The 144,179-nt window shown below is 35.4% G+C and overlaps 1 protein-coding gene across 3 annotated transcripts; it reads left to right on the top strand.

The window, feature by feature from the left end:
* The first annotated feature begins 43,336 nt into the window (after positions 1–43,336).
* Positions 43,337–131,295, top strand: LOC136042059 (uncharacterized). 3 transcript variants are annotated; one of them, XM_065726924.1, is made up of 7 exons: positions 51,303–51,386; positions 61,833–61,970; positions 76,991–77,690; positions 80,120–80,433; positions 98,634–98,845; positions 122,162–122,299; positions 130,467–131,295. In XM_065726924.1, exons 2-7 carry the CDS (start codon positions 61,871–61,873, stop codon positions 131,208–131,210), a joined length of 2,208 nt encoding a protein of 735 aa, XP_065582996.1. In that variant the 5' UTR covers positions 51,303–51,386; positions 61,833–61,870; the 3' UTR covers positions 131,211–131,295. The 3 variants fall into 3 exon arrangements, with proteins under 3 accessions (XP_065582998.1, XP_065582997.1, XP_065582996.1); XM_065726926.1 differs by lacking the exons at positions 51,303–51,386; positions 61,833–61,970 and adding an exon at positions 43,337–43,525; XM_065726925.1 differs by lacking the exon at positions 61,833–61,970 and having other exon boundaries at positions 51,255–51,386.
* Positions 131,296–144,179: the final 12,884 nt, after the last annotated feature.

Below are 144,179 nucleotides of genomic sequence, written 5' to 3'. Positions count from 1 at the left end.
TTTGTTTTGTGTTTCTGGATGTCAGATTGTTCTCATAGTCAGATGACAGAGTTTTCATTGTTTTATTTAGTGCTTTCTATTATCTAGATAGAATGGAAAGCATCTTGTTCTGGTATACATGCAGACAAAAATAAATAATTCCTTTTATGAGAAGGATAGTGTTTCTAATAACAAGTTTACGAAAATACTATTATTAAATAGCTTATTTTCTGTGGAGATTTTCTTGCACTCAGTTAACAATTTTCCTGATTGACACCCCCTAATACTTCTAATTAAAGATTTGACTTATCTCCCCAGGGATGGTTCGAAGGGGGGGCTGGCTCCCCCTGGTTTTGCAAAGTTGTATAAGCCGTTTATTTTGACCTCATTGAGGTCTCGGGTACTCAATTCCGAGACAGCCTAAGTTGGTTTTTCCTTCTCCTGAAAACACTTTTGTATTTCAAACTTTTTGGTAAAGAAATGGCTGATCTTTGACAAAACTCAGCTTCGATTGTAGATATCACATAATGAATTTGCTTGTAAACAGAATAGAGTCGTGTTATTTTACCGCTTATTTTTAATTTTCCAATTTCGTTTTTCGATTGAGTCGTTTGAATCAACCCAGGTTTAAAGGAAATGCCTTAAATACCTTCTTATGCTCGCGTATAATTTTGTTTTATCTGGTTGTTCAGATCTAGCTCCCACTTTCTGTTGAAGTCATTTAAGTCGTCTATTTCAGTCTTATCCATTTCCCAGGTGCTCAATTCTGTCAGAGACAGTTTACGTTGTATTTTCTTTCTCCTGATGAGACTTCGGGATTTTCAGACCTCTCTGTAGAGAAATGGTTGATTTTAGCGCTGCTTAGCTTCAGTCGTAGATACCGAAAAGTGAATTTACACGTAAATAAAACAGAATCGTTTTATTTTATCGTTTAATTCTCCTTTTAAATAATCTCGGGTTTAAACAGAGTCGTTTAAATTAAATCAGGGATAAAGGGATGGGTCTGGTAGCTGAGCAGCTGGTCCTAAAAATCTATTTATGCTTGCATTTGATTCATTTATGTCTAATGGTTCAGTATTTTGGGAAAATTCAACTGAAGCCTGACAAGATAATATGAACAAACCAAAAGCAAGATTCAAGGTTAGGCACATGGACTGTCGGTCAAACTTTGATTATAAGTGGAAAAGAAGCCAAGAAATTCCCAAAACAATTGAAAAGTAATTAGAATTCAAAGAAAAGGAGCCCCACGAGACCCTTTCAAAACTATTGTATTCTGGATAGTGAAAACAGCTTGATTACAATACGACGTTAAAAGGGATACAACGCTTGAGAAGGACAAGCAAGACTTGGTTTTGGACCCAGAATTTTGTTTTTATCCTAGGACAGGAATGATTTTGAGTACTCTGAGATAGCTCATTCAAGTCGGGAGGTAAGTTTTGCTTGGGACGAAAGTAATGAGCAATGTTAAAACTTCTAACGAACAGAAATTAGATAAAAACTATTCCAAATGTGTGCCTCCGGTTTTGATGTCACACCATCGATCAACGCTTGTTATGAGAAGGAGTCAAGTTCAGGACAAGACATTTCCGATCAAAGACCCAACAAGGTTTTTTTTTTTTTTAATGTTTTACCAAGCTCGAATACGTTATATCATTAATTGTCGATTATAATGACATTGTTAAGACTGTTAGGGAAAATTTTACGTTGAATACAATTGAATCTTGGTGGAAATACAAATCTACATCATCTTCTTTGTTTGAGCTATGTAAAGTGTTTACTGTTCACTGAAGAACTTCTCAACAATTATTGGAGTTATTGTCGAAAATTATTGTGACAATTTTGAAAGAATAATTCACAAGTATCCAGGAATAAAGAAGCCAAACTCTGTATAAACAATTATCCTTTTATGATAGTCAATGGTGCCAATTCAACCAATCTAAGTGTTGGGTTGAGGGGACAAATGTTTTAAATCTGGGGACAACTATACTTGTATGAACAACCATCCTTGTATGACAGCCAATGGCGCTAATTAAACTAATTTAAATGTTGCGTTTAGCAACATTAAATCTGGGAGTGGGGGGGGTGTCAATTTGTCAATTTTTCTCTTTTTTCAATGGAATGCCAAAAAGGATGTTTTTTTTTTAATTGGACGGGTGGGAGATGACCTTCACATAGAACAGTGCAGAAAGATCTACCATCCTATGGGAATGTATCTACCATCTTTGCAAATATTCTTTTTTTTGCTACTACAAGCCTTGGAAAGCTCAATACTTTAGTTACATTTCAATTTAGCAAACTTTCGAATAATTTGATCTAAGATACCATGGTATACTGTAACCTATCTTCTAAAGTAATTTCAAATTGAATTCTGAATCGTTTATTTACTACACTTTACTTTTTTCTTCAATGCTGGATTCCTTTTATAAATTTTTTGTGGATTGGCAATTGTTGAAAATGTTGATTTGCTTTATTCAGTTATGTCATCTTTTGCTGTTTATGTCCTATTAGACTACAAGGGCTTCTTTGAAATCACCGCCTTTACACTTACAGATCTATGAATATATGGCAATATCTGCAGAAAATATAATGAAGTTAGAGAAGGATGTGGATAATTTGTAACATATTATTTTCTGTTCATTTTAGCAAATCCGCGGAGTTGCATCAAAACCTTCAGCAACATATTTTGTTTTATATTAAAGGTATATTCTTAATTTAATGCTGCTTAAATCAGTATTTTCTTCCAGTGTTTAAAGAGTATAGAAAATGACAAACTAAATTTTCACAGAAAAAGGCAGTATTTTGTTGGCAAACAAATTTGTTTGCCAATTGTTTGCCAATTAAATTTGTTAAAACAGACGCTTCAAGAAGAAAGATTGCCTTACAGAAGCATCATCAATTAATTAAGGCACCACAAAATCGCATAGTGCAACGTCAAATGAAGCTAATTATTGTTTGTATTTTTTTTTGAAATTATTTGTTTTTTTTAATTATTTAACTTGAACTTTTAGATAAAGCAGCACATGAGCTTTTATACCCCAATGCAGTCTCCAGGGCCTTTGCCACTATCTCCTGCCTCTGTTGCTTTGAGTGTAGGGACTTCACAACAGTGTCCGATGTCACAAATTCATCCATCTCAGACTTAACCCTCCCAGCACAAATACATGACCAGATTTCACACAAATATCCTCCAGTTGTGGTTCCAAGTAGTGTTGGCTCATCAGTGCAGGTTGTACTAAACAATGTGACAATGCAAAATGCCAAATGTCGGAAGGTAAATGTCAATAAAATGGATAGTCATGTACCTCAGTCACAAACTTTGACTTGAGCGAAATAATCTCCTTTTGAGCAGGTCCTCCCTTAGCCTCTTTCAGTTGAATGTAGTTTTAAAATATATGTGAGTGGTGAAGTGAATAAGAAAAACAAAGTTGAAGAAGTTCAAAAACCTGTTGTGTATAGTGCTATTGAGCAAATCAGAATTTTAAATGTCACAAAAATACCTGATAAAGGGCCTCAAGAAAAAGACCAAAAAACAAACTTCAACAGGGCAAAGTATAAACCTCACGATAATAATGTAGATGTTGTTAGTGGTGGTTTTATTTTGGTTGAAGATAATCTGATAGAGAAATTTTGCAAAGTAGTTGTTGATGGTGATAGAGTTGTGGAAATTGTAGAGAATGAAAAATTTTGTGTAAAGAGTTCAAAAAATGATAATTGGATTAAACTGCCAAAAGGCTCTAAGGATATTGGAATGATGAAGCCAACAATCAAGCCCAGCAAACTATCGCCTGAGGTATTTTTTCGGATTTTATGAGTATTTTTTACTTTGTTTGTTTAGCTTTAATTATTTTATCACTTTTATTTAACCTTTTATATTAATTTATTATAACATTGTTTATTTATATATATGTATATATATATATATGTATATATATATATATACTAGCTGTTGGTATATATATATATATATATATATATATATATATATATATATATATATATATATATATATATATATATATATGTATATATATATATATATATTTAACTACGTAAAACTTGAAAGGTTTACCGAGTCTTGAACATGCAACATATAATTGTCCACGGGAAAAACAATCTGTATTCAGATCTATACCTCATTATTCTAATGATTGCCCTTGAGCTTTGTTGATGGTGATTGCTAATCGAACATTCCCTGTGTCCCTGTCGTCATTTATATATTCCCCTGTGCCCCCCGGCGTCCCCGTTGTTGTTGTTTCCCTGTGTCCCGGTCGTCATTTGTGTCCCGGTGTCCCAGTCTATAATTTCTCTTAGAGTATCGCGGTCGTCATTTATATTCCCTGTGTCCCGGTCGTCATTTGTGTTCCGGCGTCCCGATCTGTAATTTCTCTTTGAATGTCCTGGTTGTCATTTATATTCTCTGTGTCCCGGTCGTCATTTGTGTCCCGATGCTTTGTTGATGGTGATTGCTAATCGAACATTCCTTGTGTCCCGGTTGCTTTCTCTTTGAGTGTCCCGGTCGTCAAACATATAATTGTCCATGGAAAAAATAATCTGTATTCAGATCTATACCTCATTATTCTAATGATTGTCCTTTAGCTTTGTTGATGGTGATTGCTAATCGAACATTCCCTGTGTCCCCGTCGTCATTTATATATCCCCCTGTGCCCCCCGGCGTCCCTGTTGTTGTTGTTTCCCTGTTTCCCGGTCGTCATTTGTGTCCCGGTGTCCCAGTCTGTAATTTCTCTTTGAGTGTCACGGTCGTCATTTATATTCCCTTTGTCCCGGTGTCCCGGTAGTCATTTGTGTTCCGGTGTCTCGGTCTGTAATTTATCTTTGGGTGTCTTGGTCGTCATTTATATTCCCTGTGTCCCGGTCGTCATTTGTGTCCCGGTGCTTTGTTGATGGTGATTGCTAATCGAACATTCCTTGTGTCCCGGTCGCTTTTTCTTTGAGTGTCCCGGTTGTCATTTATATTCCCTATGTCCCGGTCTTCATTTGTGTCCCGATGTCCCGGTCTGTAATTTCGTCAGTCAACAACATGACGTCAGTCGACACACAAACATGACGTCACTCGACAGACACACACACAGACAACTTATTTATATATATATAGATATATATATATATATATATATATATATATATCTATATATATAAAAATAAGTTGTCTGTCTGTTACGGCTTGCTTGAACAATCAAATATCTTTGAAAAGACAACAGTATTAAAAGAGATTGAATTTCTTAAAGAGTAAAAAACTGGTAGCTTCAAAAATCTATCTATCTATCTATATAAAAATAAATTGTCTGTCCGTTACGGCTTGCTTGAATATTCAAATATCTTTGAAAAGACAACAGTATTAAAAGAGATTGAATTTCTTAAATAATAAAAAACTGGTAACTTCAAAAATCTATCTATCTATCTATATAAAAATAAGTTGTCTGTCCGTTACGGCTTGCTTGAATAATCAATTATCTTTGAAAAGACAACAGTATTAAAAGATATTGAATTTCTTAAAGAATAAAAAACTGGTAGCTTCAAAAATCTATCTATCTATCTATCTATATATATAAAAATAAGTTGTCTGTCCGTTACGGCTTGCTTGAATAATCAATTATCTTTGAAAAGACAACAGTATTAAAAGATTGAATTTCTTAAAGAATAAAAAACTGGTAGCTTCAAAAATCTATCTATCTATCTATATATATATATATATATATATATATATATATATATATATATATATATATATATATATATATATATATATATATATAGTTGTCTGTGTGTGGATCTGTGGATCAGGTGACGTCATGTTTGTTCGCATATGACGTCTGAATTATTTCACACTAATACAAAAGAAGAAAAAAACTAAAAAAGGTAAAAACTACAAAAAAAACTACAAAGAAAAAAAAACTAAAAAAAACTAAAAAAAGGTAAAAATCTAATAACTAAAAAAAACTGAAAAAAATAAAAAAAAGGCAAAAACTACAAAAAAAATAAAAACTAATAAAAAAGCTAAAAACTAAAAAAACTAAAAAAAAACCAAAAAAAAGGTAAAAAACTAAAAAAAACTAAAACTAAAAAAGAAAAAAACTAAAAAAAAGGAAAAAACTGAAAAATAAAAGAGAAAAAGAAAACTAAAAAAATATGAATAAATATATATAAAAATAAGTTGTTTGTGTGTTATGTCTGTCTGTCTGTCTGTCGAGTGACGTCGTGTTTGTCCGCATATGACGTCTGAATTATTTCACACTAATACAAAAGAAGAAAAAAAACTAAAAAAGGTAAAAGCTACAAAAAAAACTAAAAAGAAAAAAAACTAAAAAAGCTAAAAAACTAAAAAAAACTAAAAAAAGGTAAAAAACTAAAAACTAAAAAAAAACTGAAAAAACTAAAAAAAGGCAAAAACTAAAAAAAAACTAAAAACTAATAAAAAAACTAAAAAAGCTAAAAAACTAAAAAAACTAAAAAAACTAAAAAAAGGTAAAAAACAAAAAAAAACTAAAAACTAAAAAAGAAAAAACTAAAAAAAGGAAAAAACTGAAAAATAAGAGAAAAAGAAAACTAAAAAAATATTAATAAATATAAAAAATATAAATATAATATAAATTAGCAATCAACAAAGCACCGAGACACAAATGACGACCGGGAAACAGGGAGTATAAATGACGACCAGGACATAAGTAAAAAAAAAACTAAAAAAACTAAAAAAAATGGTAAAAACTACAAAAAAACTAAAAACTAATAAAAAAACTAAAAAATCTAAAAATCTAAATAAACTAAAAAAAGAAAAAAAAGGAAAAAAATAAAGGAGAAAAACAAAACTAAAAAACGAATGTATATACAGACCGGGACACCGGGATACAAATGACGACCGGGACACAGGGAATATAAATGACGACCGGGACACAGGGACACAACTACAATGGGGACGCCGGGGGGCACAGGGGGATATAAATGACGACCGGGACACAAGGAATATAAATGACGCCCGGGACACTCAAAGAGAAATCACAGACTGGAACACCGGGACACAAATGACGACCGGGACACAGGGAATATAAATGACGACCGGGACACAGGGACATAACTACAAAGGGGACGCCGGGGTGCACAGGGGGATATATAAATGACGATGGCGACTCAGGGAATGGTCGATTAGCAATCACCATCAACAAAGCTCAAGGGCAATCATTAGAATCATGAGGTATAGATCTGAATACGGATTGTTTTCCCATGGACCATTATATGTTGCATGTTCAAGAGTCGGTAAACCTGACAATCTATTTATATGCACAGACAATGGTACAGCAAAGAATGTTGTATATTCGCAAGTTTTACGTAGTTAAAAACATATATATATATATATATATATATATATATATATATATATATATATATATATATATATATATATATATATATATATATATCACAGGTGGGACATAGGGACACAACTACAATGGCGCGTAACTAATATGGCGCGTAACGACTTACGCGCGCGGGGGGGCTTGGGGGGGCGCGAAGCGCCCCCACCAACTAGGTGTTGGGGTGGCGCGAAGCGCCTCCCCAACAGCTAGTATATATATATATATATATATATATATATATATATATATATATATATATATATATATATATATATATATATATATATACTAGCTGTTGGGGTGGCGCTTCGCGCCACCCCAACACCTAGTTGGTGGGGCGCTTCGCGCGCCCCCAAGCCCCCCGCGCGCGTAAGTCGTTACGCGCCATTGTAGTTGTGTCCCTGTGTCCCACCTGTGAATATAGATAGATTTATATACGTGTTTCAAACTACGTAAAAATTGCGAATATACAACATTCTTGGCTTTCCCATTGTCTGTGCATATACAAAGCCGTATGTACTAATAATGACGTCATATGCAAACGCTCTTTTTACAAACTAACAAACATGCATACACACAACTCGTTTTTATATAGATAGATAGATAGATAGATACAATACAAATTAACTGCGTAAAACTTGCGAATATACAACATTCTTCGCTGTCCAATTGTTGCTGCATATAAATAGATTGTCAGGTTTACCGACCCTCGAACATGCAACGTACAATTGTCCATGGGAAAAACAATCAGTATTAAGATCTATACCACATTTTTCTAATTATTGACCTTGAGCTTTGTTAATGGTGATTGCAAATGCTAATCGAATTGGGAATTGCAATCTTTTAAATTGAAAAGGCAGATCCGTTGGAATCATGGGAATGCGAGGAATAAGAACAGCCTCACCCTCAAAAGGCCCTGTCAAGATTGTGGCCTCTATTAGGTTTTCCATTGTTTTTTTTTTACGGCAAGTCGCGTGCCATTGCAAAGCTTTGGTGGGTTGATATTTCTTAAAAGTATTATTGGTACGCCTATTTTTAGTTGTAGCACGTGTGGTGGAAACCCTGAAAGATCTATGGAATTTAAAAATTCAGATGGATAATTAACCGCTTCATTTGGTTCCAAAACTGAGTCGACTGACTTGTAAAGGACTGCCTGGTCTCGAATCTTGGTCAAAACAATATTGTTGATTTCGTGGACGTCTATATTTTTGGGTGCGAGAATCGCACTTTCACTTAGCCATTTATTATTTTTATAATTTTTTAGAATATTCGGAAATACTTTTTCAATCAATTCATTTTTGGACGTCACTAAATTACAGAAATCAGCAGGTAGTTGTATACGTCCTGAAATTGAGTCTACTGGGAGCTTTCCGTTTCCAATTGCCAGCAATTGTTCTTTTGATTCCTCGGCACGCTTTCTTTTCTGACTTTCTCTATCAGTAGCAAGTTTTTTGGCATAGACTCTGAGCATCTTCATCGGCTTTTGCCATTGTAAGTTCATCAGTCATTTTAAACTTAAACATTGATAGATTTCTACGTGAACATATATGTCTTAAATATCTTTAATGACGCCACCGTCATAGCAAAAATGACGACAACTAACTTCATGACGTCACTCGACACAGAAACATGACGTCACCTGACAGACACACAGACAGACAACTTATTTTTATATATATAGATATATATATATATATATATATATATATATATATATATATATATATATATATATATATATATATATATATATATATATATATATCAACGCAATAACATAACATAACAACGCAATCAAAGCATAATATTATCAATTATTAATCTTGATTTGATTGTTATGATTAAAATTAATTATTAATCTATTAAATAATAGATTTATATATATATATATATATATATATATATATATATATATATATATATATATATACTAGCTGTTGGGGTGGCGCTTCGCGCCACCCCAACACCTAGTTGGTGGGGGCGCTTCGCGCCCCCCCCCAAGCCCCCCCGCGCGCGTAAGTCGTTACGCGCCATAATAGTTACGCGCCATTGTAGTTGTGTCCCTATGTCCCACCTGTGAATATAGATATATATATATATATATATGGTTTTAACTACGTAAAACTTGCGAATATACAACATTCTTTGCTGTCCCATTGTCTTTGCATATAAATAGATTGTCAGGTTATCCCCCTGTTTCCCCCGGTGTCCCCGTTGTAGTTGTGTCCCTGTGTCCCGGTCGTCATTTATATTCCCTGTGTCCCGGGTCCCGGTCATCATTTGTATCCCGGTGTCCCGGTCTGTATATACATTCGTTTTTTAGTTTTGTTTTTCTCCTTTATTTTTTTCCTTTTTTTTTCTTTTTTAGCTTATTTAGATTTTTAGATTTTTTAGTTTTTTTTATTAGTTTTTAGTTTTTATTTCTTTTTAGTTTTTTTGTCCCGGTCGTCATTTATATCCCCCTGTTTCCCCCGGTGTCCCCGTTGTAGTTGTGTCCCTGTGTCCCGGTCGTTATTTATATTCCCTGTGTCCCGGTCGTCATTTGTATCCCGGTGTACCGGTCTGTATATACATTCGTTTTTTAGTTTTGTTTTTCTCCTTTATTTTTTTCCTTTTTTTTTCTTTTTTAGTTTATTTAGATTTTTAGATTTTTTAGTTTTTTTATTAGTTTTTAGTTTTTTTTTCTTTTTAGTTTTTTTGTAGTTTTTACCTTCTTTTTAGTTTTGTTAATTTTTTTTTTTTACTTGTGTCCTGGTCGTCATTTATACTCCCTGTGTCCCGGTGCTTTGTTGATTGCTAATCGAACATTCCTTTTGTCCTGGTCGCTTTCTCTTTGAGTGTCGTCATTTATTTTTTTCTTTTTTAGTTCTTTTAGTTTTTACCTTTTTTAGTTTTTTTTTAGTTTTTAGTTTTTTTAGTTTTTTACCTTTTTTTAGTTTTTTTAGTTTTTTAGCTTTTTTATTTTTTTTATTAGTTTTTAGTTTTTTTGTAGTTTTTGCCTTTTTTTTTAGTTTTTTGTCCTGGTCGCTTTCTCTTTGAGTGTCGTCATTTATTAGTTTTTTCCTTTTTTTTTTAGTTTTTTATTGGTTTTTACCTTTATTTTAGCTTATTTTTCAGTTTTTTCCTTTTTTTTAGTTTTTTTTTATTTTTTTTAGTTTTTTACCTTTTTTTAGTTTTTTTAGTTTTTTTAGTTTTTTAGCTTTTTTACTTTTTTTATTAGTTTTTAGTTTTTTTTTGTAGTTTTTGCCTTTTTTTAGTTTTTTCAGTTTTTTTTTTAGTTTTTTATTGGTTTTTACCTTTATAGTTTTTTTAGTTTTTTAGCTTTTTTATTTTTTTTATTAGTTTTTAGTTTTTTTTGTAGTTTTTGCCTTTTTTTAGTTTTTTCAGTTTTGACGTCACCTAATCCAGTTTTTTCAGGTGACGTCACCTGACACATCCATCCACACATCCATCCACACATCCACAGACAGACAACTTATTTTTATATATATAGATAGATATATATATATATATATATATATATATATATATATATATATATATATATATCTATATATATAAAAATAAGTTGTCTGTCTGTGGATGTGTGGATCAGGTGACGTCACCTGAAAAAACTGGATCAGGTGACGTCAAAACTGAAAAAACTAAAAAAAGGCAAAAACTACAAAAAAAAACTAAAAACTAATAAAAAAAATAAAAAAGCTAAAAAACTAAAAAAAAACTAAAAAAAGGCAAAAACTACAAAAAAAACTAAAAACTAATAAAAAAGCTAAAAAACTAAAAAAACTAAAAAAAAGGCAAAAACTACAAAAAAAACTAAAAACTAATAAAAAAAATAAAAAAGCTAAAAAACTAAAAAAACTAAAAAAAGGTAAAAAACTAAAAAAACTAAAAACTAAAAAAAACTAAAAAAAAGGAAAAAACTGAAAAATAAGCTAAAACAAAGGTAAAAAACAATAAAAAACTAAAAAAAAAACTGAAAAAACTAGAAAAAGGCAAAAACTACAAAAAAAAACTAAAAACTAATAAAAAAAGTAAAAAAGCTAAAAAACTAAAAAAACTAAAAAAACTAAAAAAAGGTAAAAAACTAAAAAAAATAAAAAATAAAAAAAACTAAAAAAAAGGAAAAAACTGAAAAATAAGCTAAAATAAAGGTAAAAACCAATAAAAAACTAAAAAGAAAAAAAGGAAAAAACTAAAAAAAATTTTCATCTAAAAAACTAAAAAAAACTAAAAAAGGTAAAAACTAAAAGAACTAAAAAAGAATAAAATAAATGACGACACTCAAAGAGAAAGCGACCAGGACAAAAGGAATGTTCGATTAGCAATCAACAAAGCACCGGGACACAGGGAGTATAAATGACGACCAGGACATAAGTAAAAAAAAAACTAACAAAACTAAAAAGAAGGTAAAAACTACAAAAAAACTAAAAAGAAAAAAACTAAAAAAAAACTAAAAACTAATAAAAAAGCTAAAAAACTAAAAAAACTAAAAAAAAGGCAAAAACTACAAAAAAAACTAAAAACTAATAAAAAAAATAAAAAAGCTAAAAAACTAAAAAAACTAAAAAAAGGTAAAAAACTAAAAAAACTAAAAACTAAAAAAAAACTAAAAAAAAGGAAAAAACTGAAAAATAAGCTAAAATAAAGGTAAAAACCAATAAAAAACTAATAAAAAACTGAAAAAACTAAAAAAAGGCAAAAACTACAAAAAAAAACTAAAAACTAATAAAAAAGTAAAAAAGCTAAAAAACTAAAAAAACTAAAAAAACTAAAAAAAGGTAAAAAACTAAAAAAATAAAAAATAAAAAATAAACTAAAAATAAGGAAAAAACTGAAAAATAAGCTAAAATAAAGGTAAAAACCAATAAAAAACTAAAAAGAAAAAAAGGAAAAAACTAAAAAAAATTTTCATCTAAAAAACTAAAAAAAACTAAAAAAGGTAAAAACTAAAAGAACTAAAAAAGAAAAAAATAAATGACGACACTCAAAGAGAAAGCGACCAGGACAAAAGGAATGTTCGATTAGCAATCAACAAAGCACCGGGACACAGGGAGTATAAATGACGACCAGGACATAAGTAAAAAAAAAAAACTAACAAAACTAAAAAGAAGGTAAAAACTACAAAAAAACTAAAAAGAAAAAAAAACTAAAAACTAATAAAAAAAACTAAAAAATCTAAAAATCTAAATAAACTAAAAAAGAAAAAAAAAGGAAAAAAATAAAGGAGAAAAACAAAACTAAAAAACGAATGTATATACAGACCGGGACACCGGGATACAAATGACGACCGGGACACAGGGAATATAAATGACGACCGGGACACAGGGACACAACTACAACGGGGACACCGGGGGAAACAGGGGGATATAAATGACGACCGGGACAGGGAATGGTCGATTAGCAATAACCATCAACAAAGCTCAAGGGCAATCATTAGAATCATGAGGTATAGATCTGAATACAGATTGTTTTCCCATGGACCATTATATGTTGCATGTTCAAGAGTCGGTAAACCTGACAATCTATTTATATGCAAAGACAATGGGACAGCAAAGAATGTTGTATATTCGCAAGTTTTACGTAGTTAAAACCATATATATATATATATATATCTATCTATATTCAAAGGTGGGACATAGGGACACAACTACAATGGCGCGTAACTATTATGGCGCGTAACGACTTACGCGCGCGGGGGGGCTTGGGGGGGGGGCGCGAAGCGCCCCCACCAACTAGGTGTTGGGGTGGCGCGAAGCGCCACCCCAACAGCTAATATATATATATAAATAAGTTGTCTGTCTGTGGATCTGTGGATCAGGTGACGTCATGTTTCTGTGTCGGCTGACGTCATGAAATTAGTTGTCGTCATTTTTGCTTTGACGATGCTTAGTATATTGTAATACACATTAATTTGGTTAATAATATACCATTTAAAAAACCAAAATGAACATGCTGGAGTAGTCATTCGGTGAGAGAGGGTGTCAGAACGGAGAATGAAGGTCCCAGGTTCAAATCCTGGTTAGGCTAAAAAAGGTAAAAAACTAAAAATTAAAAAAAAACTGAAAAAACTAAAAAAAGGCAAAAACTACAAAAAAAACTAAAAACTAATAAAAAAATAAAAAAGCTAAAAAACTAAAAAAACTAAAAAACTAAAAAAAAAACTTAAAAAAAAGGAAAAAACTGAAAAATATTAGAGAAAAAGAAAACTAATAAAATTAAGAATAAAAATTAAAAAAAATAAAAAAGATAAAAACTAAAAAAAAAAGTAAGAAGAAAAAACGAAAAAAAAAACGCTAAAAAAAAAAGGTAAAAACCAATAAAAAACTAAAAAGAAAAAAAAGGAAAAACCGCGCAGTTAGATGAAGATCCATATATAAATGTACGGCAACAAAGGAAATGGTCGATTAGCAATCACCATCAACAAAGCTCAAGGGCAATCAATAGAATCATGAGGTATAGATCTGAATACGGATTGTTTTCCCATGGACCATTATGCGTTGCATGTTCAAGAGTCGGTAAACCTGACAATCTATTTATATGCACAGACGATGGGACAGCGAAGAATGTTGTATATTCGCAAGTTTTACGTAGTTAAAAACATATATATATATATATATATATATATATATATATATATATATATATATATATATCTTCTATATATATAAAAATAAGTTGTCTGTCTGTGGATCAGGTGACGTCATGTTTCTGTGTCGACTGACGTCATGAAGTTAGTTGTCGTCATTTTGCTACGACGGTGACGTCATTAAAGATATTTAAGACATATATGTTCACGTAAAAATCTATTAATGTTTAAGTTTAAAATGAATGATGAACTTACAATGGCAAAAGTCGACGAAGATGCTCAAAGAGTCTATGCCAAAAAACTTGCTGCTGATAGAGAAAGTCAGAAAAGAAAGCGTGTCGAGGAATCAAAAGAACAGCAAGGAAACAGGCTTGAGGCTAAAGAACGCAAGACCGCGCAGTTAGATGAAGATCCACCTGGACAGCGAGAGTCAAAACATATCAAAACTGAAAATGATGGCGATGATGATTGGGTTTGGGATTTTGACTTGGATAAGGTCATCAATGCCTACCAGATTTTAGTTGAAAAAAACAAAGGTTCGGCGATATGTATTTCATAGTGAAGCTGAAAAATAAAAAAGAAAAAGAAAACTGAAAAAAGAAAAAATGTAAAAAACATGACGACAGGGACACAGGGAATATAAATGACGACCAGGACACGCTGAAAAATAAAAAAGAAAAAGAAAACTGAAAAAAGAAAAAATGTAAAAAACTAAAAAATACTAAAAAGAAAAAACACTCAAAGAGAAATTACAGACCGGGACACTCAAAGAGAAATTACAGACTGGGATACCGGGACACAAATGACGACCGGGACACAGGGAATATAAATGACGACCAGGACACAGGTATTTAAGAATATCGTTCAAACACAAATTTTTAATTATAAGAAGACCGTTTCAAGAGAAATTTCTAATTGTAAAATGACTGAAAAACCTACAATGGCAACACCTGAGGAAGCTGCTCAAAACGAATGTATTCAAGCCGAAGTAGCTGAGTTGGTAAAGTGTTATGTTTCAGGTTCTAGGTCCGAGAGGCTCCAGGTTTGAACCTTGGCTTTAGCATTAATACAAAAGAAGAAAAAAACTAAAAAGGTAAAAACTACAAAAAAAAATAAAAAGAAAATATACATATATTTATATTTTATATATATATTTTCTATATATTGTCTGTCTGTGTAACGATGACTCTGGTCAAACATTTTCAGATCAATTGCTGGCAATTGGAAACGGAAAGCTCCCAGTAGTGGGAAAGCCAAGAATGTTGTATATTCGCAATTTTTACGTAGTTTGAAACACATATATAAATCTATCTATATTCACAGGTTGGACACAGGGACACAACTACAATGGCGCGTAACTAATATGGCGCGTAACGACTTACGCGCGCGGGGGGGCTTGGGGGGGCATGAAGCGCCCCACCAACTAGGTGTTGGGGTGGCGCGAAGCGCCATCCCAACAGCTAGTATATATATATATCTATATATATAAAAATAAGTTGTCTGTCTGTCTTTGGATCAGGTGACGTCATGTTTATGTGTCGACTGACGTCATGAAATTAGTTGTCGTCATTTTTGCTTTGACGGTGACGTCATTCAAGATATTTAAGACATATGTTCACGTAGAAATCTATTAATGTTTAAGTTTACAATGACTGATGAACTTACCATGGCAAAAGCCGATGAGGATGCTCAAAGAGTCTATGCCAAAAACTTGCTGCTGATAGAGAAAGTCAGAAAAGCAAGCGTAAGACCGACACAGAGGGAATATAAATGACTACCAGGAACCTCAAAGAAAAATTACAGACTGGGACACCCGGACACAAATCACGACCGGGAACATAAATGACGACCGGGACGCAGGGACACAACTACAACGGGGACGCCGGGGGCACAGGCGGGATATATAATTGACGACTGAGACACAGGGATTGTTTGAATAGAAATTACAGACCGGGACACCGGGACACAAATGACGACCGGGACACTGGGACACAGGGAATATAAATGACGACCGGGACACTCAAAGAGAAAATACAAACTGGGACACCAGGACACAAATGACGACCGGGACACAGGGAATATAAATGCTATTTATATGCACAGACAATGGGACAGCGAAGAATGTTGTATATTCGCATGTTTTACGTAGTTAAAAAAATATATTTATATCTATCTCTATTCACAGGTGGGACACAGGGACACAGCTACAATGGCGCGTAACTAATATGGCGCGTAACGACTTACGCGCGCGGGGGGGCTTGGGGGGGGGGGGGCGCGAAGCGCCCCACCAACAGCTTCGCGCCACCCCAACAGCTAGTATATATATATACTAGCAGTTGGGGTGGCGCTTCGCGCCACCCCAACACCTAATTGGTGGGGCGCTTCGTGCCCCCCAAGCCCCCCCGCGCGCGTAAGTCGTTACGCGCAATATTAGTTACGCACCATTGTAGTTGTGTCCCTGTGTCCCACCTGTGAATATAGATAGATTTATATATGTGTTTCAAACTACGTAAAAATTGCGAATATACAACATTCTTGGCTTTCCCATTGTCTGTGCATATACAAAGCCGTATGTACTAATAATGACGTCATATGCAAACGCTCTTTTTACAAACAAACAAACATGCATACACACAACTCGTTTTTATATAGATAGATAGATAGATACAATACAAATTAACTGCGTAAAACTTGCGAATATACAACATTCTTCGCTGTCCAATTGTCGCTGCATATAAATAGATTGTCTGGTTTACCGACCCTCGAACATGCAACGTACAATTGTCCATGGGAAAAACAATCAGTATTAAGATCTATACCACATTTTTCTAATTATTGACCTTGAGCTTTGTTAATGGTGATTGCAAATGCTAATCGAATTGGGAATTGCAATCTTTTAAATTGAAAAGGCAGATCCGTTGGAATCATGGGAATGCGAGGAATAAGAACAGCCTCACCCTCAAAAGGCCCTGTCAAGATTGTGGCCTCTATTAGGTTTTCCATTGTTTTTTTTTTACGGCAAGTCGCGTGCCATTGCAAAGCTTTGGTGGGTTGATATTTCTTAAAAGTATTATTGGTACGCCTATTTTTAGTTGTAGCACGTGTGGTGGAAACCCTGAAGGATCCATGGAATTTAAAAATTCAGATGGATAATTAACCGCTTCATTTGGTTGCCTGGTCTCGAATCTTGGTCAAAACAATATTGTTGATTTCGTGGACGTCTATATTTTTGGGTGCGAGAATCGCTCTTTCACTTAGCCATTTATTATTTTTATAATTTTTTAGAATATTCGGAAATACTTTTTCAATCAATTCATTTTTGGACGTCACTAAATTACAGAAATCAGCAGGTAGTTGTATACGTCCTGAAATTGAGTCTACTGGGAGCTTTCCGTTTCCAATTGCCAGCAATTGATCTGAAAATGTTTGACCAGAGTCATCGTTTTGCAATCGGACACGCATATTTGTAGTTAATTTTAATATTTTTACGTGTGCCCATAAATTAGAATTTTTCAGGCAAGCATTCATTTCGTCTGCAGGAGTCAAACTACGTAAAAATTGCGAATATACAACATTCTTGGCTTTCCCATTGTCTGTGCATATACAAAGCCGTATATACTAATAATGACGTCATATGCAAACGCTCTTTTTACAAACAAACAAACATGCATACACACAACTCGTTTTTATATAGATAGATAGATAGATAGATACAATACAAATTAACTGCGTAAAACTTGCGATTATACAACATTCTTCGCTGTCCAATTGTCGCTTGCTGTTTTACCGCCATCTTCATTAGATCTTCTTCTATATTGTGGGTAACCATCATTGCCAGTAATTGTGTTTGATACTAAAAGTCGAGGATATTGCTTTGTGCACCGACATTTTTATCAGGTATTTCAGCGGAAATCACATCATCAATTTCGTTCGAAGTAATTTTTTTATGTAGCCAGATTAGTATATGTGCGTGTGGCAAACCTCGTTTTTGCCATTCCACTGAGTACATCCAGCATCGCACTGACCCAAACACTTCAAGTTTTACTATGTAGTTTATCAGTGATTTCAACTTTTGCCGGAAGACACGGGCCGTAATGTCATGCCTATGAACCGCCGATTGGCCTTGAAGTAAAAGCTGCAGTATCTCGTCCCAAGATTGATTACATGTAAATGTAATAAATAAATCTGGACGACCATAGAGACGAACATACGCAATAGCATCTTGAGCATATTCATGCATATGACGGGGACTGCCGGTATATGACGAAGGTAAAATTGTTAATCTTCCAACGTTTGTGGTATTACCGTCATTTATAACTGCATCTCGCAAATGAATGTATTGTTCAGAGCAGAGCTTGGTCTGATTCAGGCGGATATATAGCAAACGTTCTGATTCAATTTTAGCAGGCCCTTCTACGTCAATAGCACTTTCTTCAAAATTTTAAGTAGCTTCCTCGTTATCTGCTAAATAAAGTGATATATCATTGAATGAAGAAGCTTTTTTTTTCAAGTCTTCATGTGAAGCTACAGGTTTGTCTCTTTTGATTTTTCAGTTTGAATATATGCAGATTAAATAAGATTTTCAAAACAACGTAACAAAAGAGTATCTAAACGGTAAGTTGATGTGTGCTTGGCCCCCCAGAAAGATATATTGAAAGATATAGGTTTGGCCGAATTTGTGGAATGTGGGGGAGGTAGCTGGGGCTTAGTCTCTTTTGAAACGTGAGGCTACTATAGCTAAGGCCAGAGCATTGCCTCTAGTAGCCTTGCTACTGTTGCAAATACAACAAGCCAAGTGAAAAAAAAGTCTCAAGCGTTGTTCAATAGGGGTGAATAAGGACAAGAAAGGCAGCCAACAATATACAAATTATATCGAAGAAAGATTTAGGAAGGTCATCTGTGAAAAAAAATAAGATCCATGCAAGACAAAGCGTAATTAGGCTCTGTATTGTTACCAGTTGAATAATTTATTAAGCCAACCGACCTGCAACAAAACTACATAAGCAAACAGCAATCATAAGATAATAAGCATAAGCATAAAAGCACTAAACACAACATCTCCCTTCTTTCACAATAATAATTGTGCTATAAAAGCACACACACAAAAAAAGAAACACTACCAATTTAAATGTCCATTATCTTCCTTGGCTTGACCACTCTACCAGTTCTTGTTACATAGGGTCGTGAATAATCCTCTCCGTTTCTGCTTTCACTGTTTGCTGCTGGAAGGGGTGTTGGAGTTCTTGGGGTTCTGTAAGGGCTGTCTTGGAAGATTTCTCCGGTACTACAATTATCTGGAGTGTTTGGAACAGTATTTGGCTCCAGTTGCTTTCGAGTACATGGAAGGATGGATCTTAAACTTCTACTCATAAGAAGCTGGGCAGGTGATGCCTCACCATCTACTGGAGTATTCCGATATTCTAAAAGACCAAGGTAGGGGTCTGTATTGGACTCTATAGCTTTTAGCATGATCCTACTCGCTATATCCACGGCCTTCTCAGCATGGCCATTAGACTGCGGGAAATTCGGACTTGAAGTCAGATGCTGGATGTCCCATTTCTGCAAAAAGGACTGGAATTCATAAGATGTAAACTGTGGTCCATTGTCAGACCGAATTTTTTCAGGAATACCATATCTAGCAAAATGGGCCTTGAGCTTCTTTATTACTTCTGAAGAGGTTGCCGGTTCGACTCGGTCAATCTCTATGAAACGACTATAGTAGTCACTGGTTACTATATAGTCTCTTCCGTAGATCTTGCAAAGGTCAATACCCAGGTATTCCCAAGGATACTGTGAGATTGGTGTCGATATCAGTGGTTCTTTCTGATTATTTCTGGAAAATTTTCCACAAGCTTCACAGTTCCGGATCAGATCTTCTATAGCTGAATTCATATTTGGCCAGTAAACGGAGCTTCTGGCTCTTTGCTTGCTTTTCTCCATCCCTAGGTGTGATACGTGCAATTGCTGCAGAATGTCCCTTCGTAATGCTCTTGGAATGACAACTCTATTTCCTTTTAAAATGATGCCATCAATGCTGGACAACTCGTCCCTAACATTCCAGTAAGGTTGCATGCTAGCAGAACACTGGTGTCGGTGGTTCGGCCATCCTTTTTGTATGACCGAGGTAAGTTCTATCATAATTGGGTCTCTCTTATTTTCTTCTAAGATGATCCCCATCTTCTTATCACTGACTGGGATACTTTTCATAACAGAGTGAACATGGAATTCAATCTCCAGGGAGCATTCTTCATCAAAGTGGGGTGGATGCAGTCTTGACAGTGTGTCTGTAACTGGTAAGTCCTTTCCTCTAACATATTGAACCGTAATATCATATGGCTGTAGCTGAATCATCATTCTTTGGAGCCTGGGAGGGGCTTGGCTTAGTGGTTTTGACAATATAGCCTCTAGTGGCTTATGATCTGTATGTGCAATGATTCTCCTCCCATAGACAAATTGATGAATTTTTTTACAGCCATAGAGGATAGCATATAGCTCTTTTTCAATCTGAGAATAGTTTTGTTCTGTTGATGTGAGAGCCCTTGATCCAAAAGCAACAATTTTTCCACCTACGCTCAACTCTGCCCCAAGACCATGCTTGGAAGCGTCGGTTTTCATCTCAACAGATTTTGCCTTAGTATCAAAGGTTGCAAGGTTATTACAAATCGAAGTTCTGATTCTATTCATTGCTGTTGCATGTTCATTGGTCCACTCAAAGACAGTTTGTTTTCCCAACTCTCTGAGGGGATAGTTTAGAGATGACAAGTTTGGAATGTATTTTGAAAGGAAGTTTGTCATTCCAAGGAATGTGGCCAGTTCGTCTTTGTTTGATGGATGTGGCATCTCAATTATGGCTTGAACTTTTGAAGGATCTGGTTTGATACCATCTGCAGTTATTAGATGTCCAAAATATGGCACGCTTGTTGATCCGAATATGCATTTTTCTGGATTAAACCTTACTCCAACTTCCCTGGCCTTCTCTAGGACTTTCCTTAAATTCTCATCATGTTCTTCATCTTTTCCTGATACAAGGATATCGTCAACAATGACACCAACGCCTTTCAAGTTGCCAAAGGTTTCTTCCATCTTTCGCTGGAATTCGTCTTGTGCACATATTAATCCAAATGGCATTCTTTTGAATTTGTACCTGCCAAATGGGGTGTTGAAAGTTGTGACAAGTGAAGACTTCTCAGTTAATGCCAGCATCAAATACCCAGATGTTGCATCAAGCTTAGAGAACTTATTATGGCCATGAATTTTGGCGGCTATATCTTCAAAAGTTGGCATTGGATAATAGGGCCTTTGTATGGACTTATTAAGCTCTCTTGGATCCAAGCATAAACGTAACGAACCGTCTGACTTTTCCACGGCTACAATTGAATTAACCCACTCGGTTGGAGTCACCACTCTTTCAATGATGTCTACTTTTTCAAGGCGCTCCAGTTCGCTTTTAACCCTCTCATGTAAGGCAAAAGGTATTCTCCTGACAGGATTAACTGATGGGATTGCATTCTTTTTTACATGGATCTCTACTTTACCTGGGAGTTTACCTATCCCAGCAAAGACGTCATCAAACTCTTTGGGAATTGGGTTCTTCTGACCACTCTTCTCTGTAGATAAGGAAGAGATAGATGTAGCTACCTTCACAAACCCCATTTCTACAGATGCTTTGTATCCTAGTATTGGGTTTGACTGTGTATCAACTACAAAGAAACAAAGAAACTACAAAGTAACCACTTTACTTTTGTAATAGTTTTTTCTTTTAGTATCAATAAATTGATTGATTGATTGTTGATAATTCCTTTATGTCTACAATTTAAAGAGCATACTCCCGCAATTGGAATGCGAGTTCCTCCATAAGCTACAAGGATCTGACTTGTCTTGTCTAGTTGTGGTTTGGGTTTAAGTCTGTCAAAGACAGATTTTGGGATAACATTTGCTTCAGCTCCTGTGTCGATTTTGAATAGAGTTTCCCATGCTGAATTATTCAGTTTGATAGCCACAGTCGGTTGGCTTGATTTCTCAGCTATGGCTCCAATAAGTAATGTATCAATATAAATTTCTTGTTCTTGATTTCCATCTGTTCCTTCCATATCAATAGTATCTACTGGTTTGCTACGGCAGACACGAGCAAAATGATTTGTCTTTCCGCACTTGGAGCAAGACTTCCCTTTTGCTGGACATTTGTGATTTGGGTCATATGCCCCACCACAGAAGTAACACTTCTTACTTGTTGTGGGTTGGTCATACTTCTTTTGTCTTTTTACATAGTCTAATTCTTGTTTTACATTTGGCTCCTTTACTGTTGTAGGTGACAAGGACATGGCTGACATGGATATGAGCTGCTCTTGTGTTGCCTCAAAAGCTCTTGCAATTGTCACTGTAGTCTCAAGAGTAAGGGTTCCACCTTGAGATAATAGTTTTTCTCGAATTCTATGTTGTTTCAGTCCACATATTAATCTGTCTCTCACCATCTCCTTCTCAAAATTGTCTGTAAACTCACAGTCTTTGACAAGCACCTTGAGGGCTGTAATGTAATGTTCAATTGATTCATGCTCCAACTGATCCTGCTTATGGAATTTATAGCGAGCAAATATAGGATTGTTCATAGGAGCAATGTACTCTTTAAATTTCTTAAGATAAACATCAAGTTTGTCTTTTTCTCCTGATGTTAATGTCCAGGTACTAAAGACATCTCGTCCTTTTTCTCCTAGCCACAGAAGAAGGTATGAACATTGTTGTTTGGCATTCTTTCCACTCAGCGGCCCGTTGAATATGAGATTTACATGCTGTTCAAATTTTGTCCATGCTTGTAGACTGGCTGATTCCCAGTTGAATGATGGGCATGGAAGAAGATTGTCCATTTCTGACACTTCTGACACCATGTATTGTTACCAGTTGAATAATTTATTAAGCCAACCGACCTGCAACAAAACTACATAAGCAAACAGCAATCATAAGATAATAAGCAGCAAGCATAAGCATAAAAGCACTAAACACAACAGGCTCTGAGACCATGTTAGGTCAATAGCACCCTCGTCAGGAAACCATTGAAACCACCTCGTCAGGAACGGGCAAGGACGGTCTGCCACTAACGGAAGCTGCGTTTTTTCCAAGTCTTGACGTGAAGCTACAAGTTTGTCTCTTTTTGTGTTTCCAGTTTGAGTAATAGCTTTTTCATTATTTGCGTAAGGACGGTCTATCACTAACAGAAGAAGCTTTTTTTCCAAGTTTTCACGTGAAGCTACAAGTTTGTCTCTTTTGTTCTTTTCAGTTTGAGTATATGCAGATTCAATAAGATTTTCAATACAACGTAACAAAAGAGTATCTAAACGGTAGGTTGATTTGTACTTCACCCCACATAGAGGGCAATCCCTTTGGTTTCGTAAATGTTGAAGAATACAAGTTTGGCAGAAAGTGTGTAGACACTGAAGTCTAACCGGTTTAACAAACACCTCAGAGCAGATACTGCAAGAGAGTTCTGAATTCAAAAAAGGAATTGGTTTCTTCCTTAAGATTTTTAATATCTTTTGAATTGTCTCACCATCTTCATCTTTATAACGGGCCATGTTTACTTCAAAACTTGAACTGTTGTTATGATGAGCGCCTCTTTGATTACCATTGGATGTTTGGAAACGAACCCTTTTTGTCTCTTCAGCATAAGCACATCTAATAATATTTTCAATGCAACTTAACAAAAGAGTATCTACATGGCAAGGTAATGTGCACTTTGCCCTGCAGAGGGGGCAAGTCCTTTGGTTTCGTAAATGTTGGACGATGCAAGTTTGACAGAAAACGTGTAGGCACAGTAGCATAACTGGACTAACAAACACCTCATAGCAGATACTGCAAGAAAGTTCTGACTTCAAAAAGTTAATTTCTTTCTTCTTTGAGGTTTTGAATACCTCTTGAGTTGTCTCACTAGCTTTGGCTGTTTGATGAGGCATGTTTAAATCACAACTTGAACTGTCATTATAATCTGCACCTCTTTGATTGTTATTGGATGTTTGGAAATTGATATACATTAAGTGTAACAGATATTTTTGAACTAATAAAATTATCTAAAGAAACTTCTCTATATTTTGAAAATTGCGTCATAATATTTCCACTGCTATGACGTCACGTAATGTTTAATGGTTTCATAAATAGAAATGATGTTCCCTAACGGTACTGCTGTAATGTGTGCAATAGCGGAAAATATATGGATGCTGCCAAAATTTACGTCAGAACTATATCATTGAATTTCTAATTAATCATTCTCTAAGTTCTCTATAAAAAATTATGAATGTCTTGAAAACTTGAAAGGATAATCGAATAAACATACTATTATAATCTATACAAAAGATGTACGGATGATGCCAGGATGTACTTAAGAACCGAGCCATTAGATTTTTAATGAATCTAATTAATCTTTATATTCATTAGAATGAATCAAATATATGTATTAAATATCTAAACAAGTGAGCAATAATTGTGTATGTATTTATGTGTTTATTTTTTCTCAAAAAGGGCTACATGTTTTTCGGGAAAATTGGTATTCTAAAATTTTCTGGTCTAAAAAAAACGATCTTGATAGGTCAGAAGTTTGAGAAAATTTGTTTAGACCCTCAATTTTGGAAAAAAATATTTATTTGAGTGGCGTTATTTCATATACATCAGTACTGCAATGACTTTGTCACACTTATGTGAAAATTCGAAGATTTTTATCCGTGGAAAAGTATATATGAAATTGCCTGAAGAGCAGAAATACTGGTATGGTAGTTGCAAAAACACTTGTAAATATTTTGAGAAGGGATTACAATTCAAAAACTTTAAAGAAGAAAATCAAAAGTTTGATGCTTAGTAGATATCATTGTTAGAAGTCGGACTTGATTCAATAATCAAATATCTTTGAAAATCCTTAATACAAAAAGATATGAAATTGCGTAAAGAGCAAAAAATTGGTAATTGCAAAAATATTTTTTATTATTATTTAAGAATTAACGACGCTTCTTGACTACTAAGGTCCCTGCGTCGGCCCTGCAGTGCATTTCTGCAGCATGATTCGATCTCTGGGTCCCGCATTACCAAGCTAAGGTCAAATCCACTGCACCACCACAGGACGCAAAAATATTTCTTTATATTATTTTATTTATTTAAAAATTACCGACGCTTCTTGACTACTAAGGTCCTTACGTCATATTTCTTTATATTTAACAAGGGATTACAACAATTCAAAAACCTTAAAAAGAAAACCAAAAGACCGAAGCATAGTAAGCAATTGGTGTTAGAACTAGGACTTACTTCAATAACGAAATAGTTATGAAAAGACGTTTTCATTATCAAAAACTTATCTAGAGGCTAACCCAAAAAAGGGTCATCTGGGGTCTTATCTAGAGGCTGACATAAATAATAATTCGGTGGGAGAAAAGAAGTTTTTTTCCCATGACCTGAACCATTAACAAATCTGCAACATAAATCATTATGTAATGCTAGGTCAATAAGTAGACAACTTCGAAGACCACTCTGCCTTTCGATAACGAAAGTAAAACAGTTCAAAATAGAGATGAAAACTTTTAATTGACAGTGAACAGATATAAAAAATTTTAACTGGATATTTCGAACACATATACAGTTAAAAATTTTAAATCTATTCACTGTCAATTAAAATTTTCATTCCTATTTTGAACTGTTTTACTTTCGTTAGGTCAATAACAATAAGGGCAGCTAAGACAAATTAGCTTATATTTTAGCAACCGCTTATATTTAATGTATTGCTTTCATGGTCAGCGGTGACCATATTATGTTTAATGTCTTATACAGTGGAAAAACTGAAAGTCACTTTGCCGGAGTTGCAGCAATATTAGGTCCAGAAGCGACAAAGGCCCTCTGCTCATTGAAACCAGTCAGTGAAAGAATACTGTATACAATATTTGTTTTTAGCGACGCCAAATTATCGTTGATATGCCTGCTATGCACCCATAAATAATGCTGATGACACCCTTAAAGATGAGTTCTGTGACTGCCTCCTTTCTGTGATCGATTCAATCCCACTCCACAACGTCACCTGTATCGCAGGCAACCTCAACACCTACTGCCCTGAAGTGATGGGCCACCACGGACTTGGCGAATCCGTGGTAAATTAATGTCCATTTTCATTCATCTTTACCCCCGAAAGTTTTTTCCATACCTTTTGCTTTACCAGCATAGATCATTCATCATCCCATTCTATCTCTTAAGTTGTCATAGACAACAAATACGTCGTTTCCTGTTTTTCGACACGAATCATAGCTCAAAGTTTAATTTGCAATTCTATGTGATTCTCGCTGTCGTTTGTCCCACGGCTTTTTCTTTAGCTGTTGTGATTCTCACTTTAACTAGTTTTCTTATAACAATTATTTGTGCTTTATTTTCATCAACCAACCCCTCAAACATTTTAAATGACTTTAAGGTAGAATTTGTGAGTTTGTAAAATTACGTGTTTTTTTTCGTTACTCATTTGACCTTTAACGTTTGCCTTGGCTTGTCTTTTGTCACTATGAAAAACGTAACGCTGAACCTTTATTTTCTTAACCGAGGCCAATGTAGTATCAGATTTTTGGCTAATGTCCTTATAAACGCTAATGTCGTTATTTATAGCTATTTCATCGCTTGGAGCTTTTATAAAATGCTGAACACTCATTCCACACCTCAGGTGGTGAGATTAAATCTTCTTTTTTTTTTCAACGAATTATCATTTATAGGGAAAAAAATTGTCTCATTTTATTGTCCAGGTTGTTGATTTTCACCCATTGTGATTTTAATGCCAGTGCTAATTTGTCTTAGCTGCCCTTATTGTTATTGATCTAACAAAAGTAAAACAGTTCAAAACAGGGATGAAACCTTTTGATTGACATTGAACGGATATAAAATTTTTAACTGTATATGTGTTCGAAATATCCAGTTAAAATTTTTTATATCTGTTCACTGTCAATTAAAAGGTTTCATCTCTATTTTGACCTTTTTTACTTTCGTCATCGAAAGGCAGTGTGGTCTTCGAAGTTGTCTACTTATTGACCTAGCGTTACATGGTGGTTTATGTTGCAGATTTGTTAATGGTTCAGATCATGGGACAAAAACTTCTTTTCTCCCAACGAATTATTATTTATGTCAGCCTCTAGATAAGACCCCAGATGACCCTTTTTTGGGTCAGCCTCTAGATAAGTTTTTGATAATGAAAATGTCTTTTTAAAACTATTTCGTTATTGAAGTAAGTCCTAGTTCTAACACCAATTGCCTACTATGCTTCGGTCTTTTGGTTTTCTTTTTAAGGTTTTTGAAATGTTGTAATCCCTTGTTAAATATAAAGAAATACGACGTAAGGACCTTAGTAGTCAAGAAGCGTCGCTAATTTTTAAATAAATAAAATAATATAAAGAAATATTTTTGCATCCTGTGGTGGTGCAGTGGATTTGACCTTAGCTTGGTAATGCGGGCCCAGAGATCGAATCACGCTGCAGAAATGCACTGCAGGGCCGACGCAGGGACCTTAGTAGTCAAGAAGCGTCGTTAAATCTTAAATAATAATAAAAAATATTTTTGCAATTACCAATTTTTTGCTCTACGCAATTTCATATCTTTTTGTATTAAGGATTTTCAAAGATATTTGATTATTGAATCAAGTCCGACTTCTAACAATGATATCTACTAAGAGCGTGTCCGAAATCTCAAGTATGCAGAATTAATTTCGCATCCGTCTGGAATTCTTCGAAGAATTCTCAGTCCGGACTAGAATTTCATCTGTAATTATCGCAGGGTTATGACGTCAAAAACCCCACGAAAAAATTCTACGAAATTGCAGCATTTATCTGAGGTTTTTCAGAAGAAACTAAAGAAAGATAGTGGCGATCCATACCCAAACCATAAGGAAAACCAGAGCATAAGGAAGAAAGATCTGTTTCCAGAGAGATTTCAAATTCCAAAAATGTGTGACAAAAGACTTCCAGTGTAAGTGGCTAAGAATATCTCAGTTAAAAAAAAAAAATTATTTGTGATCAGCAGCTTTTAGATGATTATTATTAAAGATGTAGATCTTCACCTTGCTCAATGATCATAGAGCTTTAATTGTATGATAACTGCTAAATACAATGATCATTGACTTCTTGTTCTGTTATTCTTGAAGCAAAAAAATTAAGCTGTTTCAAACAAAGAGAAAACACAAAATTTCTCATGCCCTGCTAAACGATTATCTCTAAGCAGAGTAATAGCTGATCAGCAGTTTTTTGATAGTTGTTTAATAAAGTGATTGTTAATATTCTAGTTGAGTGACTTCTTGTTATCTCCGAAAGGGGTAAGGTTAGGAAAATGAAACTTTCAGGGGTGGTTCTAAAGGCTAAAGTATATCCTGGGAAGGAATTCTAGAGTACACACCTCCACTCCTTTTCCCTCGACAGAGCCATAAAATTTGCCAATCTGACAGGTTTGACAAGTTTAACAGGTTTGTCAAAATTGAAATTTTGACAAAACAACATTTTATCTTAAGTTTTAGTTACCAGTTGCTTTTTCTCTGCCTTTAGTTCTGAAAATGCAATTCCTGTTATGAGTAGAATTCTGAGCCGTATCACTTTTTTTTCTTCAAAATTAAGGAAATGTATTGGCATATCTTTCAAACCTTATAAATTTGGATTGAGCAAAGTTTTTGACCTAGGGTCATAGTCTCAGAATCTCAATCAAACAGATGGATGGAGAAATAGAAATTGCAATGTCTGTGTTATCTATAGTTAACACGTTTGATCCCAGAAAAGATTTAACAAATTTTATCATTGTCACATCAAATTTGGCATGCTGACGAGCCTGATATTTGCCTTGTAGTGTCCTTTTTCAAATAATATTTATCAAAAATAAAAAAAAAGTCTTTTATTTTTGCTGTTTAAGATATTTATGACTTTACAGAATGTTATATTTGAGTATGGGCTTGCGCTAGGATTAACAATGCTTATGACAGCAAAGGTCTTTCCATTTGTGGCACCACAGAGTGTTGAATCCCTGACCCTAAACTCCTGAGTCAACTGTCATATTTGACATATGTGAAAAAATGTATTTAATTTTTTTTTCACTCCTAAAGGTGTAGTTGAAAGTAGTCAGAGCCTTGGGGTGTGAATCCCCTTATTTGTCCTGTTGGAAGGAGGCTAGTATTGTACTTCAGTTTTCATAGTTTCTTGTTAATCTTATAATCTCAACTTTTGCAATTTTCTTGTTTCTTTACCACTTCAATGGTATTCTATGAACCTGTTCTTGTTCTTTGAAATATGCATTTACTTTATTTGGGATATATGTAGGCTTCTCTTTGATACTCTACAATAGCATCCTTATTTAGATCATGTTGCATGTAGCTTTTTCTAAATGTTGTCAAGTCTCTTAAGTCCCTTTTACCTGATGCTTTCCCTACTGTTTTTAGTTGGTAAAAAAAAAAAAAAAATCCAAAGAAAGTTCCCATTGAAAAGAGCCCAAAAGTGAGATTGAATTTATCAAAGCTTGGAGGTTTGCCCCTTCAGTCTGTTGAAAGAAAACAGATTCATAATTGAAGCTTTGTTCATTTCAATCTTAATAGTGACCTACATTTGTGACAATTCATTAAATGATTGTAAAGGGATACTTCTATTTATTTATTTATCTTGTTTGAATTCCAAATGATTTTTTTTAATTCTTTAAATTGATATACATTCCTTACAAATTAATTAGTTGCACCACAGTTCCATTTGCAAGTTTTGACCTACTTTGTAACCCTTGGTCTCAAAATTGCATATGAATTTATTGAAGCTAGGGAACATAGAACTCCTGTCTGTTTGAAGAAAAGGGATGGATGTAAGTTGGTTTAATTACACTAAAGTCCTAGGGCCATTGCAATTAAAATAAAACAATAAAGATTAACTATAAAATACTTGACATTACATAAGCATAACAGTCACAAAGAAAATCTATTCACAAAATTTTACTTTTGTGCTCAGTTGCCAACCTGAGCAATTGCCTAAATTCTTAAAGCTTGCAAAACCTTCACCAGCCATCTCTCATGACCCACACTCTTGTCTATACATCAACAATTCATTGGAAAGGAACAACTACCCAACTGCCATTTTTTAATTTGTATTTATGTTTAATAAGTTTAAAAGAAAGCTTATATGACTAAGTCAGAAGCCCAGTAAAGGACAAGGTGATCCTTTAGCCAGGAAGTGCAATAGGAAGCTAGGGGCCAGCCATTCTGTTCTTTTACATGCCCTTCCTGCTTACTGTCCCCACATTTCTTTAGGTAACTTTTTAAAGTTGGGCCAATTCTAGCTGAGCTATCAGTCACATCACTGATCCCTGTCCCAAACCAAATAAGCTAGTAATACCAGGAATTAAACCTGTGCCCTTTGGACAAAGGATTCTCAAGCTAGAGAGCCAGCCACTTAGGAAGGAACACAAATGTGACCACAGAACAACAATTGTTTGAAAAAAGAAAATATTTAAAAAAAACTCAAGTCATAGTTGCTGCCCATAAACAATATGCATTTTATTTAGACAAATTAAATTTAAGACAGGTATCAACAAAACTCCATCAGGAATTGTATTTACTTAAGATACAATAAGCAATATGAAAGCTTAGTTTTGTGATATTCTGGTCTTGAAATAATACAAATAAGAAAAATTAGATGTTCTATTTGTTTTCCACAAGCTCATTTGAGACTGCAATGTGCCCATGGTGCATTTTATAATCTCTCTAAAATGCTTTAAACAGAAGGATTTGTAAAGATAATTGTTCTGATCAGCAAGAAAAGTACTAATATAATTCTCTAAACTTGGAACTTTTTAAGACAACTTTTTAGCAAAGCAAATGCAAAACAAAAGAATTCAGCTAAAAGTGGTAAAATATAGGACAAATCTAATTGGTCTAAATAATCAAGGCCTATAAACACAACTGCCTTCTAATCTCAATTCTTTGTGTTTTTGATTCTTAGCAGCAGCTTTGTAATGGAAAATCTCAGTTCTATTAGCCTACTAGATATGGTCTAAATGGTTCTGAAGACATTGACATTTTATTTTCTCTAGAGATATATTTAGTGCAGCAGTGCATATACACAATGTTACAAATCTAATGATCACCCAATTTGCATGACCACTAGATTTCAAAGGCCAGAGAAAATTCGATCCTTGAATCTAGTGATGACCTTTGATCTTGATTGCCATCATAAGAAAGTCATGGGCCTTACTTATTGTTAGACATAGGCCTACCAAAGACTATAGTAAATGCTAGATATACCCAGTGTCTGATTGATTTCTGTTTCTTCCCCTACTACTGAGTTGCTGTTGAGTAGGGATTTGAGCTTCAAAGAACAAATGACGAAAACAGTTTTCGGACTGAGTATTTAGAATTAACCCTGCATCCAGATGCAGCATTCTTTAGGCCTTTTTTCGCGTCAACCAGCTGGTTTAACCAATGACAGCTTAGGTTTAACCAGCTTGAATGTTTAACGCGAAAACGAAAAAAATTACATATGGTTGAGCTCAAACAAAACTGGTTCACGAAAACACATCTTTTTACTTGTCGGTTTGGGCAAAAAATTTCAAACATAAAACATCCGTATAGTGTTAAGAGTGTCATTCTATTATAATTAAATGATTTAGCACTGGCTTAATTTCCTCCGGATTTGACATATTTCACATTAGTTTGAGGTCAGAGAGAATTGAAAAATGATCTAGCATACTCTCTGGTATATTTGAAGAGATAGGAAGGGTCTGAATTAGTGGAATCTTTGGTTAAATTGTTCAGGTAATATATTGGAAAATGTTGTATTCATACTGTAAAAGCAAAATTATCTATAAAAAAGTCCTAAATGATAAGACTTTAGCTTTGTTGAGCTACCCTAAACAGAGGATAAAATTCTAGTTTAACTTCTTTTTGTTTTGATTTGGAATTCTACTAGCCTACCAGGCTATAGATTAAATTTCCACTCAAATTCCAGTTTAGCTACTTTTTGCTATCTTTGATTGGGGTTATGTTAGGTGAATAAAACTTTCAGTGATTAATCCATAGCTAAAAACATACTCTGAGAAGCTATTGCTAAGCTTATGTGATAACCCTCTTCTGTTTTTAAATCTGGGAATTTTGCATACTGGACTGGTCTGTAACTATTAAAATTTTGGTAAAACAACATCTTACCTTAATTTTCAGCAAGCAGTTTCTGTTTCTCTGGTTTTAGCTCTGAAAATGCAATTCTTTTTATTTGAGTAGAATTTTAAGCCATATCAGTGTTTTGTATTTAAATATAGGGAAATGTATATCCTGAAAGTTTCCAAATCTTGGAAACTTCATAAATTGAAATTGAGCAAAGTTATGACACTAAAAACGCTTTTTTCTTGTCATTTAAGTAGAAGATTTATTTTGCAAGGGTTTCACTTTTATAACACAAGCGTTTTTAAGGGTGTGGACCAAATATTGAGATTTCCGACTGTCATCATCACTAACCAGCAATTCTACAGGATTTAATCCTTATTTCATTAGACAATGTGATTTAAGGTAATTTAAGGCAAACATTTTTAAGAGAGAGAAAGAGTAGAGTTGGATGCTCCAAAATACTTTCCCATGATATAGTTTCATCTCTAGACCCATCCCTAAAAGTTTCATTTTCCTAACCTAAACCTTTTTCAAGATAATACAAATTTATCTAAACTAGAATTTTACCAAACAGAAGTTTAACCTAATAATTTGTAATAACATATTGTTCAGGCTAGCCTTTGCAATCCCTACAAATTTTGACTCTTCACAATAAAGCACTATTACAGGCTTAGCCTAACAAAAGAAAATAGCAAACTGCTTAATCTTAATAAAAAAAATCCAAAGGACTTTATATTTCTTCAATACAAAATATATATTAATTTTTGTTTTCAGTAGAATACTAAGAATTTTTTGAGGGGGGACAGCTGCCTAAAACTAACAAAATATTTCTGATAAGCACAAAAATATAACAAATTAAGCTAAACTAGGAAAATAGTTTTTTTCTCACTGACAGTTACCATAACAAATAATGTGTTGTAAGATTTTTGCAGTACTTGTGCATTATAGCCACCACATTCAAGTTCTATTGAGAAGTTTAGTTTGGCTAATGTTAATGACATAAAATAAAAAATGATGAATATATAAAACTTTATCAACAAAATTATGAAAACCACAACAAAGAATCCTGGAATTTGTAAATCAGCATCATATCTAAATATACTGTATCTTACATTGTGATAGATTGTTTTAACGCCCTACTGTACAGGGGTAAATATTTAAATTATGTATCATAGGCAATTATCTGAAGAGTAATCTATTAAAAGTCTCCTGAGCTAACTAGGGAAGTTTTTTCTTTCTTTTTTACTTGCTTTAGCCTGTATCCAGTTCCTGATTGCCATTTAAATTCCATATTCATAGTTAAATAACATAAGCCTTTGTATATAGACTATACCTTGTTGCTAATTTTTCTGGGCATAGAATGTTTGATTTGGTAAAGCCCTAGAGAAGGACCTGAAGAGAAAGAAACATAATAAAAAAAAAATTCATGCTTCATAATTTTTAGAATAATAGCTGGTAACACATTTTATATTCAACTTTGCTCTACTTTACCCCTCAATCCTCCCAATATAAAAATGTATTGCTGAAATTTCCTATTTTCCATTTGTTTTGTCAATCTGTCTCTCTAACTTCATCCCATGTAGCTGTAAATTAAACAAATGTGACAAACAATAACTAGAAAAACAGGTGACAGGAGGTTAAATGCATTGAAAATATGAAATTTGAGCCATATTTCTGCACATTGGGAGGGGGATTGAGATAAAGCATAGCCTAACTTAATGATTTTCTCTTGCTATGTAGGGTAATTGGAAGGTCACTTGTATATCATGCTGTCCTTTTCGGTTTTAGTGGGATAGAAAAAATCCAAAGAAAGTCCCCTTTGAAAAGATAGGAGCCACAAAGTGAGATTGTATTTGTCAAAGCTTGGAGGTTTGTCCCTTCTGTCTGTTTAAACAAAACAGAATCTTAATTGAAGCTTTGTTCATTTCTATCTTAAGGGTGCACAACAATTATGATATAAGGTACTTTTCTTTATTCAATTGTCTTCTTTGTTGTCTAAAAGACTTTTTTTTAATCTAGATGTTTCATAAATTGCTCATTTTTACCACAAGTTCATTTGACCTACTTTGAACTCCCTGGTCTTAAAATTACATTTGACTTTGTTAAAGCTAGGAGACATAGACCTTGTGTTTGTTTAAAGAAAGTGAATAAACATTAGTAATTTGTATTGCACTAAAGCCCTAGGGCCATCACAATTCCAAACAAAAAAGAAACTTCACTTTAGAATATTCAACATTGTCTAACATAACAGAAACAAAGAAGAAAAATTATAAAATTTTACTTCTGTACTCTACTGTCAACATGAGAAATTGTCCAAAATTTTAAAATCTTGCAAAACATTCATCCCTCATCACATTCACCAGCCATCTCTCATCAAACCTACACTTCATTTCTCATCTCACTCAATCCTACAAATGCATCAAATGACCCACTCTCTCATTAGTGCTTCCATAGATATGGTCAAAGTAAGAGCCATCTTGCTTACATTTTATTATATCTAGAAGTTTTCTGTAGCTAAGTCAGTACTTAAATATTTCATACACCTTTGTAAACAACCTTAAGATGGTAAAATAGGTTGGATTATCCAAATTTTTAGTTACCACAATATATTTCAATCATTATTGTAATATAAAGGGCAGCCAATAGTAAAGGACCTGAATAAATATTTTAAGGTAATTAAAAAGGTTTATTACTCAAAAACTTGATAAAACTAAAAGGGACTTCTTAATGATTGATTACTTTAAAATATCTACATTATACACAACAATAAACCTTTGCTATAAAGGAAAAGTCAGTAAGGCCCAAAAACTATTCAATACTAATTGTGGTTTAAGACAGTTTGCTGAATGTCTAAATGATTTTAGATAGTAATGAAGATAAAATGTGGGCAAACTCAACACCAATATGCAAGTAAGTAAATATGGCAGCACTGACACATCAAGGTCTAAACTGGCAGTGCTAATTTCCACTTTGTGACCCTTTGGCCAAGAATTGCAATTAAGGGCTGGGGGCCAGAAATCTTGGGCTTTTGTACACCCTCCCTGCTTACCTTTTGCATATTTCTCCATTTGCCTATTTAGAGCTGGTTTAGATCTGTGTAACATCACTGACCCCCATTTAAATAAAATAAACAGACAATACTCGGAATCAAACCTGTACCCCATGGACAAATGATTTCTTACTAAGAGTGCTTTCCACTTAGCCAAGAACATTATTACGACCAGAGTAGAACAACTATTAAAAAAAAAATATTGAAAAAAAAACAAGATGGATTTGCAGCCATTTTCACTAATCTTCAATACACATTGTATTTTACTTAGACAAGTTATTGTAAGGCAGGTGTCAACAAAGCTGCAGCAGGGATTGCTTTACTTAAGATGCAAACTAGCATGGTGAATACTTAGCTGGTAAAACCAAATAAACTAGCAATGCCAGGAATTAAACCTGTACCCCTTGGACAAAGGATTCCCAAACCAGAGTGCCAACAACTTAGCAAGGAACACAAATGTGACCAGAGAACTATTATTTGAAAAAAGAAATATTGAAAAAAACTCAATTCATGGTTGTTGCCATTTTCTCTACTGTCCCATAAACAATATATTTTATTTAGACAAATTAATTTTAAGACAGGTATCAACAAAACTCCATCAGGGATTGTATTTACTTAAGATACAACAAGCAATGTGATTGCATAGCTTTGTGATATACTAGTCTTAAATAATGATAAAAAAGCAAATTTACATTTGCTATTTGTTTTCCAAACCATTTTAAGCAAAACCATTTGCAACAGCAATACATCCATGGTTAGATTAGTGTCTATCCAAAATGCTTTACAACAGAAGGGACACATTTCTTGCAAAGCAAATACTCAGCTTTAATGCTATTCTGTGTCATCTCTAAAAAATTAAACTGTATCAGGTGTATTTTGATATAAGATACTTCTAAGACTCTTAGCAAGGGGGCAGGCATTTCTTCACAATTTATACAATGTGTAAAAGAGCACCAGGGGGTGAGAATGAAAAAAAAACTTTCAGGGATGGGTCTAAAGGCTAAAGTATGTTCTGGGAAGGTCTGCTTACATGGAGTACAAAGAAACTGTTTCACAGCTTTCCTCAATCCACTTTATAAGGTTTTAAAGATATGCAAAGACATTTCCTAAATTTTGAAAAAAAAATATTGATATGGCTTAAAATGCTACTTAAATAAAAGGAATTGCATTTTAAGAGCTAAAGCCAGAATAAAAGAAACTGATAATTAAAAATTAAGGTAAATCTTGTTTTGTCAAAATTTCAATAGTATAAGTATAGACCTTTTGAGTAAGCAATTATCTAAGACTTAGAAATCAGAAAAGGGTTGACATAGAAGCCTGGCAGCACCTTCCCAGAGTGTTTTTGACCCTGGATTAATTACTGAGTTTCATTCTTGTAACCTATTCCCTTTCCAAGATAATGAAAATTAGCTAAACTAGAATTTTACGTATTTTTTGCTTTGGATTCATTATTGGAAGTTCTATTTTCCTGACTTAACCCATTTCTAAGATAGCAAACAGTAGCCAAACTAGAGTTTGACCTGAAAATTTATCCATGGCCCTATAGGGTAAGGCTGAAATGTAAAAAGTTCTGACAAAGATGCAACACATCTTGAAGCATCTAGTAAGAATAGTAATTGGATTAACAATGCTTTATAACCACTAGGGTCTTGCTTCATCAAGGTTTTATCTCTGAAGCCAAATTACCAAGCTAAGGTCAAGCCTAGGGCATCAAAAGGATGAAACAAAGATTTCCAAGTATCTACATAAGTTTTCAAAAGCATATTCAAACTCTTGACTTCCTGTCTTAAGGCCTATGTTAATCAAATTGCAGGATATAACCCAACATTTATCCAAATAGCCCTAATACGAAAAAAAAACAAAATTAAACCTTACTTTTGCGAGGCTAGAATTCTATTTGTCAGCTTATAATTCTTATTTTATATAGACTTATTTATAGCCTACGAATTCTTCTTTTCGAAATCTACGCCTGAAAAGGTCAACCAACAATTATGAATGGTAGAACCCTACGGTTAAAAACAATGACAGTTCTGGTTAAATTAGAGTTCAACCAGACAATTGTTTCACGCAAAATCACTTTTCATGACAACCTGGTTTGTCACTGTTTCACGCAAAAACAGCGGTTGAGCTCAACCACACCGAGTGGTTGAGCTCAAACAGTCTCTTTGGTTGACGCGAAAAAAGGCCTTTTAGGCCTTTTTTCGCGTCAACCAGCTGGTTTAACCAATGACAGCTTAGGTTTAACCAGCTTGAATGTTTAACGCGAAAACGAAAAAAATTACATATGGTTGAGCTCAAACAAACTGGTTCACGAAAACACATCTTTTTACTTGTCGGTTTGGGCAAAAAATTTCAAACATAAAACATCCGTATAGTGTTAAGAGTGTCATTCTACTATAATTAAATGATTTAGCACTGGCTTAATTTCCTCCGGATTTGACATATTTCACATTAGTTTGAGGTCAGAGAGAATTGAAAAATGATCTAGCATACTCTCTGGTATATTTGAAGAGATAGGAAGGGTCTGAATTAGTGGAATCTTTGGTTAAATTGTTCAGGTAATATATTGGAAAATGTTGTATTCATACTGTAAAAGCAAAATTATCTATAAAAAAGTCCTAAATGATAAGACTTTAGCTTTGTTGAGCTACCCTAAACAGAGGATAAAATTCTAGTTTAACTTCTTTTTGTTTTGATTTGGAATTCTACTAGCCTACCAGGCTATAGATTAAATTTCCACTCAAATTCCAGTTTAGCTACTTTTTGCTATCTTTGATTGGGGTTATGTTAGGTGAATAAAACTTTCAGTGATTAATCCATAGCTAAAAACATACTCTGAGAAGCTATTGCTAAGCTTATGTGATAACCCTCTTCTGTTTTTAAATCTGGGAATTTTGCATACTGGACTGGTCTGTAACTATTAAAATTTTGGTAAAACAACATCTTACCTTAATTTTCAGCAAGCAGTTTCTGTTTCTCTGGTTTTAGCTCTGAAAATGCAATTCTTTTTATTTGAGTAGAATTTTAAGCCATATCAGTGTTTTGTATTTAAATATAGGGAAATGTATATCCTGAAAGTTTCCAAATCTTGGAAACTTCATAAATTGAAATTGAGCAAAGTTATGACACTAAAAACGCTTTTTTCTTGTCATTTAAGTAGAAGATTTATTTTGCAAGGGTTTCACTTTTATAACACAAGCGTTTTTAAGGGTGTGGACCAAATATTGAGATTTCCGACTGTCATCATCACTAACCAGCAATTCTACAGGATTTAATCCTTATTTCATTAGACAATGTGATTTAAGGTAATTTAAGGCAAACATTTTTAAGAGAGAGAAAGAGTAGAGTTGGATGCTCCAAAATACTTTCCCATGATATAGTTTCATCTCTAGACCCATCCCTAAAAGTTTCATTTTCCTAACCTAAACCTTTTTCAAGATAATACAAATTTATCTAAACTAGAATTTTACCAAACAGAAGTTTAACCTAATAATTTGTAATAACATATTGTTCAGGCTAGCCTTTGCAATCCCTACAAATTTTGACTCTTCACAATAAAGCACTATTACAGGCTTAGCCTAACAAAAGAAAATAGCAAACTGCTTAATCTTAATAAAAAAAATCCAAAGGACTTTATATTTCTTCAATACAAAATATATATTAATTTTTGTTTTCAGTAGAATACTAAGAATTTTTTGAGGGGGGACAGCTGCCTAAAACTAACAAAATATTTCTGATAAGCACAAAAATATAACAAATTAAGCTAAACTAGGAAAATAGTTTTTTTCTCACTGACAGTTACCATAACAAATAATGTGTTGTAAGATTTTTGCAGTACTTGTGCATTATAGCCACCACATTCAAGTTCTATTGAGAAGTTTAGTTTGGCTAATGTTAATGACATAAAATAAAAAATGATGAATATATAAAACTTTATCAACAAAATTATGAAAACCACAACAAAGAATCCTGGAATTTGTAAATCAGCATCATATCTAAATATACTGTATCTTACATTGTGATAGATTGTTTTAACGCCCTACTGTACAGGGGTAAATATTTAAATTATGTATCATAGGCAATTATCTGAAGAGTAATCTATTAAAAGTCTCCTGAGCTAACTAGGGAAGTTTTTTCTTTCTTTTTTACTTGCTTTAGCCTGTATCCAGTTCCTGATTGCCATTTAAATTCCATATTCATAGTTAAATAACATAAGCCTTTGTATATAGACTATACCTTGTTGCTAATTTTTCTGGGCATAGAATGTTTGATTTGGTAAAGCCCTAGAGAAGGACCTGAAGAGAAAGAAACATAATAAAAAAAAAATTCATGCTTCATAATTTTTAGAATAATAGCTGGTAACACATTTTATATTCAACTTTGCTCTACTTTACCCCTCAATCCTCCCAATATAAAAATGTATTGCTGAAATTTCCTATTTTCCATTTGTTTTGTCAATCTGTCTCTCTAACTTCATCCCATGTAGCTGTAAATTAAACAAATGTGACAAACAATAACTAGAAAAACAGGTGACAGGAGGTTAAATGCATTGAAAATATGAAATTTGAGCCATATTTCTGCACATTGGGAGGGGGATTGAGATAAAGCATAGCCTAACTTAATGATTTTCTCTTGCTATGTAGGGTAATTGGAAGGTCACTTGTATATCATGCTGTCCTTTTCGGTTTTAGTGGGATAGAAAAAATCCAAAGAAAGTCCCCTTTGAAAAGATAGGAGCCACAAAGTGAGATTGTATTTGTCAAAGCTTGGAGGTTTGTCCCTTCTGTCTGTTTAAACAAAACAGAATCTTAATTGAAGCTTTGTTCATTTCTATCTTAAGGGTGCACAACAATTATGATATAAGGTACTTTTCTTTATTCAATTGTCTTCTTTGTTGTCTAAAAGACTTTTTTTTAATCTAGATGTTTCATAAATTGCTCATTTTTACCACAAGTTCATTTGACCTACTTTGAACTCCCTGGTCTTAAAATTACATTTGACTTTGTTAAAGCTAGGAGACATAGACCTTGTGTTTGTTTAAAGAAAGTGAATAAACATTAGTAATTTGTATTGCACTAAAGCCCTAGGGCCATCACAATTCCAAACAAAAAAGAAACTTCACTTTAGAATATTCAACATTGTCTAACATAACAGAAACAAAGAAGAAAAATTATAAAATTTTACTTCTGTACTCTACTGTCAACATGAGAAATTGTCCAAAATTTTAAAATCTTGCAAAACATTCATCCCTCATCACATTCACCAGCCATCTCTCATCAAACCTACACTTCATTTCTCATCTCACTCAATCCTACAAATGCATCAAATGACCCACTCTCTCATTAGTGCTTCCATAGATATGGTCAAAGTAAGAGCCATCTTGCTTACATTTTATTATATCTAGAAGTTTTCTGTAGCTAAGTCAGTACTTAAATATTTCATACACCTTTGTAAACAACCTTAAGATGGTAAAATAGGTTGGATTATCCAAATTTTTAGTTACCACAATATATTTCAATCATTATTGTAATATAAAGGGCAGCCAATAGTAAAGGACCTGAATAAATATTTTAAGGTAATTAAAAAGGTTTATTACTCAAAAACTTGATAAAACTAAAAGGGACTTCTTAATGATTGATTACTTTAAAATATCTACATTATACACAACAATAAACCTTTGCTATAAAGGAAAAGTCAGTAAGGCCCAAAAACTATTCAATACTAATTGTGGTTTAAGACAGTTTGCTGAATGTCTAAATGATTTTAGATAGTAATGAAGATAAAATGTGGGCAAACTCAACACCAATATGCAAGTAAGTAAATATGGCAGCACTGACACATCAAGGTCTAAACTGGCAGTGCTAATTTCCACTTTGTGACCCTATGGCCAAGAATTGCAATTAAGGGCTGGGGGCCAGAAATCTTGTGCTTTTGTACACCCTCCCTGCTTACCTTTTGCATATTTCTCCATTTGCCTATTTAGAGCTGGTTTAGATCTGTGTAACATCACTGACCCCCATTTAAATAAAATAAACAGACAATACTCGGAATCAAACCTGTACCCCATGGACAAATGATTTCTTACTAAGAGTGCTTTCCACTTAGCCAAGAACATTATTACGACCAGAGTAGAACAACTATTAAAAAAAAAATATTGAAAAAAAAACAAGATGGATTTGCAGCCATTTTCACTAATCTTCAATACACATTGTATTTTACTTAGACAAGTTATTGTAAGGCAGGTGTCAACAAAGCTGCAGCAGGGATTGCTTTACTTAAGATGCAAACTAGCATGGTGAATACTTAGCTGGTAAAACCAAATAAACTAGCAATGCCAGGAATTAAACCTGTACCCCTTGGACAAAGGATTCCCAAACCAGAGTGCCAACAACTTAGCAAGGAACACAAATGTGACCAGAGAACTATTATTTGAAAAAAGAAATATTGAAAAAAACTCAATTCATGGTTGTTGCCATTTTCTCTACTGTCCCATAAACAATATATTTTATTTAGACAAATTAATTTTAAGACAGGTATCAACAAAACTCCATCAGGGATTGTATTTACTTAAGATACAACAAGCAATGTGATTGCATAGCTTTGTGATATACTAGTCTTAAATAATGATAAAAAAGCAAATTTACATTTGCTATTTGTTTTCCAAACCATTTTAAGCAAAACCATTTGCAACAGCAATACATCCATGGTTAGATTAGTGTCTATCCAAAATGCTTTACAACAGAAGGGACACATTTCTTGCAAAGCAAATACTCAGCTTTAATGCTATTCTGTGTCATCTCTAAAAAATTAAACTGTATCAGGTGTATTTTGATATAAGATACTTCTAAGACTCTTAGCAAGGGGGCAGGCATTTCTTCACAATTTATACAATGTGTAAAAGAGCACCAGGGGGTGAGAATGAAAAAAAAACTTTCAGGGATGGGTCTAAAGGCTAAAGTATGTTCTGGGAAGGTCTGCTTACATGGAGTACAAAGAAACTGTTTCACAGCTTTCCTCAATCCACTTTATAAGGTTTTAAAGATATGCAAAGACATTTCCTAAATTTTGAAAAAAAAATATTGATATGGCTTAAAATGCTACTTAAATAAAAGGAATTGCATTTTAAGAGCTAAAGCCAGAATAAAAGAAACTGATAATTAAAAATTAAGGTAAATCTTGTTTTGTCAAAATTTCAATAGTATAAGTATAGACCTTTTGAGTAAGCAATTATCTAAGACTTAGAAATCAGAAAAGGGTTGACATAGAAGCCTGGCAGCACCTTCCCAGAGTGTTTTTGACCCTGGATTAATTACTGAGTTTCATTCTTGTAACCTATTCCCTTTCCAAGATAATGAAAATTAGCTAAACTAGAATTTTACGTATTTTTTGCTTTGGATTCATTATTGGAAGTTCTATTTTCCTGACTTAACCCATTTCTAAGATAGCAAACAGTAGCCAAACTAGAGTTTGACCTGAAAATTTATCCATGGCCCTATAGGGTAAGGCTGAAATGTAAAAAGTTCTGACAAAGATGCAACACATCTTGAAGCATCTAGTAAGAATAGTAATTGGATTAACAATGCTTTATAACCACTAGGGTCTTGCTTCATCAAGGTTTTATCTCTGAAGCCAAATTACCAAGCTAAGGTCAAGCCTAGGGCATCAAAAGGATGAAACAAAGATTTCCAAGTATCTACATAAGTTTTCAAAAGCATATTCAAACTCTTGACTTCCTGTCTTAAGGCCTATGTTAATCAAATTGCAGGATATAACCCAACATTTATCCAAATAGCCCTAATACGAAAAAAAAACAAAATTAAACCTTACTTTTGCGAGGCTAGAATTCTATTTGTCAGCTTATAATTCTTATTTTATATAGACTTATTTATAGCCTACGAATTCTTCTTTTCGAAATCTACGCCTGAAAAGGTCAACCAACAATTATGAATGGTAGAACCCTACGGTTAAAAACAATGACAGTTCTGGTTAAATTAGAGTTCAACCAGACAATTGTTTCACGCAAAATCACTTTTCATGACAACCTGGTTTGTCACTGTTTCACGCAAAAACAGCGGTTGAGCTCAACCACACCGAGTGGTTGAGCTCAAACAGTCTCTTTGGTTGACGCGAAAAAAGGCCTTTTGTGAAATAAGATTTCGGACACGGTCTAAGTTGCGTTCGAATCACATTCCAAGTTGACTGAAACCAGCATTCTGACGTTTTATTTGTGATTCCGAGTTAACTTTTAGCGTTCGATTTGTAAAAGTTGACTGAAAGTTAATGAAAAGTTGACTTTTAACAACTTTTACATTTTGTACGTTCGTCTCAAGTTAACTCGGAAAGAGGGCAAAAGTTTCAATTATAGGTAATCACGGAGTATGTGTTCAGATGGATCCAGGATGAAGGCACCACTTTTGTGTACCAGTGTGGTGAGTTATTGAGCCAGATTTGTTGTTGTTGGGTAGGTTGCACTAAAATAGACTTAGAAACTATGTTGTTATCCTTGTTAAAACTGGCTTTTTTCTTGTGTGGGTGGGTGGGTTTTATCTTTTACTGGGTGGGGGGATAGGTAGATAATAAAATGGTTAAGAAAAAACTTATAAAGTTATTGCAATATTAGTTAAAGTTACTGCAAGGCTACTTGAGCAATTATTTCAGAGCTGGGTATCCTAATACAATTTGTGTGGCCAGAAGTTTAATTGTTAGATTGCAAATTGTGATTTTCATTTGTCTTCTTTTAGTCATTCCATTCAAGATGCCTTGGGTATTTTTTTTTTTTTTTTTAGTGTGATGGATTGTCTTAATGCTCTGGAAAGGTAAAATATTTCAATTGCATAGGATAGGTAAATTCCAGTAGGCTAATCAATTTAAAGTCCTAAATTAGCAAGGGAAGCGTTTAGTTCACTAAAAAATCACTTATATACAGTGATTTTTCTTAAAATCACTGTATAATTGGAGTTCTTTGAACTCCAATTATACAGCCCTGTTTTTGGCCCCCTTTAGCCTGTATCCAGTTCCTGATTGCCATTTAGTCCAAATTGAATTTTTTCTGTTACTCATTTCTTGTCAATATTGCTAAGGGGTCATATTTAAGCACTAGAGAAGTATGCAGCTCTGCTTTACTTTAGCACCAACCCTCCTAATATGGAAATCTAAGGCTGAAATTGCATATTTCCTATTGATTCTGCCAATCTATACCTCAACCATAGTACCTGATAATTGAAGCAACTGTGGCAAAACAAGAACTGGAAAAATAAGTAGGCTAAAAGGTGGCAAAATACATTTAAAATTTATAATTTGGGCTATATATTAGCAAATTAGGCAGGTCGGGAGTAAATTTTTTGTTTTTTTCATATTTTGACTTAAAAATAAAGTGAATATACTACTTGATGCCTTTTTGTATGTTCTTTACAGATATAATTGATATAAGATATAATTGATATAATTGCTTATGTATATATATATAATATAATAATATAATATAAGATATATAATTGATATAATATACAGATATAATTGCTTATGGGTGTGTTCCAGCTGATGGTTTTTCAGTAACTGCAGTTACTGCGTGGTAACTGCCCATTTTTAACTGCAGTAGAGCCAGTGGGAACAGCACAGTAACCTGACTAGCAGTAGCATCATTTTCAAATTAAATACACGTGTTCAAATTTAAGGGACAGTTTAATACTGATTAGTATAATTTTTTTTTTAATTCCTGCTGTTTCAGAGCATTTAGAGAGGTTCTAAGCCAACCATGGGCATTTGGCTGTCACAAATGAGTTGGTGAAAAATAAATAGAAAATATAAATTTTCTCTTTTTTTTATTATTTCAAGACTAGAATATCACAAAGCTGAGCATTCACATAGCTTGATTGTATTTTAAGCAAATACAATAGCCTACCTGATGGAGTTTTGTTGATACCTGTCTTAAATTGATTTGTCTAAATAAAATGGGCCTATAGCATTTATAGGACAGTAGTGGGACAACTATAGCAATTTTTTTTTTCAAATAATTATTGTTCTCTGGTCAAATTTGTGTTCCTTGCTAAGTGGTAGGCACTTTGGGTCGGAATGCTTTGTCCAAGGTGTATAGGTTTAATTCCTGGCATTGCCAGTTTATTTGGTTTTGGATAGGGGTTGGTGATATGACTAACTTCAGCTAGAATTGGCCCAACTTTAAATGAGCACAGATGGAAATCTAGGGACAGTAAGGAGGAAGGGCATGCAAGAGAATAGGCTGGCTGGTCCTTAGCTTCCTATTGCACTACCTGGCTAAAGGACCACCAGGTCTTTTACTGGCCTACTGACTTAGCCATAGAAACTTTCTTTCAAACCCATTAAATATAAGTAGAAATGAAGAATACCAGTGTGATGGTCCTTCCATTTCCCTGAAATGTGGATGTATGGACAAATTTGTGGGTCATGAGAGATAGCTTGTGAATGTAATGGGGGTGAATGTTCTGTAAGATTTAAAAATTTATGACAGTTGCTCAGGTTGGCAACTGAACACAGAAGTATAATTTTGTTATTTGTTTTTCTTTGTGGCTATTATGCTTATTTAATGTCAAGTATTTTAAAGTTAATCTCCTTTATTTTGTTTTTAATTGCCATGGCCCTAGGGCTTAAATACAATAAAACTTACTTATATCCATTGATTTTCTTTAAATAGATAGGAGTTCTGTGTGTCCTAGCTTCAGTAAATTTAAATGTAATTTGAGACCAGGGATTACAAAGTAGGTGAAAACTTGCAAATGGACCTCTGGTATCAATAAAATTTGTAAGGAATGGATATCAATTTAAAGATTAAAAAAAAAACTGGTAGAAAACAAAGAAGACTAATGAATAAACAAAAGTATCCCTTTACAACCATTTAATGAATTGTCAAAAATATTGGTCACCCTTAAGATTGAAATGAACAAAGCTTCAATTATGAATCCATTTTCCTTTAAACAGACTGAAGGGGCAAACCTCCAAGCTTTGACAAATTCAATCTCACTTTTGGGCAATCTCACCTTTCCTTTTCAAAGGAAACTTTCTTTGGATGTTTCCAATCCAACTAAAAACAACAGGGACAGCATCAGGTACAAGTGATCTTCTACTTAGCCTACATACCAAAGGGAAAAACATGCATCTTTATACTATAATTTACCTCCAACCTGCCTAAGGTGTAAATATATAGCCAAAATTATGTAGTTCCAATGTATTATGTCACCTGTTACCTTTTCCGCCATTCTTGCTTTGTTGCAATTGCTTCAATTAACAGGGAGTTAAAGGTTGAGGGATAGATTGGCAGAATCAACAGGTAACATGTAACTTCAGCTATATATTTCTATATTAGGAGGATTGGGGGTAAAGTAGAGCAGGACTGCATGTAAAATTATGTAAGCTATAATTATTGTGCAATTATAAAAATCGGTTTTCTTATCATATTTTTCTCTAGGCCTACAGGTCCTTTCTTTGGTTTATGCCAAATCAAACATTGTATTCCCAGAGAAAAATAAGTAGCAACAAGCTATATATATACAAGCACATATTATTTATCAATGAGGACTCTAGTGCTTATCTGTGACCCCTCAGTAATATTGACAAGAAATGAGCAACAGACAAAATGAAATTTAAATGGCTATCAGAAACTGGATACAGGCTTAAGGGGGGTAAAAAAAAAACAGGGCTGTATAATTGAAGTTCAAAAATAGGTGGTGAGTTTTTAGTGGAATAAATATTTCCCTAGCAAATTTCAACTATAGGTCATGAAAGGAGATTAATGTGAAGCTTGATCATTTTTAAACAATAATATGCACATAAAGAAAGAGAGTATAGCCTAGAGGGTTGTATACTCAACCATGCAGCTTGCCAAGACAATTTTAAGCTCCCATTATAAACTATGCACTCATAGCAGCAAATAGCAGCTACATCAGGCTAAAGGACCAATTACTACAACTTATCTTGAGGTTTTTGTGCAAGTCAACATGGGATTTGTGTTTTATTTTGGTGAGAATAGAAAAAGCATAAAAGGCGTTTCTGACTTAAATTCCATACTTTACTCATTGTCAGACCTTTTGCCACTGTTGAAGAAGCAGCAAGCAAATTCAAGTGTTTTGACTCCCTAGGTAGGCTAGTTTGCTTTATACAGGCATTTTAGCTAATATCTTACCTCATAATGGCAATTTTAAAAAGCAATTTTTTTGCCCCTGTATAATTAGAGCATATCTAAAATTTGAAGGATGTTTTTTACCAGACAGATAAAAGGTAAAATTCTAGTTGAGTTACTTCTTGCTATCTCAGAAAGAAGTTAGGTTAGGAAAATGAAACTTTCAGGGATGGGTCTATAGGCTAAAGTATATCCTGGGAAGGTATTTTAAAGTACCCACCTCCACTTCTTCTCCCTCTAGAGAGCCCTAAAATTTGACTCCATGACAGGTCTATACCTATTGAAATATTGACAAAACAACATTTTACCTTAATTTTCAGGTACCATTTGCTTTTTCTCTGCCTTTAGTTCTGAAAATTCAATTCCTTTTATTTGAGTAGAATTCTGAGCCATATCAACATTTTTTTTTTTTCAAAATTTAGGAAATGTTTTTTCATATCTTTAAAACCTTATAAATTGGGATTGAGCAAAGTTGTTAAGCTGAGAACAACTTTGTTGTACTTCATTTCAGCAGAAGATCTATTTTGTAAGGTTTCACTTTTATAACACAGATAGCCTATTTTTGAAGGTCATCAAGGGTCAGGGCCCTCTAGAGCAAGAATGAGTAGAGATATGTACTTTGAAATACCTTCCCAGGACATACTTTAGCCTGTAGACCCATCCCTTAAAGTTTCATTTTCCTAACCTATCCCCTTTCAGTGATATTTCAGAGAAAATTTCAGTGATATTTATATCACTCATATATTTCTCATATTTTATATCACTTTATATGTCAGTGATATTTTTCAGAGAAAAATCATTCAAATTTTTTCTCAAAAGAAGCTTGATTTTTAAAAATAAATGTATGTTTAACAGAAAGCAACTGACATCATATGAAATCCAATAAAAAAAAAATTCATGGAGAATAAATAATATCTGCTAAATATTTAACCTATAGTGAGGTGGCATAAAAGATTATTTCTAAATTTAGAAAACCCAGTGTTATGGCAACAACAGTATGGTAAATCAACAGGAATTGTCTTTTAAGAACTAAAGCCAGAGAAAAAGAAACTGATAACCCAAAATTTCAGGACCATTTAGAGGTAAAAGAAATGGAGGTAGGTACTTCAAAATACTTTCCTGGGACATACTTCAGCCTGCAGACACATCCCTGAAAGTTTCATTTTCCTAACCTAACCTCTTTCAAAGATAGTCAAAAGTAGCCAAAGTAAAATTTTGCCCCTACTTTATGTTAAAAATCTAGTTTAAACAGCAATCTCAATGAATACAGACTATATAACTAGGGAAAAGGGTAAAATTGGTGCAAACAGTATTACTGGCTTTCATATAAAGTGAATATACCACTTGATGCCTGTTTTAATGCTGTTTACATATATAATAATCGCTTTTACTGCAAATTCAGATTTAAACATTTTTGGCCTCTTAAAAATGACCTAAATATGGGGTATAAAAAATCTGTAATAGATTAGAAACAAATTTGGGCTATATATTTGCACATCAGGGGGGGGGGTAAAGCATAGCATATATTAAATAAGTAAACTAATCTTTGCCATATTTTTTTTTATGTGTTTGTGCACATTGAATTTTAATGAGAAGAGAAATCACCAGTGCAACAGCACAAACATAAAAAAAATACACCAATGGTTAGTTTACGTATTTAATATATGCTATGCTTTACCCCCCACCCCCTGATGTACAAATATATAGCCCAAATTTGTTTCTAAGCTGTTACAGATTTGTAATGACCCCACATATAGGTCATTTTTAAGAGGTCAAAAAGTGCTTAAATCTGAATTTGTGGTAGAAGCAATTATTATATTTATAAAGAGGATAAAAAAGGGCATGGAGTGGTATATCCACTTTATTTGAAAGCCAGTAATACTGTTTGCACCAATTTTACTGGGAAAAGAAGCCAATAATTTTTAGTTTTTAACTAACCTATAATATAAAGTTACAAACCAACCTATAATTTTTAATTTTTTCAACTAAAAATTATAGGTTGGTTTAGAAACTAAGCTTGTTAGATTTGGTAATATTAGAATAACTCACCAATGTGATAGCTGCCTTCCTGAGAATCAACGTTTTTAACAACATAAAATTTTTCTTTTCATTTCTTATTAAGCTTGGCCTATGCAAGATAGGCCTAGAACACCAAAAACCCTTTAAATCCTAAGGAATATGCATAAGATTACTTACAGGTCACTGAAAAGCTAAGATTATTTCCACTAGGCCTATTAACAATTTCCTTGTCTTTAGACTAAAACAATTTCATATTTCTAAACTATTTGCCATTTAAGCGTTCGATTCGCAATTCTGTGTTGACTTTCTAGGTCAACTTTTTACTAAATAAAACGGCAGCAGAGAAAAAAGTCAACTTTTAAGTTGACTTTTTCGAGTCGATTCGAACGCAACTCTAAGCATCAAACTTTTGATTTTCTTCTTTAAAGTTTTTGAATTGTAATCCCTTCTCAAAATATTTACAAGTGTTTTTGCAACTACCATACCAGTATTTCTGCTCTTCAGGCAATTTCATATTTACTTTTCCACGGATAAAAATCTTCAAATTTTCACATAAGTGTGACAAAGTCATTTCAGTACTGATGTATATGAAATAACGCCACTCACATACATATTTTTTCCCAAAACTAAGGGTCTAAACAAATTTTCTCAAACTTCTGACCTATCAAGATCGTTTTTTTGGACCAGAAAATTTTAGAATACCAATTTTCCCGAAAAACATGTAGCCGTTTTCGAGAAAAAATAAACACATAAATACATACACAATTATTGCTCACTTGTTTAGATATTTAATACATATATTTGATTCATTCTAATGAATATAAAGATTAATTAGATTCATTAAAAAGCTAATGGCTCGGTTCTTAAGTACATCCTGGCATCATCCGTACATCTTTTGCATAGATTATAATAGTATGTTTATTCGATTATCCTTTCAAGTTTTCAAGACATTCATAAATTTTTATAGAGAACTTAGAGAATGATTAATTAGAAATTCAATGATATAGTTCTGACGTAAATTTTGGCAGCATCCGTATATTTTCCGCTATTGCTTGTGTTTGTTTTGGATTTCATCTTTTATGTTAGTGTAATTTTTGGTCATTTTGAGTTTGAACCATTATAAGGCTTTATTTCTGCTGATGTTACATTTAATATGACCTTTGGTTCTGCTGAAAAACTTCTTTTTCGAAGGTTTGTTTTTTATTAATTACGACAAATAACCGAGTCAAACTCAACACGAAAAAATTATAAATGCTAACAAATCCCATGCCTTCTCAAAACCGGAACTTAGTTTGCTCTTTACTAAAAAAAAAACCTTTTAAATGTTTTCAATCTTTGTGATTTTAGTAAATATTTTTCTTTTAAACAGTAAGGAACAAATATCATTGTAAGTTATGTTCTGGTCTTAAATGGCTTGGAGGTTATAAGCCCCTTTCGCGTTAATTCTTTTCTTGTTTCGAATTTGACACGGCTATTTACTGTAATTCTTGTTCGTTTTGGGCTTCATCTATTTATTGATGGTGATTTGTGGTAGTTTTGCACTTAAAAGACTATTATACTTAATTTATGCCCATTTTTGGGTCAATGGAGCTCTTTACCCGTTTTTGAAACATTTGTTTTGAGGAAAAGTTCAAAAATAAATCTGATGAAACGCTCAGACTATGCAATAGGGTTTGTTGGATAAGTAATATCAGTATGCTTGAATGCACTACATGTGTGGCTTTTTTGTTACTTACGTTCTGAGCTTCCGAAAAACGAGTAAATAGGTGTATAAAAGCTGTGTTTTCTAATAACTATATCATGGACAAGTTGCAAAAAGCACAGCAGTCAAATATGAATAATTCAAACTCATTTATGGCTAATTTGTAGTGTAAATAAGTAAGCACATCGATTACCGTGGATTAGTTTGTATAGTGTATTCTTGAAAAACACTGTTTAAGCCCTGTAACTGAAAATAAATTTTACTTACAAAAAGATTCATCACCATCTATTTTCTACGGCATCTTTTCAGTGCCAATTATTTACTTACATAGAATGCGGAAGATAAATCAAGGGGAGACAAAATCAGGAATATGTAGTAATATACTAAATGTCTCTCTGTCATAGTGTATTTTAAAGAGGTAATTTTACTTGATCTCAGTTGCAAATGCTGCATTGAAGACAACCTTTTCTGACAATATAGGTCTGCTTGATCTATTAGCCTATGGTAGAAAGACTCAGCTAATTCTCCATGTAGGCTAGCACTAGTCCAAGTTTTCACTTTTATTTAGTTTTCTGAGAATTCTCCCCTAGAAATACAATAAATCGTAAATATTACTGAATTGGAGACAATCTCAGCTAAGTTTTGATTGTCTCATCAAGAAAAAAGGCATTAGTCTACACATGTTTGAAATAATAGAAAATTGTTTCTTCTATTTGAACAATAGATAGCCTATAAGCCTAGGAGCCCAGCTTTACACAAGTAAAAATGTCAGGAAAACTTCTTTCTTCATAATAAATAGAATAATCCTTGTTTACACATTTGGCAGCAGGAGAACCTTTATCTTCATGGCAAACTTCTAGTTGATGGACTTCTTGCCATCTCAGAAAGGGGTTAGGTTAGGAAAATGAAACTTCTGGGGATGGGTCTACAGGCTAAAACATATCCTGGGAAGGTATTTCAAAGTACCTACCTCCACTCCTCCTGCTAGAGGGCCCTGAAATTTGCATAAATTACAGGTCCATACCTATCAAAACTTTGACAAAATAAAATTTTACCTTAATTTTCAGTTACTTGTTGCTTTTTCTCTGGCTTTAGTTCTGAAAATACAATTCCGGTTATTTGAGTAGAATTCTGAGCCAAATCAATGTTTTTTGTTTTTTTTTCAAAATATAAGAAATGTATTTGCATATCTTTAAAACCTTATAATTTGGGATTGAGCAAATTTGTGAAGCTAAAAACAATTTTGTTGTACTTCACTCAAGCAGAAGATCTATTTTGCAAGGTTCACTTTTATAACACACATATTTTGAAGGTCATCAAAAGTCACTCAAATAGAATTTTACCATCTTCACTTCTTTCAATATTGGACAATTTTTTTTAACAAATGATAGAATTCTACTTTAGCTAGTTTTGGCTATCTTGGAAGTGGGTTAAGTTAGGAAAATGAAACTTTGGGGGATACATTTACAGGATAACATGGTCCATGTAAGGTATTTTGAAGTAGCCTACCTATCTCCACTCCTTATTTCTCTAGAGGGCCCTGAAACTCGCCTACATAACAGATTTGTTGAAGTTTTTACATAATAAAATTTTACCTTAGTTTTATTTATCAGTTTCTTTTTTTCTAGCTTTAGTTTAGAAAATGCAATTTCTGTTGGGCTATTTAAGTAAAATTTTAAGCCATATCAATGTTTTTTCTTCTTGAAAATTTAGGAAATGTATTTGTGCATCTTTAAAACCTTATAAATTGGGATTGAGCAAAGTTTTAAATCTGAAAACAATTTGTTATACTTCATGTTAGCAGAAGATCTACTTTGCAAGGTTTCACTATTGTAACACACAGGTTTTTAAAGGTCATCACAGGTTAGGACCCTTTAAAGGGAGAAAGAGTAAAGGAAGGTAGACTACTTCAAAATACCTTTCTGAACATACTTTAGCCTGTATACCCATCCCTGACAACTTCATTTCCATAATATAAACCCTTTCCAACATAGCCAAAGTAGAATTTTACCTAGGCTAACAAATTTCTCAACATTTCTAAAAATTACATTACATTTTCTATTGTGGAAAGGGGTTAGGCTAGGAAAATGAAACTTCCTGTAATGAATCCAGTACCAAAAATATACTTTAGGAAGGCATTTATTCTATAAGTCAATCCACTACTTATGTTTATTCATCTATGCTGAACTTTAAAAAGTGAATCTTTGGGCAGGAATTGATGATAGCTCTGTTGTTAAACATGATGTTGGTTTTTTTATGAGAATGTTATGAAGAGCAAAAAAACAGAACTGTGCTCTTGTGCCTCTCTTAACCAAACCTCAAGGGGATGAAAAGGTGACCTGGCCTCACTTAGGCATATAAATGATAGGTTTGAATATTTGCAAAAATGCAACAATGGACAAGTTGACCTGTCCACTTTTATTATCATCTCTTCAATGGAAATGCCAGTAATTCTTGCTGCAGCTTATTTGAAACTTGCCTCTAAGCTAATTTTAATGGAAACTACACTCAAGACTATATGTGATAAGATGACATTCTATGATCTGAATTTTCCATCTCTACCACATTGTAGCCCCTATACTTCAAAAAAATTCTGTGACTGTTGTGATTTTGAATTGTTCCATCTGATTTGAATGACCCTGCTAAATGCAAGCAAGCAATTGACAAAGTTTACAGGCACATATTCTGCAGGGTATCAAGCCCTCTGTCAATAAGCTGTTAGTTTACATTGACAAAATTGCTGCTATGGAATTTTGTGTCCCTGGCATACTGAAGAACTATCATGTGTAGTTCAATGAACAAAATACCACAGAATACTGAAAAGTATGCAGGAGAATATTGTTCTTGATCAAACAGTTTGTGGTAAGAAACTGTAGTAAGGAGCAATCTGGCCCAATAGTAAAAAATAACTTATGAAAAATGGGGTTTTGATACTATTAGATGCACCAAAAGAATCAGATTTTTATGCTGATTTTAAATGTATAATTTTCATCAAATTTAGTCTTACTTATCAAAAGTTAACCTGAGAAAATTTGCCTTATTTTGGAAAATAGGGGTAAACACCCCCCTAAAAGTCATAGAATCTTAATGAAAATCGCACCATTGCATTCAGCATATTAGAGAATCTTAATGTAGAATTTTCAAGCTCCTATCCACAAAAATGTGGAATTTCGTATTTTTTGCCAGAAAACTAATTATGGGCATGTGCATATTTTTTGTTTTTTTTTCTTTTCCCCAGGAGTGATCATATCAACCCAGTGGTCCTAGAATGTTGCAAGAGGGCTCAATATAATGGAAATTAAAAGTTCTAGTGCCCTTTTTAAATGACCAAAAAAATTGAGGGGCACCTAGACCCCCTCCCATGCTCATTTTTTTTCAAAGTCAACAGGTCAAAATTCTGAGTTATGTATTTTATTCAGCATAGTCAAAAAACTTAATAACTATGTCTTTGGGGACAACTTACTCCCTCACAGTTGCAATATCTTCGGTTCAGTTTAATGGTTTAATGGAAACCCAAGCAAGCACCTACAACAAGAACATATATAAGCAAGCAATAATATAAGCAAGCAAATAATTATAAGCACGGCATGCACGTTAATAAGCAGAGCTTCAAGCACAGCAAGTCAATATTCTGCATCCTCCTTCTTTTGTTGATAACATCAAAGGTTGAGCCTGGTGGGTGGCTTCGTAATTCGCCCAGAACGCGTGGTGCCACGTAGCGGCTGTCTTGGTCGTTGGGTTAGGTGCGAAGGGGATCGTGAAGGAGACTCTGCAGTGGCAGTATCTGCTAGTGGTGTAGCAAATCTTTCGGCGGGTGTAGTTGTAGCACGAGGTGGCGTTGGGAAATTTGTGGGACTTGAGGGGATGCTATGTGGATGCTCAATTCCTATTTGGGCTCGAGGAGATACGTGGGATTGATCTCCAGGTATACTGGGTTCCGGGGACGTTGCTTCAAATTGCGGCTCGGTGGACATACTTTGGTTTCTCTCTCTGATCTGTCGCCTGTTCCGTCTGTAGACCTTTCCATTCTCTGTTTGAAGAATGTAGGATCGTGGCGCATTTTCGTATTTTTCCAGTATCAGTGCTTTCTGCCACCTAGCATTGTGGTCGAGCTTCACCCACACAGTCTGATCCTTGAGCAGTGGTTTTAGGTCCCTTGAGTGTCTATTATACGACTCCGTTTGTAATTTCTGTTGTCTTTCTCTGGCTTGTTGGAAAGATGAGGGTGGGATGACCTTGGAATTTAAGTGTCTGGGAAGAACGGGTAAAACGGATCTGAGTTGTCGGCTCATCAGCAACTGTGCTGGTGAGGCTAGCCCATCGACTGGTGTGTTATGGTACTCCAGCATGGCTAAGTACGGATCGGACTGGTGTTCTACGGCTTTGGACATGATCCTTTTTGCCGTCTGTACCGTTTTTTCGCTAAATCCATTTGACTGTGGGTAGTTTGGGCTTGACGTTTTGTGGTCAATGCTCCATTTGTCAATAAAATCTCTGAATTCCTTCGACGAAAACTGAGTCCCGTTGTCTGACGTCAGTGTTTTCGGGATTCCGTGTCTGGCGAAGTGGGCTTTCAGTTTGGTGATCACTTGCTGTGACGTGCTTGTTGTTAGCTTATCGACTTCTATGAACCTGCTGTAATAGTCAGCAGTGACTAAATACTGAACTCCCATGAATTCGAAAATATCCGTTCCTACATGTTCATATGGATGTGTGGGGATTTCGGATGTCATCATACTCTCTTTGGCTTGGTTTTGTGCCATAGTACAACAAGTACTGCAGCTGCCAATCATGTTCTCAATATCTTTTGTAATGTTTGGCCAGAACATTACCATCCTGGCTCGTTCTTTGGTTTTGACCATTCCTAGATGGGAAGCATGTAGTTGGTTTAAAATGTCATTCTGCAGTGTTTCTGGGATTATGATTCTGTCGCCCTTCAGAATCACGCCATCCATGTATGTTAGTTCATCTCTGTGATTCCAAAACTTGAGTATTGCAGTGTTGCATTCATGGCGATGATCGGGCCATCCCTCAGCGATGGTCTTGGCCAGCACTTGTAGGTTTTGGTCAATCCTTGTTTGCTCTATGATTTGTTGGATTTTGTTGTCGCGAATTGGGACAGATCTGAAAAAGCTGAGTACTGCAAATTCGGAGTCATGCTGTGTGTCTGGATCTGTTTCGGGCAAGTGTAATCTAGAAAGGGCATCTGCAACCGGAATCTCGGAGCCTGGGCGATATATGACTTGTATGTCATAGTTCTGAACTGCTATCATCATTCTTTGAAGTCGTGGTGGAGCCTTGGATATGGGCTTCTTAAGTATTGACTCAAGAGGCTTGTGGTCGGTGGTTACAGTGGTTGTTCTACCGTATATGTATTGGCGGAAGTGTTTGCAAGCGTATGTTACGGCTAGCATTTCTTTCTCAATTTGCGAATACCGTTTTTCTGCTCCGCTGAGGGACCGGGATCCAAAGGCAACTGTTTCGTTGTCGACGACTAGTTGGGCCCCTAGCCCATGTTGAGAGGCGTCCACTATGACTTCTACGTTTCTGCTCTTATGGTCAAAGTATGAGAGGTTTTTACAGATTGATGCTTGGATTTGCTTCCTCGCATTCTCATGCTGGGTTGTCCAGTCGTAAGTTTTGGATTTAGACAGTTCACGGAGAGGGTGGTTTAGAGTGGAGAGGTTTGGGATGTATCTTGCTAAATAATTGTACATGCCTAGGAGCACCTGTAGCTGTTCGTGTGATTCTGGTGCTGGCATGTTCGCAATTGCCTTTGTCTTCTCTGGATCTGCTTTGATCCCTTCCGTGGTCAGCAAGTGCCCAAAGTATGGAATGCTTAGAGCATTAAAAATACATTTATCTCGGTTGAATCTTACTCCCTTTTCTCTGGCTCGCTGTAATACCAGCCTCAACTTAGCATCATGATCTTCTGTATTTGCTGCTGTTCCAGCAATGTCATCTATTATGAGTCCAATGTCGAGTCCTTCAAAGACTTCCTCCATCTTCCGTTGGAACTCGTCCTGTGCTGATTTGACTCCAAATGGGTATCGCTTCCAGCGATATCTACCAAATGTAGTGCTAAAGGTGGTTAGGAGGGATGACTCCTCATCTAGTTCCATGGACCAGTATCCTTGTCTTGCGTCCAATTTAAAAAATGTATTAGATCCTGAACATTTTGCTGCTACATCATCAAACGATGGTATTGGGTGGTAAGGACGCTGCACCCATTTGTTTAGGTCGACAGGATCTAAACAAATCCTAAGAGATCCATTTGGTTTTTGGACGACTACGATTGAGTTTACCCATTCAGTTGGTGTAGTTGTCTTCTCAATGATGCCCATGACTTCAAGGCGATCAAGTTCTTCTTTGAGTTTTTCTTGTAGGGCGAATGGAACTCTTTTTGGTGGTTGTACTGTTGGTACAGCTCCTTCTTTCAAGTGGATTTTACACTTCCCTGGGAGTTTTCCTACACCTTCAAAAACATCTTCATATTCCTCCAGTATTCTGGCCGTTTCGGGTTTCATTGAGGTTGCAGGTTCGTTCTGTACATTCAGAATGAATTTGATCAATTTCATATTCTGACTTGTCTTTCTGCTAAGGATTGGCTTGCGGTCAGTGTTGACCACATGAAACTGGTGAACCTGTTTCTCACCTTCCTTGTAGCAGATGCATAGCTCTACAAACCCCAAAACCTGTAATCTTTCTCCGGAGTAGCTTGTTAGAATGTCTTTTGTTGGTTGCAAACGAGGTTTAGGTACCATGCTATTATAGTCGCTGACCGGAAGGACATTTGCTTCAGCTCCTGTGTCTATTTTGAAGACTAAGTCTAGTTTCTGGTCAACAATTCTTATTACAGCATCTGGCCCATCTGTATGTTTCACTGGCATGCTGTTGACAGTATCAATCATGAACTCACTTGCACTTGTTCCTGCTTCTTGTTGGCTTATTTCATTCACACCTTTGCTTTTACATACTTTGGCAAAGTGATTCAGTTTGTTGCATTTTGAACATGTTTTGCCCCTGGCTGGGCAGTTATGATTCTTGGTATAAGGTGCACCACAGAAATAGCATTCCTTGTTGTTGTACTGTTTCTTCAGGGCATCTATCTCTTGTTTCATCATGGGCACTGAAGTCTTATTAGCAGCTGTCATTTGCGCTTGGGTTTCCTGTACTGATTCAATGGCACGGCAAATCTCTATTGCTCTGGCAAGGGTTAATGTCCCTCCTTCACTTAGCAATTTCTCTCTAATCCTGTCACTCTTAACTCCAAAGACAAGACGATCTCTTATCAGGTAATCTCTGCTGGTACCAAAGTCACAGTCATTAGCAATTAACTTGAGGTCGGTCACATATTGTTCAATGTTTTCGTTACCTTGGTCTCGCTTGTGGAAAGTAAATCTTGTCACTATGGGGTTTGATATGGGTTCAACATGGGCTCCGAATTTATTAAGGTACGTTTGAACCCTGTTTGTCTCGGCATCTGTTAGAGTCCATGTGCTGAAAATGTCTCTTCCTTTATCACCAACCCATATCAATAGATACGAACACTGGACAGCCTGGGATTTGCCTTCCAGTGGTCCGGAGAACATTAATTCACAGTGTTGTCTGAACCTTTTCCAGGCTGATTTTAGGTTCGTCGATGACCAGTCCAAGGACGGATGTGGTGTGCTGTCCATGTTTACTGTTTTACTTCTGACACCATGCAATATCTTCGGTTCAGTTTAATGGTTTAATGGAAACCCAAGCAAGCACCTACAACAAGAACATATATAAGCAAGCAATAATATAAGCAAGCAAATAATTATAAGCACGGCATGCACGTTAATAAGCAGAGCTTCAAGCACAGCAAGTCAATATTCTGCAACAGTCAACAGGGGAACTGCTACAAGTTACAAACTTTGACCAGTGTTTACATATGGTAATAGTTATTGGGAAGTGTACAGACGTTTTCAGGTGATTTTTGTTCTTGCATAGGGAGGGGGTTGTGTTGGAAGATCTTTCCATGGAGGAATTTGTCATGGAAGGAGATAATTTCCATGAAGGGGGCACAGGATTTTCTAATATTATTTAAAACAAAAAACATTGAAAAGATAAATAGGAAAAAGTTCTTTCAACTGAAAGTAAGGAGTAGCATTAAAAGGAAACAGGTGCAAATTATTATGCATATAAGGCATTAATCTCCTTGTAAATACCTGCTCTTTACACTGAAGTATTTTTAGTAATTTCAACTATTTCTTCTACAGCCTTTGTGATTCAGGGGTCATTCTTAAAGAATTGGGACAAAATTTAAGCTTTAGTGTTAAGAGCAAGGTAATAAAAATATACAAATATAGAAGTTTGTGACAAAAGTTAATTTGGAAGTTACATATATTTTTATTAATAAAAACGTTTGTAAAAGATTAAAAGTTTTAGCTGCCTTTTTAAGTAAATAAAAGATTGAAGGGCAACTAAGCCTCCTCTCCCACTTCTTTTTTCTCAAATTTGTCTGATCAAAACTAAGAAAAAGCCATTTAGCAAAAAAAAATAAAAAATACAAATTTAGTTTTAATTGTTTATATGCAGAGTCAAAATCAAAGCATGCATTAATTCAAAAACATTCAGGAAAAAAAACCTAGTTCTTTTAACTGAAAGTAAGGAGGGTGTTGAGGAGGGAAAAGCCCCTTTCATATATGGAGTAATTTCTGTTTATTTAAGTTTTAATGTTGTTCCTCACTTTCAGTTAAAGAAAAACTTGTTTTTTTTTTATTCATATGTTTCTGAGCTGTGACAGAGCCATTGATGCAAAACACACATAAAAATTGATGGCAGTAAAAGTGACTTTTTACAGATGGAAACACATTCTCAAAAACTCTGCAACTTGGCATAAAAGTGGGATATGAAGTGTCCAAAGCTCATATGTTTGTGAGACCACCATGTTGTTGCTACAAATGTCAATCTCCTAATCATGCAATATTTCAATAATGACAGGTCTGTTTGCTGTTCTTGTTGTACTGGGCAGCACAAATCCTCCAGCTCTTACCCTGTCAAGCAGCAAATCCAAAATACATCAACTGAGGTTGTCCCCATGTGTCCTTTAGCCTCAAATGCTGTATTCTTTGTCCAGTCATGTCTAAGAAGAATGAAATTCCTAAATGATTGAATTTAGGGACTTAAAATTATGCTCCTTTAATATTAATGTGATTGAAAATAAGGATCACTCAATTAACAAAGAATGTTAAACTACCACATTTTATTTCTTCAAGAGCAACTTCTCCCTACTGTCAGTGTCACTTTGTTGTGAAGGAGCAGTACGCTATATGTGTACACTACCAATGCCTGGTGCACCAGAGGGACCCTCTGCTGGTCTAGCTTGCATCATTAAGCAAAGTTCATTAGATCTTTTGCTTTGCCTCTATAAATCTAATGTTAATTTCATTGCAATAAAAATTGGTGATTGTGTGCTCATCAATCTTTAACTACCATGTAGCCAAAAACTCATTGCCTCCCATGCTCGATTTTCTAGCTTGTGCTCCTCTGTGAGGAATATTTCTATGTCACAGACATAGAAAGGCATGGCTACAAATAGCATTTATTGGTGATTTTAAGTGTGATATGCTTAACTAGTCCATGCATACTGACCTAGTCTTCAATTCCCTCCCAAATAATTATTGAATTGTGGAAAAAGATCTTAATTACAGTTACATTCATACTAGTAGAGCTTTATCTAATATTGACCATTGCATTTGTTGTACTGCTATAGTTTTTTCAACAGTGCATGTAGATGAAGATTAATGCAATTATTACCACGTATCCCTAGTCATTACCCTCTCTGTGAATCAGACTAGCCATAATTTCGCTGGACTTAGTGTAAACAATTGGTATTACAAAGAAAATTGGTTGAATGCTAATAATGTTTTATATATTACTACTCTAGCTGGACTCCTTGCTATTTTGTGAGTCTCATTCTACCTGCTATATACTGGTACATTTTGATCTCTAGCTTGTTTGGGTTTGAATGTCTAATATTATTGTATCATTGAATGCTTAAAATATGTAGAAGAAACTACTGTGTCTCTAATGAAAGTGTGTTCTAATACCCATAGTTCTATCTGGAACAATCTTGAGTTAAAATCTGTCAAGAACTGTGCTAAATTGTTGCTGATGGTGTGGACTGTCTGCAAGCAACCAAAGAGAGGACGAGTATTTGATTGAAAACAAAGGTCTAAGCTGCTTTTAAACAGTATTTACACAGTTGCTATAACAGCTCTGAGTTTCCTGAAGATGCAGCTCAGTGGTGACGTGTTATCAATTCAACCATGATGAATTGATCTGCTGATAGTGGAATTTGCATTTTTAGTGACACTGACTGAATCATAATAAAGGGATTTTCTTATGTAATTGATTATAATGTGCATTGTTCCAATTACAGTGGCAAACATATCAATTACAGTTGCCTGCAATCTAAGTAAGGTATTTAAATAAACTCTTCTGCCACATATCAATATAAATTGTGAGCTTGCTCTGAATCAGTTTGGATTCAGATCATGTGCTGGTTGTCAACAAGCTCATTACACACTGTTACTGTATTACAGGATGCTCAGACCTGCAGTCATGAACTTCACATTTGTATGCTTGACTTATCTAAGGTGTTTGTCTCTGTTTGCCATGCCCTGCTTTGGCATTCTCTTGCTGCATTGGGAATTGATTTGCCAATTACTTTTTAGGTATGGTAACTCTTATGTTAGACTGAAGATGCAGTCACATGTTTTTGGAAATATACCTTTTAGGTCAGGCATTCACCAAGGTGGAGTTTTATCACCATATTTATTCAAAATGTGCATGAATCATGTGTTGACTAATATCAAATCTACTTGTTTTCTAGACTACACCAATATCTCCTATGTTGCTTATGCAGATGATATGTTGCTGATTAGCAGAACAAGATATCGCCCAGTCCACTCTGTTGATCTTGTTTCTTGTATTCTTTCTAATATTGGATTAACCCTGAATGTTGATAAATGTGAGTACCTGGCATTCAATATAAAATCACCAGCTGCAGTTTTTGCACTGTCATATGGATTTTCTTCAATCCAATGTGCAAACATTATTAAGTGGTTTGATATCCATATTTACAGTACACTCTTTGGGGCTTCATGTAAAAGCTCTTGTTGACATTAAACAATAGCTTCAGATAGGGTACAGGAAGATTGTCTCTAAGAGTGGTCATTACTCACATCAAGCACTTGCCCATCTTTGTAGAACATTTTGTGACCACTTTGTTTCATTTATGTCTGGTATGTATCCATTGCTCCAGAAGAAGCAACTGCAATCAGTTTGAGCTATGTACTTGTGGTACCTAAAGTACCTACTTTATTTGCCTTGTTCTTACCATAATCATACCTTTGTTAGTAAATAAGGTACTACAGATATTATTGAGTTATTCAAAAAATGAAATACTTTTTTAGCTGATAATGCTGTAATACGTTTTTTCCCCACCCATTAATTGTATGGTTTTTTAGTTAGTGCTTGTGCATTATGTTAGTGTGTGATTAAATTTCTTCATATTTCTTTTTTCTAGTACTCCACTTATATTTTGTTACGAAAGTATAGCAGTTCAAAATAGGGATGAAACCTTTTAATTGACAGTGTTCATTGACTTTTAAGTGTGTTCGAAATATCCGGTTAAAATTTGTTATATCTGTTCACTGTCAATTAAAAGGTTTCATCCCTATTTTGAACTGTTATACTTTCGTCATGGAAAGGCAGTGTGATCTTCGAAGTTAGCTATGTTTTGTAGTAGTGTTTGGTAGCAGTTTAAAAATAAATTATTAATTTGTATTATTTTTGTTGCCTAGCTACCATGTCAACCCTTTTACTAGTTTTAGGTCTTAAAAATTTGCCTACTTGACAGGCCTATTGAAATTTTGACAAAACAGCATTTTATTTTAGTTATCAGTTTCTTTTCTCTCTTTTTTTTTTATTCTAGAAATGCAATTTCTATTGCTTGAGTAGAATTTTTAAGCCATATCAATGTTTTTTTTTCTTTTAAATTTTGGGAATTTATTTGCAGATCATTCAAACCTCATCAAATGGGATTGAGCAATGTTATGAAGCCAAAACAGTTTTTTTTTTGTCTTAATTTAAGTAGAAGATCTGTTTTCCAAAGTTTTATGTTCATAACCCAAATATTTTAATGCTCATCAGAGGTCACTGCCTTCTAAAGGGAGAAGGAGTAGAGATAAGTACTTGAAAATACCTTCCCAGGATATAATTTTGTCTGTAGACCCATGCCTAAAAGTTTCCTTTTCCTAACCTAACTACCATCCAAGATAGAAAAAAAATAGCTAAACGAGAATTTTACCAAATGAAGAAAACCAAAAAAGCCTTCCATATGACTTATTTATATTTTCTCTATCACAGAATTTATTATAAAGAGTCATTTGTATGACTATTTATGTTTTTTATATACAGGGCTGAATCCAGAATTTTTTTTTTTTTTGGGGGGGGGGGTAAAAAACCTTTAAAACACCTTGAAAATTTGTTTATGTTTATTTTGCTATGGTTTTATAAGTTGGACAAACATTTGGAGAGGAAGTTCAAACCCTCTAACCACAGCACCCACCCACCCTCCTGCTTAATGCTACCTTTGCTCTACAATTGAATAAGGCATAGAAGCCATCTGTATGACTGTTTATGTTATCTGAAACAGAATTAAGTTCAAAAAGTCATCAGTATGGTCATATTTATGCTTATCCTACAATGTAATGTAGCAAAAAATATGTTTGTCCTATATCAAAATAAAATATATTTATGTTTGATATATAACATAATGAGGTACAAAAAGTCATCTGTATGACTTTATGTGTGCTTGCTCTACAATAAAATCCAGTAAAAAAAAAAGTCATTTCTATGATTTTATTTGTGTTTTTTTTCTACCATAGAATGAGGCATAAAATGTCGCCTTTCTTACATTATCATGTTTGATCTATTACAGAGTGGGGTACAAAAAGTCAATTGTATGGCTATTAGTTGTTCTACATAATGCAAGAAAATATGATATTGACTTTTGTTTGATTTTATACTGTTTTCCATGTAATAATAATTGACAATATTTCATGCCTAATATATAAAGGATCAATTACTATTATAGTTAAATATTGTAAATCTATTTGAAATAATAAGCCAAAAGGCTGATACTCAAGAGCCAAAAAGCTAATATAAAGACTAGATGTTAAATTCTGAAAATATTTTTTAAAACCCAGCAGTCTAGTGGTGTTTACAAAAAGCAATAAGGTAAATTTTCCCTGTCAGTAAGTAAGGCCCCTTTCCCTGCTATTTCTTTAAAAAAAATTAGAATCTAGAAAGGAAAACAAGCAATACCAATACAGCTGATTATTTACCTTACATGGAGATGCAGTTGAAACATGATATACAAAAGGACTTATCTGTTAACATGGGATGAGTAATAGTATTAAAATAGAGTAAGAGGAATGCATAATCTTGCTATCTATTAACACTGCTAAAAAAGAATGAAATTTTGATCTACTGATCTTGATTGTAGTGAATATCAGCTAACAATCTTCAACCCAATCGTAAATTTTGGTGTCATAACTTCAGTTATTTTTTTGAGGTGCCTCATTTTGTTGATTGTACCTGAATATTTTATTTGTGTCGGGTGCAGCTACTTCATTAAGCTTACTTAAGAAAAGTGAGCCTGCTTATATTTTATTTGTGATCCTACTATGGTATTTTAGAATCTTATTAGATCCCTAGAACATGTTCTTTTTTCCATTGTCAATTATGGATTAATTTTTCAAAACAGGCACTTGGGATTTTACCTTAAATTACCTTAAATCGCATTTGCCAGCGAGATAAGGTGGTAGATCCTCCTGTAGTTCTCGCTAGTGGTGAGTGATGTAATTATGTTGGCTTAGCTTCCCAGTCCAGCCTCCACTCGGCCCTCTCCCAGTCCCTGTCGACTCCAGCCTTGAAGGAGTGGGGTGTCTCAGCTTGGATGGTAGACTCGGATAGGCTATTCCAGAGGGGGACCACCCGAATGGAAAAGAAACCACGTCGTTCCCTTCTCCGACATCTAGGCAGGTGAAGCTTAAGACTGTGACCTCTTGAATTGTTAGCCAAAGAGGGGGTGAAGATCTGGTTCAGGTGACCGGATTTGAAAATTTTGCATGCCATGATCACATCTCCTCTATATCTTCGATAGTTGAGGGTTGGAAGTCTCAGAGATCCTAGGCGATCCTGGTAAGGGACATTATTTAAGCCACGGACCAGTTTGGTTGCTCTCCTTTGGACACTTTCAAGGGCTCTTGTGTCCATTTTATTTTGGGGAAAGGCCAAAGTCAAGCCAAACTCAAGGTGGGGACGGACAAGGGATTTATAAAGTTTTATAACCACACATGACTTTCTGGTTACAAAAGAGCGCTTAATGAGTCCGAGAGCTCGATTAGCTTTTGCAACCTGAGCCTGAGTGTGACTGTGGAATTTTAAATCTTTGTCCACAATGACGCCTAAGTCTCTTTCCTCGGCAACTGCTTCCAACTGATCACACCCTATATGGTAGGGATGGTGGGGGTTATTGTGCCCTAAGTGCAGTACCTTGCATTTTGTTGCATTGAATTGTAGGGCCCAAGTTGATGACCAAGAAGATAGCCTGTCAAGGTCCAGCTGAATGCAGGCTCTTTCTTCTTCAGTTTCAGCAGGCCCAATGAGCTTACAGTCGTCAGCATATAAAGTTAAAAGGTTGCATAGATAAGTTGTACAGTCGTTAATATATATGCTGAACAACGTTGGCCCAAGGATGGTTCCCTGTGGGACGCCGCTTATAACCGGGGAAGTGGAGGAGAAAACTGGATCGCCATTATCAGTGTAGATCATGACACGTTGAGATCTGCCAGTTAGGAATGCTCCAATCCAATCTATCACATCCTCATGCACCTGATAAGCTCTAAGCTTCAGCAACAGGTATGAGTGTTCAACTTTGTCAAAGGCTTTGGCTTGGTCAAGTAAGATAATGTCTACCGGTTTACCCATATCCAAAATTTTAGTTGCATGATCATATGACTGAATAAAGTTGGTGTCGATTGACCTGCCCCTGCGAAATCCATGTTGTCTATCGCTAATAAGTGTATTTTCTTCTAAATAATTTATAAGAGCATGGTTAATGATACCGTCCATAATCTTGCAAATGGCTGAGGTTAGGCTTATTGGTCGATAATTTCCTGGGTTATCCTTGTCACCTTTCTTAAAAATTGGTATAATATTTGCTGTTCTCCAATCATTTGGTACTGACTTTTTGGCCGGGGACATGTTGAATATTCTGGAAAGGGGGAGGGAAATGTGAGCAGCAGATTCTATCAAAAGCCGAGGGTGGAGATTATCAGGTCCAGCAGCTTTGTTGGAGTTTAAACTTCTTAGTATTTTAAATACATCTTCTTGAGTAATGATTACAGGGGACATTGGGTTGTGTACTGTTACAGGAGGTATGGTTGGGAGTATAATGTCAGGTGGCTTAGAGGTGAAGTTTGTGCAAAAGCTGGCATTCATGCAATCAGCGATTTCTTTCGGGTCAGTAGTACTGGAGCCATCTGATTTTTTTAGCCTGTTGGTGCGTCGACGGGAAGGGTTGTTAGCTGTAACATAGCGCCAGAACTTTTTTGGGTTTTTCTTTGACTCATTTGCAATAGATTCTTCATGGTCTTGGATAACTTTTCTTGTCATGTTTCTCAGTTTGTTTCGGAGCATGGCGAATTTGTTGTGATGGTTGTCACACTTGCATTTTAGGTATTTATTCCATGCTCTATTTTTCTTTCTGATAATTTTCTTAATATTCCTGGGAAGGTATGGAAGAGTCTTTGGTTTATCTGACCAATAAACCTTTGTATGCTTCCTACATGCACCTAGTAAAGTAGACTTAAAACGATTCCAACTAGATTCAATGTCTGTCTCATCTGATAATCCCTCATCCCAATTTATATTAGCTAGTTCTTCACGGATTAAAGCATAATTGGTAAAAGTTCTCTTAAGTTTACCATCACGACTATGGTTAATATTAATGTCATTCATTATACATATGTGGTCACTTGCACCAATAGCTGGGAGGTAACAAGTGGAAGTAATCCTCTCAGGGTCATTTGTAATAAGGAGGTCAAGTAATGATGGTTGTTGTGAATGTCTAAATCTAGTGGGTTGCATTATTATCTGAGTTAGGAAGTTGTCAGCAAGGGTTTGGATGGTTGTGTAGGAGGGGTTATTAGGGGGTGAGTACCCAATACCTTCAGACCAACGAACTTCTGGCATATTAAAATCACCATAAAGCACAAGTGATGAATTTAGATTACATAAGATCTGTATTACGTTAGAAACTGCTTGATGAGATACTAGTTGGTTTGGAGCTGATGGGCTACGGTAAAGCACACCAATATTCACAATTTCAAATCCAATTAGAAGTCTAACTAATACATGTTCCACCCAAGTATTAGTAGGTTGAGAAATAGAAAAATCAATTTTATCTACCTTAATTCCAAGCCTAGTGTAGATAGCCACTCCTCTTCGACACAGGTTACTATCTAGGTTGCTCAGGAGTAAGTATCCAGGGATTTGAATATGTGCGTGTTCCAATTTGGTCAAAGAGTTCTTAGGACACGCCTCACAAACACAGAAAACATCTACATCCTTTTCATAAAGTAACACTTTTAGTTCTGAGAGTTTTGGCACTAAAGAATCAATGTTTGTATATAATATTCTTAGTTGCGTCCGTTTTCTTTGGCCGACTGGGCTGTTGCTAGTTCTGGCTTTTGAACTCTGATATGGATTTTCGTCGCCCGAACTAGCAGTGACGTAGTTGGTCTCAGACGAATCAGATGCAGCACTTGATGGAGAGACAGAGCTCAAAACCGAAGCCGCGGAAACAAAGGTTGAACTTATAGAAGTCTTTCTGGCTAGGCTTGATGCATTATTTACACTATTTACAAGGGATATGGGTAAGTCTAGTGAACCATCGAGCGAGGGGGGGGGAGGACTCCCTCCCCCCGGGGGATCACGTTTTTTGACACGATGGCGCCATCACGGATGACAAGGTTTTTTTCACCGGCTGCTGCACGCCTCTTTATCTCTTCAATTAGTTCTTTCCTTCTCTGGCGGTCTTCATTGGATGCATCAGCAAAGAATGAGATACTCCCCCTCCTCTCTCTTGAGGCCTTCAATATATCCATTTTTATTTTGTAATCATTTATAGAAAAAAGGATTGGGTTGGGTCTGTCTGTGGCATTTGCATTCTTACCATTAGGTAGACGTTTCAAGTTAGTAATAGCCCCGACATTAATTGAGTATTCATCTTTTAAGTAAGTTGAGATGAACTGAGCATCGTTGGTTTGCAGAGGAACGCCATAGGCAATCAGATTAAGTCGTCTTCTGTTTCTGTCTTGCTCTTGTCTCACTATTTTGCGGACGTCTGTTTCGAGACGGGTAGTTATAGAGTTTTCCACAAGTTTCTGCACATCATCTATGGAAACCTTTGATTGTTTAGCCGTCTCAAGCGTTTCCACCTGAGCCCTCACAGTGAAATTAGTAACAGCAAAAGAGTCATGCTATTGAAAATCTATTGATTGTATATAGTTGGGCTATATACTTGTCCATTATTTGGAGGGGTGCTAAAGTTTAGCGGTATTGGGAATTATATAAGTAAGTATTTCTAAATGATTTGAAGGAGTTCCCATGGTTTTATAGCGTTTTCTTACGGAAAATAGTGTACTAAATCAATAGCTTGCCGTTTTTATCTCAGTGTACTGTAAAATTGAAATGTACTGTAATATACTGTAAAAATGAAATTCAGTTTTGCCATTTGTCTGCATATCATTATAGACAAATAATATACAAAACTAGTTCAAATCCAGAAAGCAACAGAAGGAAACCTGGTAATCTAATTAATGAAAATGTTCTGCATATTATAAAGTTAGGATATCATTGTTTTTTTTTGTTTTTTTTTATACATATCCTTGGCCTGTACATGGGGTCATCAGGGGTGGGTGGTATTCATTGCCAAATATTTCAAAAGAGCATAAAATATTGAATCTAACAATATTACTCTTAACTTCATAATGTTTCTTTCAGAATTGTATTAACTCTTGACTGTTATCATAACTAAAAGAAAATAACTCAACAATGATATCCTTACTTTATCATCTGCATAATGTTTACATTAATCAGATTACCAGGTTTTCCTTCCATTGTTATCTACTTGTTAAACTCATGTCAAATAATATATTCACTTTGTTGTCTTATCCATTGTAATCACCCAGGTAAAACTAAATTTCATTGAGTTAAAATTGTAGAAACAGGTTTTAACAGAGATATGATGTATCATAAGTTTCAATTTATGAGGGAACATATTATTAGAGCTATATGTAGAACCCCCAGGGAGGTGGGTTGCATTGTCAAAGAAAGTGACTACAATGCATAAAATAGGAAATAAAATGCTATTATTTTATTTGTTTAATATGTTTCCTGTAAAAATGAATAACCACTAAATATTCACTGGGATGATTCCCCTAAACCCTATAACTGTCTTGGGTAGCACTCTTGTTATTTTTTCTTGTGAACTAAAGACTAGCCTATGATAGGTGACAAGAGAGTGGTAATCTAGCCTACTATTTAATTCGCTAATGGTTGTCTATAGCCTTGTAAATGGCAGAAATTACCCGGGGAATAAACAAGCAAGCCTATGCTGTTATAAACCCTAATCAGTTTTCTTTCCACATTTCATGATTGCTGCCGTTGCTATTATGTCCCAGCCTCCATTCCCGTAGTGAATATAGCCCAAATTAGTACTTGGTAATCCACTAATGTTCTCCTGCATTTGCTAATCTTTTTCTCCAATTGACTTTATAGGGTAAAATTCTAGATGAGTGGCCTCTGTCTGTCTTTGAAAGTAGTTGAGTCATGTGAATACAACTTTCGTAATTGATTGATGTAAAGTATGGGGCTCAAATATTTTTGCCTCATTCAAGCAGCATGTCTATTTTTCAAGGTTTCTCTTTTATATCATAAAGATTGTAAAAGGTTATCAAGGGAGCTACAATCATCTTGTCTTAATTTAAGGAAAAACAAATCCTAATATGGCTCAAAGTGCTGCTTAAATGTTATTTATGCTGGTTCCTGATTTTCAAAATTTCTCTTGAGATGCTACTAAAGTTCCTGGTATTTGCCGAAATAGAAGATTTCCTCAGTTTCAGCTCTTCAATTGCTCTCTTTCCTCCTTCAATCAGTCTTGCAGCTTTTGTGCTACAAGTTGAAACTTCTGTCTCTGAGAAGTGAAGTCCTTGCTAAAAAAACAACCTGTTTTTGGCTATTTTATTATCTTTAACATTCATAATTCTAGTAGTCTTCTCTGGGGAATCTTTCATTTTTTCCTTCTTTTGCTTATGTTACTGTCTGTTTCAATTGCTGCCAGGGTTCATCTGATGAAATATTCTTTAAATATATTTTCTCTTTCCCGTCCTAAATTCAATGTTTTCTGACACCTCATTCCGTATCTTAGGGTTAAAGATTCTTCTATGAACATTTTATTTGGACTCACCCTGATTCCTTTCAAAGAACCTTAGTGAATGGAGCCCTGAGGGGCATGTGTTCAGATGTAACCCCCGACCAAGCCCCTGAATAACTATGAAAGGATAAAAGAAACATATCTACTAAAATAGAATCAATAGCACTTTAAGATCCCTCTGAAAAACTTGTAAAAATCCCATAAACGCATGCTTACAATGATGTGATTGTATGAAGAGTAAATTCTTTTTACCTTCATAAAACTTTTGTATATTAAAAAATATCTTAGTAGCTCATGAGGTATTGTTGGCACAGTTTATTCATAAATTACTGTGTTAATAACCCCATGGATTGAACTTTGTAAGACAGAGATTTTGATTCACAATTGACCATAAATACTGAAAGAGATTTGTCTGACAGGTTTTACTTAAAATTTTGCTGATGCTGATCAAATAATTTGAACTTGCTAGTCCCTGAGCCTTATCTTGTGATATATTTATGTGGCCTGCAATTTATTCATGCTGGATTGTACTCAATGAATATGTTAGATGGTGTTGGAGTTGTCATAACAGTTTCAAATCTTGTCTGCATTCTTAGAACAATTTTCATAATGCTTACTTTGATTGTTATCAATTAGTGGAATAAAATAAATTTTACTTTTCGGATTTGTTGACCCACTTTCAACATATGTTTCTGTTCTGTTTTTTTTATTATTTTTTTTTTGCTTTCAACACATATTTTTATGCTCTGATTTCTTTTATTCATTTTCGAGGTTTGAAAACACTAATTAAAATAAAGATTTAAACTTGTTGATACTAATGTTCGCACAAAGAAGTACTATTTTTCCAAAATTATGCTATGAGGAGTACTTTACAATTAGTATCTTTGCAAGATCTACTGTCGAGTCGCTTTTTTATCTAAGCTGGTTGTAATTAATGTTCAAACAAAAAAGTACATTTTTCAAGCCCAAAAAACAAAAGCAATGAATTTCAGCAACAAAAATATTTCCACTCCAATGGCTCAAAAAGTATTAGAGGAGATAGGCTTGATCTAGCCAAAGAATGCAGATCACTGGGATTGAAAATGAACCATCGAAGTACTTGGAATAAACAAATTGAGGGGACGAAAGAGATCAGCCTCAAAAGGATCATATTTCTAAAAAAAATTTACTTCTACAAAATTAGAATACTCACCTACTACATTAGCAATTTTTCTAAATAATACATAAGGCCAATAATGGAATATGGGATAGCTGCTTATGGCCATACCAACAAGAAAAATTTGTCCAAATGGGAAACAACCCAGAACTTGATGCTCCGAATGGCAATTGGCTTGTTCCTAAGCACTTCAAGTGATTGTACTAGGAAACTAGCAGGAGTTGTCCCTATAAGTGAGGGAATAGCAAACGTTAGCGTTTAACATTATACCAGGATTCAAGGCTATGGGGAGTGGCAACCTATTTCCACTTTTAGTCATGGGAGGGCTAGGCAGCAGAATAAAATCAGGATTGCATCATGGTAAGCTATTTCAGCACTTTCCAAAATGGTCATTGGATAAAGTTCATGTTAATTCTTTTAAGTTCCCTCCTCCATGGAAGTTTCACCATCCAAAGGCCAGCATCAAGCTTATACAAGACAAAAATTGAGAAAATCCTCCATCAGCTAATAACGTTTGAATTCTTAAGAAAAAAAGGCTACAGAGCTCAAACATCATCTGCACATTTATACGGATGGATTCCCTGGTAGGGAATAAACCCGCTGCAACAGCAATAATCACACACAGCTTTCTGTCCATTCAGAAGCCTCTCCCACTGGATTCCTCAGTTCTGACGGTGAACCGGCAGAAACGGTTGAATCACTAAAGGTAGTCAAAAATATACTTTCCCATTTCAGCAAAGAAGCAATGTTCTCGGGTTCTCAGACTGCTCTTAGACAAATGAAAAACTTAACCTGTCACGCAAAAGATACTGATTTGCAGGAGATAAGAGAACAGCTTGATTCTCTATACAAGATAGACATAGGAATGGATTTCCAGCATATTCCTACCCATGTAGGTATCCACTATAACAAAAAAGTAGACAGTCTTGCTGCAGAGACAGCAAAATCTATCAGCTTGGTCTAAAGTATTCAATCATACATCCATGAAATATATGGTAAAGAAAAAATTTTGTAAGACCATTAAAAAACAATTTCCTATATTACTTCTGTCAAATCCCTCCAGTATAACATTTCCTCTCAAATATTCACATCCAGAAATTTTTTCCTCAAGGAATATTCTCCTCATAGAAATCCACCCCAAGCACAACCCCTCCTCTTAAAAATGTATGTATACTTCTCAATAACAGATACTATACATAAACAATGGGCGAATCCCATAACTTACAGGCCTCTCGCTACTGTGGACTGTGGAGGTAATTTTACATCTAAAGACATAATTATTTGATATTTGAACAATGCTGAACAAAACGTCTTTCTCAAAATTTTTATCGGATAATTTTGGGGAAAATGGACGTGGGAGGGGTTCAGTGCACCTCCAATATTTTCGGTCACCAAAAAAGGGCGCTAAAACTGTTAATTTCTATTCGAATGCACCCTCTCCCGTTCTTTTAGGACCATTATTTTGATACAATCACCCATGAAAAAAAATACTCAAACAAAACCACAACAAATAAACACACATTTATGATCTGTCTCCTCGCAAACATAGCAAAATTCTACATTTTTGAACTTAGGAGCATAAAACTTCTTCAGTAGGGTTAACTGGTAAGCTGAATCTGATTTTTTTTAACGGTCACTTTTACAGGTTGGAGAGTGACGTATACACAGAAGTGGCGGAATCGATTTCGTCCCCTAATAACACCACGATTATCTCCACTATTGAGTAATTTTAACTTTACAATTTTAATTTTAAATTACACCTGATTACAGGGCATCATCTATCACAAAGATATTAGAATTCCCTAAAATTGACTTTTTTTTCAACCTCCTAGAGTTTTTCAATGTAGAAATTCTGGCTTCTTTTCTCGCTAATTCCACTTTGATAAAAGAAAAATTTCGTGGTTAATGAAATCACACTTTTATTATCGCAACAAGTTCGAACTATAGCATCTTGCATGTTTGGAGCTAATGGATTTAAAATTCTTCCAACATCATGCTGTGTGTTGAACTTTTCATCCTCTCAACATCTCACCACAAGCCTACCTCATTGACTTTACCTATTTCTACTCTGCCATCACCAAACTGCGATGCATCTGTAATCACCAATCGGTGGAAAGAACTTTATTGGCTGGTCTTCCACGGTCTACCCTGCTTTAGCCGTCTGAACCCTTCTCTGCACCAGAACTCGAATTCTTTTGCCACTCTAGGGTTTATGACAACTTTCCAACTCCACGAAAATCTACTTTCTATAACCATATACTAAAGTACCACATACCTTGTACTAAAGTACTAATCACATGCCACATTGATACTACTCTACCAGTCGTGTCGGCCTATTCTCTAATTTCCAAACAACCTTTTCTTTTTTAATATACAATATTCCTTCTTCCAGATTCATTACATGGCCCAATGATGATTGTACTTGCATTGGACTTTACAATGCTAACTTTAAACCCAAACATAACTAGGTCAGTTTTGACTTAAATATTCCTATGACGGGCTTGATCTTCACTTTTCCCTTCTCCCACCTCTTCATGAAAATACGCAAGAAAACTCTTAATACCCTATGCCAGCAAATGTCGAATGGATACTCTAATAATTTTATGGAACACTAATGGCTCGGTACAAAGACTGAAAATTAAACACTCATATACGAAAATATATCAACCTCTTCTATAGAAATGGAAAAGCCCAAAAGGTTTTCTGCTCCACAGATTGGAACTGTAATGGTACGCTTTTTCATTGTCAAAAGGAAATAATCAATCCCATTTCTCATACAGCTCCAAAGCATCACTAATATCATCTATCTTAAACTTTTCTTTATCAGTAAAAAGATTAGTATATCTACAATCTAAATCAATATTATCTTTCCTGATGAGCTCACTTCTACTGACAGAGGTCTGATCACGGCCAGTGTAGTCTGGACCATTGTAATAATTCCCAATGAATATAACCTTTCTGATTTATTCCATCGCAAAATCACTTTCAATTTAAACACTCTTACTATTTCTGAAATTTCTATCAGCTGGTTTAGCTAAAAATGGAATTTGTAGGCGAACACTCATTATTTTAAATATTTCAAACTACATTAGAGGCCCCCATTTGCTTCCATGATTATAACTTTTTCGTAAGTCTACTACAAATCCTCTCTTCGTCAAATTCTTTAGACAACAAAGAACCTAACTTTTGTGGCAACGCCCCCGGATCCACCTGCGCTAGTTGTGCTGTTTGGGCCAAGACTGGGCAGGAATTTATTTCGATGACTTGTCTCCCACATCCCCAGCATATCCTGGAACTGACTATCGATTGCCAGCTGCTGGACCATCGACTGTTCTAAAAAAGTTTCGGGCCAGCTTTGTCCTGCCATAGTCAATTTTTCTCATTTTGGAAATGTGTCCCGCACCAAAATGATTAGTTGCTGTCGATTTAGCTACCCTGCTTTCAGCTCTGTCCATGCACTTTTCGTCCCGATTGTCACTAGCTAGCTCATTCCGAATGTATTTTTTCACTTTGCGCTAACGTCTTGACGACCTCTGAGCTAGCTGTATATGCTTTTGTCTCATTTTTATGCACTTAAAGCCGATTTAATAGTTAACTACTGTTATTTCATCTTCTTTGCAGCTCTCGCTGCATCGAGGTTATCAAGAACCTCTTTATTGAATTTAAATGGTTTTTCATTGTCGTCTTTCCGAAATTTAGGTTCATTTTTCTTAACATTTTGGATTTCGAAATCCTGTTTCTTTTGTTTACGTTATAGTTCATTATATCTGTCAAGTTTCGTATCCTCTGCTTTGGATGACGCATTCACTGCACTCTTAGTCAAATTTTGCAGTTCCTCTGAAGTCAATGTCACATCTATGTTAAAAGCAGTATCGTTTACCGACATTCTTCTGTATCTTTCACAAAGAATCCTTCTTCATTCTGAAAAATAAAAAAATAAAAAACCTTTCCATCGTTTATCGAACTAAACTGATTGTAAACCATTGAAAATCCCCCACACCTAAACAACATATTATACTTCTAGAAATCATTAATTTCTTACCAAATACAACAAGACTGGCCACTTTCCCTTTCGATTCATACCAATTCAATCCAAGATGTATCATATTGCCTAAAATTAGGCACTGTGTGAGTGCTGTGGGTATTACCCTATTTTATAATTTCTTATTCCTGGTAGCCCTTATAATTCCCGATTGCCTTTCTTCACTCTTTTTATTTAAAGTGAAGCAAAGGAAACATTACAGAATCACCTTTTACAGTTCATGCAAATGCGCAATAATATTCTTAAAACAAACCCCTTAAATTATAATGCCAGCAAGATAAGGTATTGGTGATTTTCTGTACATTTAGGCTAGATTTTTTGCTAGCGATGGTGTGTTAAATTTAGTTGATAGTTGAGTCCCAACTCAGCTTGTAGTCAATAGTCCCAGACCAATCTTTATTAATTTCAATTTTGAATGGATCCAGCGTGGCTGACTTATGCCAGATTAGAACGACTCTAACAGCAAAAAAGCTTGGTTTTATTTAGGACTATGGACGATGAAGTTTTTACTGAGTTTTTTAGTGTGGTCACAGAGAGAAGAGGCAAATGGATCTTACAAATCATCTGTAGGATGATTTTGAGTTGATGTGGGACTTGTAGGTACTGCTCATATAGAATGCTTTGCAGGTTGGAGACGATTTTGTTACCCTTCAAGATCTTTCTCAAGGGCTTTACCCTTCAACAAGATTCAGACCTAGAGTAGGATACCCAGAAATTGAACAGCTGATCTTCTTATTGGAAGTTAAATCATCATAAAAAATTATGTTTACCAAGAACAATTTCAAACAGGCGAGGCCTTGGTGATAACTTTTGCTAAAGCTCAAGTGGTGAACGGTGATGTTTTCAAGTTTTATGTCTACCCATCTCATTTAGCCTAGTTATGCCTAAAACCCTCTACTTCATGTCCAAGATTAGGGACCTGCTATGCTTGCCATCCGTGCTAAGAAAAGATTACTTTAGTCACAATATTCTTTTAATACTAGGGAATGTACGATTTCTTGGATTTTCACCCTAGCCATAGACTATGTACTAAAGTTTGCGGATTCTATTTACCTTTTTTAAATAAATTTATTTTTGTATTGTAAGCCAATTGTTAATGATAAAAAAGACCAAAAAAATGAAGAAAATTCACGAAATTTTGTGTGTAGCCTGGGGCCATAACACTAGATTCAGACCCTATTAGCATGATGGGGACTGGGAGACTTGGACATATTTTTGAGGGGGATATCCCTTCCCTTCTCACACCTTTGTGCGGTTGTACTTACTCAATTATTTTTTTTTCAGATATTCCAAATATGACAATGCCTTTAAGAAAGGCCATTCGAAATGTTTGTTTGCTCAAACATGAAGCAAGCTCTGTACTTAGATCTACTAATCTGACTGGAAAAGTGATATACTGTGCAATAATTTTTGGATACTTGTTATCATTTTCTGAAGCAGCTGTGAAATCATTAACTTTCAGTCCTGCCTATTTGTTTTCGCCTTATTTTCGCATATGGACTGTAGTAACACATTGGATGATTGAATTTCATCTTTATGAAGTTGTTGCTGATTTCATTATCGTTCATTTCTGTGATAAACTTATTGAACCACTTTGGGGGAAGTTAAAAATAGTGACTTTCTTTGCCTTAGTTAATATTGCAGTTGCTATAGTTGGAACTATTATTTATGCCTGTCTGTATATGTTGACACTTAATTTGGATTATCTGTTTGAAATACATATGCATGGGCTGTCAGCATATGTAGCCAGTGTTTTGGTAGCTCTTGCACAAATAATGCCAGACACAACTTTAGTGCAAACACCTGTAGGAAAAATAACGAATAGAAACATCCCCTTTTCTGTGCTGTTAGTATCTATTCTGTTTTGGAGTATTGGATTATTAGAACAAACATATCCAGTTATGTATACTATTGGGATGATTGTTAGCTGGATTTATTTGAAATATAGCGCAAGAGATCTGGCAGACAATGTTTCATTTGCAAGGTGAGATAGGCTATCAATTTTGTTTTAAAATGGTTTTAATGCCCACTTTTTTGCTTTTCTTGCTTTCGCAAAGTGTGTATCAGTGAGTCCATTATCACGATTTTTGGCTTGTAGAGGATGTTATGGTTTCTAATCCTTATACTTTGTCGTAATTCTTTGAATATTATCCCAAGTATTTTTGGTATCTGTCTATATATCCTTGACAGGCCCAAATTATCCACTAATCTCTTCCATTACTGAAAGCCCCCGGTGAAGTTTTATTTTATTTTTCATCAAATGTCTCAATATATAGATTTTCATACCATTATTAATGTTTTCAGATATGCATTTTCTTCTTCTTCTTCGTTGTCTTACCCAAGTTTTTTTTTCCACCGTCAAAAGTTTCAAATATGATATTTTTAATTTCCAAATGAGGAATGGCAAAATAAATTTATAAGAAATACAATAGAACTCTGTTGCTGAAAAAGTTGATTTTTTTTTGTAAAATGAGTGCATAAACATGGAAAAGAATCACTAGTTCATTAATTGACGCCTGCAAAGAAGAAGAAAGTCTAAGTAAAATGAATATACGATAGGCATCAATAAGTAGAATTTCTGATGGGTGGTGGGGATTTGGACCAATGTCTAAGATTATTCGTGAACCCAATGCAGCTTGGAATTCTTCCACAAATATTTGTATCTTTGATATGCTCTTCCATTCATATAGATATAATAATAAAATTGCGAGTTTATGAGCCAGTCTTGAAGGCCAAAATTTGTTTAGTGGAACAACAATGTGTTTTTTTTATAGTTTTCATTCGTTACATATTTCAAAGTCCAATTTAATCAATAAGTACAGAAAGTAAATCTAAAAATAAAATGAAGAAGGTGTGCCCTAGAAAATTACCAATCAAAAGACCTTTCTGTGACAAAAAAAAAACAAACAAATTAAACAGATAATCAAATTCTAATTTCTTGCATGGCAGCTTGGTAGTGAATGAAACAAAAAAGTAGTTTGGTATTGGTAGTTTCCTTTGTTTTAGTAACATTAAATATCTAATAGGTAGATTGATATGACCATCTAATTTTGTATATTTTTTTCAATTAGTTGAGTCTTTTTAGTTTTTGTTGTTGTTTAAGTTCTTTTGAGAATAAAGCTATGGGTAGATCAGGGATTGAGAGGACATGTTTGAAGATGTGCTAAGGTGAATTGGTGCTGTGATAAGATTTTTTTAAGATTATGGAGAGGTTTTTTGTCTTTTTTATTTTTTTTTTTTTTTTAGAAGTGGTGTCCCTAAATATCTTGTCAGATGTTATGAAAATCCTTTCTGGTATTACCAACATCTTACGTAGCATCATTAAAATCTTGCAAGTTATTCATAAAATCTTGGGGTATTAATATTGTGGTATTGTCAACATTTTGCCTGATATTAACAAAGTTTTTCCTGGTACTATCAAAATTTGTCCTGGTGTGACTCTTCTGTTTCACAATAGCCATAAAATAACAGGGCTTACTTGAAGCATGGGGTGAGAAGATGGCACTGCAGGTAGGGACGGGGCTGGAGGGATAACGTCTGGTGAGTGGGCCAATTTTTCACCAGGCTCATGGACTAAAATTCATATGATTGGTCTGTATTTTAGAGCAGATATCCTTATTCTTAAAACAATCTGGATTGATAGAGGTTATACCTTCCAAATCCCTTTGGGATGTTTGAGGGTATGAAAACTAAGAGGAAAAATTCTACTACCGATCCAGTTGTGATGTCAATGGTTAACGATTTTCTTGATGATGCTTGATGGTGAGAAAGAGTAATTGAAACATAAATGTTTGTGGTCAACAATGATTGCGCATGCGGTGGTGTCCCTGCAGCACATCGCTGCTGCTATACTTAGCTCTGGTGCCGCCGCCGGCCTTCCTTTTTCGGTGTGGCGCCGGGTTCTAATTGTAGTCTTGTCAAAATTGTAGTCTTTTCTTATTTTCAAAATCTTGTCAAACATTGTGTCATTCCTTTCTGTCATTATCAAAATCTTACATGGAATTATCCAAAAATTACTTCTAATACTGCTAATAACTCACCACAGCACCAAGTCGCCGAGGCCAATGCAGCCATGGTTGCTCCTCCTCAATCCCAATCTGTTCAAGTCTTTACACCCTCCCAAGAAGTTCCCATTTCCGTTAATTTTTTCTTTATAACATTTTCCACCCAAACCCTAGACGATTTGCTTTTCGTTTAGCCGTAGACGACTGGCCGAAAGAATAGTCTTCGGCAATCTGTCATCCTGCTTTTGCTGAGCGTCGTCTAGTCATCTCAACCTTTCTCTTATAACAGCCCCAGACAACGGGATTGAATAACGCTTTCTCTGTTTAAATATTGAGTGATATTGTAAAAATCTTGTCTTATATCAAACTAATAATTTCTGCTATTATCAAAATCTGATATGGAAAATAGAAGAGAATTGGCCAAAAATAAGAAGAAAAAACAGGTTGTATTGAAATTTGATTCAGATGAAGAGATCCAAAGGCGTGGCATAACAAATGTAGATTTTAATGTGTCCCTAAATGTAAAAGGCGAGTTGGAATGGGATGTCACTGATGTATTAAGGGAAATTGATACGATGGTAAACCAGTCAGTGTTCGTTGAACAGCAAGATGGAGAAGGGGACAGATCACCTACAAAATGGACAGATGAGATGAAGCGATTCTACAATAATACGGAAGACTTTTATAATAGTTATGCCGTTGTTGGAGGACAATTTAGCAAAGGTATCATAGATCTTTCAATGTTGTTTTTAAAGTGACATTATTGCAAAAAAATTGTATTTTGTGACCATTTTGCAGTGTGTAGTAATTGATGTGATTCGTCGTTGGATTAGTTAAATTCATAAATGAAGAAAGATGGGCTATAAACTTTTCTGTTTTAATATTCCGGTTATATATTATAAACTTAAATACCTATTCAATAACTATCCATAAAAAAACCTATTCAGTGAAAATAACACGTCTGTTTATTTTGGGGCAATAGTTCTTTTGTTTTTTTTTATAGAACTTAGTCATAAAAGCATCAAGTCAAGAGTTATTTAAAGGTTTACAGACTTCGGTGGGTCTAGAGTGAAATCTGTGGGGGAAAACACTGAACAAGGGTGCCAGTAGTACTCAAGCGCAACGTTAGTTGGAGGTGTCGATATCGCTTTTTTCAGACCGTTGGTTGGATCTAGGCGAAATTTGCGCCATTTTTTTATGCATCCATTGGCAGTGGGCCTTTTTAAAAATAATTCTGTCGGTTTCGGTGATGCTGATCTAAGAAAACACTTTGTTGCTTTGGGATATTCCGACAGAACTGAGCATAAATTCCTTCTGGAAGTCAATGATGTGCGTAGATTTAACTAATGTCTAGATGAACTTTGGTTTATATTTGATATCGATCTTCTTCAATTTTTTTTTCGGCCAAAACTGACAGAAAAGCGATTTTGGTATGCATCCGAAATAATTTTGTTACTGGCAAAATTCGTCACGGTAAAATTGAGTATGTTAGGGATTCTACTGTAAATAGACGGACCCCTGTAAAATTATTATTTCACGTATTTTATCAGTCTTACATTTTTTAGGAGGGACTGTAATTTTCACAGCAAAAAAGCGTGAAAAGGGTGGCTGCAATAGCCATGGATACAATTTGGTTTTGTGTATAGCTGTATTACCTTGTTGCTGTCTTTTTGACTTGAGTCTTTTGTTATCGGAACGATAAAGTATATTATAGTACAAAAATTATAATTTTAAAATGGTAAAATATTAGCGGAAATAAGATAATTTTAGTTTTGTGAGCTTTTAAAAACAGAAAGGGTTAGAAGCAGGATTGAAATATGACAATTCACCAAATAGATTAGAAAAGAATTCACTGCTTAGTGATTCACTTAGCTTGTCTTCTGACCCAGTTTTCACCAAAAGTGTGGTTAGATGATCTTAGTTTAGACTAGATCTACGTTGCATGGGCAATTTGAGGTGTTGCGGCAACCTTTTTTCGGCTTCGCCAAGTAAAGTGTTTGGAGAGCAACATTTTGGTTTTGTTTCCTCGCTTCGATTAAACGCTAATATTGTTAATCTGTAAGATCTTAAAATAAATACTAGGTACACCAACTCGCAAAAGTTGCAAACCCCTCATTGTAACTAACAAATTAGCAAACCCCTCATCGCTGAAGATGATTGTAGCCTAACAGCCGATTATTACCTACAAGTCCCCAACATGTCTTACCGTTTAAATAAACGAATGTTGGAAGCTATTTAAGTCAGATATTTTAAAGTTACCCCATCAAAAAGAACTATGTGATCTGGATTTTCAAGGCTGTCAAGGGCCAAATGAGAAACAATATCCTCATTTTATATAAAAATTTTCTTCCACGAAAAGTCTCTATTCATCCTGTCGTCCCCCTGAGAGCCTGTGTTTACCCCCTCCACTCTCACAGTTGACAACAGACTACTAAATAAAATTATCTAACAAGAGCTAAGAGCTCATATGGCACTTGTGACGAGGTCGGAAGAGCCGAGAGCTCATATGGTACGAGGTCGAAAGAGCCAAGAGCCAAGAGCTCATTAAGATCTGGTCACCCTTTCGTAAGTTACAAATACCTCAATTTTCAAAATTACCTCCCCCCTCCCAATTCCACCAAAGAGAGCAGATCCGGTCCAGTTATGTCAGTCACGTATCTTAGACAGGTTTCTATTCTTCCCATCCAGTTTCATCCTGATCTCACCGCTTTAAGTATTTTCTAAGATTTCCGGTCCCCCCAACTGCCCCCCCCCCAATTACGTTTGATCCGGTTGAGATTTAAATAAGATATCGGAGTTAACAGGTCCTTCTAAATATGAAGTTTCATGAAGATCCGATCACTCCTTCGTAAGTTAAAAATACGTTATTTTTCTTATTTTTCAGAATTACCCCCCCCCCCCCGCAATTGAGCGGATCCGTTCCAATTATGTAAATTACTTATGCAAGACTTTTGCTTATTTTTCCAACCAAGTTTCATCCCAATCCCTCCAATCTAAGCGTTTCCCATCATTTTAGGTCTCCCCACCCCAAACTTCCCCCAATGTCACCAGATCCGGTCAGGATTTAAAATAAGAGCTTTGAGCCACGATATCCTTCTAAAAATCAAATTTCATGGAGATCCAATCACCCGTTCGTAAGTTAAAAATACCTCATTTTTTCTAATTGTTCAGAATTAACCCCCCCCCCCCCAACTACCCAAAAGAGAGCGGATCCGTTCCGTTTATGTCAATCATCTATCTAGGACTTGTGTTTATTTTTCCCACCATGTTTCATCCCGATCCCTCCACTCTTAAGTGTTTTCCAAGTTTTAGGTTTCCCCCTCCCAACTCCCCGCCCCCATCACCAGATCCGGTCGGGATTTAAAATAAGAGCTCTAAGACACGATATCCTTCTAAACATCAAATTTCATTGAGATCCGATCACCCGTTCGTAAGTTGAAAATACCTCATTTTTCTAATTTTTAAGACTTACTTCCCCCCCCCAACTACCCCAAAGAGAGCAAATAAGTTCCGATTATGTCAATCATGTATCTGGGACTTGCGCTTATTTTTCCCATCAAGTTTCATCCCGATCCCTCTACTCTAAGTGTTTTCCAAGATTTTAGGTTTCCCCCCTCCAACTCCCCCCAATGTCATCAGACCCAGTCGGGATTTAAAATAAGAGCTCTGAGACACAATATCATTCCAAACATCAAATTTCATTAAGATCCAATCACCCGCTCATAAGTTAAAAATACTTCATTTTTTCTATTTTTCCGAATTAACCGGCCCCTACTCCCCCCCCCAGATGGTCAAATCGGGAAAACGACTATTTCTAATTTAATCTGGTCCGGTCCCTGATACGCTTGCCAAATTTCATCGTCCTAGCTTACCTGGAAGTGCCTAAAGTAGCAAAACCGGGACTTTAGGTTTTCCCCCTCCAACTCCCCCCAATGTCATCAGATCCGGTCGGGATTTAAAATAAGAGCTCTAAGACACAATATCATTCCAAACATCAAATTTCATTAAGATCCAAATACCCGCTGATAAGTTAAAAATACTTCATTTTTTCTATTTTTTGCGAATTAACCGGGCCCCCACTCCCCCCCAGATGGTCAAATCGGGAAAACGACTATTTCTAATTTAATCTGGTCCGGTCCCTGATACGCTTGCCAAATTTCATCGTCCTAGCTTACCTGGAAGTGCCTAAAGTAGCAAAACCGGGACCGACAGACAGACCGACATACCGACAGAATTGGCGACTGCTATATGTCACTTGGTTAATACCAAGTGCCGTAAAAACCAAACATTTTCGATTTAGAAACATTTTTATTTCAGAATAACAATAACATGCAACTCTTCTTTTTCAACTGATTCAAGGCATTATCCTCAATATATCTTGCTATTGCATTTAAAGCAGTTTGAAGTTTTTGTATTTACATTATATTAAATTGTGCTGCCAAAAATATCTGCTGCTCTAATTTGAATTTGCACAATGATATCACATCTCGCAAACATCTCATTCCGTTCAAGGCTTAATCGACATTCCCTTGTATTTTCTATTGCTACGTTTAGTACTTTCGTCTTTGTATTTTTGCTGCTGCCAACTCCGCTATCAACTACCAGTAGTCTGAAAACAAGAGCCAAGAGCTCATATGACAGTTGTGACGCGGTCCAAACCTGAAATTAGACTCGGTACTAGAGTTATCGATTTCATCGTCATAGCCCGTCAAGAAGCACTGAACTCACCAAAGCACTAGAAATTCCTCCAACTCCCCAAAGAGAGTGAATTTGGTCCGGTTATTTCAATCACGTAACTAGAGCTTGTTCTTAGTATTCCCATCAAGTTTCGTTTCGATCTCTCTTCTCTAAGAGTTTTCCAAGATTTACGTTTCCCCCCTTCACCCCCCTATGTCTGGATCCGATCCGAACTGAAAATGGAGCTTCTGAGACATGAGATCTTTCTATATATCAAGTTTCATTAAGATCTGACCACCCATTCGAAAGATAAACCTACATCCATTTTTAAGATTTCCCCTCCCTCTGGCCCCCCAAAAGATGGTCGAATCGAGGAAACTACTGTTGTCAGTCAATTTCTGCTGGTCCCTAACACGCCTACCAATTTTCATCGTCCTAGCACATCCAGAAGCACCAAACTCACCAAAGCATTGGAAATCTTTCCCCACTGATTCCCCAAAGAGAGCGAATCCGGTCCAGTTGTTTCAATTACGTATCTAGGACTTGTGCTTATTCTTCTCACCAAGTTTCATCCCAATGTCTCCTCTCTAAGCGTTTCCCAAGATTTTCGGTTCCCCCTCCAACTCCCCCCAGTCGGATCTTGTTGGGACTTAGAATAAGCGCTCTTAGACTTGAGACTCTTCTACATAGCAAATTTCATTAAGATATGATCCCCCGTTCGTAAGTTAAAGATACCTCATTTTTTCTAATTTTTCCGAATTAACCGTCCTTCCACTGCTCCCGAGATGGTCGAATCGGGGAAATGAAAATTTCTAATTTAATCTGGGCCGGTCCCTGATACGCCTTCCGACTTTCATTGTCCCAGCTTCACCGGAAGTGCCCGAACTAGCAAAATCGGAATCGACAGACCGACAGAAATTGCGATCGCTATATGTCACTTGGCAAACACCAAGTGCCATAAAAATGTTTATTTTTGCTAGTAAATCTTCTCAAATAAAAGCTTGATATAAACGATTTATTCAAACTGTTCTATCTCTAAATTTACTTTTTTACTTGTATAAAATGCATTTAAAATCCAGCCTTGTATCAGATTTGCTTGCTATGGCTGGTTGTGAGGCCCTCATGTAAGAGGTCAAATTATGTCCCCGTTTGAGTAAGCCAAATTTTGTACCATCTGTAATGTGCTAATGAGGTATATTTATTTGTATACACAATCTTTAGAGCCTCCGGCTGCAAGTTCATTAATCAGTAGAATTGTATAACTCGCTACTATTGACGTGCTTTAAAATCAAAATGTCTGTTTTAATAATTTGGGAGTTTTAAACGTTCCTTTTTACTACTGGTTGATCTGAAGTTTTCACCTCGATTAAAGAATTGGTTTTCAAGAAGTTACACCTACCAACCCCTCATATTACCTTCAGATAAATAGCAAAAAAAAACTGATAAACAGTAAAAAGGAAATCAGATAAATAGTAAAATACTGCTTTTTGACCTCAAATTTGACAATGCGCTACTTTATTTGACATAAAATGATCCTTTAGTCACAGGAATCCGACAAATAACGATCTCTGTACTTTAAGTTGTTTGTTTGTGTGTCTGTCGACTGACGTCATTAAAAGGATTGAGCTGTATGTCGTCATGAAGTTAGTTGTCGTCATGATTGTTATGACGAGGCTTGGTATATGACGTCATTATAAGTATTTAAGAAGATCGTTCAAAGAGAAATTTTTAATTGTAAAATGACTGAAGAACCTAAAATGGCAACAGCCGAGGAAGCTGCTCAAAGAGTCTATGCCAAAAGACTTGCGGCTAATAGAGAAAGTAAGAAAAGAGAAAGTAAGAAAAGCGTGCCGAGGGATCACAAGAACATCATGAAAACAGGCTTGCGGCTAATAGAGAAAGTATGAAAAGAAAGCGTGCCGAGGAACCACAAAAACAGTGTGAAAACAGGCTTGCGTCTCAAAGAGAAATCACCAAAAGAAGGCCTGCCGAGGAATCACAACAACAGCGTGAAATTAAGCTTGCGTCTCAAAGAGAAATCACCAAAAGAAAGCGTGCCGAGGAATCACAAGAGCAACCTGAAAATGTTTGCCTGGCATTCAGGTACAGCCCAGTCGATGATTATAGCTTGAGTAGATGTGTTCAAATCGGGACTATGTCTAAAATTTGTCCCTATTGCAAGGCCTTGAAATATAGTGGTGAAACAATGGGAATATGTTGCGCCTCAGGAAAAGTTAAACTTCCTCTACTGGCTGCACCACCAGAGCCATTGAAGACTTTGCTTACTGGAACTACGTCAGAATCTAAGCGTTTTTTTATCACAAACTAGCTGTTGGGGTGGCGCTTCGCGCCACCCCAACACCTAGTTGGTGGGGTGCTTCGCGCCCCCCCAAGCCCCCCCGCGCGCGTAAGTCGTTATGCGCCATATTAGTTACGCGCCATTGTAGTTGTGTCCCTGTGTCCCACCTGTGAATATAGATAGATTTATATATGTGTTTCAAACTACGTAAAATTGCGAATATACAACATTCTTGGCTTTCCCATTGTCTGTGCATATACAAAGCCGTATGTACTAATAATGACGTCATATGCAAACGCTCTTTTTACAAATAAACAAACATGCATACACATAACTCGTTTTTATATAGATAGATAGATAGATATATACAATACAAATTAACTGCGTAAAACTTGCGAATATACAACATTCTTCGCTGTCCAATTGTCGCTGCATATAAATAGATTATCAGGTTTACCGACCCTCGAACATGCAACGTACAATTGTCCATGGGAAAAACAATCAGTATTAAGATCTATACCACATTTTTCTAATGATTGACCTTGAGCTTTGTTAATGGTGATTGCAAATGCTAATCGAATTGGGAATTGCAATCTTTTAAATTGAAAAGGCAGATCCGTTGGAATCATGGGAATGCGAGGAATAAGAACAGCCTCACCCTCAAAAGGCCCTGTCAAGATTGTGGCCTCTATTAGGTTTTCCATTGTTTTTTTTTTTACGGCAAGTCGCGTGCCATTGCAAAGCTTTGGTGGGTTGATATTTCTTAAAAGTATTATTGGTACGCCTATTTTTAGTTGTAGCACGTGTGGTGGAGACCCTGAAAAAATCTCCCGCAAGCAATTTTAATGTGCTGCCAAAGGGTTTCGACTTCCCTCGCAAATCTTTCAAGCATTGATCCAGAGCCTCGAGCGATTTTTTGTGTGCCATTGTGCACTCATCCCAAATAATAAGTTTGCATTGCTGCAATAATTTACCCATCCCAGATGATTTGGAAATATTGCACGTGGGAGTTTCTGTAGAATGCAAATTCAGAGGCAATTTCAAAGCGGAATGAGCAGTTCTTCCACCAGGCAGCAATGTTGCGGCTATTCCGGACGACGCAATTGCCAACGCTATATCATTTTTCGATCGAATTGATGCCAGAATCAGTTTTATCACAAACGTTTTACCAGTACCTCCTGGCGCATCCAAAAAGAAAATTTCTCCAACGTTGTTATCGACACAATGCATTATCGTATCATAAATGTCTTTTTGTTCCGACGTTAACTTGGAAATGTTATTTTGTACATATGACAATAGATCATTCGTACTGTAACTTTGTTCACGATCCAATTCTACACATGTCGAAACAGCAGCGATACGGTTAGGTGAAGGCATTCCCAAATCCTGAAGAGGTTTGTTTGCTATACGTACGCACAAATCTTCTATAATAAATAAAGTGTAGTTATAAATTTCTGATGTAAAATCAAAAGTCATATCTGACGTCTCTAACTGTTTTCGATGGAGTATATCTTCGGACATTTTTGACTTATATTTTTCCCATAACTCTGTAGGAGCTGATGGAGAGCAAGTTGTTAAAATGATTCCAAACAATGCACGAATTTGACTTGGAGTTGACGTTTCGCACGGGTCATTGATGCAGTTATCCCAGTGTTGGTCATTCTCCAATAAATTCAGAGCTTGGTATGCACTACGGTAAGTGTCATGTATAGTACCGTTTACAGTTCTCAAATACTCAAAGGATGTCGGACCGGGTACATTCACCAAAAGCAGGCGTAGAAAGAAGCATTCATGTTGATTGGGGTGAACGGTGTAGTCTTCCTATCGTGGTATCTTTGAAGATGGTAGGTTGGCCGTCGACTGACTTACCCTGTTTTCGACGTTCAAATACTTTATTTTTAATATTCCACGTGTAATACGAAGGCACTTCAGTATACAGCAGTTTTTTTTGCAAAGGAATCATTTTTGCAAAGCGAAAAGAAACCGGTTAACTTTGTATCCGGTGGATTTAGGGCTCTTTGTTGCACGTTGGTTTCCGAGAAATAAACACGTTGACCATTCTGTAAATGTACCGCTAAGTGAACAACAGCTGGACTTCGTTCATGTGTCGGAAATGAATGAATTCGCCAAACAGCTTCATTACTGCTTATGTATCTTCCAGCCTGATATTGTACGATTTCGTCGAAATCTTTGATTTCGGGCTGCAAGCCAAAAACTGACATGTCACTGCCTTTGTTGACGTATTTACATATGTATTTGATTGCCTTTACGGAGTTACAGTATTCAACGTTTATGTGTGCATTAAATGTTTTTGATAATAATGGGGAATATGGAACAACCCACTGGTTATCTACTTCGATGGTGGTACCGTTATGCTTCTTTATTATTGCTGTTTTACCGCCATCTTCAGTAGATCTTCTTCTATATTGTGGGTAACCATCATTGCTAGTAATTGTGTTTGATACTAAAAGTCGAGGATATTGCTTTGTGCACCTTCCTTTGGCCATGCATGGTGAATTTTCGTTCAGTGCACCGCAAGGTCCATGTATCATATTTTTTACAATAATATCATGTAACCCCTTATCGACATTTTTATCAGGTATTTCAGCGGAAATCACATCATCAATTTCGTTCGAAGTAATTTTTTTATGTAGCCAGATTAGTATATGTGCGTGTGGCGAACCTCGTTTTTGCCATTCCACTGAGTACATCCAGCATCGCACTGACCCAAACACTTCAAGTTTTACTATGTAGTTTATCAGTGATTTCAACTTTTGCCGGAAGACACGGGCCGTAATGTCATGCCTATGAACCGCCGATTGTCCTTGAAATAAAAGCTGCAGTATCTCGTCCCAAGATTGATTACATGTAAATGTAATAAATAAATCTGGACGACCATAGAGACGAACATACGCAATAGCATCTTGAGCATATTCATGCATATGACGGGGACTGCCGGCATATGACGAAGGTAAAATTGTTAATCTTCCAACGTTTGTGGTATTACTATCATTTATAACTGCATCTCGCAAATGAATGTATTGTTCAGAGCGGAGCTTGGTCTGATTCAGGCGGATATATAGCAAACGTTCTGATTCAATTTTAGCATACATATCAACGACAAATTGGTGAAACAATTCACGGCATTTTAAAATATAATTTTCTTCATCCTGCCGAATCATTAGTCTATAGGAATAATAATGCATTGCACTGCATTTCTTATTCATTTCTTTGTTAGTGGCTGGATTCATCAATTTAATATTAAAGTGATAGCCGTCGGCTCCATCCCAAAAAATGATAGGATATTGTAGGGTATCGTAGCATCGATGAGTTTCAGCAATTCTTAACCACTGAGCGTTTCGCTTATGAAGAATATTATCTCGAGGTAAAAACTGATCACCGACCATAACGATTGCCACTTCGTCGATAGTTGGAGCATTGTATCTACGCACATGTTGGCCAGGAGGCGTTTTGTCAGCGGAAATAACAATTTTATGCGTATCAGTTGGCATCAAATCGATGGCTGTTTTGAACAGACGCACTAAATTATTATTTTCGTGGAAAATATGTTGCAATTGGGAAACGATTGTCCTTTCAACGTTGGGAGAAATTTCGCAACGTGCATTCAATTCAGAATTTCTATCACTGATGAAGTACAATTGTAAAAATTTATGATTCTCGCCTGAGAATGGTAGAAGGGAACCTGCTCTATGATAAATTTGTCCTTTTACTTTGAAAGTAGACATAAATTGATCTGGATTTTCGATTTGGGCTCTAAACGACGTCATTTGGAAACATGAGTTGTATTTTCTGATTTTTGACAAAAAACGTTTAGATTCTGACGTAGTTCCAGTAAGGAAAGTCTTCAATGGCTCTGGTGGTGCAGCCAATAGAGGAAGTTTAACTTTTTCTGAGGCGCAACACATTCCCATTGTTTCACCATTGAATTTCAAGGCCTTGCAATAGGGACAAATTTTAGACATTGTCCCGATTTGAACACATCTACTCAAGCTATAATCATCGACTGGGCTGTACCTGAATGCCAGGCGATAACTTTCAGGTTGCTCTGATTCCTCGGCACGCTTTCTTTTCTTACTTTCTCTATCAGCAGCAAGCCTGATTTCTTGCTGTTCTTGTGATTCCTCGGCACGCTTTCTTTTCTTACTTTCTCTATCAGCAGCAAGCCTGATTTCTTGCTGTTCTTGTGATTCCTCGGCACGCCTTCTTTTTTCACTTTCTCTTTTAGCAGCAAGTCTGCTTTCGCGTTGCTCTGGTAGTTCCTCGGCACGCTTAATGTTCTTTCTTTCTCTATCAGCCTCAAGCCTGTTTCCTTGCTGTTCTTTTGATTCCTCGGCACGCTTTCTGTTCTTTCTTTCTCTATCAGCCTCAAGCCTGTTTCCTTGCTGTTCTTTTGATTCCTCGGCACGCTTTCTTTTCTGACTTTATCAGCAGCAAATTTTTTGGCATAGACTCTTTGAGCATCTTCATCGGCTTTTGCCATTGTAAGTTATCAGTCATTTTAAACTTAAACATTAATAGATTTCTACGTGAACATATATGTCTTAAATATCTTTAATGACGTCACCGTCATAGAAAAAATGACGACAACTTACTTCATGATTAAATATCTTTAATGACGTCACCGTCATAGCAAAAATGACGACAACTGACAACCTGACAGACAGACACACAGACAGACAACTTATTTTTATATATATAGATAGATAGATAGATGTAAAAATAAGTTGTCTGTGTGTGTGTGTCGAGTGACGTCATGTTTGTGTTCCGACTGACGTCATGTTTGTCGACTCACGTCATTATAAGGATTGAGCTGTATGCGTCATGAAGTTGTTTGTCGACTGACGTCATGTTTGTCAACTGATGAAATTACATAACGGGACACCGGGACACAGGGAATATAAATGACGACCGGGAACCTCAAAGAGAAATTACAGACTGGGACACCCGGACACAAATCACGACCGGGACACAGGGAATATAAATGACGACTGGGACACAGGGACACAACTACAACGGGGACGCCGAGGGCACAGGCGGGATATATAAATGACGACCGGGACACAGGGATTGTTCGAATAGAAATTATAGACCGGGACACCGGGACACAAATGACGACCAGGACACCGGGACACAGGGACACAGGGAATATAAATGACGACCGGGACACAGGGACACATCATTAGAATAATGAGGTATAGATCTGAATACGGATTGTTTTTCCCATGGACAATTGACATAGGGAATATAAATGACGACCGGGACACTCAAAGAGAAATTACAAACTGGGTCACCGGGACACAAATGACGACCGGGACACAGGGAATATAAATTACGACCGGGACACAGGGACACATCATTAGAATAATGAGGTATAGATCTGAATACGGATTGTTTTTCCCTTGGACAATTATATGTTGCATGTTCAAGAGTCAGTAAACCTGACTATCTATTTATATGCAATATATATATATATATATATATATATATATATATATATATATATATATATATATATATATATATATATATATATATATATATATATATATATATATATATATATATATATATATATATATTATCTATTCACAGGTGGGACACAGGGACACAACTACAATGGCGCGTAACTAATATGGCGCGTAACGACTTGCACGCGCGGGGGGGGGGGGCTGGGGGGCGCGAAGCGCCCCACCAATTAGGTGTTGGGGTGGCGTGAAGCTCCACCCCAACAGCTAGTTTTTATATATATATATATATAGTTAGATTTATAGAATTTATAATTTTTTAATTCTATAAATTAGAATTTTTCAGGCCAGTATTCATTTTGTCCGCAGGGGTTGATCTAGGTATTATAGGTAATGTTTGCTTGAAATCTCCCGTAAGCAATATTAATGTGCTGCCAAAGGATTTCGAATATCCTCGCAAATCTCATAATGATTGCACCAGAGCCTCGAGCGATTTTTTGTGTGCCATTGTGCACTCATTCCAAATATTAAGTTTGCATTGCTGCAATACTTCACCCATCCCAGATGATTTGGAAATATTCCACGTGGGAGTTTCTTTAGAATGCGAATTCAGAGGCAATTTCAAAGCGAAATGAGCAGTTCTTCCACCAGTCAGCAACGTTGCAGCTATTCTGGACGACGCAATTGCCAACGTTATGTCATTTTTTGATCGAATTGATGCCAGAATCAATTTTATCACAAATGTTTTACTTGTACCTCCTGGCGCATCCAAAAAGAAGATTTCTCCAACGTTGTTATCTACATAATGCATTATCTTGTCATAAATGTCTTTTTGCTCAGACGTTAAATTAGAAATATTATTTTGCACATACGACAATAGATCACTCGTGTTGTATCTTTGTTCGCGGTTCAATTCTGCACATGTCGAAACAGCAGTGTTACGATTAGGTGAAGGTATTCCCAAATCCTGAAGAGGTTTGTTTGCCATACATACGCACAAATCTTCAATAATAACTAAAGTGTAGTTATAAATTTTTGATGTAAAATCAAAGGTCATATATAACGTCTCTAGACGTTTTCGATGGAGTATTCTCCCATAATTGTGTTGGAGCTGAAGGATAGCACGAAGTTAGTATGATTCCAAACAATGCACGAATTTGACTTGGAGTTGACGTTTCGCACGCGTCATTGATGCAGTTTTCCCTGTGTTGGATATTCTCCAATAAATCCAGAGCTTGGCATGCACTACGGTAAGCGTCATGTACAGTACCATTTACAGTTCTCAAATACTCAAAGGACGTCGGACTGGGTACAATCACCAAAAGTAGGCGGAGACAGAATCATTGGTGTAGAGTCTTCCTATTGCGGTATCTTTGAAGATGGTAGGTTGGCTATCGACTGACTTACCCTGTTTTCGACCTTCAAATGATTTCTTTTTAGCATTCCACGTGTAATACGAAGGGACTTGTTAAATATGTATTTGATTGCCTTTACGGAGTTACAGTATTCAACTTTTATGTGAGCATTAAATGTTATTTCTAAGTTAACGTCTGAGCAAAAAGACATTTATGATACGATAATGCATTGTGTCGGTAACAACGTTGGAGAAATCTTCTTTTTGGATGCACCAGGTGGTACTGGTAAAAAGTTTGTGATAAAACTGATTCTGGCATCAATTCGATCAAAAGATGATAATAGCGTTGGTAATTGCGTCGTCCGAAATAGCCGCAACGTTACTGCCTGGTGGAAGAACTGCTGATTCCGCTTTGAAATTGCCTCTGAATTCGCATTCTAAAGAAACTCCCACGTGCAATATTTCCAAATCATCTGGGATGGGTGAAGTATTGCAGCAATGCAAACTTATTATTTGGGACGAGTGCACAATGGCACACAAAAAATCGCTCGAGGCTCTGGAGCAATCATTGCGAGATTTGAGAGGAAATTTGAAACCCTTTGGTTGCGGGATATTGCTTGCGGGAGATTTCAGGCAAACATTACCTATAATACCTAGATCAACCCCTGCAGACGAAATCAATGCTTGCCTGAAAAATTCTAATTTATGGGCACACGTAAAGACATTAAAATTAACTACAAATATGCGTGTCCGATTGCAAAACGATGACTCTGGTCAAACATTTTCAGATCAATAGCTGGCAATTGGAAACGGAAAGCTCCCAGTAGACTCAATTTCTGGACGTATACAACTACCTGCTGAATTCTGTAATTTAGTGACGTCCAAAAATGAATTGGTTGAAAAAGTATTTCCGAATATTCGAACCAATTATAAAAATCATAAATGGCTAAGCGAACAAGCGATTCTGGCAGCCAAAAATATAGACGTCCACGAAATTAACAATATTGTTTTGACCAAGATTCGAGACCAGGCAGTCCTTTACAAGTCAGTCGACACAGTTCTGGAACCAAATGAAGCGGTTAATTATCCATCTGAATTTTTAAATTCCCTGTATCTCCCAGGGTTTCCACCACACGTGCTAGAACTAAAAATAGGCCTACCAATAATATTGTTATTAAATATCAACCCACCAAAGCTTTGCAATGGCACGCGACTTGCCGTATGGAGAACGTAATAAAGGCAACAATATTAACAGGGCCTTTTGTGGGTGATGCTGATCTTATTCCTCGCTGGTCTTATTCCTTATATCCACACGACTTAGGAATAAGTACGAGAATTAGGCAGTTTTTTTCAGAGTTGAAGCACTGTGCGTAAAGGGTGATGCATACCCTTAAAGGCAGATTGAGTTTTAATTGAAAACTCTGACCCCACAATTCCGCTTTTTAATTTTGATGAATTGTCTGAATGTCCTAAACTTGTCCTAAATTTGATGAATGTCCTAAATTTGATTGAATGTCCTAAATTTGATGAATGTCCTAAACTTGAAGGGGCTTATCACCGTATCCGAAGATTAGGTTAGGCTCTTCACCCAGATGATACCAAGGGTCATCTGATCGTGATACGTACATACGACACAGTGTAAAAATATCGTGGGAGCCCATGTATTTAGATGTTTAAATGTGCATTTTAAGTATTATTTTTCTTTTAATATGTGTATTTTAAGCAATAAATATCTTTAAGCTTAACCCGTCTTTATTTTTTTTAGAATAATCCTAGTTCATTGACAAAACCCTACTCTATTCTTATCCACCCTCCTTCTTCCACTAGGACTCTGAGATAGATGAACATAAATTCAATCTAGTATTTTTTAGTGATAAGTCACTAATAAGATAGGTATGTCCTAAATTTATATCTTTATGTAAAGAATGCCATCCTGATTCGAAACATAACAATTATTTAGGAACTCAATTACTAGTTTATCAAAATAATAGAAAGGGAGGTGGCGGAGAAGCATATAGTAAAAAAAAATATATGGGTAATTCTTTACTGAGAAAAACCATGTTATCTTACAGTCTATGATAATTCGTCATAATAACTAAGGAATTTATAAATATGTATTTAGAAAATAGTACCACTATAGCCGTGTTTTATTTATAAATGATCAACTCCTTGCCTCCCTTTCTATCAACCAAGGGTTGCTGCCCCCTCTAGATATGGTTAGCTAGTGAACCTTCAACAAATTATATTTAGTTAATAATATAATGTCTAGCTTAGGCAAAGAGAGTCACTGGTGACTGGCAAACATCTCTGAGCATTTTATAGCTATTGGGAGGGTGGTAATTTGACTGTTTAGGTCATTGAAGTTTTTAAATGACCGCCTCCGTAGCAACAGCATAATCGGCAAGTTACATGATTTATATTTTACACTAGACAACTTCTATTCTATGAATTATTCCATCTACATTGATTTCTTACGTTATAAAGGCATTTTCAAGGCTATAGGTTTCCCTAATAGTGCCCGTTCTAAAAAAAAATAAATAAAAATATGATAAAAAACAATCACTCAATAAAGATATCCTAAGTTAAGTAATTGGGGTTTTCCCCCTTGTTAGATATTACTTCAATTGTGGCCCCGTACCGAAAGTCAATAACCCATTGGCTGTAATAGTTAAACAATATAGATTTTCCTCAAGATCTTATATTGTTGACAAATTAGTTAGTTTTCCTGAAGGTCTTACATTCTTGACCACCAAGTTAGGTAACTAGGTTTCCCAAAGGTCTTTTCTTCGTTGACCAAACATCCACAGGTTTTCCCCGTGACCCTGGAACTGAGGGACTACTTATTCCCTATTGAAGGTGTAAAGGAGCAAGTTTAGTACTACCTTACATACTACATGTAACAAAACAAACAAAGAGTTCCAAATAGATCCTTTTATTAGAGAGTAAAGCAAGTATCTATAAAAGCTCTAGGTATTTCATGACATAATCAGTTATCATTCTCAGAAGAAAAACTAACTTATTTAAATTAATACAATATATCTATCTATATATATAAAAATAAGTTGTCTGTCTGTCTGTGGATGGATCAGGTGACGTCATGTTTGTTCGCATATGACGTCTGAATTATTTCACACTAATACAAAAGAAGAAAAAAACTAAAAAAGGTAAAAACTACAAAAAAAACTAAAAAGAAAAAAAACTAAAAAAGCTAAAAAACTAAAAAAAACTAAAAAAAAGGTAAAAATCTAATAACTAAAAAAAAACTGAAAAAAATAAAAAAAAGGCAAAAACTACAAAAAAAATAAAAACTAATAAAAAAACTAAAAAAGCTAAAAAACTAAAAAAACTAAAAAAAACTAAAAAAAGGTAAAAAACTAAAAAAAACTAAAAACTAAAAAAGAAAAAATCTAAAAAAAAGGAAAAAACTGAAAAATAAAAGAGAAAAAGAAAACTAAAAAAATATGAATAAATATATATAAAAATAAGTTGTTTGTGGGTTATGTCTGTCTGTCTGTCTGTCGAGTGACGTCGTGTTTGTCCGCATATGACGTCTGAATTATTTCAAACTAATACAAAAGAAGAAAAAAAACTAAAAAAGGTAAAAACTACAAAAAAAACTAAAAAGAAAAAAAAACTAAAAAAGCTAAAAAACTACAAAAAACTAAAAAAAGGTAAAAAACTAAAAACTAAAAAAAACTGAAAAAACTAAAAAAAGGCAAAAACTAAAAAAAAAACTAAAAACTAATAAAAAAACTAAAAAAGCTAAAAAACTAAAAAAACTAAAAAAAGGTAAAAAACAAAAAAAAACTAAAAACTAAAAAAGAAAAAACTAAAAAAAGGAAAAAACTGAAAAATAAGAGAAAAAGAAAACTAAAAAAATATTAATAAATATAAAAAATATAAATATAAATATAATATAAATTAGCAATCAACAAAGCACCGAGACACAAATGACGACCGGGACACAGGGAGTATAAATGACGACCAGGACATAAGTAAAAAAAAAAAACTAAAAAAATGGTAAAAACTACAAAAAAACTAAAAACTAATAAAAAAACTAAAAAATCTAAAAATCTAAATAAACTAAAAAAGAAAAAAAAGAAAAAAGGAAAAAAATAAAGGAGAAAAAACAAACTAAAAAACGAATGTATATACAGACCGGGACACCGGGATACAAATGACGACCGGGACACAGGGAATATAAATGACGACCGGGACACAGGGACACAACTACAATGGGGACGCCGGGGGGCACAGGGGGATATAAATGACGACCGGGACACAAGGAATATAAATGACGCCCGGGACACTCAAAGAGAAATCACAGACTGGAACACCGGGACACAAATGACGACCGGGACACAGGGAATATAAATGACGACCGGGACACAGGGACATAACTACAAAGGGGACGCCGGGGTGCACAGGGGGATATATAAATGACGATGGCGACTCAGGGAATGGTCGATTAGCAATCACCATCAACAAAGCTCAAGGGCAATCATTAGAATCATGAGGTATAGATCTGAATACGGATTGTTTTCCCATGGACCATTATATGTTGCATGTTCAAGAGTCGGTAAACCTGACAATCTATTTACATGCACAGACAATGGGACAGCACAGAATGTTGTATATTCGCAAGTTTTACGTAGTTAAAAACATATATATATATATATATATATATATATATATATATATATATATATATATATATATATATATATATATATATATATATATATATATATATATCTATATTCACAGGTGGGACATAGGGACACAACTACAATGGCGCGTAACGACTTACGCGCGCGGGGGGGCTTGGGGGGGGCGCGAAGCGCCCCCACCAACTAGGTGTTGGGGTGGCGCGAAGCGCCACCCCAACAGCTTGTATATATATATATATATATATATATATATATATATATATATATATATATATATATATATATATATATATATATATATATATATATATATATATAGTGAACTTAAACATAACTTTTGGGCCATAAAAAGTTTTCGATCTGTTGAGTTGAAAGTTTATTTACTTTCTTGACTTCTTTAATATTGTGTTGCATTTTCATAATATTTTGTTTTTCAGACAAAGAGCTCTGGAAAATAGATCCCGACGATAGACATGAAGAATCGATTGAGGATGGGCATTTCGACACCTATGAAGAACAATGTAGTTACTGTAAGCAAATAGGCCACTGCTCTAGAGAATGCCTAGATCCAACCAAACCAATTGTTTGCTCAATGTGTGGAGATATTGACCACAATCTATTTCAATGCCAGTTTGCAATGTGTTTGAACGTAAGCATTTTCTTTCCTTCTTTCTGTTTTTGTTTAATGTGTGATGAAATTTCTGCTAACTTTGGCTTGGAGAATAACTTCAAAAGAAATATGAACTTCAGGTCAAAAAGTGTTTTTTCTTTAATATTTATCTGATTTTCACCTCTAAGGAGCCTGTAATATCAGGAGTTGCTAATCGTAACTTTTTGAAAACCACTTCTTTAATCGAGATCAAAACTTCAGATCAATCAGTTATAAAAAGGAACTTTTTGAACTCAAATCAAAAATTTTAATTAAAAAAAACCTAATATAAATTTTTCTTCTTACTCGTCTTTGTTACCGTCCTCATTCTGTCTTTGCAGTGCTGGCAAATAATGTCCCTTTACACTTCCCACGGGCAAAGCTGAAGGATAAATCGTTCCAACGGCATCGCTTGGAGTATTGAATAGAAAGAGGACCATATAAAACCGATTTATTTGGATTCAAATGGACCAGTAGAATTTCTGATATAGTATTGAACTTCACTTGACTGCTTATGTTAACATAGGCATGGTGTGACCGCTTGTATCAACATTGTCATGGCCTTGACAGCTTATGTCAACGAAGCTGTGGGATGACTGATTCTTTCAACTTAGGAATGGCGTTGACAGATAAATGATAAAAAATTAAATTTAATCAAAACAATGTCGACAAGTAAAAAAATTACATTTAAAAAAATAATAAAAAAGTTAAAATAAAAAGAAGAAAAAAATAATAATAAAACAAGGAAATGTATTATTCAAAATACCAAATGTTTTAATCAAAATGTTTTGATGCTTGAAATATTATGAGCAAATATGTAATTGTGTTGCTCAAAAGAATTGATTGTTAAAATATGATGGAAATAGACGAATGCACTATTAAGAATAAATAAATCTATATATATAAAAATAAGTTGTCTGTCTGTGGATCTGTGGATCAGGTGACGTCATGTTTCTGTGTCGGCTGACGTCATGAAATTAGTTGTCGTCATTTTTGCTTTGACGATGCTTAGTATATTGTAAAACACATTAATTTGGTTAATAATATACCATTTAAAACACCAAAATGAACATTCTGGAGTAGTCACTCGATGAGAGAGGGTGTCAGAACGGAGAATGAAGGTCCCAGGTTCAAATCCTGGTTAGGCTAAAAAAGGTAAAAAACTAAAAACTAAAAAAAAAACTGAAAAAACTAAAAAAAGGCAAAAACTACAAAAAAAAACTAAAAACTAATAAAAAAAATAAAAAGGCTAAAAAACTAAAAAAAACTAAAAAACTAAAAACTAAAAAAAAAACCTAAACTAAAAACTAAAAAAAAAAACTTAAAAAAAAGAAAAAACTGAAAAATAGAAGAGAAAAAGAAAGCTAATAAAATTAATAAAAATAAAAAAAAATAAAAAAGATAAAAACTAAAAAAGTAAAAAGAAAAAACGAAAAAAAAACTGAAAAAGCTACAAAAAAGGTAAAAATCAATAAAAAACTAAAAAGAAAAAAAGGAAAAAAACTAAAAAAAATTTTCATTTAAAAAACTAAAAAAAACTAAAAAAGGTAAAAACTAAAAGAACTAAAAAAGAAAAAAAAAACTAAAAAAAGGAAAAAAACTGAAAAATAAAGGAGAAAAAGAAAACTAAAAAAATATAAATAAAAATAAAAAAAACTAAAAAGATAAAAACTTCAAAAAAAAACTAAAAAGAAAAAATAAAAAAACTAAAAGGAAAAAAAGGGAAAAAATTAAAAATTTATTTCATCATATAACAATTCAAAAACGAATGTATACCGGGATGACGACCGGGACACAGGGAATATAAATGACGACCGGGACGCAGGGACACAACTACAACGGTGACGCCGGGGGCACAGGGGGGACATAAATGACGACGGGGACACAGGCAATGTTCGATTAGCAATCACCATCAACAAAGCTCAAGGGGCAACAAAGCTCACCATCAAACAAAGACGAACGGGACGCTCAAAGAGAAATTACAGACTGGAACACTGGGACACAAATGACGACCGGGATACTGGGAATATAAATGACTACCGGGACACAGGGAATGTTCAATTAGCAATCACAATCAACAAAGCTCAAGGGCAATCATTAGAATCATGAGGTATAGATCTGAATATGGATTGTTTTTCCCATGGACAATTATATGTTGCATGTTCAAGAGTCGGTAAACCTGACAATCTAAATAAATGACGACACTCAAAGAGAAAGCGACCGGGACAAAAGGAATGTTCGATTAGCAATCAACAAAGCACCGGGACACAGGGAGTATAAATGACGACCAGGACATAAGTAAAAAAAACTAAAAAAAAGGTAAAAACTACAAAAAAAATGAAAAGAAAAAAATATATAAAATACGATGGATATATAAATGACGATGGCGACTCAGGGAATGGTCGATTAGCAATCACCATCAACAAAGCTCAAGGGCAATCATTAGAATCATGAGGTATAGATCTGAATACGGATTGTTTTCCCATGGACCATTATATGTTGCATGTTCAAGAGTCGGTAAACCTGACAATCTATTTATATGCACAGACAATGGGACAGCAAAGAATGTTGTATATTCGCAAGTTTTACGTAGTTAAAAACATATATATATATATATATATATATATATATATATATATATATATATATCTATATTCACAGGTGGGACATAGGGACACAACTACAATGGCGCGTAACTAATATGGCGCGTAACGACTTACGCGCGCGGGGAGGCTTGGGGGGGGCGCGGAGCGCCCCCACCAACTAGGTGTTGGGGTGGCGTGAAGCGCCACCCCAACAGCTAGTAAATAATGATACCATATATTTTCATGAAAATATGCCGATGCTTGAAATAGGGTGAGGAAATATGTGACAGTGCTGCTCAAAATATTATTGTTTCTTGGAATAAGTTGGAAATAAGCGAATGTATTATTCAAACTATCAAATATTTTCTTCAAAATGTTTTGTTGCCTGAAGTAAAATCAGAAGAAAATATACGATGATCCTGCTTAAAATCTACTGATTCTTGGAATAAGATGGTAAACATGTACGTGTAGCATAAAAAAATATTATATATTTTCTTATAAATGTTTTTCTCTCCTTAAAACAATATGAGGAAATATGTGATGGTGTTAATCAAAATATATCTTTTTTGAAATAAGATAGAAATTAGCAAATGCATTATTCAAAATGTGAAACATTTTTCACAAATGTTTTGCTGTTTGAAATAACATAAAGAAAATATGTGATGTTGCTACTCAAAATATATTTTTTCTTAAAAATAAAATTGAAAAAAGCAAGAAACAATGCATGGTGAATTTTCATTCAGTTCACCGCAAGGTCCGTGTATCAGATATTTTTTAACAACGTGTCATGTAAGCCCCTCTCGAAATCTACATCAGGTATTTCAGTGGAAATCACATCGTCAATTTCATTAGAAGCAATTTTGTTAAATAACCATATTAGTATATGTGCGTGTGGCAATTCTCGCTTTTGCCATTCCACTGAGTACAACCAGCATCGTACTGGCCCAAACAATTTAAGTCTCACTATGAAATTTATCAGTGATTTCAATTTTTACCGGAAGACACGGGCCCTAATGTCAAGTCTATTAACCGGCAATTGTCCAGGAAGTAAAAGTTGCTGTATCTCCCCAATATGGATTACATGTAAATCTATATATATAAAAATGTACTATCTATTGTCTGTTATCTGTAGTCTGTCACAATATGACGTCAATATATAATAAATGAAGTCATATTCAATATTAAGTTCTATTCAATACTATCTGTTGGGGTGGCGCTTCGTGCCACCCCAACACCTAGTTGGTGGAGGCGCTTCGCCCCCCCCCCCAAGCCCCCCTCGCGCGTAAGTCGTTACGCGCCATATTAGTTACGCGCCATTGTAGTTGTGTCCCTGTGTACCACCTATGAATATAGATAGATTTATATATGTGTTTTGAACTACGTAAAACTTGCGAATATACAACATTCTAGGCTTTCCCATTGTCTGTGCATATACAAAGCCTTATGTACTTATAATGACGTCATATGCAAACGCTCTTTTTAAAAACAAACAAACCTGCATACACACAACTCGTTTTTATATAGATAGATAGATAGATACAATACAAATTAACTGCGTAAAACTTGCGAATATACAACATTCTTCGCTGTCCAATTGTCGCTGCATATAAATAGATTGTCAGGTTTACCGACCCTCGAACATGCAACGTACAATTGTCCAGTGGAAAAACAACCAGTATTAAGATCTATACCACATTTTTCTAATGATTGACCTTGAGCTTTGTTGATGGTGATTGCAAATGCTAATCGAATTGGGAATTGCAATCTTTTAAATTGAAAAGGCAGATCCGTTGGAATCACTGCAGGGCCGACGCGGGGACCTTAGTAGTCAAAAAGCGTCGTTAATCTGATACATGGGAATGCGAGGAATAAGAACAGCCTCACCCTCAAAAGGCCCTGTCAAGATTGTGGCCTCTATTACGTTTTCCATTGTTTTTTTTTTACGGCGAGTCGCGTGCCATTGCAAAGCTTTGGTGGGTTGATATTTCTTAACAGTATTATTAGTACGCCTATTTTTAGTTGTAGCACGTGTGGTGGAAACCCTGAAAGATCCACAGAATTTAAAAATTCAGATGGATAATTAACCGCCTCATTTGGTTCCAGAACTGTTTCGACTGACTTGTAAAGGACTGCCTGGTCTCGAATCTTGGTTAAAACAATATTGTTGATTTCGTGGATGTCTATATTTTTGGGTGCAAGAATCGCTCTTTCACTTAGCCATTTATTATTTTTATAATTGTTTAGAATATTCGGAAATACTTTTTCAATCAATCCATTTTTGGACGTCACTAAATTACAGAATTCAGCAGGTAGTTGTATACGTCCTGAAATTTAGTCTACTGGGAGCTTTCCATTTCCAATTGCCAGCAATTGATCTGAAAATGTTTGACCAGAGTCATCGTTTTGCACTCGGACACGCATATTTGTAGTTAATTTTAATGTTTTTACGTGTTCCCATAAATTAGAATTTTTCCGGCAAGCATTCATTTCGTCTGCAGGGGTTGATCTAGGTATTATAGGTAATGTTTGCCTGATATCTCCCGCAAGCAATATTAATGTTCTGCCAAAGGGTTTCGAATTCCCTCGCAAATCTTTCAAACATTGATCCAGAGCCTCGAGCGATTTTTTGTGTGCCATTGTGCATTGTCCCAAATAATAAGTTTGAATTGCTGCAATACTTTACCCATCCCAGATGATTTGGAAATATTGCACTTGGGAGTTTCTGTAGAATGCAAATTTAGAGGCAATTTCAAAGCGGAATGAGCAGTTCTTCTCCCAGGCAGCAACGTTGCGGCTATTCCGGACGACGCAATTGCCAACGCTATATCGTTTTTTGATCGAATTGATGCCAGAATCGGTTTTATCACAAACGTTTTACCAGTACCTCCTGGCGAATCCAAAAAGAAAATTTCTCCAACGTTGTTATCGACACAATGCATTATCATCATAAATGTCTTTTTGTTCCGACGTTAACTTGGAAATGTTATTTTGTACATACGACAATAGATCACTCGTACTGTAACTTTGTTCACGATCCAATTCTACACATGTCGAAACAGCAGCGGTACGATTAGGTGAAGGCATTCCCAAATCCTGAAGAGGTTTGTTTGCCATACATGCGCACAAATCTTCTATAATAACTAAAGTGTAGTTATAAATTTCTGATGTAAAATCAAAAGTCATATCTGACGTCTCTAGCCGTTTTCGATGGAGTATATCTTCGGACATTTTCGATTTATATTTTCCCCATAACTCTGTAGAAGCTGAAGGAGAGCAAGTTGTTAGAATGATTCCAAACAATGCACGAATTTGACTTGGAGTTGACGTTTCGCACGCATCATTGATGCAGTTATCCCAGTGTTGGTCATTCTCCAATAAATTCGGAGCTTGGCATGCACTACGGTAAGTGTCATGTATAGTACCGTTTGCAGTTCTCAAATACTCAAAGGACGTCGGACCGGGTACATTCACCAAAAGCAGGCGTAGAAGAAGCATTCATGTTGATTGGGGTGAACGGTGTAGAGTCTTCCTATCGTGGTATCTTTGAAGATGGTAGTTTGGCCGTCGACTGACTTACCCTGTTTTCGACGTTCAAATACTTTATTTTTAGTATTCCACGTGCAATACGAAGGCACTTCAGTATACAGCAGTTTTTTGGCAAAAGAATCATTTTTGCATAGCGAAAAGAAAGCAGTTAACTTTGTATCCGGTGGATTCAGGGCTCTTTGTTGCACGATGGATTCCGAAAAATAAACACGTTGACCATTCTGTAAATGTACCGCTAAGTGAACAACAGCTTGACTACGTTTATGTATCGGAAATGAAAGAATTCGCCAAACAGCTTCATTACTGCTTATGTATCTTCCAGCCTGATATTGTACTATTTCGTCGATATCTTTGATTTCGGGCTGCAAGCCAAAAACTGCCATGTCACTGCCTTTGTTGACGTATTTACATATGTATTTGATTGCCTTTACGTAGTTACAGTATTCAACGTTTATGTGTGCATTAAATGTTTTTGATAATAATGGGGAATATGGAACAACCCAACGGTTATCTACTTCGATGGTGGTACCGTTACGCTTCTTTATTATTGCTGTTTTATCGCCATCTTCAGTAGATCTTCTTCTATATTGTGGGTAACCATCATTGCCAGTAATTGTGTTGGATACTAAAAGTCAAGGACATTGCTTTGTGCACCTTCCTTTGGCCATGCATGGTGAATTTTCGTTCAGTGCACCGCAAGGTCCATGTATTATATTTTTTACAATAATATCATGTAACCCCTTATCGACATTTTCATCAGGTATTTCAGCGGAAATCACATCATCAATTTCGTTCGAAGTAATTTTTTTATGTAGCCAGATTAGTATATGTGCGTATGGCAAACCTCGTTTTTGCCATTCCACTGAGTACATCCAGCATCGCACTGACCCAAACACTTCAAGTTTTACTATGTAGTTTATCAGTGATTTCAACTATTGCTAGTGGCTGGATTCATCAATTTAATATTAAAGTGATAGCCGTCGGCTCCATCCCAAAAATGATAGGATATTGTTTGTAGGGCATCGTAGCATCGATGAGTTTCAGCAATTCTTAACAACTGAGCTTTTCGCTTATGAAGAATAATATCTCGAGGTAAAAACTTATCACCGACCATAACGATTGCCACTTTGTCGATAGTTGGAGCATTGTATCTACGCACATGTTGGCCAGGAGGCGTTTTGTCAGCGGAAATAGCAATTTTATGCGTATCAGTAGGCATCAAATCGATGGCTGTTTTGAACAGACGCACTAAATTATTATTTACGTGGAAAAGATATTGCAATTGGGAAACGATTGTCCTTTCAACGTTGGGAGAAATTTCGCAACTTGCATTCAATTCAGAATTTCTATCACTGATGAAGTACAATTGTAAAAATTTATGATTCTCGCCTGAGAATGGTAGAAGGGACCCTGCTCTATGATAAATTTGCCCTTTTACTTTGAAAGTAGACATAAATTGATCTGGATTTTCGATTTGGGCTCCAAACGACGTCATTTGGAAACATGAGTTATATTTTCTGATTTGTGATAAAAAAAACGCTTAGATTCTGACGTAGTTCCAGTAAGGAAAGTCTTCAATGGCCCTGGTGGTGCAGCCAATAGAGGAAGTTTAACTTTTCCTGAGGCGCAACACATTCCCATTGTTTCACCATTGAATTTCAAGGCCTTGCAATAGGGACAAATTTTAGACGTAGTCCCGATTTGAACACATCTACTCAAGCTATAATCATCGACTGGGCTGTACCTGAATGCCAGGCGATAACTTTCAGGTTGCTCTGATTCCTCGCCACGCTTTCTTTTCTTACTTTCTCTATCAGCAGCAAGCCTGATTTCTTGCTGTTCTTGTGATTCCTCGGCACGCCTTCTTTTTTCACTTTCTCTTTTAGCAGCAAGTCTGGTTTCATGTTGCTCTGGTAGTTCCTCGGCATGCCTTCTTTTTTCACTTTCTCTTTTAGCAGCAAGTCTGGTTTCGTGTTGCTCTGGTAGTTCCTCGGCACGCTTTCTGCTCTTTCTTTCTCTATCAGCCTCAAGCCTGTTTTCTTGCTGTTCTTGTGATTCCTCGGCACGCTTTCTTTTCTTACTTTCTCTATCAGCAGCAAGTTTTTAGGCATAGACTCTTTGAGCATTTTCCTCGGCTGTTGCCATTGTAAGTTCATCAGCCATTTTACAGTTAAACATTAATAGATTTCTCCGTAAACGCATGTCTTAAATACCTTTAATGACGTCACCGTCATAACAAAAATGACGACAACTAACTTCATGACGTCAGTCAACACACAAACATGACTTTACCCGACAGACCCAGATGTTTTTAACTACGTAAAACTTGCGAATATACAACATTCTTCGCTGTCCCGTTGTCTGTACATATAAATAGATTGTCAGGTTTCCCGACTCTTGTACATGCAACATATAATTGTCCATGAGAAAAACAATCCGTATTCAGATCTATACCTCATTATTCTAATGATTACCCTTGAGTTTTGTTGATGGTGATTGCTAATCAAACATTCCCTGTGTCCCCATCGTCATTTATATATCCCCCTGTGCCCCCCGGCGTCCCCGTTGTAGTTGTGTCCCTGTGTCCCAGTCGTCATTTATAGTCGACAAACATGACGTCAGTCGACACACAAACATGACGTCAGTCTACACACACGTCCCAGTCGTCATTCGTGTCACGGTGTCCCAGTCTGTAATTTCTCTTTTAGTGTTCCGGTCGTCATTTATATTCCCTGTGTCCTGGTCTGTATATACATTCGTTTTTGAATTGGTATGTGATGAAATAATTTTTTTTGTTTTTTTCCTTTTTTTTTTTGTTTTACCTATTTTGAGCTTTTTTTTCTTTTTTCTTTTTAGTTTTTTTGTAGTTTTCACCTTTTTAGTTTTTTTTTATTTTTATTTTTTTTAGTTTTCTTTTTCTCCTTTATTTTTCAGTTTTTTCCTTTTTTTAGTTTTTTTTCTTTTTCAGTTTTTAGTTTTTTTATTAGTTTTTAGTTGTTTTTTTTTACCTTTTTTTAGTTTTTTTTAGTTTTTTAGCTTTTTTAATTTTTTTAGTAGTTTTTACCTGTTTTTTAGTTTTTTTTTTTTTTTTTTCTTTTTTAGTTTTTTCTCTTCTTTTGTATTTATGCTAAAGCCAAGGTTCGAACCTGGAACCTCTCGGACCTAGAACCTGGAACATAACGCTTTACCACCTCAGCTACTTCGGCTTGAATACATTTACCTTTTTCAGTTTTTTTTATTTTTATTTTTTTTTAGTTTTCTTTTCTCCTTTATTTTTCGGTTTTTTTCCTTTTTTTAGTTTTTTTTCTTTTTCAGTTTTTAGTTTTTTTTAGTTTTTTTAGTTTTTTTTATTAGTTCTTAGTTTTTTTTTCTTTTTAGTTTTTTTTAGTTTTACATTTTTCTATTTTTTTTTAGTTTTTTTTTTGTTTTTTAGTTTTTAGTTTTTACCCTTTTTGAGTTTTTTTTAGTATTTTAGCTTTTAGTTTTTTTAGTATTTTCTTTTCAGTTTTTTTTGAAGTTTTTATCTTTTTTAGTTTTTTTCTTCTTCTTTTGTATCAATGCTAAAGCCAAGGTTCGAACCTGGAACCTCTCGGACCTAGAACCTGCAACATAACGCTTTACTAACTGAGCTACTGTATTTGTATTTGTATCGGATTAACGACGCTTCTTGACTACTAAGGTTCCTGCGTCGGCCCTGTAGTGCATTCCTGCAGCATGGTTCGATCTCTGGGTCCCGTATTACCACGCTAAGGTCAAACCCACTGCGCCAACACAGGTAGTTATATAACTGAGCTACTTCAGCTTGAATACATTCATTTTTGAATTGGTATGTGATGAAATAATTCAGACTTCATATGCGGACAGTGACGTCACTCGACACACAGACAACTTATTTTTATATATATAAGATATATATAAATATTAGCGGCTCAGAAAAAAAGTGCCATTATATTGCAGCTCAAATAGAAAGTATCACTAGTGTCAAAGAGAAATTATCGTATAACTTCACCAAAAAAGGAATACCAGGAGTAAACACCAGAGCAATGCAAAACCAGGATTGCGGCTCATAGAGAAAGGGCCAGATTAGGAATGTCCAATTTATGTCAACGAAGTTTTTTTGAGGAACCACAAGAGCAACGCGACATCAGGCTTGCAGCTGACAGAGATAGTAAAAAAAGAAGGCGTCGAGGAATTACCAGAGCAACGCGAAACTAGGCTTGCGGCTTTACGTCAACTAAGGCGTGTCGAGGAACCGCCAGAGCAACGCGAAACCAGGCTTGCAGCTGACGGAGATAGTAAAAAAGGAGGCTTGTCGAGGAATCACCAGAGTAACGCGAAACCAGGCTTGCGGCTTTACGTCAACAAAAGTGTGTCGAGGAACCACCAGAGCAACGTGAAACCAGGCTTGCAGCTGACAGAGATAGTAAAAAAAGGAGGCGTGTCGAGGAATCATCAGAACAACGTGAAACCAGGCTTGTGGCTTTACGTCAACGAAGGCGTGTCGAGGGACCACCGAGCAATGCGAAACCAGGCTTGCGGCTGACAGAGGTAGTAAAAAAGGAAGGCATATCGATTTATTACAAAAGCAACGCGTGTATAATCGCCTAGCATTCAAGTACTGCCCTTTCGATGATTATAGCTTGAGTCGAGATGTTCAAATTGGGACCATGTCTGAAATTTGTCCCTATTGCAAGGCCTTGAAATTCAATGGCGAAACAATGGAAATGGCAGTCACATGGCAGTTTTTGGCTTGCAATCCGAAATCAGTGATATTGATAAAGTCGTACAATATCAGGCTGGAAGATACATAAGCAGCAATGAAGCTCTGTTTCGAATTCTTTCATTTCCGATACATGAACGAAGTCCAACTGTTGTTCACTTAGTGGTACATTTACAGACTTCTCAAGCATTTGGGAATGCCTTCACCTAATCGTACTGCTGCTATTTCTACATGTGAAGAATTGGATCATGAACAAAGTTACAACACGATTGGTCTATTGTCGTATGTACAAACAAATATTTCTAAGTTAACGTCTGAACAAAAAGGCATTGTGTCGATAACCAAGCTGGAGAAATCTTCTACTTGGATTCGCCAAGAGGTACTGGTAAAACGTTTCTAATTAGATTGCTTCTAGCATCAATTCTATCCAAAAATGACATAGCATTGGCCCTAGTGTCGTCTGGAATAGCGCAACGTTAATGCCTGGTGGGAGGACTGCTCGTTCCGCTTTGAAATTGCCTCTGATATGCAATCTACAGACACTCTCACCTGCAACATTTCCAAATCATCTGGGATGGGTAAAATATTGCAGCAATGCAAACTTATTGTTTGGGATGAGTGCATAATGGCGCACAAAAATTCACCCGAGGCTCTCGAGCGATCATTGCAAGATTTGTGAGGAAATTCTAAACCCTTTGGCAGCTCATTAATATTGCTTGCGGGAGATTTCAGGCAAACATTACCTATTATTCCTAAATCGACACCTGCGGATGAAATTAATACTTGCCTGAAAAATTTTTATTTATTGGCACACGTAAAAACATTAAAATTAGCTATAAGTATGCGTGTCCAATTGCAAAACGATCACTTTGGTGAAACATTTTCAGATCAATTACTAGCAATTGGAAACGGAATGTTCCCAGTTGACTCCATTTCAGAACGTATACGACTGCCTCCTGAATTCTATAATTTAGTGTCGTCAAAAAATGATTTGGTTAAAAAGGTATTTCCGAATATTCCAACCAATTATAAAAATCATAAATGACTAAATGAACGAGCGATTCTGGCAGCCAAGAACAAAGATGTCCACGAAATCAACAATTTTATTCTGACCAAGATTCGAGACCGGTCATTTACAGGTCAGTCGACACAGTTCTGGAATCAAATGAAGCGGTTAACTATCCATCATAAATTTTAGATTCCCTGGATCTCCAAGGGTTTCCATCACATGTTCTACAACTAGAAATAGACGTGCCAGTAATGCTGTTTTGAAATATTAACCCACCAAAGCTTTGCAATGGCACGCGACTTGCCTTAAAAAAAAAATGGAAAACGTAATAGAGGCAACAATCTTGACAGGGCCTTCCGAGGGTGAGGCCGTTCTTATTCCTTGTATTCCCATGATTCCAACAGATCTGCCTTTTCAGTTTAAAAGATTGCAATTTCAATTTGATTAGCACTTGCAATCACCATCAACAAAGCTCAAGGGCAATCCTTAGAAAAATGGGCTGAAGATCTTAATACGGATTATTTTTCCCATGGACAATTATATGTTGCATGTTCTAGAGTCGGTAAACCGGACGATCTATTTATATGCACAGGCAATGCGACTGCGAAGAATGTTGTGCCCAGAATTGCGAAGAATCCACGAGTTTTACGCAGTTAAAAATTAGCACCTTGCTTACGTGTTGCTTTAGGGGGGGGGGTTTAGCCTTGCGGCTCAGGGAGAAATTACCAAAAGAAAGTGTGTCGATGTATAACAAGAGCAACGCGAAACCAGGCTTGCGGCTGAAAGAGAAAGTAAAAAAACAATGCGTGTCGAGGAATTACCAGAGTATATCAGAGGAATTACCAGTTGTATATCCGAAAGTTTTACGTAGTTAAAAATTAGGACCTTGCACACGTGTTTCTGGGGCACGTTCCGGAAAAAAACTAAAAATTAAAGAAGAAAAATAAAATTAAAAAAAAGAAGAAAAATTAAAAAAAACTAAATGAAACAAAAAAATTTAAAAAAACTAAAAAACAAAAAAAGAAAAAAAACTAAAAAAGCAAATAAATTAAAAAAAAATTAAAATTGAAAGGACTGCAATAGAACACAAGAGACAATGAGAATTCACATATAGATGCCTGCCGCTGGGAACCAGCTAGTGTAATTAATAAATCTGGGCGACCATAGAGACGAACATACGCAATGGCATCCTGAACATAGTCATGCATATGACGCGGACTGCCAGCATATGACGAAGGTAAAATCGTTACTCTTCCAATGTTAGTGGTATTTCCGTCATTTACAACTGTATCTCGCAAATGAATGTATTGTTCAGAGTGGAGCTTAGTCCGATTCAGACGGATGAATTGCAAAAGTTCTGATTCAATCTTTGCATACATATCAGCGATGTGTTGGTGAAACAATTGACGACATTTTAAAATATAATTCTCTTCATTCTGATGAATCATTAGTCTATAGGCATAATAGTTCATTGCGCTGCATTTCTTATCCATTTCTTTGTTAGTGGCTGGATTTATCAATTTAATATTAAAGTAATAGCCGTTGGCTCCATCCCAAAAAATGATAGGATATTGTAGGGCATCGTAGTATCGATGAGTTTCAGCAATTTTGTCAACCGAGCGTTTCGCTTGTGAAGTATAATATTTTGAGGTAAGAACTGATAACCGAACATAACAATTGCCACTTCGTTGATAGTTGGAGCATTGTATCTACGTACATGTTCCCCAGTAGGCGTTTTGTCAGGGTAAATAACAATTTTATGCGTATCAGTAGGCACCAAAATCGATTGCTGTTTTGAACAGAGACACTAAATTAACATTTTCGTGGCAAAGATGTTGCAACTGGGAAACGATAGTCTTTTCAACGTCGGGAGAAATTTCGCCACTTGCATTCAATTCAGCATTGCTATGACTGATGAAGTACAGTTGTAAAAATTTGTGATGCTCACCTGAGAATCGTAGAAGGGAACCTGCTCTATGATAAATTTGCCCTTTTACTTTGAAAGTAGGCATAAATGACCTTGATCTTTGATTTGGACTCCAAACGAGGTCATTTGGAAACATGAGTTATATTTCCTGATGTTTGATAAAAAAAAATGCTTCGATTTAGACGTATACCCAGTAAGCAAAGTTTTCAATGCCTCTGGTAACGCAGCCAGTTGAGGAAGTTTAACTTTTACTGAGGCGCAACACATTCCCATTGTTTCACCATTAAATTTCAAGGCCTCGCAATAGGGAAAAATTTCAGACATAGTCCCGATTTGAATATCTTGACTCAAGCTATAATCATCGGAAGGGCAGTACTTGAATGCCAGGCGATTATACACGCATTGATTTTGTAATACAGCGACACGCCTTCTTTTTTTACTATCTCTATCAGCTGCAAGCCTGGTTTTGCGTTGCTTTGGTAGTTCCTCGACCCGCCTTCTTTTTTTACTTTCTCTTTGAGCAGCAAGTCTGGTTACGCGTTGCTCTGGTGATTCCTCGACACACCTTCTTTTTTTACTTTCTCTGTCAACTGCAAGTCTGGTTTCGCGCTGCTCTCGTGGCTCCTCGACACGTCTTCGTTGACGTAAATTGGAAATTCCTAATCTGGCGCTTTCTCTTTGAGCCGTAAGCCTGGTTTTGCGTTGCTCTGGTGTTTCGTCCTGGTGTTAAATTTTTGGTAACATTGTAGGATAAGATCTCTTAGACATTAATGACACTTTTTCTTTGAGCAGCAAGCATTCTAAACTTCAACAATTTCTACTAAACTTCGAACTTTTGGTTTTCTTTTTTAAGGTTTTCGATATACTTTAATCCATTGTCAAAATATATTCAAATATTTTTGCAATTACCAGTTTTTTACTCTTTAAATAGTTTGATATAATTTAATAAGAGCCTCAATTTTCGCTTTTGCAAATTACTGAAATGAAAGCTTCCTTATATTGCCAAATATTTTATTGCAATTTTTAGTATGATTTTATTTTATTGCAATTTTATTGTAATTAATTACGTCAATTCTTTTATTTTTTTTTAGTATTTAAAAAAAATATTTTTTTAGTGTCTAGTTTTTTTTCAGTTTTTTCAGTTTTTTCCTTTTTTGATAGAAGATCAAAGGGATTTTTTCCCTTTTTTAGTTTTCTTTTAGTTTTTTTTTATTTTTTTCCCTTTTTTTGTTTTTTTTCTTTTTTTATAGAGGATACTGTAACAGACGGGCAGACAGAAGATAGTGTAACGGACACTATATTTTTATATGTATAGATATATAGATTAGTATAGCTAAATGTAAATAGGATTATGAAAGTTTGATAAGCTTTCCTGGCTGACTATATAAGAGAACTATATAAGTTTCAGTCGAAATAGCTGAAGCATTGCAAAGAACAAACCACGACACATAGTAATATTATAGTTAAGAACGGACTCTAGTCCATTGTCACTGAGATAAAAGAAAAAAAGGTTGCCGAAAGCAATAGGGCTCGAGCACACTTAAGGATGGTTACTAAGTTGTCTTTTATTTATAACTAGCTGTTGGGGTGGCGCTTCGCGCCACCTCAACACCTAGTTGGTGGGGGCGCTTCGCGCCCCCCCCCCAAGCCCCCCCGCGCGCGCAAGTCGTTACGCGCCATATTAGTTACGCGCCATTGTAGTTGCGTCCCTGTGTCCCACCTGTGAATATAGATAGATTTATATATATATTTTTAACTACGTAAAACTTGCGAATGTACAACATTCTTGGCTGTCCCATTGTCTGTGCATATAAATAGATTGTCAGGTTTACCGACTCTTGAACATGCAACATATAATTGTCCATGGGAAAAACAATCTGAGTTCAGATCTATACCTCATTATTCTTATGATTGCCCTTGAGCTTTGTTGATGGTGATTGCTAATCGAACATTCCCTGTGTCCCTGTCGTCATTTATATATCCCCCTGTGCCCCCGGCGTCCCCGTTGTTGTTGTTTCCCTGTGTCCCGGTCGTCATTTGTGTCCCGGTGTCCCAGTTTGTAATTTCTCTTTGAGTGTCGCGGTCGTAATTTATATTCCCTGTGTCGCGGTGTCCCGGTCGTCATTTTTGTCTCGGTCATCATTTGTGTTCCGGTGTCCCGGTCTGTAATTTCTCTTTGAGTGTCCTGGTTGTCATTTATATTCCCTGTGTCCCGGTCGTCATTTGTGTCCCGGTCTGTATATACATTCGTTTTTGAATTGGTCTTTTTTTAGGTTTTAGTTTTTTACCTTTTTTTAGTTTTTTTTTTCTTTTTTTTTTAAGTTTTGTTTTTCTCCTTTATTTTTCTTTTTTTTCCGTTTTCATTCTATTTTCTTTTTTAGTTTTTTTTTTAGCTTTTTAGCTTTTTTAGTTTTTTATTAGTTTTTAGTTTTTTTTTCTTTTTAGTTTTTTTGTAGTTTTTACCTTTTTTTTAGTTTTTTTTAGTTTTTTTACTTATGTCCTGGTCATCATTTATACTCCCTGTGTCCCGGTCGTCATTTGTGTCCCGGTGCTTTGTTGATGGTGATTGCTAATCGAACATTCCTTGTGTCCCGGTCGTCATTTATATTCCCTTTGTGCCGGTGTCCCGGTCGTCATTTGTGTCCCGATGTCCCGGTCTGTAATTTCGTCAGTCGAAAACATGACGTCAGCCGACACAGAAACATGACGTCACCTGATCCACAGACAGACAGACAGACAACTTATTTTTATACTAGCTGTTGGGGTGGCGCTTCGCGCCACCCCAACACCTAGTTGGTGGGGGCGCTTCGCGCCCCCCCAAGCCCCCCCCGTGCGCGTAAGTCGTTACGCGCCATATTAGTTACGCGCCATTGTAGTTGTGTCCCTATGTCCCACCTGTGAATATAGATATATATATATATATATATATATATATATATATATATATATATATATATATATATATATATATATATATATATATATATATATATATATATATATATATATATATATATATATATATATATGTTTTTAACTACGTAAAACTTGCGAATATACAACATTCTTTGCTGTCCCATTGTCTGTGCATATAAAATAGATTGTCAGGTTTACCGACTCTTGAACATGCAACATATAATGGTCCATGGGAAAACAATCCGTATTCAGATCTATACCTCATGATTCTAATGATTGCCCTTGAGCTTTGTTGATGGTGATTGCTAACCGACCATTCCCTGTCCCGGTGTCCCGGTCGTCATTTATATCCCCCTGTGCCCCCCGGCGTCCCCGTTGTAGTTGTGTCCCTGTGTCCCGGTCGTCATTTATATTCCCTGTGTCCCGGTCGTCATTTGTATCCCGGTGTCCCGGTCTGTATATACATTCGTTTATTAGTTTTGTTTTTCTCCTTTATTTTTTTCCTTTTTTTTCTTTTGTAGTTTATTTAGATTTTTAGATTTTTTAGTTTTTTTATTAGTTTTTAGTTTTTTTGTAGTTTTTACCTTCTTTTTAGTTTTGTTAGTTTTTTTTTTACTTATGTCCTGGTCGTCATTTATACTCCCTGTGTCCCGGTGCTTTGTTGATTGCTAATCGAACATTCCTTTTGTCCTGGTCGCTTTCTCTTTGAGTGTCGTCATTTATTTTTTTCTTTTTTAGTTCGTTTAGTTTTTACCTTTTTTAGTTTTTTTTAGTTTTTTAGATGAAAATTTTTTTTAGTTTTTTCCTTTTTTTCTTTTTAGTTTTTTATTGGTTTTTACCTTTATTTTAGCTTATTTTTCAGTTTTTTCCTTTTTTTTTAGTTTTTTTTTATTTTTTATTTTTTTTTAGTTTTTTACCTTTTTTTAGTTTTTTTAGTTTTTTTAGTTTTTTAGCTTTTTTACTTTTTTTATTAGTTTTTAGTTTTTTTGTAGTTTTTGCCTTTTTTTAGTTTTTTCAGTTTTTTTTTAGTTTTTTATTGGTTTTTACCTTTATTTTAGCTTATTTTTCAGTTTTTTCCTTTTTTTTAGTTTTTTTTAGTTTTTAGTTTTTTTAGTTTTTTACCTTTTTTTTAGTTTTTTTAGTTTTTTTAGTTTTTTAGCTTTTTTATTTTTTTTATTAGTTTTTAGTTTTTTTTGTAGTTTTTGCCTTTTTTTAGTTTTTTTAGTTTTTTAGCTTTTTTATTAGTTTTTAGTTTTTTTTGTAGTTTTTTACCTTTTTTTAGTTTTTTTAGTTTTTTTAGTTTTTTAGCTTTTTTATTTTTTTTATTAGTTTTTAGTTTTTTTGTAGTTTTTGCCTTTTTTTAGTTTTTTCAGTTTTTTTTTTAGTTTTTAGTTTTTTACCTTTTTTAGCCTAACCAGGATTTGAACCTGGGACCTTCATTCTCCGTTCTGACACCCTCTCTCACCGAGTGACTACTCCAGCATGTTCATTTTGGTGTTTTAAATGGTATATTATTAACCAAATTAATGTGTTTTACAATATACTAAGCATCGTCATAACAAAAATGACGACAACTAATTTCATGACGTCAGTCGACACAGAAACATGACGTCACCTGATCCACAGATCCACTATATATATAGATATACTAGCTGTTGGGGTGGCGCTTCGCGCCACCCCAACACCTAGTTGGTGGGGGCGCTTCGCGCCCCCCCCCAAGCCCCCCCGCGCGCGTAAGTCGTTACGCGCCATAATAGTTACGCGCCATTGTAGTTGTGTCCCTATGTCCCACCTGTGAATATAGATATATATATATATATGGTTTTAACTACGTAAAACTTGCGAATATACAACATTCTTTGCTGTCCCATTGTCTTTGCATATAAATAGATTGTCAGGTTTACCGACTCTTGAACATGCAACATATAATGGTCCATGGGAAAACAATCTGTATTCAGATCTATACCTCATGATTCTAATGATTGCCCTTGAGCTTTGTTGATGGTGATTGCTAATCGACCATTCCCTGTCCCGGTGTCCCGGTCGTCATTTACATCCCCCTGTTTCCTCCGGTGTCCCCGTTGTAGTTGTGTCCCTGTGTCCCGGTCGTCATTTATATTCCCTGTGTCCCGGTCGTCATTTGTATCCCGGTGTCCCGGTCTGTATATACATTCGTTTTTTAGTTTTGTTTTTCTCCTTTATTTTTTTCCTTTTTTTTCTTTTTTAGCTTATTTAGATTTTTAGATTTTTTAGTTTTTTTATTAGTTTTTAGTTTTTTTTTCTTTTTAGTTTTTTTGTCCCGGTCGTCATTTATATCCCCCTGTTTCCCCCGGTGTCCCCGTTGTAGTTGTGTCCCTGTGTCCCGGTCGTCATTTATATTCCCTGTGTCCCGGTCGTCATTTGTATCCCGGTGTACCGGTCTGTATATACATTCGTTTTTTAGTTTTGTTTTTCTCCTTTATTTTTTTCCTTTTTTTTTCTTTTTTAGTTTATTTAGATTTTTAGATTTTTTAGTTTTTTTATTAGTTTTTATTTTTTTTTTCTTTTAGTTTTTTTGTAGTTTTTACCTTCTTTTTAGTTTTGTTAATTTTTTTTTTACTTATGTCCTGGTCGTCATTTATACTCCCTATGTCCCGGTGCTTTGTTGATTGCTAATCGAACATTCCTTTTGTCCTGGTCGCTTTCTCTTTGAGTGTCGTCATTTATTTTTTTCTTTTTTAGTTCTTTTAGTTTTTACCTTTTTTAGTTTTTTTTAGTTTTTTAGATGAAAATTTTTTTTAGTTTTTTCCTTTTTTTCTTTTTAGTTTTTATTGGTTTTTACCTTTATGTTAGCTTATTTTTCAGTTTTTTCCTTTTTTTTAGTTTTTTTTTATTTTTTATTTTTTTTAGTTTTTTACCTTTTTTTAGTTTTTTTAGTTTTTTTAGTTTTTTTAGTTTTTTAGCTTTTTTACTTTTTTTATTAGTTTTTAGTTTTTTTGTAGTTTTTGCCTTTTTTTAGTTTTTTCAGTTTTTTTTTTAGTTTTTTATTGGTTTTTACCTTTATTTTAGCTTATTTTTCAGTTTTTTCCTTTTTTTTAGTTTTTTTTAGTTTTTAGTTTTTTTAGTTTTTTTAGTTTTTTACCTTTTTTTAGTTTTTTTAGTTTTTTTAGTTTTTTAGCTTTTTTATTTTTTTTATTAGTTTTTAGTTTTTTTTTGTAGTTTTTGCCTTTTTTTTAGTTTTTTTAGTTTTTTAGCTTTTTTATTAGTTTTTAGTTTTTTTTGTAGTTTTTGCCTTTTTTAGTTTGACAACTTATTTTTATATATATAGATAGTTTTTTTTTTTTTTTTTTACTTATGTCCTGGTCGTCATTTATACTCCCTGTGTCCCGGTGCTTTGTTGATTGCTAATCGAACATTCCTTTTGTCCTGGTCGCTTTCTCTTTGAGTGTCGTCATTTATTAGTTTTTTTCTTTTTTTCTTTTTAGTTTTTTATTGGTTTTTACCTTTATTTTAGCTTATTTTTCAGTTTTTTCCTTTTTTTTAGTTTTTTTTTATTTTTTATTTTTTTTAGTTTTTTACCTTTTTTTAGTTTTTTTAGTTTTTTTAGTTTTTTAGCTTTTTTACTTTTTTTATTAGTTTTTAGTTTTTTTTTTGTAGTTTTTGCCTTTTTTTAGTTTTTTCAGTTTTTTTTTTAGTTTTTTATTGGTTTTTACCTTTATAGTTTTTTTAGTTTTTTAGCTTTTTTATTTTTTTTATTAGTTTTTAGTTTTTTTTGTAGTTTTTGCCTTTTTTTAGTTTTTTCAGTTTTGACGTCACCTGATCCAGTTTTTCAGGTGACGTCACCTGACACATCCATCCATCCATCCACAGACAACTTATTTTTATATATATAGAAGATAGATTTAAGAAGTCAGGGTTGCAGCGGTAGCTAGCAACCTAGTAAGAAACCATCATAATAAAAGCGACCATATCCCATAACTTCTAAAAATAGAGCCAGATTAAAAGAAAAAGTACACGATTATAACCGCCTTATCCGGAAACCCTGTAAAGAAATCTTACAGTCGTTTGGTTTGAGCAGTTGGTTTGAGCTGTAAAATATCTTTGCTTGAAAATAAGAAAAGTGACTGCAACCAGGATATTCTACGTCAAACGCAGGTTGTTTTTTTTTCACTTCCCGTTCTTTCTCCCCAGATAGCTGGGCGCATCGAAGTTTTTTAATGGCTCATTTTAAAGGAAATTGCCACATTTGGTGTCTTTTGCAGTTAAAAAATTAAATAATACAAAAAACTACATTTTTATATGCTAGATCAATGGTTCTCAAACTGTGATATGCCTACCCCTTGGGGGTATGCTAGAATTTTTAGGGGTTACGCAGCCGACCCACAGACAAATAAGCAACCGTTTAACTCTAAGACTGTTAAAGTTGTCTATATTGTCCCTGTCTGACTCTCAAGCCGTCTCAGTGAGGACGCGGTGTGCTGCGCGACAATAACGCATAGTCTCCAGAGTAGCTGTGTTGGCTGGCCAGTGTTTCTTGTCACTCTGTACTGCAGTAGAATTGCCCGCCATTGCAAGTTCGCTCAAAGCATTGTGTTATTTTGGTGGCGTGTTGTGTTATTCTGCGGGCACTCAATCCTGTTCAAACAGAACGTCAGTGTTTTGGTTCAGGCACATAAGTGAATTTTACAATAAAATTAACAAGGTATTCTAAAAGAGAAGACCTCATGAACAGCTGTTACAAAGCTCTGGGCCATTAATTGCACAAAATGAAAGTAGTCCTGAACGTCTCGCTACTATTGAGCAGCCCAAGGGAAAAAAACGAAATCCCTGCGAATGAATCTAAAAGTAAAAAAAAAGAAAATATGACGAGTCGTATTTAAAATTAGGTTTTACTTGGACTGGAAACTCAAACGAGCTTAATACACAATCCGTTGTATGTTCGGAAATTTTGCTAAACAGACCTATGAAAACTTCAAGGTGCATTAGTTACATGGCGTACGACACAAAAGAACAACTTGTCGGAGCAATTTGAGGTAGTGCTTGCTTTGGTATACAACTGGGTAGAAACTACAGATATCGCTGGCACTGCCCAAATGATTTTTGTACGTGGCATTCTTCAAGATTTGAAGACGTTATATTTTTTAAGACACTTAAAACATAGTTTCAAGTTGTTAATTTTTTTTTCCTGGAAATCAGCTTGAGTGAGAAAAGTGCTTGTCAGCGTGTATTGATGTCGCCAAGGCTATGTGCGGTGACTTGGTTTTGATTCGATGACTTTGGGAAAATTGAGCGTGGGAGGGGGCTTAGTTGCCCTCCATTTTTTAGTAACTTAAGAAAGGTATTGAAACTTTTAATTTCCCTCCTGATTCCTCACGCGTTTTTCTATGACCACTTGGTCTACACAATCACTCCCAGGGGAAAAATAAAATAAACACATTCGTGATCCCTTTTCTGGCAGAAAAAAAGCTCCACAGTTTTACAGATATGAGCTTGTACGAAAATAAATCAAATTTTCTTAGGTTTTTGTTGCTATTGAGCCGGGTCACATACTTACAGTTCGTTACCACGAACTATTTGACTTCTTTGGAAGTAAAAGCTTTTTGTTCTTTAGATTTTGTGTGTTTGGTTTTAAATAAAAACGTCTGTAAAACATCTCTTTGTTTTTACTTAAATATGATGCGTAAATGAGTTTAAAAGGTCAAAGTATCGAGATTTGTCTGATATTTTAGCTATAATTTACTTAGTACCGGTAACTGAGAAGGGGTATCTAAAATGCTTTGTGGGTAGAAAGGGTAAAGAGTCTAAATAAGTTTGAAAACCATTGTACTAGTTGAAGAATGTTGTCGTGACTTTAGGTTACAACCATATATGACGTAAAATGGACATGCTATATTATTATGAAGTCTGTATATTGTGACGTTATGCCACGATAGAAATAGATACTTTATTTTAGTGTTAGTATGAACTTGTAATTTGACATGGTTAAAGATGACTGAGCTAAGCGAAAGAAATACTTAGAGAAGTATCAGAGCCGAACAACCGAAATATCTTCTTCAAGAATGACCACTACTGAAAAAAAATAGAGATACTTTTTTAAAATACAAGAAAAACAAATTGAAGAGAGATAAAAAGGCTGCTGAAAGGTAAAGGGCTCGAGCACACATAAACTACAAAGTAAATAGAGATAGTATTCTAGAATATAAGTAATGTAAGTTTCAAGAGATGCAAATACACATTGACAATCTTCACGGTTGCAGCGAAAGGTCACATATGTAAACAGTTTGGATTCGAGGATCTCTTCGGTCTCTAACTGCACTTCTGTGACCGTATCACGAAGTCTCACTTGCAGCCAAAAATAAAAGACATTATTTTAGCTAAAGTAATGTAATCAAAAACTCTTCTAAACCAAATATGAAAAAAGTATATACTTTAAAACCGTCAATGATATTTGCAGAAGTTTTATAATAGTTAGCTTATTCTTACCAGGCCAGACAATTTCGGTTCCGCGGTAGAAAAAGAGCTCTTGATTAGAACTTAACTTGATTAATTAGTTCTTTATAAATTGGGCTATTCAGTAATATTTGATGCTGGTCGGAATATTCATTATGCAGGTCATAAGTATTTTTTTTTGCAGTGTGGCACAAAGACAGCCAAATATCAAGATATGTGCTCCAGATGTCGAGACGACCTAAGAATAATATGCTCTATTTGTAAGATGCAGGGACATCAGCCTGTCCGATGTCCAGATCTTTGGAGGCGTTATCATTTATCAGTATGTTTTCTCCGTTTTCGCTTTTATTTATAACGATAGCAAAAAATGATATTTTAAAAAGAAGGGTCGGGGTCTGAGGGGAAAAAGTCTCGTGTTTAGATCACGGTCAAGCCTTGTGGAGGGAGGAGGATAAGTTTTTCAAAACACCTGAAAAGGTAACTAATCCAGCGGTTGTTAGAATTAAATCAAATTGGTTAAAATCAATTCAGTTCTGACAAAGAAAATAAAGCACATACCTGAGTAGCAAATAGCAATCGTCATCGGGTTTCACCCGATGACGATTGCGGATTGCTGTGTGCATAAAATGAAAATATTCCCAAAATGCGGTGTTTCTTAATTTTAGACTGTGATTAAATAATACAAACTAAAACCCAAATGATTCATATTCACATTTAGAGTTTCTTTAAATCAAACAGTTCGTGGTAACGAACTAAGTAACTCGGCTGAATAGGAACAAAAACTCTAAAAAAACAAAAACAGATTCATCAAGCTTAGTGCTACTCATCAAAAGTTACGAGCCTGAGACAATTTGCCTTATTTTGGACAAAAGGGGAAACAAACCCCTAAAATTCATAGAATCTTGATGAAAATCATATCGTCAAATTCGGCGTATCAAAGAATCCAATTATAGTGGTTTCAAGGTCCAATCTGCTATAATGTGGAATTTTGTATTTTTTGCTTAAAGAAAGACCACGGATGCGTATTTATTTGTTGTTGTTTTTTTCTTCAGTGTGATTGTATCGAACCATTAGTCCTAGAATATCGCGAGAGGGCTCATTCGACAAAAGTTCTAGTGCTCTTTCTAATTTACCAAAAAATTGAAGAGCAACTAGGTCCCTTCTCACGCCAATTTATCCCAAAGTTACCAATCAAAGTTTTGAGATCGGCATTTTGTTCAGCATAGTCGAAAAATCTAATTACCATGTCTTTGGGGATAACTTGATTCCCACTATCTTCGGGCGAAGGGCTGCAAGTTATGAACTTTGCCCATTGCTTACATATAGTTTTGGTTATTGGGAAGGATACAGATGTTTTCAGTTTTTTTTCTGGTGGATTGGGTTGGAGGGTGGGGGTTTTGTGGGAGGATCTTTTCATGGAGGAAGAGGATTTTCCATGAAGGGGGCACCGGATTTCCCTGCATTATTCAAAAAACGATCGGACATAAAATTAAAAAACAATTTTTTTTTTAACTGAAAATAAGGAGCAACATTAAAACCTAAAGCAAACAGAAATGATTACATATATGAAAGGGTTTGCCCCCTCGTCAATACTTAGCTCTTTATGCTAAAGTTTTTTGGTACTTTCAAAATAGCTATTTAGTCTAATTAAATAGCCTTTGTGATTCAGGGGTCATTCTTAAAGCATTGGAACAAAATTTGAGCTTTAGCGTAAAGAGCGAGGCCCTCTTTATTGTTTTATTTTATTTATTGTTTCAATTATGCTAGTCTTCAAAGGCGGTATTTTAGGCTTAAACCAAAAACGTAATTACAGACATATTTTAACTTTTTGCGTCTAAGTTTTTGATATTTTCTAAATGCTGACTAAGATTTTTAATAGTAGGATAATTATTTTTAAATGTCTTAAGTTCTGCATGTAGAACCAGCGATTATTTTTAGATCATGTCATGTAATTCTATCCAAACCAAAGACTCCTAGCTGATTCTGGGAAATGCCCCACTAAGGTATTTCTAAAATACTGTTATTCCTATCGGTATATTTAAATTCTTTCATTCAGATTTTTATACGTATTCCCCGGAAGGAAGATTAAAAGGCCAAGCATATTTGACACTACTGAAGACTATTGCGTGAATACCACTTACTTATTTACAATACTTTATACAATTTGTGACATTCGCATCAAAAATGTTTTTTTTTTTTAAGCTCAAGTTCAAAAGTAGTCAGTCGGAAAGTGCATTGCCTGCCAGTGACCCAAAAAAAGTTGCCTTGCCTTATCGGTTCTGCGCCAAACATTGGGAATCACGTTTCTAGATTAAGGATTTCAAATACAAAGCCGTTGTTGATATTCTCTTGATACTTGGCTTACTCGTCACTTCGTCATATTTGTATCATGTGTATGGATAAAAGTCTATGGCATTTTATCGTCACGTCATTTACCTCAAATCAGTAACAACATAGAAAAAAGACCCAGAGAATAACTAGGTCTTATTTTAATATGCTAATCATATTGTAATTCTCTTATAATAATCTGACACTGAAATCTAAACATATGTCTTGAAGATATGTGTATTTCCTGAGCAATTCTTTTAAGCTACAAAGCCTCTACTACTACTATTTCTGCTACCACTAACAACTCACTGCATTACGAAGCTGCCTGAGGCAACCACAGCTGCGCACGCACCTTCTCCATCCCAATCTATTCAAAGCGTCCCTCTTAACAACCTCCCAGGAAGTTCTTATTTCTTTTAAATCTTTCTTTATGACATCCTCCTACCCCAGACGAGGACGACCTGCTTTCCGCTTAGCCCCAGACGGTAGGTCAAAAAGGACAGTCTTAAACAATGTGTCATTCTTCATCCGCAGAAGGAGCGCTATTCATCTCAACCTTTCTTTGATTATAGCCCTTAGAAAGTGGGATTCAATGACTTTGAAGTTGAAGTTGAAGGAATTATGCTCTCCTCTGTTTGACACTTAAGAGCGTTCTTTGTAAATTCTGGAACTCCAATGACTGATTTCAAAGTCTAACATCTTGGTGTATTTCTTTTAAGTACTTTGTAACAAGTTAAAGTATCTGCACTTTGTCTTCTGATGTGGTGAGACCACCCAGAATTTGATGTACACTTGGCTTAACGCTTCTTATACGAAAGAATTCCACTATTTCCTTCCTTTCACTCGAATATCTATGACACTCGAGAAGTAAATGCTCAATAGCTTCTTCAACGTCACAAAATTCACATCTTTCTGATTCAAACCTTGCTTTATAACTTCGAACCCCAGCATGACCGGATCTGAGTCTAAATACGAACTCGATTGCCATCTGTTCAAAAATTGATATATTACAACTTCTCTCTTGCGCCGCTCCTTTGTAGTTACAAACAAATTTCCTGATAAGTTCAGGTTATCCTGGAAGCATTGATCGCGGATTGTTCTAATCATTAGCTCTATTTGAGTTGCAATTCTTGGAGTAGGAACATCCAACTCATTCTGACCTTCCAGTGCGGCGGTTTTGGCTTCTCTATCTACTCTCTCATTCCATTTAATTCCCATATGGGCCGGAACCCATTGAAACGAAATCTTCCTTCTTTTTAACAGTCCTAACTATTTTTGGTAACAAGCCACTATTTCTCTTGATGGATCTCTAGACCTTCCAAAATTTTTTAATGCTTCCAAGACACTCAATGAGTCAGAACATATCAGAATGTCCTCATGGTCTTCCATACTTTCTACAAACTCCAATGCTTTCAAAATTGCATATGCTTCAGCAACAAACCCTAATACCTCAGGATATAATTTATATTTTCCAACAACTCTCATTTTTGGAATCCAAAATGCAGCACCAACGGCTTTAGGACTCTCCAACTTCGAACCGTCAGTATATATTTCAGTGTAATTTTTATACTTGCCGTTTAGCATTATTCAGTAGGAAATAAAAGATTGCGTTTTGCTCGATTATTTCCCAAGGAGCAATATCTGGTACTTAATATACGGTTAAAAATTCTGAAGTCTTTAAAATTACCTCTTTGTATGCTGAAATTTCTGAAGCCTTTTCCCAAAAATTAAGTTGATTTCTAGCCTTCTTTGTATTCTTGCTGCATGTTCTTCCTGTCTTTATGATCCGTGATTGCACTGGATGATATATACCAGCTAGCAGTATTCTTCTAATGTATCTCAAAAATGCTATGTTTCTTCTTGATTCAAGGTCTTCTAAGCCACTTTCCGATAGTAAAAAGGGAAGTGCAGTTGTACTTCTACCTCCGTAAGCAGTTCTGATAGCCGAATTTTGCAAGACATTCAGCTTACTCAAAAGTGATGGACTACCAGATCCATATATCACAACGGCGTATTCTAATTTAGCACGAATGTATTTTACATAAAATATTTTTACATAAAAAATAAGGATAATAAAAAGGATTTTTACATAAAAATCCAATAATAGATGAGGGTGTAAGAAGGATTTGTTTCTCATGAGTTACCTAGAAAATAAAATTGATATATTTTGTATTCAAGAGACTTGGTTGAAGCCCCATATAAAATCAGGATTTCATGGGTACAATGTGATCAGACAAGATAGAATCCATACCAGTAAAGGAGGAGTGTTGATTGGAATCATGATGGCGGTTAAGCTATTTCTACCAGGAGGAAAGGGATTGTATATTGTTAATATATATAACCCTTCAGGATCTAATGGAATAATCGGCCAAATAAGAGAGGAAGTATATAGAAAAATACCGAATTCAGATGATATCATCATTTTTGAGCATTTTAATGCCCATGAGAAAGAGTCAAACTTTAGCGTAAAGAGCGGGGCGTTGATGAGGAAGCAGCCTCTTACATATACGAAGTAATTTCTGTTCGTTTTAAGTTTTAATGTCGCTCCTTACTTTCAGTTAAAAAAACTTGTTTTTTTTTATTTAATCTTTAACTGGGACAAGCTCGTTTTGACCACTCCCTCTGAATTTATTAACTTACAAGTACAATATTTTACTATTATGCCGTGTAGCTGTATCTTCCAGATCCTCGGCAATTTTATCCATAGCCTCCACTTCATGCATCCTTAACTCATAGTTTGATGCTTTCTCCACTTTTTTTACATTCCTTTTGCTTTCGTTTGATATACCACTCATATAAATCTTGTATAAAACCCATCTCCTCTCTATTAAAAATAATGGTTTTCACTAGTATTTCTAGCTGCAGGCTTAACTTTCTTCCCTAAGACAGTTTGAATTAGTTCGAAGTTTTCTTTTCGCTGTTTATCGTTTGGTTTATTTATAATACTTAATACTTTGTGTTTTTTACATTTGTACGGGTAATAAAGTTCATTGATTCAGCAACTTCACAAATTGTTTTTCTAAAATTATTCGAACCATCTTTTATATTGTCAAATTTCATGTTTAGCATTCAAATATTCCTGAAAGTTTCTCTCAAATTTTCACCTTGGAGTATAACGACATCATCGCTTCCCGAGTTGTAGCTACCCTTCCCCGCTCACGAGTCATGCAAGGTCAAGCTTGCTGAAAGACATAAGCCGTTTTCAGCTTGGAACAAGGGTGACCTTAATGTAACTTTTTCCAAGCGTAAAAATGTTATTCTTAACCAGCCCCTCCGAATTAAGTCTTCTTGAAAAAATCTTCCTTTGGCGTGCTCTGATGTAGTCAGTAACATCATAGGAATTTTTAACATTCAGTCAATTTGATTCAATCTATTTGCTCTTGCTGCTCTACATTGGCTTTTGTTCACCGCTGGTAAGCCACCTCACTGTTTTTTTTTGTGTTTTGTGTAAAAAAAAGTGGGGAATGTATTAAGAATCCTCATAAAGGGTGTTTCAAATACTGCAAAGTACTCAAGTGTATACCACGTCAGTTTAATAAACTAGTTCCGTGTCATGGGCGCTCCTTTTAAAATTGAAGTCATTCCAAATGGTATGACGAAAAATTCGATCTTGATGCTTAGATTCGATCCTGATGCTTTCATATACGAAGTAATTTCTGTTCGTTTTAAGTTTTAATGTCGCTCCTTACTTTCAGTTGAAAAAACTTTTTTTTTATTTAATTTCTGAACGTTTTTGAATCAATGCATGTTTTGATTTTGGCTCTCCGCAGAGAAATAATTAAAACGAAATTTGTATATATATATTTTTTTTTTTGGCTAAATGGCTTTCTCATAATTTTGATCGAATTATTTTGAGAAAAAAAGAGCGGGGGAGGAAGCCTAGTTGCCCTCCAATTTTTTGGTTAATAAAAAAAGGCAACTAGAACTTTTAATTCTTTACGAATCTTTTTATTAGTAAAAGATATACGTAACTTATAAACTAGCTTACGTAAAGAATTTTTTATTCTCATGTTTTTATTACACATATGAGAGGGTTCGCCCCCTCGTCAGTACCTCTCTCTTTACACTAAATCTTAAATTTTGGCCCAATTCATTAAGAATGACCCCTGAATCACAAAAGCCGTAGAATAAATAGTTGACATTACTAAAAATACTTTAGCGTAAAGAGCGAGGGATTAGGAGGAGGTGAGCCCCTCATACGGGTAATAATTTCTGTTCGTTTTGAGTTTTAATGCTGCTCCTTACTTCCAGCTGAAAAAAACTTTTTCATATTTATTTTTTCATTGTTTTTTTTTTAAATAATGGTAGTAAATCCTGCGCTCCCTTCATGGAAATTTTCTTCCCCCATGACAAATTCCTCGATGGAAAGTTCCTCCAGTATATCCCCCTCTTTTCAACCCCTCACCCCAACCAAAAAATCCTCCTGCAAACACCTGTACACTTCCCAATAACCATTACTATATGTAAGCACTGGTCAAAGTTTGTAACTTGTAGCCCCTCCCACGGGGACTGTGGAGGAGTAAGTCGTCCCCAAAGACATAGTTATAAGGTTTTTCGACTACGCTGAATAAAATGGCTATCTCAGAATTTTGATCCGTTGACTTTGGGAAAATAATTAGCGTGGGAGGGGGCCTAGGTACCCTCCAATTTTTTTGGTTACTTAAAAAGGGCACTAGAACTTTTCATTTCCGTTAGAATGAGCCCTCTCGCAACATTCTAGGACAACTGGGTCGATACGATCACCCCTGGGAAAGAAAAAAAAAACACAAACAAATAAACACGCATCCGTGATCTGCCTTCTGGCAAAAAATACAAAATTCCACATTTTTGTAGATAGGAGCTTGAAACTTCTACAGTAGGGTTCTCTGATACGCTGAATCTGATGGTGTAATTTTCGTTAAGATTCTATGACTTTTAGGGGGTGTTTTCCCCTATTTTCTAAAATAACACAAATTTTCTCAGGCTCGTAACTTTTGGTGCGTAAGACTAAACTTGATTAAACTTATATATTTAAAATCAGCATTAAAATGCGATTCTTTTGGTGTATTGTGTTTTGGTGTTTTGGTGTATCCATTTTTTAGAGTATTGGTTTCTATTGAGCCGGGTCGCTCCTTACTACAGTTCGTTACCACGAACTGTTTGAAAGAGCGGGGCGTTGATGAGGAAGCAGCCCCTTTCATATACGAAGTAATTTTATAACTTCGTTTTGTTTTTATATTTTTTTTTTTTATAACGAAGAGAAAACTCACAATCATAAAAGGAGACTGTTGTTTCTTTCTAAATTCTGCTTGATTCTTTATAAGAAAATTCAATAATTATATACCGTTGTGGTGTCCTCAAACTGGTGATTTAAAATATTTTCACTTCAATATGAATAATATTGCCATTTATTTTTTTAATTACCCAAGGTAGATTTAATTAGTAAGGTACTTACTGGCACACTCAGAAGTTACTGGCGGCGATGTTTGCAAATAAACCAGACGGTCATATTTCAACGATCATTGTTTTTTTAGCTGTTCGTTGCATATATGCAGATAATAAATATTTATTTGGGCGGCGGAAACAGAATTTTTAGCTAACAATGCGCGGACACATGATATTAGGCAGAAAATTCAAACAAAAATTCTGATAAAAAAAGATAGTGTTACAGTGAGTTTATCTCAGCTTGATAATAGCAAATTGACACCAAAACTTTGAAACCCCCCCCCCCCCCAAAAAAAAAAAAATATTTTAAAGTGTTCATATCTTATAGAAAACAAAATGTAACTATTAATGACAGCCAATGAAACAAAGGCCCAGAGCATTTTATAAATTAGCAAAGTATATTGAATCTAGTCGAAAATTAAAACACCGGTGCACAAGCTTTCCTAAAGTAACTGTTTAATGCATTTGCACAAATTATGTCTTGTGTAGAGGAAGTAGACTGACATAGTAAAAAATCATAATAAGATTACATTTTTTTTTGCACCTGTATAATAGTGATTTTAGAATTGTCCTATTTATTAATTTTGATATATATTTTATCTGCATTTTTATCTGCATATTTTTAGCTGTTCATTTGTAACAGTTCGAAAAATTGCTTACATAAAATAACAAGATATCAGTTTTGGCTGTGTATGCAATTTCTAGGTAGTTTATATTTAAGGATTAATATTTTTTAGACGGAGCCAGCACATGTGTTAGCACCCTGTACGCCACCACATCTCTTAAAAGTGCGAAAATCAGGATGCTGTAATTGTGCCTCCCAGAATCATTGTGTTTCTTCGTGCCCTTTCATAGGAGAAAGTGTACTGCCTCCACACTCAATCGAAACAATTTTTAGCTATGAAAATCCCGTTTGCGATTATTCAAGTGTTTTTAAACGGAGGAAGATAGATGATGAACAGGTGAAAGAAGTTGATGAGCCTAGAAAGTTTGTTGGAGATTATGATTGTGATATTGCTTCTCGATGTGTTCACTATAAAATAACTGACATCTACTCTTTAAAGTTCCGCAAGTGTATATGTGATGAAGTAAAAAAGATCTGGCCTGAAATCGCTCTTGATAAATGTCCCAAAACACCTTCGAATTCCAAGACTTATCTTATTGATGTGATTCATATTGATGGCGCTTCAAAAAAGATTAAAAAGAAAGTTGCATCATATCTGGACAACGCTTTTGATTTCTTAAGATGTGTATCCTTTGCTAAAGAAACGAAAGCTGAGTCTCAAAACATAGATAAACTCTTATTAGAAAATCGAGAAGCTCTTTTGAATGAACACTTTAGAGAAAGTTCTGAATGGAAAGAGCTGTTCTGTAGTTTTGATCGCCACGTAAAATCTTTGAAAACAGAAAAGCGGATAGTGAAAAAGGAAAGAAAAAGAAGAATAAAGGACGAACAGAAATTAAAACGAACACATCCTTAAAATTGATATATGAATCGTCTTCAAGTTTTGCTTAAAGTTTCTTTTCTGTTTGAGTTTTAACGTAATAAAAAATTCTTGTTGCCAATTTATAATCTATTGGTTTAGCAAGCAATAGTCCTGACTAGATTGTAGTCTCTGAAGAATAGCAAATAAATTATTATTTAGTAGTCTACTTTCTTATTCTTGGAAGTAATGAGGATCGAGGTGGGTGGAGAGGGGGAGGGGAGTATATAATCAGCACATTGTTCCAGAAAAATAAGTTTTGTCGCTATACTTTCCTTCCATTCCTTTATATTACAAATTATGCATAAACTGGAACTACCAAAATATGGAGGGGGAAAGGATGTATACCCAGCTTTTTTTTTAACTTTAGGGCCAAAAAGTGATTCGTGCTTCTTGTGAATCTACTCGAAGAAAACTATTTGATACAAAATTCACATGCTTGTAGGCAAATATTATTTGGGTATTTTCTAATGGTCACTATACCTTTCTTTTGATCGTTCATGTTTTACTTTCATTATAGTACAACTAATGTCACAATAGCATTTCTGAAGCCTTTCTTCACTTGTTGCACTTATCATACTGCCCACACTAGTCTATCTTTTGGAATTTTAAACCATTTTGATTAAAATGCCTGATATAAATTTTTGCTTGAAGTTAAGCTGCTAAAAAGTCCCAATCCTGAGTAAATGCAGACGAAGAACATGGAAATGTAAATAACTCTCAAAAACTAAATACTTTGATTAAATTTAATTTTTATGGTTATTTCTCTTATTGGATTGAAATTTATTTATAAAATTCGTTTTTCTTGTAGAAGTCTACAAATTTTCTTCTCTAAGGAATGGTCGGTTTCTAGGTAGTATTTTGTCTTGAGATCGCTATTTCTAGAGAGATTTTTGCCTCAAGTGGCATTGTATTGCAAGTTGTTCCTCTTATTCTAGAGAACAGTGAATCGGGTTGTTTTAGTAGTCTGCTTTATTATGTATTTCTTATATCACATGGCAAATTTGTGTAAAGATGCATTGTGACACTTCCATTCCGACAGTTTCAAAAAAATGTATCCTTGATATGATTCATGCATATCACAAGAAATATATATCAATATCAGCCAGGGTGGAGAAGTTTAAAGAAGAATCATGCTTTTTCTTTTAGACGTAGCTTCTTGTTGCAGCTCCACGTTTACAGACTGTAATTGCATGAAAAAATGCAAGGTACCCTTTAAGGAACAGAAATTTCTTGCTGATCTGAGAACAAAGAGCCTAATGTACACTGGATCACTCGATTTAAAAGAAACCAAAAAGCTCATACTGAAAGGAAGACGAAAAATTCTTTAGTAGTTCTCAATCTTATCTTTCCTGCAGATTTAGCTCTCTATTACATCTGCCTTAAGTTGACAGAATATTATTTTATTTGTCCGAATATTTCTTCACATCTTTTGCAGATGACACTACCATCATAATTTCAAGTCAAACAGTGAAATTCAGCAGGGTTTTGAAGCCGTTTCACGTTGTTACAAGTTCAACCCTTCTGCCAGTTAGGCGTTAATGTAAAGAAAACAATTTTGTTGTAAATAGCTAGAGTTGAAAGTCAGGAAAATGTTGACTCGAAGGTTTTTTTTCTGGTGTAGCTTTACTATAGAGGATTAAGGTACATTACCTAGGTTTATTCCTTGACGTCTTTAACGACAAACATTGGCTTTTGTATATGAGAAATGAAATTTAAATCCCTTTGTTGATCTGAAATATTTATGAAACATTAAGCCTCTGGCTAACTTCAGTCACAAGAGTCGAAGCATACATTATAAATAGGATAGTTGTGTTGTTAGATTACTCACTGAATAAGCTTTTTTAACTGTGAATAAGCTACATCAGATATCAAAAGTAATAAACAAAGCATTGAATTCACTATTTCACTGCTTTTCTCGTTTTAAGTTATTTGCAGTAACCAACTCCACAACTTCATCTGTGATCGAGATGCAAAATTTTCCTTCTAGACTCTTCTAGGCTAAACATTGGCCTCAGCTTTTGTTTACCTCTTTTTTTCTGTTGGTTTTGTGCTTTATGAAAACCTTGTCCTCAATTTTACTCTCTCCTTACCCCTCCTTACTCTTTGACCGGATATAATTACATAATTATTTTTTGTTATGTTCAAGATTGTAAAAACTTTGGCTCTAATTCTGAATTCATCATCAAAAAGGGGAGGGAAGGGGCTCAGAATTGTTGGACTATTCCCATTTCTACAGTCCCAACCATTAATTCATCGAACAAGATATATGTATAGCGGATTATTTCAGTGGATTGTGTTTCAGGAAATCGGGGCCTAATTTTATTAAAGAGTACCTGAATATGGGAAAGTAAATGAACACAGCGCGCAACAATAGAAAAAGTGTAGGAAAAATCATATTTACCACCCATTCCCTTGCCACTTGTGTTCCTGCCTGCCTGAAAAACTGCATTTGAGGAATTGAAAATGAGGGTATAAAAAAAAACAAAAAGAAAACAATATTTTTTATTTTTACCTAGATTTGTCTTCATTTCCCTGCAGAGCATCGCAATTTGAGGAGGAGTTTATACGGCTATCAAATTTTCAAGTTTTGGCACATTTTGGCCCCTAAAAGCAGAATGTTTTAGCATGGAAAAGCATGACTTTCGCTGTCGATTCTGGCAGTGCTGCTCCTCTCAGTGTGTTTATGGATAAAATGCAATCAGTGAATCAAAAGAAAATGCTTGTGGTCGATTTAAAAGGTAGGGAGTAGTTTCAAGTTTTCATTTATATTTAATTTATGGGATAAAGGGTTATTTTTTTATTTTCTGGTAATAGCAAAAACTGATAGAAGGGTGAGATCAATTAGAACCAGAGGGATTAAATTCGGTAAATGTGTCGTTGTTCATATTATTGACTTGCGAATAAAGTGAACATACCACTGAATGCCTTTTTTTAAGCTCTTTGTGAATATAATAATCGCTTCTATCGAAAATTTTGTTTGTTTTAAGTTTGAAACCAATGTTTTAAGCCTTTCTTATACCCAAAACTAGAAATATTTGGGTCATTTTCAAGAGCTTAAAAATGGCTTAAATTTGAATTTGTGATAGAAATGATAATTATATTCGTAAAGAGGTTAAAAAAAGGCATTGAGTAGTATGTTCACTTTATTCGTTAGTCAATAATATGATCAACGAAAAATTTACCTAAAATTCTTCAGAAGTTTAAATATAGGCTAACTTTAACAGAGTAGTGACTGTTGGTAAAGCTTCCAGGCAGGTTTGAGTCATGTCTCCTTAGAAACTTAATTCTCTCTCCTACGAGAAAAATTTCCAGAAGTAAAGAGAACTAAGCTCTGAAATATGGTAGTAAATTCTCCCTTTCCATAGATAACTTCGAAGACCACACTGCCTTTCCATGACGAAAGTAAAACAGTTCAAAATAGGGATGATACCTTTTTATTGACAGTGAAATATAAAATTATTTAACTGGATATTTCGAACACATATACAGTATTCATCATCAGCAGTAAAACTTAGTTTTCAAGATAAAGAGTCAAGATCGTGTCTTGGAAAATTAGTTAAGTATGCATTTTAAGAATGGTAAAATGGTAGGAAATTTTTTCAAGATACTGAAGAGGCAAAATGCCGCAATAATTCCATGCGGAAAGTGGGTATGTTTATGGTCATGCATACAGAGGGGAGTTCAAAGCAATGTCAAGATATCCATCTGGATGAGATGCAATTATATTGCTATTAATTATAACAAGTTTAATTATGTAATTTTGGGACAATCTGGCAATTGTTATTTATAGATATCTTGAGTTGAAGCTATGGCCCTTTCAATATGCAGGATGTCAAGCAGACAGTATCTTGGTGTTATTGTGATGATTTACTCTCCTCGATTAAAGGTCATATTGAAAAACTTTCTTTTCCTCTGAGGCTTGGTTTGTTGGGGCGTAGCAGACAATGATGGTCCATTTTCCATGTTTGTGCTGGATTTGCGCTGTTTGTATCCTGTCTGATATCTGCTTGTAAAAAGGAGGCACCTCCTGGTCCGAGAGTCTAATACAATTCGACTCCATTGGTTCTGGTACTCTGATCACCCAACCAGATTAGTTAATAGCCTTCACCAATGTCTTTAGAGTCGTTTTCTATAAGGTGAGCTTTAGTTATGCTTGCTACAGCCTCACCAAAACGCTTGAGTTCTAGCGCAAGCATTGACTTCGCTCCAGAGAAGTTAAGGGTCAGAACGTTTTCAGTGGCCAGACGAAGACCACCTTGGTAAATAAGGTTCAAACAATGATAAAATCTCGGTCCAGGGACATGCTGGGGTCTTAAAGGGTAAACCAATATCGATCATCTGAGGCAAAAACATCACTATTCATTGCAATTAGGTTCGGGTGGAGGGTAGCAAGCCCAACCGACCCTAGGTTTGAGACCTGATTAGCTAGGGGAGCCTAACTATTGAGAGTCCCTAGGGTTGGCTCCATCTACCTTGTGAGGTAAAGGCCACCCTTTGCATGGAGCGTTTCTGGGAGTGGTCTTGGTTAATTACTTTTTATTCTTATTATTACTAAAATATCGCTTTATTAATGTGCAAATGATTTTCTGAAATTATTTCTGCTTTGTAAATAATCTTGTGTTGACTCCAAATATTTAACTCTCTTTGAGTTTGAATTTCTTCGAGTTGAATTCGCCAGTAAAAAAAAAAATCCAGAAATAAAACCCAAACGATTGATGGGCCAACCAACCCTAATTCTCTCAGATGGTACTGTCACTGAGGTGACTACTTTAATCAAATGAGCAATCTCAGTAAGATAGCAATCTAGATCAGGCTACTGCCATTCAGTGTTGTAGAAAGAAGGTGAAAAGGATAGTAGTACATCAATATTGTCCCAATGCATCTTCCAAAACCATTGATCGAATGAGCAATCTCAGTAAGATAGCAATTTAGATCAGGCTACTGCCATTCAGCGTTATAGAAAGAAGGTGAAAAGGATAGTGGTACATCAATATTATCCCAATGCATCTTCCAAAATCACTGAGGCTGTTGACTCATTCGGGGAATAAACAAATTCATATAAAACTTTAAATCTCACTTGTTACCAGATCATCAAATACGTCTACAATGACATTCTGAAGCTCCAGAATATTTGACAGAACAAAATTAAGATCGGAACTGGAACCAGAATTGTGAACGTAAGAGAAAGATCTGGACTTTGAAAGCAAAAATATGCCGTTTGACAGGAGCAAATGTGTAGAAGTATTCATCTTTGAAGTCTGAGTTGAAGTCACCACATATGACAAGCAATTTATTTGATGACTTAACTTTATGCAGTAATTTTGACAGGGACGCACTAGCTGGTGCATATTGTCGTCTAGATGCAGAATTTTGATAATTAGTTGGCATATAAACACATACAAGAACAATACTACTTAAATCAACTGCTAGGTATATATCTCTAGATTCAACTCAAGTACATCGAAACTTCTTATTTACAGCAACTACCAATCTACCAGATGGACGGCCAGTTGTAGTTTTAACAGGTCAAATAACAAATAAATAGTCAGGCTTCTAGCATCGAAGAAATATCCACATTGAGTAAGTGCTTGGCTAAACAGACAATATCATACTTAAATAAAAGGTTCTCAAAGGCTCCTAATTGATTCCGGACGCCATTAATATTCTGAAAAAATACTAAAACTATTTCACTAGAACTAGAGCCCATATGAAGACGCACGGTCAATATTATGAACACGAAAGACTGATGCTTTGATGACTGTCAACACAGTTGGCACAGGTAAAGGACTGCGCCTTACAGCTTCTGTCATGGTTGCTATGATTACTGGCACATTCGCTGCATTTAGTTGGATTGGAACAATCTTCTAGCAAAATGACCAAAGCCTTGACAATTGTGATATTGTATCGGTTTCTCGATCGGCAACGTAACTCAAAATAAACCATATTCAATCTTGATTCTGTGTTTAACTGTACGATTTAATTCATCTTTCTATATTAATTTTAACTAAACTACGGAAGTATTAACGAATCTGTTTGCACTGTTCACATTGCTAACAAGAATAGGCATTTGTGAAATATCATAATCTTGGTATATTCTGATAATGTCGGCATACTCGTGCTTCACTACCTTCGCTCAAATATTTAACCTGTTCGGTATTGCTGCAGCAACAGCAGCAGCCGTTGATTGTTTGTCGGACATATGCATTTCTAACTTGTCTTTTTTAGCCACAATATGCTGGATTTTATCGGCACAACCAAGTTTTCCACAAACTCACGTTGATTAACTTGGTTTCGAATATTCAAGTTGCTCATTGCTCAACACAACAGGTACAGAAGGTTGCGCTTGAGCTGGCACTGAGGGCTAGACTACAGGGCCTGGGGGCTGCATCGAAGTTTCCTGTTTTTCAACGACAAAATTTAACATCCTTACGCACTCGTTTAAGCACCGGGTATTCCTAATGAACTTCGTTCATTAGGAATACCCGGTACGTCACAAGGATCAACTATAACAAAAAGGGGTAGCTCCTCCTTACGCGCTAAAAAACCACTCAACAGGTCATTGAAATCTGCCAAAAATGTTGCGCTTGGATGTGAACCCCTGCGCCTTTCAAGAGCATCAAATTTCAAGGCACTTTTGCACACATCCCGTGCCTGCTTTTTCGCATCGTTTGTGAAAACTTTTGATGTAATCTTCATAACGGTATCTTTTTCTTTTGTAATGTTCCGCTGCAAAAAACTCAAAACTGAACACACAGGTATAGAAACAACCATTTTTCTGGTTTCCTTACGAGAGAAGTAAGAAAAGCGTTGAGAGCTGACTACCTTGTCCCTGAAATTTAAGGGACAAGCCCAGCGGGTACCACGGCTCTTGCTACCAACTCTGCCCCCCCCCCCCCTTTCTGCTTACTTTTTTCCCGTCACCTCTATCGCAGCGTGATTGCCTATAAATATCGGATTTCCTAATTATATTCGTATTCAAATACGTTGTTTTCTCTAGCAGCGTCTGGCGTTAACTGTTATTTCTGTAACTATTATTTCTGTTATATCGGTGTTCTGTTATTTCCGTACTTAAGTATTGGTATGCTGATTATTCAGCTAGGGTGAAGTGGAATTGTACTGTAGTGGAGCATACTCCTATTAAAAAAGATGTTAGGAAAGGTGCTGTGTTATCTCCGATTATATTTTAGTGTGTTTTAGCTTCGTGTCTCCGACATCTTCAACAGTCAGTCTTTTACGATGACGGTTTAGGCATTAGTCACGTTACTTATGCTGATGATTTCCTGCTTCTTAGCCGGACAAAACAAAGTCTAATTGCAAACTTTGACTATCTTTCAGCCGCACTGTCCGCAGTAGGCCTTTCAGTTACTGCTGCCAAATGTGAGTTTTTGTGTTTTGGGAGTCCTCCTCTTTGCTTGACTTCTTCAACTGTATCATGTTCAGCAAGTATTAAATAGTTATGTTGATAGCAATCTTTTTTCACGTCACTTTTCACTCACGTCCAGCGCGCTGAAAAGCATGCGGGCTGGTTATAAAAAAATTTTCACCCAATCGGGGTTTGTATAACCGAAAAGGACATTGTCGTCTTCATTCTAGTTTTTGTGTCCCTGCAGTTTTATCTTTCTGGTTTGGCTTTTTCTCCTTCGCAAGAAGGATACAAAAAAAAAACACCCTCAGGACATTTTTCGTAAATATATATATATATATATATATATATATATATATATATATATATATATATATATATATATATATATATATATATATATGAGTGTGTGTGTGTACATATAGTCACTTCTCAGTAGGGACCTCCCCCAGGCCACTCAGCACGTTCTCAGGTGGTGGATAGGAGAACGCCCTGCAGATATGCAGGGTACCTCCAGTGGAGTGAGGTGCCAAGCAAGGGGGAACCAGCCTCAGGGGGTCTTGAAACATAGCTGGAGCATTATCGATTGGGGGTAAAAAAAATTCAGATGGAAGGTAAGGACCTCTAATGTGCACTGGCCAAGGCCCATCGGCGTATAGACGAGTCCTGTCAGGGACAGAGAGGTGTGGCTCCCCCTTGTCCTGAAGTGTGGGGCAGCCGACGCTGTCCTGAAGCCATGTGTCTGAGGCAGCTGACGAATCGACGAGCGTAAATCGCGCGAGTATATCTCCGTCGATAACTCCAAACCTGGAGGCCATTGTTTCTTCAAAAATAACTATGTCAATAGGTACTCTCAACACCAGAACCCTCACTAAACAAGGAAAATTGGTCCTACTCTTAAGTTAGATAAAACGGTACAGCTGTGCCGTTATTGGTCTGGCCGAAACCCATCTTCCAGTCATTGGTGAAGAGAAACACGACTATGTCACCCTTCTACTTTTGGGACGCAATGATGGCAGGCATCAACAAGGTGTATGTTTCCTACTGTCTAATAAGGCCAGAAATTCCTTAATCGTTGTAACTCCCCTCTCGGAAAGGCTCGTCATGTTCCGCCTGAAAGGTTCATCCACCAACTTCACAATTATCCAAGTTTATGCTCCGGATTCCAGCAAAGACGACGAAGAGTCTGAAAACTTTAACTTCAAAGCATATTTGATTCTGTCGCTAAAAAAGACATAATATTTGTCATTGGGCTTCAACGCCATCGCTAGAAACAACTATACAGGATACGAAGATGTAATGGGCAAATTTGGCCATAGACAAATGAATAGAAGAGGAGAACGGCTTATCGAATTCTGCAGAGAGTGATTGAGTCATTACAAACACACTATTTAAGCACAGACCCCGTCGTAAGACATCCTGGACTTCAGCGAATAGAAAAACTAAACAGAATAGAAAAATACACGGTGTTTTTCGAATAGAAAAACACACGGTCACACTAGCTGGTGGTGACTTTAAGAGCGACCACTCGCTCGTCATGCCTAGGTTCAAAACGAGACTTAAAACATCATCAAAGTTGTCTGAGGAAATCCCCAAATTCCGAGTAGATCTTTTGAAAAATAAGAACACACGTATAACATACATCACCACTCTATCTGACAAAATTTCGGAACTCACGTCAAACTCTCCTCCTATCCTGTCCATGGAAAATATCGAAAATCGGGTGACTAGCAGCATAAAAATCATATGTGATGTCACTCATTCCACATTGGGTACACCAAAAAACAACCAGAAACCTTGAATAACGGACGAAATCATTTCTCTATGACGAAAAGCACCAAGTCACCAACAAGCAAGATAAAGAAAACAGAGACTGATACAAGCATTTCAAACGAGTTGTAGAGAAAGCCATATGACGTGCTCATTGCGCTTTTAGTAAAGAAAATACGATCAATGTGAATCACCCCTCAAGAAAGGAGACTCCCGCTTCATTTATAGAAGAGTGCGAGAATTGGCTAATAAGAAGGACATCATGGCGTGTTCCCTTCTCTACAAACATGGAAAAGAAATACAACCCATTGACGGATTCTGGTCACGATAGAAAAACCACTTTAAAAATTAACTGAAGCCACTCATCCACCCAGACCCAACAGTTCTCGACAGCTTCCCCGTAACCTCTGCAGACCCAAGTCCTCCCCCTCTTCGCTCTGAAATAGAAGCAGCTACCAGCGACCTGAAATCAAACAAAGCCGCCGGCCCTGATGAAATCCAGCCTGAACTCCTGTAAATAAACTGTGAACCACTTATTGACCTTTTCCACAAATTTTCCACGGTTGCCTGGGAAATAGATCACTTACCCTTGCCCTGGTGCAAAGCGACGATAATCCTCCTATAGAAGAAAGGCTCATAAGCTATCTGCGACAACTACTGCCCAATAAGTCTTACCAGCCAAGTCGCAAAAATCCTCACAAGAGTTGCTCGGGCGTATAAGAGCCATTTCCTCAATATTCGTTCCAGAAATCCAAATCGGCTTCCGACCTAATAGATCAACAACTGATCAGATATTCACTGCCCGCAGATCATGGAAAAGTACAGCAAACTTTTCTGCAGCGTCTTCGAAATCTCTACTGGAGTATTAGAAGGTTGCCTACTATCATCGGAGCTATTCAATCTCTTCCTACATGCAGCCCGTTCGCTCACAGACAACCCGTCTGGTGCCCTTATCGGAGGAATAGTTATACATAAACTAGCCTATGGCTATAACATAGACTTAATAGACGAGTCCCTTCAAGCCCTCAAATCCCAGGCTACTAGCATTCACTCGTCTACCAACCTCTTTGAGATGACCATCAATACCTCAAAAACGAAAGCCATGTGCTGCTTACAGAAGCCCGATTCACCGGTAGATCTCAGCCTTCGGCTTGGTGGAGATATCATTGAGTGGGTTGAAGACTTCACCTACCTAGGAAGCCTACTTACTTCTGATAATAACCATCTTAGAGACGTCAAGAGACGCCTGGCACGTACGAAATCCAGTTTTAAAACCCTGATGCCCACTGGAGGAAAAAGAATTTATCAACAATTCTCAAATCGAGGCTTTTCTACTCCCTCATTATTCCAATTGCCATCTTTGCCTGTGAATCCTGGACCCTTAAAATTTGACGATAAATGTCGATTTGGTTTCGTTGATCAATGAAACCAAATCTCTACGACGCATTGCTGGTATCACCTACCACGAAATAGTCTCAACTCCAAACTTTTCCATAATTTGAAAGTCAGACTCACAATAATGGATAAAATAAAACTCCAGAAACTTAAATGGCTGGGGCATATTCAATGCATGGCTAGCACTCATCTTCCAAAGATAGCCTTCGATGGACGAGTGTACACGGTTCTCGCCCCAGAGGTCGTCCCTCGAAGATATGGAAAGCAAACTTTTCACCCTATAACCTGTACAACTCCTCTGTCTAGCCGACGACAGAAGCACCTACAGGAAGCATATCAATGAACTGGTTAAAGAAGAGGCCCCAAAATGACCTTCAAGGACAGACGGGACTTAAGTCAAGTCAGTAGATATATTTATACAAATAAAGTCACATATATAATTGCAGGGAAAACGGTGAGTAAAACGAAATATTTAAGCTTAAGATTTCAGCGATCACTTTGACCCTTAATGACTATTTTGAACAATGTGGCTGCTCCCAACTTTTATCAAATATCTTTGGAGATGTCTCAATTTTAAAAACGGACAAATTGCATAATTTACCATCCTTACCCAAGGGCTATGGGGGTATTGCGTCCCCGAAGGCATAGTTGCTAGACCTTTTGAAGCAGAAGTGTGTGCGCACTTTAGGGCGCAAGGGATGGTTTTTTTATGTGATGGACCAAGGCTCGCTTGAATTTTTAGTTCACTGTCAAACGAGTTTTTCCCCCAGCTTTGTACGCTTTTGGTAAATTGAATACGATGTGTCTTGTGAGTCACTTGTTTTCTTTTTTTATAAGAAAATCTGTCGTAGCTGAAGCTTTTTATGACACCGTCTTTAAATGTATTTTTTGTTATGTAGCGGACATTTTGATTTTTCAAACCTAATAGGCCTAAACCATTATTATCTATGAAATAGTACCTTCTAAAAGAAAAAAAAATTAATCACCCTCTTGAACTTTAGCAGGGGAAATGCAATAGAGCAACTTTTATTCAATTAAACTTATCTTTGAACCTCAAATGAAACAAAATATGTAAAAAAAAAATTTTTCATTTTGATTTTTCAAACCTAATAGGCCTAAACCATTATTATCTATGAAATAGTACCTTCTAAAAGAAAAAAAAATTAATCACCCTCTTGAACTTTAGCAGGGGAAATGCAATAGAGCAACTTTTATTCAATTAAACTTATCTTTGAACCTCAAATGAAACAAAATATGTAAAAAACAAAAAACGGTGAACCAAGGAAAACTTTGGTGTTTTTTTTTATTTATTCATTGATAAAGACATATTAAAATTTTTCATAACAAAAGAACATTCAAAAAAGAACAATTCGGTATCAACAGTATCAATGGTAACAAGAGTATCTTGAGAGAGAGAGAGAGAGAGAGAGAGAGAGAGAGAGAGAGAGAGAGAGAGAGAGAGAGAGAGAGAGAGAGAGAGAGAGAGAGAGAGAGAGAGAGAGAGAGAGAGAGAGAGAGAGAGAGAGAGAGAGAGAGAGAGAGAGAGAGAGAGAGAGAGAGAGAGAGAGACTTTGAAACCCCCCCCCCCAAAAAAAAAAATATTTTAAAGTGTTCATATCTTATAGAAAACAAAATGTAACTATTAATGACAGCCAATGAAACAAAGGCCCAGAGCATTTTATAAATTAGCAAAGTATATTGAATCTAGTCGAAAATTAAAACACCGGTGCACAAGCTTTCCTAAAGTAACTGTTTAATGCATTTGCACAAATTATGTCTTGTGTAGAGGAAGTAGACTGACATAGTAAAAAATCATAATAAGATTACATTTTTTTTTGCACCTGTATAATAGTGATTTTAGAATTGTCCTATTTATTAATTTAGATATATATTTTATCTGCATATTTTTAGCTGTTCATTTGTAACAGTTCGAAAAATTGCTTACATAAAATAACAAGATATCAGTTTTGGCTGTGTATGCAATTTCTAGGTAGTTTATATTTAAGGATTAATATTTTTTAGACGGAGCCAGCACATGTGTTAGCACCCTGTACGCCACCACATCTCTTAAAAGTGCGAAAATCAGGATGCTGTAATTGTGCCTCCCAGAATCATTGTGTTTCTTCGTGCCCTTTCATAGGAGAAAGTGTACTGCCTCCACACTCAATCGAAACAATTTTTAGCTATGAAAATCCCGTTTGCGATTATTCAAGTGTTTTTAAACGGAGGAAGATAGATGATGAACAGGTGAAAGAAGTTGATGAGCCTAGAAAGTTTGTTGGAGATTATGATTGTGATATTGCTTCTCGATGTGTTCACTATAAAATAACTGACATCTACTCTTTAAAGTTCCGCAAGTGTATATGTGATGAAGTAAAAAAGATCTGGCCTGAAATCGCTCTTGATAAATGTCCCAAAACACCTTCGAATTCCAA

Source organism: Artemia franciscana, unplaced genomic scaffold, assembly GCF_032884065.1.
Source record: "Artemia franciscana unplaced genomic scaffold, ASM3288406v1 PGA_scaffold_58, whole genome shotgun sequence".
Classification (NCBI taxonomy): Eukaryota; Metazoa; Arthropoda; class Branchiopoda; order Anostraca; family Artemiidae; genus Artemia; species Artemia franciscana.
This window is presented reverse-complemented; position numbering and strand designations above follow the sequence as displayed.

Coding starts and splice junctions, on each gene's coding strand:
- LOC136042059 (XM_065726924.1), top strand. CDS start 61,871: ATGTTGCTGATTAGCAGAACAAGATATCGCCCAGTCCACTCTGTTGAT. Junction 61,971..76,990: donor AACCCTGAATGTTGATAAAT/GTGAGTACCTGG, acceptor TTTTTTTTTCAG/ATATTCCAAATATGACAATG. Junction 122,300..130,466: donor GGAGGCGTTATCATTTATCA/GTATGTTTTCTC, acceptor AATATTTTTTAG/ACGGAGCCAGCACATGTGTT.